Raw genomic sequence first — 144179 nt, 5'->3', positions numbered from 1 at the left:
ATTTGTGTTCCGAAGATGAACGAAAGTCTTACAGGGTTGGAACAACATGAGGGTGAGTAATAACTGATTTTTGGGTGAACTAACCCTTTAAAGAGCTTAATTAGCTGCAATGAAGTTAGCTGCTTTTTGTTAGAAGCTCTTTCACAAGTGCATCTTGACCGTATTTAAACTACTGTTTATCATGAGTAGCTTGTCGCTTGACAGGCCGCAGATTCAAAGTAGCTTTCTCAACAGTGAGCTTGAGCAGGTCACCTGTTCTAATGCTCTAATGTGTGCTGAGTCGAACAGAAATAACTGGAGTACATAGACAGATGAGCTGCTCTCTGTACATAAGCCCTTACACAAAGCAAATTAATCTCTTCTCCTGCAGTTCCCTCATAAACCTTTCCTCTCTCCACACTTATTTTGCTGCACGCTGACAAAATATTTGCTTCACAAACCTGTAAATTACAGCGTTAGACAGCAACAGTGCCATATGCTGTCATTAAGAATTGTGCCGTGACACTGCGAACAGAAAAATGGATGTGTTTTATAATTTACATGGAAAAACCTCTGAGTAGCCTCAGGAGTCATGCGTAAACACTGCTTTTTTCGAGTAGAAAAGCAACCACTTTACTGAAATGGAGATTTCTAACGTCTCTCTGTCCATGAAAACAGAGATAACGTCACTGCTCCTGGCCATGTTTTAGTTTACAAAAATGTGAATTTATTTACAAAAGTGTTGTGTATTGTCTCTCTCTCTCTCTCTCTCTTTCTCTCTCTCTCTCTCTCTCTCTCTCTGTGTGTGTGTGTGTGTGTGTGTGTGTGTGTGTGTGTGTGTGTGTGTGTGTGTGTGTGTGTGTGTGTGTGTGTGTGTGTGTGTTTCTGAAAGACGAAGATGTGTTTTGGCAGCAGACAGACTTTTGTGATAAGATTTTCCACAGTGAGTGTAAGGGTCTAAATGTGCTGGATAATTCTGTTGGTTATAGACAGCTAGCTGAAAAGGGCTGTATGGATTTGGAGCTTTGGGCTTTAAGAAACACAACATCAACACACTATACCATCACTGACACACTCAGATAAGCAGCTGTGTGTGTGTGTGTGTGTGTGTGTGTGTGTGTGTGTGTGTGTGTGTGTACTTGTTTTGCTGTACATGTGGAGGCCAAATTTTTCACAAATACTGTTAAACCACTTAGAGGATTGTTTTGGATGGTGTGCTGTCATTCAAGTGACAGATACAATCATTTCCAATAATCCCTCAATTTAAAAAATAATAATAATCAACAAATTATTTTAAGCCTATGTTTTTTAAGTTTACATTATTCAACTAATATTTATATTTAATATTATTTCAGCTTTATTTCAATTAACAGAAGTTAGTTTTAGTTACAGTAACAACACAGGTCAGCGGAAAAGGAACATTGTTTGTAAGAAACCACAATTAAATTATGATTGCATAAACATTGTATTATCTTATCTTAAAAAAATAAATGCACTGATTAATTGTTCACAATAACACCTATATATATATATATATAGGTCTATATTTTCTCATCAACACATTTCAAAAGCATAGATTGCCCTCTATTTAAGGATACATGTGATGCTGCCTTAGAATTTAAAGGGGTGATAGAATGCAAAACCAAGTTTACCTTGGCATAGTTGAATAACAGCAGCTCGGTGGGTAAAATGGCCACACACAGAATCTCAAAATCCTCACCTCCTTAATATGAAAATCTCAAAACTTTAAACTGCAGCTGTAAAACGGTCGGATCTCAAATCTGCTCAGATGTGACGTAACACTTGGGGGATTTCCTGATTTGGATCTGGTCTGTACCTTTGTTACACCCCTAAATTTGCATACACACAGTCCACTTTCTGGGCCCAGGAATATTAATGGTGGTCGTGCAGTCAGACACAGTTTAACCGCAATGGCTCGAGAATGACGAGTTCTACCAGAAAGACTCGGGAGAATTAATACTGTAACAATAACATTTATTTAGGAGCTCAGCAAGCAATCAGGTTCTTTGGCGTAGGCCCCGTTCATAACTCGCATTCAGAGGGTACTGAATCTGCGAGTCCCGCCTGAAGACGAAGGCGGGGGCGCCGCTCCCCCCCCGGCGGAGTAAGGAAAGGGGCCATCTGGTGGTGGTGGGGTGGATGGAGGAAAAGACATCTGAAGTCTTCAGGATGGAAGGGATAGCCTGACTGATGGTGTTGGGGTTGATAGAGGGAGGACCCAGCTTGGTTGAGTAGAGGAGTTGGAGGAAAGATCCCATCTTGGTGGAGGCGGGGAGGATGGAGGTACTGGAGTGACAGCATCTGCGAACTCAGACATGTGTAAGCGCTGCCCTTTTAAGCTACAGTAAGTGATATAATTGGATAGATGAGGAGGTAATTAATGACGCGAACGATTGAGTCTTCCTGGCAGAACTTGCGCTAGCTTCATTTCTCGTGGTGGTTAAAGCCGGTGCCTGGAAATGTATTCGAGGGCCGTTTGTCGAAACTGCGCCGTTTGTCGAAGACGTTTTAAACTGGGTACAATTGGAATCAAGGTAATTGAAAAATCATTTTCTCCTTCAAAGAACTGTATTTCTCTAGCTCCTTGGCTGCTGTCAATTTTGATTTCTTCGGGGCTGTTTACACCTGGCCACTTCATGCGTTTTCTGTGATCGGATAGCTATCCGATCGTGAAAAGACCAGGTGTAAATGCCCTCCGAAACGCATTCGAGACGGATTTGAATCCGATCACTCAAACCACTTCAGGAGGAGGTCTGGGCCACATTCCAGATGAAACTGGACAAGTGTAAATGCATCTGGTTGTTGAAACCACATATGCAAATTGTACTCCTCCCAAAAATGCAAAAAAAAAAAATAAACACGTGAGAGCGTGCTAAAGGCTATAATGTCATGTTATAGCTAGATATGACGATGCTACTGCAACACGCATCGCCGCAGATGAGCAGCTGAGCATCTATTCATTAAGCCAACGTGCAAACTATCGCAAATCAAAGTGAAAGTAAGTCGCAGACGCTTAACACACAATCATCATCATTAAAAGTAAAGAAATGAAATGATCTTACCAGGGCTGTTGCCGCTCTCTCTTATTGCGGTCTTTGATTTTGAAATTTCAGCTGATGATCAATAAAATGCAGCTCATATCTGTTGCTTTCGGTGACTTGCACTCCATTAAATCTGCATATAGCGCGGGAATTGAAGATTTTTGCAAATAGTGCGGGAATTGAGGAGTTTTGCAATTCCCAGGTGGCCAGGTGTAAACAGTCCCTTGGATATTGTATGCTCTGCTGATATAAAAGTTCACTGTATATTGTAATAATAAATAGCATTTGTGACAGCAATGATATTTTGTGATATGTGATAATTTATATATATGTTTACGTGTATATTTCCATTGCAAGTTTGGTCTTAAATTTCATATAAGGTGGTATTAAAAAGGTCTTAAAAAGACTTAAATTTAACTTGTTTATATCTGTAGACACCCTGTAGCTATTGTTATCTAGCAGGTACAGTTAGTGTGACAGTTTGGTTTAATTGAAATATTTATTCGATACTAGTTTAGATACACAGTGAGTGCTGCCCATCTTCATTGGGCATGTTGCGTCTTTGCTTTGGAGATTCCTCGTTGTAAACCAACCAATCAGCGTGCAGCTCATCTAAATATTCATGAGCATACCATAAAAGGGAGAAAACTGCTCGTTTCATTTTGGGGCTATTTCTCAGGGTTGCATTAGGCCGTATAAAAGAGCCACAGGGGCATTTTCAGCCCAACCAATGTTACATACCCTATTTGGAGACCTTAAGGAACAGTGTGAAGTACCCTATAAAATCATTCTATCACCCCTTTAATGAAAAGAAGGTAATAATAAAGCCTATTATGAAAAAGCATCAGGAGTGTCCATGATACCTGAACTGCCTCCTTAGGCAGTACATTCGCTGTATTGCAATCATAGCCACAGTTGACCTGTCTTGAAAAAATAAAATATCAACCCATGGTAACAGTTTAAATGTAACAAAATTGAAGTAAAATTGCAAACTTGGCTACCCTGTTTGTCGCTATCATTCTAATTCATAGCAAGCCAAAGCTAGAATGCATAAGTACAGCTGGGCACAGACACCCACACACTTTACAGCTAGATGCTGTGACATTGAACACCTGTATACTGAACACACATACGGTGAGCACAGTCACAGTGAGTGAACATATGCTGAAAACAAGACAGGTCTGAAGATGCAATTCTCCAAAGACTTAAACAACACTGCAAGTCTCTTATTCGTTTGAGGATCCATATGATAACGGAAGATGCATGCAGAATATTTACAGATTATTATATTTGCAGAATTTTTAAATGGATCTTGCATTTATATATATATATATATATATATATATATATATATATATATATATATATATATATATACAGTTGTAAATCAAAATTATTCAACCCCCATTGCAAATCAGGTTTATTGGCAACATTTACAGACTTTCAGCTGTTTGCAATAATCAAATCAAGCAAAGTAGTTAAAATAGCAAAATGTTTCTAGCGGTTTCCCCAAATTCATCTGAGGATGCAATTTTGAATGACTTCTTGAAAATTATTCAACCCCTTCATGGCGAGCATCTTTGGTACTTAGTAGAACACCCTTTTTCTGTTATGACCTGCTGCAAACGAGATGTATAACCAGACACCAGCTTCTGGCAGCGTTTCTGAGGAATTTTAGCTCATTCCTCATGAGCAATGGCCTCCAGTTCAGTAATGTTCTTTGGTTTGCGTGCTGCAACAGCCTTCAAATCCCACCAGAGATTTTCAATGGGGTTCAAGGTGACTGTTGGCCACTGTAGAATCTTCCAGAACTTCTTCTGCAACCAAGCCTTGGTGGAATTTGAGGTATGATTGGGATCATTGTCCTGTTAGAAGATCCAATGACTCCTGAGCTTCAGCTTTGTCACTGACAGCATGATGTTTTCTCCTAGGATTTCTTGATACTTCAATGAATCCATCTTGCCTTCCACATACTGCAGGTTTCCAGTGCCAGAGGATGCAAAGCAGCCCCAGAGCATCACAGAGCCCCATCATGCTTAACTGTAGGCAGAGTGTTCTTTTCAGCATACGCTTCATTCTTCTTCCTCTAGACATACCGCTGATCCATAGGGGACGAAAAGTTCCAGTTTTGTTTCATCAACATAATCCCAAAACTTTACTTTAACTTTAAACTTGTGAACTATGCTTATTGTATCCTGTTCCTAGTTTGTGAAGGACGGTGATTTTTTCTCTTAACTTTTTGGACCATTCTTTTGACTTAGCCATATTTCTAACATGCAGTCAAACATGACACTCAACAAACCCAGCCAGTTCAAATATTTAATGTGTTCTAGCTCAAGCACACCTGGTACAACTAATGAAGCCCTTGAACACCTGTTTTGCAGATTCTTTTTAGGGGGTTGAATAATTTTGAGACTGCAGACTGCAAGAAAATAGCAACATGCTAACCGAACAAAATTACAGACATGATTAGAACTACAAACACAAATCAAAAGGGTTGCACTTTATATTACTGTATGTGCACTTACGTGTACTTACAGTGTACTTACCTAAGAAAGTACTGGTTAATATAAAGTAACTACATGAGTTAATGTTAGGTTTAGGAGTAGGTTCGGGGTTAGTTATTAGTTATACTATATACTATAAACTGTAAACAAGTACATAGATTTATATTTCAAATAAATGTTGTTCTTTTCAACTGTTTATTCAAAGAATTATAAAAAATATATATATCACTATCTCCACAAAAATGTTAAGCGTGTTAAACTTTTTTCAGCATTGATAATAAGAAATGTTTCTTGAGCAGCAAATCAGCATTATTAGAATTAGATTTCATATTAGATTTCTGAAGAATCATGTGACACCGAAGATTACTCCAGATGTCAAAATAGAAAAAAAGTATTTTAAGCTATAATAAAATTCCACAATATTACAGTTTTTACTGTATTTTTAATCAAATAAATTATGGTGAGCATAAGAGATATCTTTCAAAAACAAAACTAAAAATGACTAATAGGAGGGGCCCTTATCCTCTCAACCAGTTTTGGCAGAAATTAATACTCACTTAGGGTACCACTGCTTCAAGGAAAATATATAAATAATTTAACTTTATATCCATCTGAGTTTTGCACAAAATGGTCTATTGATTAAAGTAGCAATTCATTTTATCACTCTAGTTTTTGAACAGGCTCAGTCTCCCTCGCCTTCTCTGACAGTCCGCCTTTGGGGATAGCTTTGTTACACAAACCTGGCAACTCTGGCGATAAACCCCTCACTCTCTCTCTGTTCTAGAATAAAACCAGCTGTAGGCTACTCTTCCCCTTGCCCATTCCTTCCTGGTATCAAGGATAGCGAAGCTGCTCTCACCCTCTCTCTTTTTGAAGTGTAGCCGTGGTCATGGTGGTGATTAGCATTACAGGGTTTACGCTGCTTTCATAACCACCTGCTTCTCCCTCCAGCAGAAGAGGTGGACCAGACAGCTTTTTAAAATAATCTTGCGGCCTCTGCACAAAAGTTTTTTCACACCCGATTGCTCAGATCTCAGAGCCTCGTTCTCCAGGTCTTCTGAGGTGACCGCATCTCTATGTCACTAAAGTTTGTGAGGTTGCATCAGTCCACAACTCTGCTGTGAAGTGTAACATCTCTCTATCCTGATCTAAGGTTGTGTTCACTCTGACATAGAGTTGTCAGAAGGCATTCCCACTACTACAGTATCCAACTATATCAGTAGCTAGGGGAATTCTGTTCAAATTTCTTGCATCGCCAACGGTCGCTGTCACTCATGTCTCCAGAAACCGTTTGTTGCCTCATGTTGTTTTAATTCTGTAACACATTCTTTCTACTGAAGAATCTGCTGGTCATTTTTTCCATGCAATCACAATGAATGGGAACTGAGGCTTTTATGCTTTCCAAACCATCACAAAAGCATCATAAATTTGATCAATTTAATGTATCCTTGCTGAAAACATTATTTGGGAAAAAAACTTTTGAACATGTTCAAAATCGTGTCTTGGCCAGTTGAAGACATTCATTTATGCTAAGAGAATGTAGATCTGTTTGCATTGCATTGTAAAAGCTGCCTGATAGATCTGCCATTCCTATTATGTAATGAATATTAATATAGATCTTCCATTTTTATTATATAATGAATATTAATTAATCAACAACATCAAACTTTCTTCTGAAGACTCTGCACTCTTAAAATAAAAGTTCCAAAAGGGAAATATTGCAGTGATGCCTTAGAAAAAACATTTTGGTTCCCCAAAGAACCTTTTAGTCAAGTCATGCTCTTAAAAATCTGAAGAATCTTTGTCATCTTCACTGTTATCTTGAAGTCACAACATAAAATGCAGTTTAAAAATCATACTGAAGTCATATTTCTAATTTATTTAGCATCTTGCATCTTCACGACATGTCAACAACACTACAATTCACTGAAGCCTCGTCTTCTTTATTTGCTTGGACATTATGCTAGTATTTCACTTTGTGAAATATTGGGCGTTTGAGGAAGTAATATCTGGATGAGGTGTTTTAGGCAGGTCTGAAGCAGATCTGTTACATAGAATTGATCCCTTTTTGGGAGACTATGAGCTTTGTAACTTTACAGATATTATACATGCACAAACAAATGCATCACACACTAAAGGAAAAGGAAGACATTAAAAAGCATCATATGACCCCTTTAAAGGTCCTTCACGGAACCATCGATGCCTATAAAGAACCTTTATTTTTAAGAGTGTGCTGGTTAATATTTTCCATCCAATTAAAATATTACATTCATTCATTCATAAAACATTCATTCATTCATCTTTGGAACACAAATGAAGATCTTTTTTGATGAAATCTGAGAGATTTCTGTCCCTCCATTGACAGCTGCTGACTCTTTCAAGCCCCAGAAAGGTAAAGACATCATAAAAGTAATCCATTTGACTCCGGTATTTTAACTTTAATTTTATGAAGCGACGCGAGTGCTTTGTTTGCGCAAAAACAAACAAACATAATTTACCACTCTGTTTACAAAATATGAATCTACAACGCATGTTCACGCAACAACATCTGCTCTCACGTCCACACAACACGAATGTGTCGTAGTGCTCTTATGAACGCGTGTTGGAGATTAATATTTTGTTAAAAAAGTGGTAAATTATGTTTTTTGTGTAGACAAAGCACTCGCATCACTTCATAAAATTGAGGATTACTTTTATATCTTTACTACCTTTCTGGGGCTTGAATGTCAATGTCCTAGCTGTCAATGGAGGGCCAGAAGGCTCTCAAGTTTCATTAAAAAAATCTTAGTTTGAGATGAACGAAAGTCTTATGGGTGAGTAAATGATGACAGAATTTTCATTTTTGGGTGAACTAACCCTTTAACTTTCTTGCTCCGCTGCGAAAAAAGAGTGTGCTTCCAGAAAAGGTTTTTAAAATGTCATTATTGGTAGATATTACTTCCTGATGCACAAGACTGTATGCTGCTTATTTCACTCAGCTATTTTACCAAAGTCTTCCAAAAAAGGAAAAAGAGGAAATAATTGCAAGTTCTTTACATGCCGGACACAGTTGTAATTTAGTCTTGTTTGAGAGATCCGTAGGACACACTGTACCTGCAAGCTAAATGGTTCAAGCAAAATGGTCATGCATAATAGACAGAGGTTCTCACTTTCATTCTGTAATAAGATTATGTGCAGACACAGGCAGAACAGCCTATGATCACATCAAATGCTCCCTGAGTCAAGTGAAAAGAGGGAGAAAAAAAGAAAGAAAGACTGAGAGAGAAAGCTCTCCTCAAGAAAAGAAGAACCTAGCGTACCTCGCAGCTGAGACAGGGAGAAGAAGAATAAAGAATCGTGTTTGAAGTCAGACAGCCTTTTCTCCACTTCAGATATTTGATGACGGTAGCGGGGCGAGAGCGAGGGAAGGAGAGAGAATGGGAAAGGTAGAAGCGCCAAGATAAGGCAAGAAAGAGCTCCATATTAAATGAAGGAAAGTGAAATGACAGCGAAGGATTCGCAGCAGTAGGAACAAAGAGAAATGCAAGATAGTGAAGTCCTACACAGGATCAAACGCTATTGGCTAAGAGTGAACAACAGGAACGAAGGCGAGAGTCCCAGTGCACATTGAGAGAGAGAAACATTTTCCATACTTATTTTCACGCCTGAGTGTGTAAATTGATTTTTATTTCAGCTCACTTAAAGTGATTATTTTCTTAAGCCAGCATCAGTGAATCAGGGTTTTGAATGTCGAATATAATCACAAATATCATTGTGGGCAGTAGGGATGTCAAAAGTACTGTGAAGTCGATACTGAAGTACTTACGTTAATAAAGTTTGAAGAAGGCTTGACAGGAGGTAGGATTGGGACTTGACTGAGGGTTAGTTGCATGTAATTATGAATAACCCAGGTGAAAAAAAAAAAATAACAGTACATTTTTAATACATTTAATAGTACGTCTTTTTCACCTGGGAATTTACTGTTATTTCTATGGTAAGTACATGTAACACATGTAATAAGGACACTGTAAAATAAAGTGTTACAGATTTTTTTAATGTTCTTATTCTCATTAAGGCTGCAAAAATACAGTAAAAAGTAATATTGTTAAGTATCATTACAATTTAAAACAACTTTTCAGCAAAGCTGAATTTTCATCTTTACTTCAGTCTTCAGTGTCACATGATCCTTCAGATATCATTCTAATTTGATGATTTGGTGCTAAAGAAACATTTCTAATTATTCTTAATGTTGAAAATGCTACTTAATATTTTTGTGGAAAACTTGATAAAAATGTTTAAAGATTATTTGATGCATATGAAGTTCAAAAAGAACAGCATTTATTTGACATAGAAATCATTTGTAACATTATAAATGTCTTTATGGTCACTTTCGATCAATTTAATGTATAAAAAACCAGTGTATGTACTTCATGGTCAAGGTTGCGTCTTGGCTGGTTAAACACAGACGGTTTGTTGTAGATCTGTGGGCAATGTTTTGTAAATGCTGCCAGATAGGCATACTGTTTTCTATTATATGATGAATATTAATTAAACAACACGATTGGCACGAAAAAGAGAAAAACCAGTTCTCTTACTGCACTTAATTTGTTTAATTGTTCATCATTACTGATTGCGTACTTGAATAATTACTTGGAAAATATGCAGTTATATTTATTTAATTGGGAAATGCTTAGGTTAGGGTTTCATTTTATTATTTCATAATATCTAACTTAATAAAGGAGGGTGTTCAATAGCATATTAATTTTGCTGCTGCATTAGAAATCGTGACATTTTCACTGTTATAGGCATTGAAACTGTGTGGGGAGTAGAGAAGAGAATTTCACTTTGTGAAGTAAAAAGAGTGATTTTGTGTTTCACTTTGAGAAGTGGAATTACAGTTCTGTTTCCAAAAAATAACACTATAAACCACATACTGAAAACCGAATATCACATTAGTCTGTACAAAACTGATTCAACAATACCTTGTGTTGACAGAAAAGTTAAATTAACTTTGAATCACATTGATTTTGTGCAGTTAGAAAAGCACGTCCACTAGATTCCACCCTCAGTACCATTTGTAATTGACCGCCGCTTTTAATAAACTAGTGCAGTCGATTTTCACTCTGATTATTTTTCCCTCCATTAGCCAAACACTGGGGCTCAGGAAAAAGGGATGTTTCTAATACACACTTATCAAGCATATTAGTATGTCTGCATGTTTGTATCTCACTGCAAATACTCTACACAGTGGTCATTTACATGTAGCATTCAGCATATCGAGCCTGTTAATGGCAGATGGTCAACGATAGTTCACCCAAAAATGAAATCTCTGTCATCATTTATTCATGCTTATATCGTTCCAAACCTGTTTGACTTCCTTTCTTCTGTGGAACTCAGAAGATATCAGTTTTTTTTAGTCCATACAATGAAAATCAATGCTGTTTGAACCCCAACCTGGTTCTAAATGTCTTTTTTTGTGTTCCATAGAAGAAAGAATGTCAAAGGTTTTAAATAGTAATTTTAGTCTGAACTGAAAGGTTGCTGCTTTAATAGATTTGAAAAAGAACCTGTACAATGTATATTGGGATCCTCTTTAGGACTGAACTTCAGCTTCCACATCCTGGTCAAAAAGCTTCCCCTTAGCTTTAATTCAGTGCTTCAGAAGCAGAGAAGTCCTCCACAATTCACTGTAAACTAATATTCAGGACTGGCTTCATTCCAACCACATACAGTTTTTCCTTCTATTCACTCATATTTCACTGGGAAATGCTGTTAGATACTGCTGTCCTTGGTCTTTGCACTCTCTCGTAGAATTTTCTTTTTTAATTCATTGTTGTTTCAAATCAGTTTTAACACCCAATGCCGCAAGAGTGAGTCATCACATTCATTTAAAGTGTGTGAGTGCTTGTGTGGCTTTTACATTTGTGTGTGTGTGTGTGTGTGTGTGTGTGTGTGTGTGTGTGTGTGTGTGTGTGTGTGTGTGTGTGTGTGTGTGTGTGTGTGTGTGTGTGTGTGTGTGTGTGTGCGCAAGAGATAGGAAAGACCTACGGGGGGAAAAACAGAATGAAAATGAGGATAGTCAACATTAAAGAGTGAAATTACATTTTAGACTACATCATTAGCATAATAGCGTCTTTATTTTGTAAAAAAAGAAAAAAAGAAAGAAAGAGAATTAATTCTGTCTGCCAGAAATATTCCCTACCACCATTTGTCTACCATATGAAAAAAAAGAGTGTACAATGTGCTGGTTCCTAGCAACCATTACCTATTAGTTAATGTTAACTAATGTAGCTATTTATGTGTTGATTTGGGCTAACCTTATAGGTTATGCAACCTTTCATATGTAATTTATAATATATTTTTTTATATTTATATTTAATTTAATACACTTTAATATGTAAATTATTATTGAATTGAATTTGAATTGAATATGAAAAATAATCATATTTTAAGAGTATAGGATTGGGATTAAACAGAATTTTTTTAGCCAGGTGTATAAAATGATGACTGTAACACTAAGCAGATGCCTTTGCCCACCAGCTGAATCTGCAGTGGACCAGCCGAACATACAAATGATCATCCTCCTATGGCTAGTGGCAACTTAATTACTTTTTAGCAACTGGACAAGCTAATTAATATTTATAAGCACTTTTCAGATCATTCCTATACGCTCCTGATTATATGCGCATTTTTATGTGTGTGTGTGTGTGTGTGCTGGCATGTAAAGTGTGTGATTCTTTGTTATCTCCTGTGCTATTTTCCAGGCAGATAGTTTTTTAAGTACAGACTACTTTCACTCAAAACACGCTTCTCTCAGTGTGCAGCACGGCACCTAATGAGAGCAGGTCGTCAAGCAGAAATAGAAATCCAAGATTAGAGTGAGTGTAGTCGCTGTCCTTTGATGGATGTTGACACTTCTTCTTCTCTGTGTACATTTGCATTGAAGCCGATATGAAAGCAAACAGCATGCATGGAGGAAGATGAACCGTTAATAACTAGGCATGGTTTGGAGAGGTATTGTGTGTGCATTTGCGTGTGTGTGCGTGTCCATTTTTTAGGTTATATTTTCCGTGTTTGGGTAGTTTTTGTGTTACCCAGTTCCTGGGTCAGGCGTAACAACCCAATGTTTGGGTAGTTTTTGTGTAACCTAGATCCTGGGTCAGGCGTAACAACCCAGGGGTTGAGTTATTTATCGCAGGCTTTTGCGACCTCTTCAGGAGAGAGCAGTCATTAACCCAACATGTGTTCTGTCCTATATTTACCCAGCCCTTGTGGTTGTAAACAACCCAGTGTTTAGAGTGCATTATGTGATGATGCAATAACTTGCTGAATGTCATATGACAGAACCACTAATGCCGGCAGATACAAAGTAGCCAAAGATGGTATAGCTGCTCATGACCTAGACTTGCGTAAGTTAGACCAGTGCAACGTGACCACATGACGCTGGATCTGCCGTTTTTAACTGAAGTCTTATGAATAGGCTCATTAACAATAAGGGCTGCACTTAATCACTGGGGAAGCGTAACTTCATTAAAGTCCTGGCCGGTGCCCAAGTAGTCTGTGAGATCTCTCCAGTGCAGTCGAGCCGAACGGTCGCTACTGTTTTTCTCTTCCTGAGCTCAGCGAACTGACATCTGATTGACCAAATTATGTGTCCTTGCATCGTTGTCGTTTTTTTAGACCACGCCGTGGTTTTTGATTCCCCTGCCCGGCTTGAATCTTCCTTTGGCTCGCCTCACAGAATGCCACCTCATGCCTGTGACATTTAAACTCTACAACCTTTCCAGAATACACAAGATCTTGAGCGCATGTTTATTGAAATGTTTCCTGTGTGAAATACTTATTTGAGCATTTCGCATTGAGTTTCCCATGTGAATTGCCTTTAAGAATTGAGCACTGCTTAATGAATCGTGTGCTGTTATGTTCTGCTTCGTCAACAGTGACACTCTTTTAAGGTTTTTCTAACAGCTTTAGAAAACAAACTTCTAGTACTTACTGTTGTAAATAGACATTCTTTTAAAGCTGTGTATTTTTTTTTAAATGTCAAAATAAATGTCTCCAAACCCAGTTTAATGTGCAGAGACTGCTAAGTAAGACATCTGTCGGTTGACTTCTTGAAGAGTGTCAACACTGTGGCGCTTTCAGAATATCCCTTTGTTTGAGAGGTCTGATATGTCGACTACTGGCTCAGCCAATGGCGTGATTTTGAGGCAGGTCTGTCTGATCTCAGGTAAGTGTTTAGGAAACCTTTAAATATAGATTAAGTCCAACATTGACTGGTGTTCATGTAATTTAAATAAATAATACATGTTATTATTCATTTATGTATCAATACAATTTCTGTAAATGTAATTATATTGAATTAATTATATATAATATTCAAATGTTTTTCTGTTTAGTAGAGCATGTGCAAAAGTATGGCATATGCATACATGTAGATGTAAAAATATTCATGCATTGAGAGACAAATATGCTTTTATTAACCATTTATAAGTAATTATTAATAAATATGAATATAATTATTTATAAAGAAAAAAAGATAAAGATAATACTGTCTGTATGTATGTCTGTCTGTCCGTCCGATATAATTAATAACTCAGTACTCTTATGCAGTTCATGCCACCTGAGTTAGGCAATAAATATAGATACTTACTATGCAAGTACATATTTTTATTTATACAGTTGTATATACAGTACATAATGCACACATCTGTACATAAGTCTTCTGGTGTAGATATATATTACTTTATTGTTTCTTATTATTATTATTTTTTCTTAATCTTATTTAAATGTTTTTTTTTTTTCTATCCTCCTATGTTATATATGCATGTATGTGTTTAGTATGTATGTATGTGTATGTATGTATGTATGTACCCAGAGCTTCTGGAAATCACAACCAATTTGTTGTGTGTTTGCGCACACTTGGCGAATGAAGCTCAATTAAAAAAAAAAAAAAAATTGTGAACATTTGCACTTTAGAAATGTGTTATGGCACCTGTTAAAAATGTTGTTACACAATAATACACAATTGACGAGATAATCTTAGCATCATGTTTTATGCAGTATTTCCATATGTAGACATGTAAAAGGATATCATGAGATTGCCTACAGTATATAGTCACATACCCTGACTTACATGGTCATTTAAGCAGTACTTTTATCCAAAGCAATAACCTCTAGACCAACTGCAGGGTTGAGGTTAAATGTATCTCTTTAATGTTTTGGGGCAAACCCCTAAGAGATCCACTGATCCTTTAGCGCTACACTCTCACAGTTTGAGCTTTACGTTTAATGCAGTTGGCAGGAAGAACCTCAGATATCGTGCTGTTTGACTCCTCAACAAAGTTACTTTTTCGGGTCATCTCGGTACACAGCTCTTTCAAGAGACCTCCCTCTACCCTAAATGTTTCACTTTTTTTCCAATTTCTTCATCTTCTTGCCTCTCTCTGTCGGATTCAGAGGGGTGTCTCGTTGAGCTTGGACGAGCTCTCGCTAATGCTCTCTCGAGAACGGACTCCAAGCCAAGACCGCTTACCAAATGATTCATTGCTCCGTCAACACACATTATGCTAACTGATTATATAAACCGAGCAGAAATTAAACGTGTGAACATAAATTGAGGCTTGTTTTCAGAGTGCAGAGAAGATTTTGGATGCTGCCTGTGTTTTTAATGTCAGGATGTTAACCGATACAGAGGGCCGGTCACTGGACACAGATTAAAGACGGCACTGACTCACTGGCTCGACATGTTTCACACACACAGAAATGCACACACACAGTCTGTGTAAGATCAACAGAAAGTCATTGAGTGGGTTAGAGGATGATAGTATGACTCGGTCCAACGGCTATGCCACTACTGTGAGGAGGGAATGCCACTTCCTGTTGACTCACACGGAGAGGGAAAGAAAGATTGAGAGGGAGAGCAATAACTGGTTGTTTAAAGTTTTCTTTCAGCAGCTTGCTGCACTTTGCCTCCGGGAGGTTCCCTTTCAAGGGAACTCGCGTTGCGTCGAGAATGACGCTATGGGGAACGCTTTGCGTGATGACGTCTTGAAGCACATGTAAAATCAGTCCAAAGGTGTGGCGGAACGTCAGAGGCGGGTGACGTCACGTACCAGGAAGCTATAAAAGCCGGCCTGAAACAGAAAACGAAAGCTTTCTGAGTCTTCAGTCGCGCTCTGTGTTGAAATCTGTCCTTGTTATTTGGTGTTGTCTGTCTATATATATATATATTCAGTATGGCAAGCAAGCAGCAGTTTAGAGTGTGTGTTCATCCTTGCCCGCGTTATATAACGGGAGGTGATACTCACACTCTTTGTGTTGTTTGTTTGGGAGAGGAGCATGCCCAGTCAGCACTCGAGGGTGGTGACTGTGTGCATTGCTGTGCGCTTCCATTGCGGACGCTCCGATCCCGCTTGGCTCGGTTCAATCCCGACCACGTTCCCCAGGGCTCGGGTCCCGCCGCGGCTGAGGCTCGGCGGCGATCTCAGACCTGGGGTTCACAAATGGATCTGTCAGTGGATGTTGAGACGGGCTCTGCCTTATCTCAGCCTCTTACTGACAGATCCAGTGCCTCTCATCAGGGTGTGGTGGAAGCACGCGCGGCGGTTTCTTCCCCCCCGATAGAGGCACCAGTACTGCAACTATCCAGCTCTGAGGAGTTGGATGTTGTGAGTATTGAAGCTGAGTCTGAGGATTCGCCACCTCAGTCTCATGCGTTTGAGGAACTGCTCGATGTCATTACTAGAGCTGTTGACAGACTGTCTATTGAGTGGCCAGAAGATAGGCAGGACGTTCGTTCGAAAAGTAAGCTCGACGAACGCTTCCTGCCATCTCGTGCGCAGCCCCAGCGCAGGAGCCTGCCGTTTTTCCCCGATCTCCACACCGAGGTGTCGAGATCGTGGGCGAAACCAGTGTCTCACAGAGTTTATACACCACAAACATCTCACTACTCCTCAATATCTAAATATAAAGAGTATGGTTATGGGGAGATGCCGAAGGTGGAAGAGACGCTTGCGGGCTATCTCTCTCCAGCAACGGCATCTTCTCTGAAAGCTCCTACACTTCCCTCTAAGCCAGTTAAAGTAACATCTTCCCTGGTTCATAAATCGTATGCAGCCGCTGGTCAAGCTGCAGCGTGTCTGCATACAATGTCCATTTTACAAGCCTATCAGGCTGAATTATTGGGGGATTTGGAGGAGGGCGGGGGAATTGGACCTGACACTGTGGCCGAACTTCGCAGAGCCACAGATTTGTCTCTCAGGGCCACCAAGGAGACCGCTAAATCTATCGGGCGGTCTATGGCAGCCCTGGTGGCCACTGAGAGGCATCTGTGGCTCAATCTAAGTGATATCAAGGATAAAGAAAAGCATGTTCTCTTAGATGCTCCGGTCTCCACTGTTGGTCTGTTTGGTGATGCAGTTAGTGTTGCGGTAGCAAAATCACAAGAAGCCGCTAAGCAAGCTGCTGCTCTCCAGAAACTTCTCCCCCGCCGTTCTTTCTATGAGGCTGCTGAGCGGGAACAGCCTCACTCCTCTAGAAAGAGCGCTGAGCACCGCGCCACTCAGAAACAGAGAGTTTCCTCCCGTGCTCCCCCACAAAAATCTCGGGGACACGGAGGGCGCTCTCAAACCCAGCAGTCTTCGAGGGGTAAAACGGATCTGCGGACCGTTATTACCGCCAAGAAGGCTGCTGGGAAAAAGTCCTGATGTCTGAGGGCTCAGGACAAATGAGGGTAGTCCCCCCGAAGCAGAGCGGTTAACACCTCTTTTCACGGTGCCCGTCTCTCTTCGGTGCCCTCAGGGGACCGTTCTGCCAACCCTGCCGCCTCCGGCGTTACAGGGCGCAGCGGTCTCCGGCGAGCACATATCTCAAGGTCCACCCAGAAACGTAGTGGCCTCGGGATGCTCGCCCCCTCTGAGGAGGGTGCTAGAGCAGTCTGTTTGGTCGTTCCCTGCCGGTGCGCCGTTACAGGGCGACGAACCGACTGCTCAACAGCAGGAGAAAAATACGGTGCCGTCTCTCTTCGGTGCCCTCAGGGGACCGTTCTGCCAACCCTGCCGCCTCCGGTGTTACAGGGCGCAGCGGTCTCCGGCGAGCACATATCTCAAGGTCCACCCGGAAACGTAGTGGCCTCGGGATGCCCGCCCCCTCTGAGGAGGGTGCTAGAGCAGTCTGTTTGGTCGTTCCCTGCCGGTGCGCCGTTACAGGGCGACGAACCGACTACTCAACAGCAACAAAATCCAGAAACCAGTCTCGAGAGACTGGTACCTCTAGTAGAATCTTTGACAGCGTGGAAGCTACTGTCAAATGTTTCTCGTTGGGTCCTGCAGACCGTGGAAAAAGGGTATTAGATACAATTCTAGTAACGCCCACCGCGGTTTATGGGGGTCCTGCCCACAATGGTGGGCCCCGAGCAGGTTCTGGTTATGGAACAGGAAGTAAACACTCTGTTAGAGAAAGGGGCCATAGAATATGTACCTCCCTCCAACAGGGAAACCGGGTTTTACAGCCGGTACTTCATAGTTCCAAAGTAGGACGGGGGATTGCGTCCCATTTTAGGTCTTCGAGTTGTCATGCAGCTCAAGTTCAAAATGTTAACATTGAGACAATCGTGCCACAGATTAGTCCGAGGACTGGTCTGTCACGATAGACCTCAAGGACGCATATTTCCATCCGTCCGTGTCATTGGAAGTTCCTGAGGTTTGCTTTCGGGGGCAAAGCATACCAATATCGAGTTCTTCCATTCGGCCTGGCTTTATCACCCCGCACTTTCACCAAATGCGTGGATGCAGCTCTGGCGCCTCTGCGCCTCCGGGGTATTCGCATCACGAACTACATCGACGATTGGTTGATTTTAGCTCAGTCGCATTAGATGGCGGTTCAACATCGAGATGTTGTTCTCGCCCATATGAAAGAGTTGGGGTTACGGCTGAACGCCAAGAAGAGTGTGCTTCTCTATTTTAGAGGACCACTTTTTTAGGCGTGGTTTGGGATTCAGTGTCGATGCAGGCGCGCCTGTCATCGCCACGCTTCGATCCTGGCAGCTGTGAGAAGTGTAAAGCTAGGCCAGCTACTCACTGTCAAACAGTTCCAGAGACTGTTGGGTCTCATGGCAGCAGCTTCCAACGGGATACCTTTTGGACTGCTGCACATGAGGCCCCTGCAGTGGTGGCTCAGGACCAGAGGGTTTTTCCCCGAGGGGCAACCCATTTCGCACAATCAAGGTCACGCGGTGATGCCTACGTGCCTTGGTTATGTGGAAGAAACCTTGGTTCCTGTCCCAGGGCCCAGTGCTGGGAGCTCCTTGTCGTCGCAAACTGCTAACGACGGATGCTTCCCTCACGGGTTGGGGAGCGATCCTGAGGGTCGCTCATCTCAAGGTCTGTGGGAAGACCATCATCGTTCCTGGCATTCTATAGCCTAGAGATGTTAGCTGTCTTCCGGGCTCTGAGGAGCTTTATCACAGGTCTCAGGGGACACCATGTGTAGTACATACGGACAACACGTCGGTAGTCGCCTATATCAAGGGGGTTTGCGCTGGCACGCCATATCCTCTTGTGGTCCCAGGGGAAGTTGCTGTCACTCAGGCAGCCTACATCCCCGGGGTCCAGAATATAGGAGCAGACACTCTGTCGAGACAGGGGCCGAGGCCCGGGGAATGGTGGCTCCACCCCCGAGGTGGTGGAGCTGATATGGAAATTATAAGTGGGTCTGTTTGCGTCTCGAGAGACGTCTCACTGTCCACTTTGGTTCTCCCTCACGCATCCAGCTCCTTTGGACTGGATGCTATGGTGCAGACGTGGCCGAGGCTACGTCTGTACGCTTTTCCCCCAGTTGCTCTGCTCCCGGGAGTTCTGGAGAGAGTTCGCAGGGACCGGGTTTGCCTGCTTCTTATAGCCCCGCGCTGGCCGGGCAGAGTATGGTTTCCCGATCTTGTGTCGCTCCTCGACGGGCCTCCTCTGGAGCTACCCGTCAGGAGGGACCTTCTGTCCCAGGCGGAGGGCTCGATATTTCACCCCCGCCCAGAACTGTGGAACCTGTGGGCTTGGCCTCTGAGGGGGCCCAGCTCATAGAGTCAGGTCTCTCAACTGAGGTTGTTGAGACCATTCTACAGTCCAGAGCTCCCTCCACGAGGAAACTTTATGCCCTGAACTGGAGAGTATTCACCTCTTTGTGTAGTGACCGTCGGTTGGATCCAGTCAACTGCCCAATTGGTACAGTTCTGGAGTTCCTGCAGGACCGGTTCACTGCAGGTCTGACCCCGTCCACTTTAAAGGTTTATGTGGCGGCCGTAGGTGCTTACCACAGTCCTTTGGGTGGAATGTCTGTGGGGAAAGACCCCTTTGGTATCTCGTTTCCCTCGTGGCACTTGGAGGTCCTCCTCCCTTTCGAAATCGGACCAGGAGGCTAATAATTTGCTTTGCCCTGTTCGGGCGTTAGACGCGTATGTCCACAGAGCTGCCCTGTGGCGTAAAAGTGACATTTGCTCCCCTAACAAGGGAGGTCCAGTGTCTAAGCAAAGGATGAGCAGTGGGTGGTTGAGACTATCTCACTTGCTTATGAGGCGGCTGGACAGCCTTCTCCTTTGGCTGTCCGGTCGCACTCTACGAGGAGTATGGCGGCCTCTAAGGCCCTTATATCAGGAGTTTCGTTACAGGACGTTTGTGATGCGGCAGGCTGGTCCTCACCGCACACTTTCGTCAGGTTCTACTCTCTGGATCTAGACTCTGCTCCAGGGTCTCATGTTTTGTCTTCCTAGTGCTGCTCACCAGATTTCACACGGGACAGACACTTGTAGCTATGGAGGCGTTGGTATAGACGTTCCCCATAGCGTCATTCTCGACGCAACGCGAGTTCCCTTGAAAGGGAACGCCTCGGTTACGACTGTAACCTCGGTTCCCTGAAGAGGGAACGAGCGTTGCGTCGCCCTGCCATATCTCCTTCATGCCTGTCAGCCCGACTTCAGACTATACGAAGCTTTCGTTTTCTGTTTCAGGCCGGCTTTTATAGCTTCCTGGTACGTGACGTCACCCGCCTCTGACGTTCCGCCACACCTTTGGACTGATTTTACATGTGCTTCAAGACGTCATCACGCAAAGCGTTCCCCATAGCGTCATTCTCGACGCAACGCTCGTTCCCTCTTCAGGGAACCGAGGTTACAGTCGTAACCGAGGCGTTTTGCAGCATCTTTCTCCCTCTCCCTCCCTCTCCCTCTTTTTTCCTGCGTTGGCGAGTATATGAAACTGTGTCAATCATCAGCTGGCGGGTAGCATTTTTATAAATTCTAACAATGCTATGTTGTGAGAACATTAAAGTGAACAAACGTGAGCTATGCATGGAACAGTGCTGCAACGTCACGGAAGTTTAAGCCTTGCTCATTTAAATATTCAAGCGCAAGAAGACGCGAAAGGGAACTCAAATCATTTCTGGTGCGCTGTGGGAAGTTTCTGTGCACAAACATCCGAAGCGCGCGCCCAGAAAGAGAGCGCAAATACTGAATTGATCTCTCTTTCACATCTTCTTGCGTTGAAAGGACAAATTCACACAAAATATCCTAGTAAACATAGTCAGTTATGTCTTAAGTGAACGTATGTGTACAGTATCAGTAGCCTATATAGCAGGGATAGGCAACTCCGGTCCTGGAGGGCCACTGTCCTGCAGAGTTTAGCTCCAACCCTAATTAAACACACCTGAACAAGGCAATCAGTGTTTTCGGGATTACTAGATAGATACAGGCAGGTGAGTTTTTATGAGGGCTGAAGCTAAACTCTGCAGGATAGTGGCCCTCCAGGACCGGAGTTGCCTATCCCTGCTATATAGGATCAGTGCAGGTCTTAAAGTGACAGCAGCCTTTTTAAAAAAAAAACATTAATAAGGATTAATCTACGTTTAATTTATACAGTGTACACTATGAAGTGCAAGTTGTTTTACATTTGATTACTTTATTAAATTTCTGTACCTGGAAAGTACTGTTATATCTAAAACGTGCCTGAAAAGCAGTTTATTTCATTTTTATCTTTGTTGTGTTGTATTTGTTTGTACTATTACTGATTGTTTATTTCTCTTTAATAATGTTTTAAATGTATATTAGTTAGGCTAGTAGTTTTAGCTGTGGTATTGAAATTGGAATAGAGAATTGTGAATTTTCACTGGTATCAAAATGTTTGTAAAAAATATTTATGGCTGGTAAATTTCCTTAAGTCACCGGCCATTGGCTGGTGTGGCAAAAAGTTAGCTTTTGGCCATGGTTTCACTACTTATACAAATGTTTCATAGCATCTGCAGTAAAGTTCAACTCCAGTGAGTTGAGGGTGATGATTTGACAAGGTTCAGACAGTAGGCAAGGCAAACACATGGTGGACAAACACATGCACACATCCACAAGGGTAGCATATGACTCTGAGGTTAAGAAGAACATATTGTACCCACTTCCTGCCTTCATTCTGTCTATCGCTCTCAATCCCTTCCTCTCTCTCTCTCTCTCTCTCTCTCTTGCTCTCCTAAACTCTTTGATGTGGTTTTGGGCCTGGATACTTAATGAAAAATGTATAACAACCCTTCTGTTCTCTCTCTCTCCCCTTCTCTCTCTGTGTTTCCTTCACAATTTTGTACTCTAATCCAAGCCTCCATGATATAACTGGAGACAGGCAGAACCAAGCGCTGTGTCGACCATTAGTCATTTTACTCTCTGAGACCTCCCTTCTCCATCTCTCCTCCCCCTCTTCCTCTCTCCTTGTTTTTTTCTTCTCTGTCTTACCCTCACCTCCCCCTGATCTCTGCCTCTGTGATCCTTCTCCGTTCAGCAAGAAGGAGCATGCTTTATCTGTCTCTCTTCTCTCCATTCCCCTCACTGCTCTTTCTTTTTGCCCTCCACTCAGACACTTCACTTTTATTAACTTGAGACTAGATGATGGAACTTCAAGGATGACACACTCATATTCGATTGCATTGTTAAAAGGTTCATGCACTGCCAGTCAGTGGCTTGGATACACTTGATCATGTTTCTCATTATTTTATAGAACTTTTGATCTAAACGCTCGTGCTTAAATGCTTGAAATTAACTTAGAATGCAAATACAGATTGATCCTATATATTACATTTTGGCAACACTTTACAATAAGGTTTTATTTGTTAACATGAGTTAACTACATTAGTTAACATGAACTAAGAATGAACAATACTTCTACAGCATTTATGATAACGTTTTATTTTACAGTGTCCTTGTTACATATGTTACATGTGCTTACCATAGTAATAACAGTAAATTATGCATAATTACATGAATCCTAATCCTATCCTAACCCTATAGTAAGTACATGTAGTTAATTAATATTACTCAGTACTTAAATATATAATTACACTGTAACAATGACACCTTCAAATAAAGTGTGACCGCATTTATTAATCTTATTTATTGTTAATCACAACGTTTACTAATACATTAATAAAATCCAAAGTTGTCTCTGTTAACATTAGTTCATGCACTATGAACTAACATGAACATGAACATTATTATTAACTAACATTAACAAAGGTTAATAAATACCTTACAAATATATTTATCATTGTTAGTTTATGTTAGTTAATGCATTAACTAAAGTTAACAAAAGAGACCTTATTATTATTTTTATTTTTTTATTTTTTTACAAAAAATGGAGATGGATAGGTTGGCCCCGATCATTCATTTAATTGTTTAATTATTAATTGTATTTATCATACAATTGTTAATATTTAATTAAATATTAAATCATCAAATGTATTAATTATGTATTTTACTAAATTATTAATTTATGTATTATTATTATTATTTTTAATTAGATGCAGACAATCAGTCAAGTAAAAATAGTTTTTAAATATTACTATAGTTTTATGGACGCTTACAAAAAAATGTATAGAAAAATTGGACTGTTTAAGTAAGGGGTAGTACCTCCATGCACCTCATGAAGTCGGTTGAAAATGAATACAATTCTGGATGTCAAAACGCAATGATTTATTAGCTCCCATTAAATTTTATTCACCCATAACTTTTCTGTTAGTGAGGTTTGACAATTTGTAGTTTCAGTTTGAAGAATCAAATCTGTTCCTCTGTGTAGAAAAAAAAAAAATATATATTTTGTTGCTTGCAATGATCAAAACTGTTTCTTCTAGAATGAATGATCACCTGAGGCATGCTTGCAAATTGAATTCAATTACATTAGGTAAATGTCTGCTCCGATTCCACTCAGGACTGCATCTCCTCCGCTGATTTCTCCTCTCAGTCTCCATGATGAGGTTCTCCAACACTGATTGCTTTTACGTTCTCTCTTTCTCCATCTCTATCACTATCTCTTAGTCCTACTCTCTCACTTTATGTTTGTGTGTGTGTGTGTGTGTTATGTGAAATGCTCCACAGATATTGTGATAAGCTCCCTGCTGTGAAATGTTTCATTAAATAAAGTTGTGCGTTTTTCTCCTTCTCTCTCCATCTGTTTTCTCTTCTGTCTGCTCCAGCCTCAGGTGATTGCTTCTATATTTACAGGCTGCTTGATATTATTGTTTTTCGTACCACATCGTCTCATTTTTTGTGCATTATCTTTGCCGAGTGAATGTCAGCAGTACTGTACGTCTCTGCCGTCCATCCGGCAGGCTCTTCTTTCCCTCTGGAATACGATATGTTCTCATTTCAGCATATGAAAGGAATAGTTTAACCAAAAATGTAATTTGTGTTATTTACTCACCCTCATGTTCTTCCAAACGCAGACACAAAAGGGGATTTTTGAAGAATGTCTTGGCTGTTATTTTCAATATAGTGATAGTGAGTGAGAAATGGAGCTGTCAAGTTCAAAAAAGGACAAAACAGCCCAATAAAAATATCATAAAAGCATGCCTATATTGCAAGTCTTCAGAAGCCATACCATACACTCTTAAAAACAATAGGCAAGGCATTTACTGGCATCTACTGTATGGTTCTTTATTGCATCTACTGGTTATTTATTGCATCTACTGTATGGCTCATAAAGAACCTTTAATCTCCATCACCCTTAAAAAATAAAGCTTTCAAAAGGGGGTTTTCACAGTGATGCCATAGAAGAAACATTTTGGGTTCCCAAAGAACCTTTCAGTCATCATTTCTTAAAAGAACCCATTTTTTCTTAGTGTGAAGAAATTCATTCTGAAGAACCTTTTTTTTCCCAATATTAAGAACCTTTTGTGCACTGAAAAGGTTCCATGGATGTTAAAAGTTCTAATGTTAACAGCATTTACCGGTCCTCTTTGTTTGCGGCGTTGTGTTCTTTTCTCAGCCTCTGATATGTAGCGCTGCAAGTTGTCATAGGAGATTTCATCTCTTACCCCTCTTTTTTGCTCTTAAAATCACATAACTTATATGTCTACATTCCATCTCCGTTATCACGAAACCCACGACACAACAAAAACACAGCGTCGATCACGGCATCCTCCATCCTCCAGTTGTTGAATACCATGCTAAAATGACGTCACTGTCAGCGGGCTTACAACACTTCAGAGTTCCTACTGGCGGTGCAAATGCAACCAGGAAAATGGCCCTTGGGGAAAATGTTGTTCTCGGGGGATCAACCTGGTGGCTAGTTCCTATAACTTCCTGGCACGAAAGCCCCTATATATGCCAATAAAGAACTTTTATTTTTAATAGTGATGGAAATGCAAAAAGGTCTGCACTCTAAAGATAATTTTATTAGGTTCAAGCAGGAGATAAAAAAGTACAAACATTTTGGCTGTTTGCCTTCGTCAGTGTAACTATTCTCAATAGTTATATAAAAAGCACGCTACCAATCTTCAGGTGATCACAATCAAACAATCAAGCAATCAGTCCATTGACTCCAGTTTAACTCCATCTGGAACAACAATAAATTAAAATTAAAATAATGAAGGGAACAAAAACACATCAGGCAAGCATGCCATTCATAACAAGAAAAAGAAAAATAAAATAAAAATGAAAGATCAAAATCTCCTTTTACACCCAAAGAAGGCATAGTCTGTAAATGAAACATCCAGAACGCCTCTCTTTTTTATCAGTCTCTCAACCACAGCAGGAATTCATTACTTTCTCAATGCCTTTACACTTAAGTTGTTCGATACTGTGATCATACTCAATGAAGTGTCTAGCAATCAGAGAGGTAATGTCATGTCTGCGAGTGGCTGATTTGTGTTCACTCACTCTAACCCTCAAATGTCTCAATGTTTTTCCAAAGTATAACAATAGACACGGACATTGGAGTAGATGAATCACATTCTTTCTCAAGCATGTTATACAAGATTTAAATGATTAGTTCACCTCAGAATAAAAATTTCCTGATAATTTACTCATCCCCACGTCATCCAAGATGTTCATGTCTTTCTTTCTTCAGTTGAAGAAAGCTGCTTTGAAACTGCAATTTGGACCTTCAAACCGCTCTACCCCATTAAAGGGTTAGTTCACCCAAAAATTAAAATTCTGTCAGTAATTACTCACCCTCATGTTGTTCCAACCCCGTAAGACATTCGTTCATCTTCGGAACACAAATTAAGATATTTTTGATTTAAATCTGAGAGCTGATCACTTCTCCATAGGCTTCTAAGTGATTGAAACTAGCTGGCCCAGAAAAGTTATCAAAGAGATCGTTAATATAGTCCAAGTGACTACAGTGGCTCAATCTTAAGTATATCAAGCGACGAAAATACTTTTTGTGCGCAAAAACAAACAAAAATAACGACTTTATTCCACTATTCATTTCCTTCTCTCTGGACCTCGAGTCTTTTTACGTAGTGTTTAAGCATAGCGCGTCTGTGTTGCACGTCACCACATAGGCTCACTATTGGTCGACGCTGATCATGTGTGTGATGCGTGGTGACGTGCAACAAAAAGTATTCTCTCTGAGGGTGAGTAATTACTGACAGAATTTTCATTTTTGGGTGAACTAACCCTTTAATGTCCACTATTTGGAGAAAAATCCTGGAATGTTTTCCTCAAAAACCTTAATTTCTTTTCGACTAAAGAAAGAAAGACATGAGCATCTTGGATGATGTGGGGGTGAGTAAAATAAAATTTAATTCTGAAGTGAACTAATCCTTTAATGTGGTATGTTCTTTATGTGAAAGAACACATTACATTTTTGAATTGTAATATAGAAGAACATGATGTGCATTTCCGATATGGAAAACAACCTTGTATGTATGCTTTTTTGTCATCACACACGAAATCTGATCTGACCAGCATATTCGCCAAGTTTTGAGGTCTTAATACATAAAAGAATTATGTGAAAACCCCTTTTAGGAACCTTTATTTTTAAGAGTGTAACTTAACTATCTCTTTAAAATGTTCATTTTGTGATTTTTCTCATTTGATCTCCCTCACTCTCCCTCTGCGTTTTTTAAATGCCGTCCTTCTGATATCTCACTCTCCCAGCTTGACTTTCTCAACATTGCGTTCCATCACTCTCAGGCCCCCCACCCTTTCCTGATGCAGCCGCTCTGTCTATCTCTAAACTGAACTGAAGGTCAGCACAATCATCGGTCCATTAGGGACCACGCAGGGCCCTCCCTCCCTGCCAAGCCGGAGAGAGAAAAACGTGGAAAAAAAAGACTGTAAAGGCTCGGAGTAGGCCGTCCCCCAAAGACACGGCACCAGTTGCACTTTTCCCACATGTAATGCGTGTGTGTGCACATACACATTTGTGTTTGTTGCTTCGCAATTTTCTGTCTGTCTCCCAACGTAAGTGCCTCGCAGACTGCCGTAACCTTTTGAAATGGCACAGTCTGTCTGTCGCTGGCAAGCAGCCCCCCCGCCCGGTGCCAGCTTGCTCGCTTTTTACGCTTTTGTTTCGGTCAACACTCGCGTTCTATTTCACTGCGAGCTCAATTGGCTGCAACCTACTGGAGCTTTAGTTAAAGCATTTAAAAATCGTTGATTAAGTGCTTCAGCTGTTACTGTCAGCTAGGCAGAGGAAAGAAAATAGGTTAGCAATCTGGATTTCTTTCTCCCTTTGAAAGAGTTGAGTGGGGAATAGAAGAAGAAAAAGTTATTGTTCAAAGATTGCTCCTCATAGCTCAGGAGACTTCAAAGTGTCCTCACTTATGAATTATTTAATTTTCAATTTGGTCTAAAATCCTTTACGAGAAACAAAATAAGACTGTTGGTTCCCCAAAGAACCTTTCTGTGAGCAGTTTTCTTAATGTGAAGAATGAATATATATATATATATATATATATATATATATATATATATATATATATAATCAATCAGTAATCTGAAGAACCTTTTTCCAATAAAGAACCTTCTGTGCAGTGGTAAGTTTCTATGGATGTTAAGGTTCTTCATGGAGCCATCAATGCCAATAAAGAGCCTTGGTTTTCAAAAGTGTATATCGATTAAATAATGCTGAGAGATTTGATGAGTTCATATTGAAATCTTGTTCTGACAGACAAATCTCAGCCTAGATTGAGACATCATTGAGAGGATCTAGAAAACCTGAGTAGCTAAGTAAAAGTCTATTTAATCTCATTGCTGTCGAGGAGAAACAATTGAGATATTAAAGAGATCTCAATTGTGATTGTTCTTTCTTATAGGAAAGGCTGACATTACGTTCTCTAGTCAACATAAATCATACATAACAATGTATCTGAAGCACCACTGGCTGTGTTAAGGGATGTCATGGTGCAAGGACACTCTGATATGAATGTGATGGCAGCTTATTTTCTTATAAACAGAGCAGAAATAAAAGATTTGTCAGGAAAAATTGTGAAAAAATGTCTTATTGAAACATTCTATACATCTTATTTATTTGCCTAAAGTATTTGTGTCATTTCTGCTATTTCAATAATACCACATGAACTGTTGTATTGAAGATCAGTACTGCTGTGATTTGTCTCTGCAGGGTTGCAGGCTTTTATACAACAGTTCCATAAGCAAGTTAAAATCGAGTAACTTGCATTTTAGAAACAGTGTGGGCAGTTATTTTTCCTCTGGCAAAGAAAATAGTTCCAAAAGAAGCCAAAGTAGAATCAACTATTGTGTTGTAGAGCATCGCATAGACTGTTAGCCTGTCTGGAACACATAAAACTAGAGTGATACAAACAGTGAAATGTGCCAGTGGAATCAAAATTCAGAACTGATGAATTGGCTCCCTTTCTAGTCATGAATTTGAATTGCCCATAGCACACAGGAGGTAACTAATTACGTTATTTAGTAACTTTATATGGAAAGTAACGAGTCATGTTACTTTAACGTTACTTTTTCTCACCTGGACTGGACTTGTATGTTTTTTAATAACACATTTTTAACAATACGTTTTTTGGCAAATGTAAAAGCCCTTTCACACCAAAGGTGAAATGAATAAGCCTCAGGCTGAAGGAAATGCTAAATTCACGTCTGTACAGAGGGAACAGCTCAAACAAACCAAACACAAATGTGGTTTATTTAAAGTCATTTTTGCTTTATTTGTATGGTTAAATTGAATCATCGAAGGTCAGCAGTGAAGATTGTTGGTTTATAAAGTGAGATTAAATACATAAAGTATATTTGTATTATTTAACATTTAATTATTGCAGATTTGCATAATAATCTGAGTTTGCATTTTCATGTTTTTATATTTATTTTGAGGAATACTGAATCTGTATTCCTCCTTCTTCCTTCCTACTGGTTACTTGAAAAAGTAATCTCATGTTACTTATTATGTGTTACCCCCAACACTGTTTATGACAATGATGAATTTGTGCTTGTAATGAAAAAGGCTGAAGAATGAAGTTCTCGCACACATCGCTGAGAAACAAACAAGAACGTATCTGAAGCTCCGCTGGTTGTGTTATTTCAGCGTTTCACTCTCTCCACTAGCCTGTAGTTAAGTACCTGTCTTCTGTGCGGTTGTGTGTAATCACTGCTGCTTTGTGAGGATACTTGTGGGCATTTTTCAACATGAAATACAATGAGAGATTATTTCTCTGTCCTGTCGTTCCCTCCCCCTCTGTATTTGTGTATTAGTATCTCATCTCTCTTCCCATCTGTCTCTGTCTCTCTCTCTCTCTCACTGTCTGGCCTCGGTCCTGCTCCTCAATTGGCTTAGAGGTGTGTAATCATCCCCTGACGCTCCTGCTGTCACAGTCTCTGACTGATCCAGCCAGACTGATCCCGGGTTCTGTAAATACCCCCCGCTGAACATAAACCTTTTGTCTTCCTTAAATGCAGGCCGATTCTCCGCTCCATTCGCCCACCAGGTCCCTCTCTCGAACGGGGAGTGGGCGTGAGAAGCCATGCCTTATGAAGAGTATCCACTCGAACTGGCAGTCTGCATCTCACTGAATCATTTACAGATCACACTAATTCAGTGCTTGATGAACACTAATTTCAGCACGGTCATGTGCGTATATGTGCGCACAGCCATTTGGCATTGAGCTAATCCAGGACTAGATATGTGCACCCACTCATTAAACACCCACTATATTCTGACGAAGCCAGACTTTTGACTGTCAGCGTAACGTCTGGTCCACGTTGTTTCTTATTTTGGACAACAACCACCCCCCATTAGACAGGAAAAGCTGTCTGACTGACATGTAAACTGCAGTTTGCATGTCAGTTTTTTATGTGACGTTTAGGGGCGGGTAAATACGGTATAAAGGATAATGACTGTCTGACATTATATTATCCTTCTTAAGACTGAATAAATAAATGGGCATGAAATTGAGTTGAGTTGACAGTAAAAATATTACATGAAAAATGTATGAAACCTTGATTTGACCAAAGAAAGGTGTGATTGGTCAGTCAGAATCAAGCATTATGGTATATAACCCTCTGTAGACTACCGCTCAAAAGTTGGTAAGATGATATTATCACAGTCTCTTATGCTCACTCATATAAGTCATCACTCACTCACTCAGTATTTGATACTGCAGTATTTGAAGTTCAAAAGAACAGAATTTAATTGGAATGGAAATCTTATAAGTACAATGTATTTTCAAGTTTGCATCTAGCTTCAAGACTGATCTAGTCTTTAATTCTCTTGATCACCTCTTCTAATGGTCTGTTGTGTTCCACAGAATAAAGAGAGTCATACAAGCTTGAAATGACATGAGGGTATCCATTAGACAATCAATCAGTAAAGCTTATTGAAAAATAAGTCTGCTTAATAATCTTAATGTGCTCAGTAATCTTAAAAATACTAAGGCCTAAAATAATCCAAGAATTTTTTTTTGCTGGTTAATGATAATTGCAAGTTATTTTATTGTATTTTCTTTGATGATACATATTTATGCTAAAATGTCCAAAACCTGGGGCATGTCCAAAGTTTCAAAAGGCACTGTATATATATATATATATATATATATATAACAACAACAACAACAACAAAAAACTGGGAAGTCCAATGCAGTCTTCTGGGAACTACGATTACTTATTTTCCCTTACTATTAAAATCCTTTCCACTATGACTCCCGAACCTGTGTTAAGTCAGCCAATCTGATTGAAGCTTGCTGTTTAGTGAAATCTTTTTCCATTTTTGTGTGCAGTATGCATGAGAGATCGTGTGAATGGTTCATGGGCGTGTCGTCTGAGCTTGAGAGTACTTCTCAGAAGTCTGCACGATGTAAAACTGACAGAGGAACATAAAAGCGCACCGATGCTCTAATTCACAATTTCCACTTTAAAAGCTGAAAACACAAGTTCACCATTCCTAGCGAGACGAGAGATTATTTCAAAAGCAACTCTCCCATTTGACTGCACCAAATGACTGCACAAGCAAAAAAACTGCAATCCATGAATAGACATTACAGAGCGAAAGTGCTGCTTTTCCCTAATGTTATCCTGACACTTCAAAGGAACCAATCAGAGGCCAATCCGTTCAATTTCACCGTGAGATTGCCTCGCTTCCCAGCTGTCATCACGACACACATGCGATGACAGGAATGGAGAGTCTGGATCGTCATGAAAGACATTTCCGGATTTCTAGGTAACGTTGAGATATTAGCATAAAAAGAAAAAGATCTCCAGATGAAATCCCACATATCTTATTAACATGAAAACAGCAGAGATGTTTTTGAACTCAGAAGAGCCTTCGGCTATCAATCATGTATCTGTGAAATCCATCAAATCTTCTGTAACTTTTACTAGGAGTTTTACTATGCAGAGTTTGTAGTATCTTTTGAATGGCTTGAGGGCCAAATCCTTGAGTTGATCTTGAGAATGAGAAACGTGCGAATCTTCATTCTAGGTCAATCGACAATGATATTCCTGGAGCACATTTGGGCTGCAGCCTCTCATGATGATACACACAGAATCGCACTCGAATACACATGCTAACACACACACACAAATGAGCACGCGCTCACACGTCGATGTACTACTTCATACTTGTTGCAATGCATTTAAATCTGACCTAGTCATTACCTCTGAGATAATGGTGCGAAGGGCAGCATACATGATGTAGAAAAATGGTTTGGTAATGATTAGGCCATCAAGTGGGGAAGCGAAGTGCTTTTGTATGCATGCGCACGCCTGTACACACACACACTATCACACACAGATATGTGTAGGCAAATAGGCACACTGCTCTCCTTCTCTGGCTTCTGGCTACTGTTGTGCTGTATGCTCCCCCCTCCACCCCCCTCTCTTCTTCTGCTTTCCCTTAACATGTTTCCTGTCTCCCTTTCAGTTCTTTTCTATCATTCTATCTCTCATCCAAACCACTCCCTCGCTCTCCCCCCACCCTCTTCTTGATCTGCTTCTCAAGGGTCCTGTTCTAATTCAGCCCTTTTCCTTCAACCTACTTTGCTGTGTTCTAATCCCTCTCTTCACTGGATACATGAGTAGGACACTTTAAGGCCTCTCAGTCCTCTACTCTCCTCCCACTGATCTCCTCACATATCCTCTCATCTCCCTTGATCTCCTCTCCTCTATGTTGATCTCTTCTTCTCTCCCTTGATTTCATCACTTCTTCTCCTCCTACAGTATGCTGATCTCATGTCTCCGTTGATCTCCTTTGTGTTGCTCTCCTCTCAGTGTTGATCTCTTCTCTCGTTTTCCTTTATCACCTCTCCTTTCCACTCCTCTGCTTTCTATTCATCGCCTTTCATTTATCTTTATATCCTTTTCTCTCCCTTAGGTCGTGTGTCCACCAAAGTGTTTTTTTCACGCGGCTGGCGTATTTTTTCAATTGTTTTCAATGGGAGCGCCGCGTTTTTAAAACGCTATGAGCGTAACGAGTGTTTTTTTCACGCTGAAGCGCTGAGCGCTCTGCGTTTTTTACAGGTCGTAGAGAGTTGAAGAATGTACAACTTTTGGCAAACGGATTTTTTACTCTGTCACTTTTTACCCAACCATCCAATCACAGTGGAGGAGGGGCGGGACTAACCACACAGACCAACCGCCACATTCTGCTTGTACAACGTCAACAGATGACAACAACAAACATAATAACGGAACAAAATAATTTAAAACAAGAGCCAGAGAAAATATGTTACATTGTATCGACATTTTAATATAGAATCAACACAGAAACAAAATATGTGTGAAATGAGATACTAGTAACACTTTCGTGGATATTCCGTATCATAACAAGCTCAACTGAAAAAAAATGCTGCTGTAACGTGTTAGCTCAAAGGGGAAATATTAATAATAACTCATAACTTGTTGTGAGTTAATATTAATTATTAATATTTGGGTCAGTTAATTGGATTAACATTTTGTAGCTAAATTAATATTACAACCAATTAATCAGTTTGTCCAACGAACTCTTTTGATTATTAATTTCTAAGAAAAGCATATATTTCATGGCCACCGAAAAATAATTATTTCTTAGCCTGTACAGCGCATAGAGCTTGTAACAAGATCAAGATCGTAAAATATACTTTGTTGCAAGCAGAGAATCAGAACCAAATACATATTGTGCACAAGTTTTATTAACTAAATCACAAACATAACTAAACTAAACAAACATACATACATGCATAAGTAAAATGGTGAGTGAAATGGAACTGGAAGCAGAAAATGGAACAATGGAAAAGATCCATTTAACTATGAAAAGAACCATCAGCTTATCATTTTCAGAGCACCTCATTAAATTGATACTTGCATGGTCTGTGCAGTGGACAATTCTTGATGTGGTTGAAAATTGAAGTTGTTGAAGTTGCAATCGATTTCTTCTCCGATGGATGAAGAAGATATGATGAACTTGCATGGTTAGTTCGACTCTGTTCTCATGGCTGGAGTGCAGATCGTGGCCTGCCGGCCCTGGGCCAGAGAGGACACGCAGAGCAAATGGTGGGAGTTGCGATGGACTTCTTCTGCATTGAATGAAGACGTTGAACTCCTGAGGTTGTCCTTGATTCTGTTGTGGTTGAGAGAGTCCTCTCTCTCCTGAATGAGCACATGGCTGGTTATGAGTCGAGGCCTGCTGCCCTGGGGCCTGCTGAGGCCACGCTGGACAGTACAGCATCCTGAACGTACCAAGAAGGCCAAGAGTTGATCGTTGCCCATTCAGTGATGGTAAGGTTGCAGTTTTCTTCTGAGTTGGATTGAAAAAAATCCTTTGGGAGAGTGAAAGCATAGCAGGCGGTGGTTGGGCCCCAGTCGGGGGTCCCCACAGACATCAACCCGAAGAAGCAGCAGTAGAGAGCCAGAAGAAGAGAGAGGATGGTCACTGTGAGTTTGTCTCTAATAAAGCCTGAGAAAGGCCCCACCTCTCCGGGTTTGCTTGACCAATGAGAATGGTGGAATTTCCAAGCGGGAAAATTCCTCTGAGGTTGATTTATGAATCTTTGTTTTAAACGTGCTCATTTGCATGTGCAGCTGGTTTGGTTTCTGTTGATGAAACTAAGAAAGATTCTTGTAATACAAATATGTTGCGCAGCTATCGGCATATCATGTACACAATCATTTCGATCTTCAAAGTACCAATTTATAGAGACCAAACATGGTATAGGTGAGGTTACATTGACTGTTGGTTCTATCATAAAATACACAGTATCAAAAAAATAATAGAATTAAAAACACTACACAAGACAGTAAATCATTCACACAATTTTCTGGGATGGATGTTCATTTATAGATCAGATTAATGCAGCAAAGTCTGTTTTGAAGTCTGTTTCTGTCTTCCCCATTGTCTCTGTCTCGACCACGTGACCATATTTATAACAGCAATAAAACCAACTTATCTGATCGTGGTCATGGTAACTAAGACCTTCTTGCCCTTGTTGGGGGGGGGGGGGGACCACAGATCCCAGAGTGAGTTTTAAATATTATTTGTTAAACTATAACAAATACTTGTGTCTGATTTGTCTCAGTCGTTACACTGTGCTGCCAAAACGCTCTCAAGCGCCCATAGCTAGGCGTTTTCTGCAGAGCGCCTAGCGTTTTCAGCTGGCTAAAAACGCTTTGGTGGACACACAGCCTTAAACTCTTCTTTGCTCCGTTGTTAATTTCCCAACAGAGCAATTCTCTTGGCAATTTATAACTGTTTTTCATTCATGTGTTTTTGTACAATCTGCTTTCGCTCTATTGAGGGTTAGGTTTAGGATGGGGTTGGGGTGGACCTTCATGCACTCTTTTTTGTCTAAAACATTTACTAATCAAAGTGAATGTTTTAATCCGAAATCTCCTAGATCATGCAGGCTGTGATTTCCTCCCCCTTAATCTCTTTACATCATGTCTCATCTCTTCTCCCCAGATCTCCTCCTACAGTATATGTTGACTTTCTTTTATTCTCATCTATGTTGATCTCTTCATCTCTCCCATCATCTCCTTTGCAGTGTTGGGGAAGCTACTTTGAAAGTGCTCCTCGTTAAGCTACAATCTAATCATAATTTGAAGTAGTTAAACTACAGTTAAGCTAATGCTTTGAAAAAGTAGTTAGCTACGCTACAAACATTCCAACATTAAGTTACTTAAAGGGTTAGTTCACCCAAAAATGAAAATTCTGTCATTAATTACTCACCCTCATGTCGTTCCAAACCTGTAAGATTTGTGTTCATCTTCGGAACACAAGTGGAGATCTTTTTGATGAAATCTGAGAGCTTTCTATCCCTCCATTGACAGCTACACAACGGACACTTTAATCAATGCTTCAAAAAGTTCATAAAGAGATCGAAAAAAATAATCCATATGAATTGAGCGTAGTCCAGATTTTATGAAAAGACTTGCTTTATATGACGAACAGATTTAATTTAGTCTTTTATTCACATATAAACATTGATCAGCGAACATAAACAGAAGCTCAACCGAACCTGCTTGAGACGTGGGAACAAACCTTATGGGTTCTTGAGGTGCTGCACAACACGAGAATGAACCTGATTGGTTTCCATTTTACACAACTGATGGGTGAGTTGATGAATGTTTATATGTAAATAAAAGACTAAATTCAGTCTTTTAATCATATAAAGCGATCGTGTCTCTTCAGAAAATTTGGACTAAACCACTTCATTCAAATGGATTAGTTTTACAATCTCTCTGAACTTTTTGAAGCATGAAAGTAGTAGTTGCGTAGCTGTTAATGGGGGGACAAAAAGCTCTCAGATTTCATCAAAAAGATCTTCATTTGTGTTTCGAAGAAGAATGAAAGTCTTACGGGTTTGGAACGACATGAGGGTATTTAATGACAGAATTTTCATTTTTGGGTGAAGTAACCCTTCAAGGCGATTGTATGGTTTATCGCCATTTAAAAAAACATAACTGTCAAATAATATAATTTAATCAGAGACATTACTTCATTCAAAAACAATGAGGCTTTTGAATGAATCTGAATTATGGTGACAGTATCAAAATTTAACAGGTAAATGTATACCAAATACAATGAAACTACCAGTCAAAAATTTGGGGTCAGCAAGCAATAATGGATGCTGAAAATTTAGCTTTCCCATCACAAAAAATAAATTGCATTTTAAAATATATTAGAATAGAAAACAATTATTTTAAATAGTGATAATATTTCAAAATATAGCTGATTTTACTGTATTTTGATCAAATAAATGCAATGAGCATTAAAATATGTATTAAAAAAAAATGTAAATGCTACCGATCCCAAACTTTTTAGCAGTGCTGTAAACTATTATGAAAATAGCTCAACTATTGTGAGAAAAATGAGGTTAGTAAATAGTAACATTGCTGCTTTTAGTTAGTTACTTCTCAACACTGCTTCTTTGATCTCCTCTCCTCTACTATATGTTGATCTCCTATCTTCTCTTCTCGCTTCTTCTCGTCTCATTTTCGTCTCATTTACCTTGAACTTCTCTCTTTGTTGATCTCCTCTGCTTTCCAGTGCTGTGACACAGGGAACGAGAGAGTGGATTCCTCACAGAATTATGCAAACACATGCTGATCCTCCCTCAAACCTTTCAGTCTTTTCTTTCTTCTGTGCAAACACACCTCACTCTCCTGCTGCAGTGACCGCCTGCAGTTTGACAAGACACACAAGCAGTTTTGTCAGTCGTTCTCATGCTTTTTAAAATGTGTGAGACATCCTTCTTTTCCCCTCTCATTTCTGTAAGCTCTCAGTTCCAAACAAGCACATCACACAACAAAAACACTTGCATGTAGGCTAGTGTATGCATTACACACACTCTTACAGAACACAGGACACGTTTAAAAATGGATGTGAGAAAATCATGGCTTGTGTGCCACAAACAGGTTTGTGTGCCATTTAGAATTGAATGGAGAATGCTTTTTTTAAATTCCAGAACAATCTCTGAATTTGAATTGAGGTGGCAAACGAGATGCAGAATTGAAATTGAAATTTTAATGTATGGAAGTAGAATATATTCATGTGACAAAGTTTGTTAAAAGGATAGTTCACCCAAAAATTTAAATTAGCCCATGATTTACTCACCCTCAAGTCATCCTAGGTGTATATGACATTTTTCTTTCAGACAAATACAATCAGAATTACATTAAAACATTTCCTGGCTCTTCCAAGCTTTATGATGGCAGTGAATGGTTTTATATTTTTTGAAGTCCATCAAAGTGCATCCATCCATGATAAAGTGCTCCACACAGCTCTGGGGGTTAATAAAGGCCTTCTGAAGTGAAGCGACAAAGCTTACACTAACTACAGCTTCACTACAGAAGGCCTTTATTAACACCCGGAGCTGTGTGGAGCACTTTTATCATGGATGGATGCACTTTGATGAATTTCAAAAATATAAAGCCATTCACTGCCATTATATAGCTTAGAAGAGACCGGATATTTTTTTGTATAACTCCGATTGTATTCGTCTGAAAGAAGAATGTCATATACACCTAGGATGACTTGAGGGCGAGTAAAATCATGGGCCAATTTTCATTTTTGGGTGAACTATCCCTTTAAGATTGACTTTTGATGTTCTTTGAAAAAGTTTTGAAAGAATAATTGGATGGATGGATGGATGGATGGATGGATGGATGGATGGATGGATGGATGGATGGATGGATGGATGGATGGATGGATGGATGGATGGATGGGTGAACGAATGAACAGATAGTTAGATGGACAGACAGACGGATGGCCGAATAGATTTGAATTTATTGAAAGGATAGCCCCTTGAGATGTAACATAAGGGGGTCCTAGAATAGATAGATAGAGAGGGACGGATAGATAGATAGATAGATAGATAGATAGATAGATAGATAGATAGATAGATAGATAGATAGATAGATAGATAGATAGATAGATAGATAGATAGATAAAGATGGACGGATAGGATAGATAGTGTAGGATTGAAAATAATCCAAGATATTTGAAATGAACAAAGACATTTGCGTTCCTGTTTCCCTCTTTCTACCACAAGGACGATTTGGAGTTCCTAAAGGCACAGAGGGGTTGATTAGTGATCAAGACCTGTAGGCCAAAATTTTGTATTTTGGGGGTCTATGAATTGTCACACCTTTAGTACAATGGGGGAAGTTGGAATTATCTGATTTTGGACGTCTCACGTTTGGGTTAAAGTCACATGGTCAGGGAAAGGATAAAATAATCTATCTATCTCTCAGGTAACATTTTACATGCTGGGTATGATTAATGGCATTAGTTATCATCATCTCATACATCTTTTTTGTAACTATTTTAAGTGTAACCATAACCATATTTTGTCATTAAACCTTTTCAGTTACAACAAATGTGCTAATTAGTTTTGGTTTGGTATTGACTTTGAAGTGCTACCTGTTGCAATACAATATTGTCACTCTCTATAGCAACGCTCTCCCACATATTAAGCTATTGTAACTGCGCTTATTTCCGTCGTTGGTATAAGTGGCAGTGGGTGGAATAGACAAGAAATGTACAGTTTTCTACCATCTTGCTGACAACTTTTCTTTAGTCATTCAGCAGTCTTGCAGACTGAACCCCTGCAGGAAATCCACCCTTACAATAGATAGATAGATGGATGGATGGATGGATGGATGGATAGACAGACAGACAGAAAGATTGTGTCTCTCAGTGCAACTTTTGTCTGCTTTGAAGACTTGTTTCCCTGCTACCCAACACTATATGCGGCATTACATTACTGAAGTTCATATTCAGAAAAGATTGCAACAGCTGAACATCATTTGGGTCAGAGACTTTTGGTTTAATTCTCATTTCAAACTTACATGCAACAAAAAATCTGCATTGCATGACTTTCGTATCTGTGTGGGCCGGTAGACATTCTGTCCTCTTTAGTTTCTCCTTCACTGCTATGTGTTGGTCACCTGAGGCAGTTTATACACTCACACATCAGCCTTTCCCTGATGCCTTTGGATCTGAGACTGCCAGACATGAGAGCAAATTGTGTGCATGAGTGTGCACACAGAGGAATACTGTTTTGATAAAAGTGTGAATGGAAAATTAGCAAGTGTGTGTGTGTGTGTGTGTGTGTGTGTGTGTGTGTGTCCGCTCCAGCCAGTGGGCCGTACCTCTGCTCCGCACGAGTGGCTGCTGAGAGTGACCGGGCGCTCCCTGGAGAGGTGAGGTGTTTAAAACAGGGGACTTGTGACTGGAGCCCTGCCCTGCCTGATCTCCAAATGGCACAACATCAGCGCCTCCAGTAGTTCCACTGTGAGCCTGATGACACTCAAGCTAAACACACACACAGAAGAAAGAAAGAAAAAATGAAGGAAGGACAGGGAGAAGAGGCGGGTTGGCGACAATGCTGGGACTTGAATGCTGATATACAAGTTATTTTCTTCCTACAGAACTCAATTAGCTGTGAATCAGAGCAGTGTGTTTGAATGGCGCGTGTGAGCCGCTGAGATTCCAGTGCAAAGTGAGCTGAAAATCTAGAGGTCAGAGTGTGGGATTGTGTGAGTTTGAGTTTGAATCTTGCATGTCTTTGGCTACGTCTACATTAGTCTGGATACATTTTAAAAAGGCGTTTTTGTTTCAAAATGCTTTCCGTCCATGCTAGCATTTTCCATAAGATTCTCACCTACACTGAAACACTGCAAAATGCTAAAATCATTACTGCACATCCGTACAATTTATGAAAGCTCACAGAGATGATAAAGAGAGACTAGATTCAAAGTATATTAAAGCTATTCTTCTGGCAGGATCATTTTATTAACAAAATATCCCTCCGCTTACTTGTGCCTCCTGATCGAACTCAATCGCCATTCCATGTGATCTAAAACAGTTGCACTCACTATTGTGAGTAAATTACCTGTCATCTTTGCAGGAATCCAATATGAAGATTGTACAATGTAACGTGTTTCTTCAGCAACACTGTGTAAAGCATATAGCAGGCGCATACCAGTATAAACATCGATATCTATCGGTACAATTTGCGTCACCTGATTTGTATTAAGTAACCCTAAAAACACAACCTAATCTATCTGCCTTTTTTGTTCGTTTGTTTTTCATGGAATTTTTAGGGTTTAGAATTTCATCATTTAACTTTAAATTGGTTTTAAGGTCAAAGAAATAGATTTTTTTCTTCTTTTTCTGAGAAGTATGACCCAAAAATAGGTCAGTGACTTCTTTTGCTGAGTGAACAGATAGTTCAACATGCACAGCAAAATAAATGTCGCTTCGTCACAGGAAGTATGAAGGGGTTCATAGTGATGCATTGTTTCGATTTTAAAAGCTTGTTGCAGCAAAATATGAGTGCTGTAAATTCAGGCTTGGTGTGAATAGGCCTTTAAACTGTGTATGTGTACTGGCATGTTGGAGAACAACAGTGGGCATCAGGCGTGGGAGAAACAGAGGTAGAGAGCAGGAGGGGGGAACTGGACAACAGCTTTTACAGAACAGAGACTCATTCACCCGCCGTCCCACCGCTGAGGCCGCAGGGGCACAGGAAGTCATGTTAGATTTGCATCCACATCAGTTTGGCTTCTCTCTCCATAAATGTCCATCCATTCATTTGTGCGATATTGTGAGTGGACGCAGCAGATGTTACTGGAGGCTGGTTGGGGTAGAAAAAAAATAAGAGGGGTTTATTGGTTTGTTGGGGGGGGCGCAGTGGACAGCTGGCCCTTGTCTGTCCACACCAGACTTTGTCTGGACAATGAACGACAGACAGGGAGAGAGAAAGACAGAGGCAGAAAAGAAACAAGGGTGGGGGAAAAGAAAAGAGAGAGAGATGGATTGTGCCAGGGTCTGCTCAGGGCTTAAACAAGGATTGACGGGATGGATGATGCTGCAACTGGTGGTAACAAGATCTCAGTTCCTTCACCACACATGACGTGCATCTACTCCCAAAGTTTTCCTCATCTTTTCGTACTTCTTTCCCATAGGAAAGAAACATAAAAAATGCACTCTTTAATATTTTAATAATTGTTTTTATCAGACAGCATTGAGATTTATGGAGAGCAAATATTTTCTCAGATTGTTTCTCCTTATAAAAAGGCTGCCATTTTTGTGTATCAAATTTTTTTGTCGTAGGTAGCCTATACCCCGGCATTCTTGAAGACTCAAATAGTCAAGTCAAGTCAAGTCAAGTTTATTTATATAGCGCTTTTCACAATACAGATTGTATCAAAGCAGCTTCACAGTATTAAATTAAAATAATACATCAATGTTTGTTTCTAGTGGAAAACGTCCACGTTTGGTAATGCTGATCAATAGTATTGTTGATTGATTAATTAAATTAAATACCCCCAAATATCCCCAACTGAGCAAGCCAAAGGCAACAGTGGCAAGGAACCGAAAAACTCCATCAGGTGACCTAATGGAGAAAAAAAAAACCTTGGGAGAACCCAGGCTCAGTCAGGGGCCAGTTCTCCTCTGGCGTTTATGAACTAGAGGTCGGATTTAACTGTAAGATTAAAAGTATTATATGAATGCCTGGCTGAAGAGATGCGTCTTTAATCTAGTTTTAAACTGGGAGAGCGAGTCTGAGCAACGAACAGTATCAGGAAGACTATTCCAGAGTTTTGGAGCTAAATGTGAAAATGCTCTCCCTCCTTTGGTGGACCTAGATATCCTAGGTATGACCAAAAGCCTCGAATTTAGTGATCTTAAAGAGCGCGATGGATTATAGGGCGATAGAAGATCCGTTAAATAGACTGGAGCTAAGCCGTTTAGGGCTTTATAAGTCAGTAGCAATACCTTGTAATTAATACGGAACTTTATAGGTAACCAATGTAGTGATGATAAAATTGGTGTTATATGATCATATTTTCTTGATCTAGTTAGAACTCTAGCGGCGGCATTTTGGACTAACTGTAGCTTGTTTATTGAGGATGCAGGACATCCGGCTAATAAAGCATTACAGTAATCTAGTCTCGAGGTCATGAATGCATGAACTAACTTTTCTGCATCAGAAACTGATAGCATGTTACGTAGCTTAGCAATGTTTCTAAGGTGGAAAAAGGCTGTTCTTGTAACATATGAAATATGATTTTCAAAAGACAGGTTGCAGTCTAATATAACACCCAGGTCTTTTACTGTAGAGGATAAAGTAACAGGACATCCTACTATGTTAAAGTTGTATTGTGAGAGGTTTTGTGGGCGGTTTCTTGAACCGATGATTAGTACCTCTGTCTTGTCTGGATTTAGTAAAAGAAAATTGCGCGTCATCCAATCTTTTATATCTTTAACACACTCTGTCAATTTGGATAATTTAGCGTTTTCATCTGGCCGTGATGAAATATAGATTTGAGTGTCATCAGCATAACAATGGAAACTAATTTCATGTTTCCTTATAATATTTCCAAGTGGCAGCATATATATTGAGAATAACAGAGGGCCTAACACAGATCCCTGCGGCACTCCATAGTTTACTGGAGTTATGATCGATTTTTCTCCATTTAAATAGACAAAATGGTAGCGGTCAGATAAGTATGATCTGAACGAGCTTAATGCTTGTCCTTGAACACCAGTATAATTTTGTAGTCGATCTAAGAGTATTGTGTGATCTATAGTATTGAACGCAGCACTAAGATCAAGTAAAACTAGTATTGAGATACAGCCTTGGTCAGAAGCTAAAAGTAAATCATTTGTGATTTTAACGAGCGCAGTTTCAGTGCTATGATGCGGTCTGAATCCAGACTGAAACTTTTCATAGATGTCATTTTCTTGCAAGAAAGAGCCCAGTTGGGCGGACACAACTTTTTCTAGTATTTTAGACATAAAAGGAAGATTTGAAATGGGTCTATAATTTGCTAGATTATGTGGGTCTAATTGTGGTTTCTTAATGAGTGGTTTTATAACTGCCAGTTTAAATGTTCTTGGAACATGACCTAAAGATAAAGATGAGTTAATAATATTGAGGAGAGGCTCTTCCACTATAGGTAACACTTCTTTCAGTAGTTTAGTTGGTATAGGATCTAATAAACATGTTGTTGTTTTAGATGAAGTGATAAGTTTATTTAACTCTTTTTGTTCTATAGTTGTAAAGCACTGTAATTGTTCTTGCGGGGTGATAATTGAGGCTGAATTATAAGGCGCGATTGAGGATTGAACGTTTACAATTGTGGTTCTGATGTTTTCTATTTTCTCAGTGAAGAACTTCATGAAATCATTACTACTAAACTGTAACGGAATATTTTGTTCAGGTGACATCTGTTTATTTGTTAGACTAGCCACGGTGTTAAATAAAAACCTAGGATTGTTTTGGTTGTTTTCTATTAGTTTGCGGAGGTGCTCAGCCCTGGCCGCTTTTACGGCCTTTTTATAACGTGACATACTGTCTTTCCATGCGATTCTAAAGACCTCTAAATTAGTTTGTTTCCATTTACGCTCTAAATTACGGGTTTCTCTCTTTAGAACATGCGTAGTATTGTTGTACCATGGTGCTTTACTTTTCTCTCTGACCTTTTTTAATCTAATGGGTGCAACAATATCCAATTTTCCAGAGAGAATGGTGCTCATAGTTCTAGTTAATTCCTCTAGTTCATCTGTTTGTTTGGGTTCACTGAGCAGCTGAGACAGATAAGCAATTTGAAAAATTATCTATGGTGGATGGAAGGATTGTTCTGCCTGATCGATAACACGGCGCAGCATGATATATTACAGGAGTACGTAATATGCAAGTTACCATGTAATGGTCAGTGACATCATCACTTTGTGGAATGATATCTATATCGGTTGGATCGCTTCCATGTGATATAATTAAATCGAGTGTATGATTAAAACGATGAGTTGGTCCGTTAACGTTTTGCTTGACCCCAAAGGAGTTTAATAAATCTGTAAACGCAGCCCCTAACGCATCTTTGGATTATCTACGTGTATGTTAAAATCTCCAACAATTAATGCTTTATCGACATTGACTAATAGGTCTGAGAGAAAATCTGCAAACTCTTTTAGGAAATCAGTGTAAGGCCCAGGCGGTCTATATACGGTAGCCAAGGCTAGAGATAATAGGGATTTTTTTCTAACATCTAAGAGCGTAACATTTAGTACAAGTACTTCAAACGAAATAAACTTATAGCCCGTTTTCTGAGTAACATTGAGAATATCTCTATAGATTGTTGCAACACCGCCGCCACGACCAATCAGACGGGGCTCATTTTTATAGGAGTATCCTGCTGGAGTAGACTCATTTAGACCGAAATAATCATTTGGTTTAAGCCAGGTTTCAGTAAGGCAAAGTACATCGAAGCTATTATCTGTGACTATTTCATTTACAATAACTGCCTTAGGTGTGAGTGATCTAATGTTTAGAAGACTTAGCTTTAGAAATTGTTTTTGTTTACTAATAGCAACATTTTCTGGTTTAATAACAATTAGATTTTTCCTAGATCCTGCAGTAGGTTTATTATTTGATCTCACTAAACGAGGAATAGACACAGTTTCTATGCAATGTTCAACACTAGTATTTATATCAGTTAAATTGGTGCAGCAGAGACTATAATTTGGACTTTTGGTTACTAGTCAAAAGGTATTTAACATTTTGGAGATGTTATCCTACAGAAGATCCACTCCGAATCTGCTTGGGTGTAAGCCATCAGTACGGAAAAGCCTAGGATGCTCCCAAAACAGATTCCAATTATTTACAAAGAGCAGTTTCTGCTCATTGCACCATAACATTAACCATTCATTTAGCGCTAATAATCTACTAAACTTTTCATGTCCTAGTCGGTACGTGGGAAGCGGTCCTGACACTATGATTGTTGTTTCAGGCGATGTGCTGCGTACCGTATCGATCAGATTCCTGAAGTCTTTCTTCAGAACCTCCGTCTGGCGCAGCCTGATGTCGTTCACTCCCGCGTGCAGGACCACAGTTCCGACGTGCTCGTCACCGTTCAGAATCTTGGGAACGCGAGCAGCGATTTCAGAAACACGAGCACCAGGAAAGCAGTGACTGTGCACCTTACTTTTACCTAACGTAGCGTGTACGTGCCGAACAATGGAATCGCCGATGATCACAGCATCGCGTTCTGTTTTGCGAAGAGGGGAGAAGCGGATTTGGGTGGATATCTCGAAAACCGGGAGGGTCGGAGAGAGTCTTCTTGGTCTAGACCTGACTCGCGTCTTCCGCTGCGGAACCATCCAGGCTTCGTGGTGGCGTGTTGGAGCCGGAGTGAACGAGACCATGGCTGATCGCGACCTCTGCGCTTGGGACCGATGCTGAGAAACGTATGGAGTAGACGAGGTCGGAGTCAGCGGGTTAGTAACGTTAATAACTGATTTGTGTGCATCGGCGCATGATGTTTCAAGAGCTAAACGCCGGTCTATCAGCTCGGCTTGTCTCACTAAAAGGTCGTGGATCTGTTTCTCAACAGCTTCCAGCTCAGACTGCAGTGCGTGCAGCTCAAATGTGTCTTCACCTGCACCAAAAGGTAGACTACTTACATCTGATATATTCACCATTTTAACAGATGGACAGTAACGTTAAGTTAACAACGACGCTACCAGTGATGCTATCAATATTAATACTAATTTATGACTGAAGTCTTGGATATAATCCGTCTTTTTAGTGGTACGGGTAGACGCACGATAGGCGAAAAAATGTTTGTTTGTAAGTGAGTGTGGAGAAGACGTGTTCAGCCGTGATCCACAGGAGTAACCTATAAGAGTATCCGACGTTGGATCACTAATAGGCTTGAGACGCATCTGCTCAACAGTCCGCGTTGTAACTATGAGGTTTGAGCAGCAGTGCTTCTCAGTGAGGAAAGGTAGAAAATGTTCGTTGTAAGTGAGTTTAAAGAGAAAATCAAAAATTATAAATCAAATCGATGGAGCTCCAAAGACAACAACGCGTTCGTTGATACTTATTTTAATCTGAAATGCGGTAAAAATACAGTAAAAAACTGTAATATTTAGAACTGTTATTATAAATTAAAATAACTGTTTTCTATTTTAAAAAGTAATTTATTACTGTGATGCAAAGCTGAATTTTCAGCATCATTACTCCAGTCTTCAGTGTCACATGATTCTTCAGAAATCATTCTAATATGCTGATTTGGTGCTCAAGAAACATTTCTTATTATTATCACTGTTGAAACTGGTGTTCAAGGACAAGCATTAAGTTGGTTCAGATCATACTTATCTGACCGCTACCATTTTGTCTATTTAAATGGAGAAAAATCGATCATAACTCCAGTAAACTATGGAGTGCCGCAGGGATCTGTGTTAGGCCCTCTGTTATTCTCAATATATATGCTGCCACTTGGAAATATTATAAGGAAACATGGAATTAGTTTCCATTGTTATGCTGATGACACTCAAATCTATATTTCATCACGGCCAGATGAAAACGCTAAATTATCCAATTTGACAGAGTGTGTTAAAGATATAAAAGATTGGATGACGCACAATTTTCTTTTATTAAATCCAGACAAGACAGAGGTACTAATCATCGGTTTAAAAAACCGCCCACAAAACCTCTCACACTACAACTTTAACATAGTAGGATGTCCTGTTACTTTATCCTCTACAGTAAAAGACCTGGGTGTTATACTAGACTGCAACCTGTCTTTTGAAAATCATATTTCATATGTTACAAGAACAGCCTTTTTCCACCTTAGAAACATTGCTAAGCTACGTAACATGCTATCAGTTTCTGATGCAGAAAAATTAGTTCATGCATTCATGACCTCGAGACTAGATTACCGTAATGCTTTATTAGCCGGTTGTCCTGCATCCTCAATAAACAAGCTACAGTTAGTCCAAAATGCCGCCGCTAGAGTTCTAACTAGATCAAGAAAATATGATCATATAACACCAATTTTATCATCACTACATTGGTTACCTATAAAGTTCCGTATTAATTACAAGGTATTGCTACTGACTTATAAAGCCCTAAACGGTTTAGCTCCAGTCTATTTAACGGATCTTCTATCGCCCTATAATCCATTGCGCTCTTTAAGATCACTAAATTCGAGGCTTTTGGTCATACCTAGGATATCCAGATCCACCAAAGAAGGGAGAGCATTTTCACATTTAGCTCCAAAACTCTGGAATAGTCTTCCTGATACTGTTCGTTGCTCAGACTCGCTCTCCCAGTTTAAAACTAGATTAAAGACGCATCTCTTCAGCCAGGCATTCATATAATACTTTTAATCTTACAGTTAAATCCAACCTCTAGTTCATAAACGCCAGAGGAGAACTGGCCCCCGACTGAGCCTGGGTTCTCCCAAGGTTTTCTTTTTCTCCATTAGGTCACCTGATGGAGTTTTTCGGTTCCACTGTTGCCTTTGGCTTGCTCAGTTGGGGATATTTGGGATATTTAATTTAATTAATCAATCAACAATACTATTGATCAGCATTACCAAACGTGGACATTTTCCACTAGAAACAAGCATTGATGTATTATTTTAATTTAATACTGTGAAGCTGCTTTGATACAATCTGTATTGTGAAAAGCGCTATATAAATAAACTTGACTTGACTTGACTTGACTTGACTTGACTTGAAAAGTTGTGCTGCTTAATATTTTTTGAATAAATTTCAGGACTCTTGATAAACAAAGTTTAAAAGAACAGCGTTTATTTGAAGTAGAAATCTTTTGTAACATTATAAATGTCTCTAATGTGATTTTTGATCAAGTTAATGTGTCCTTGTAGCCTGAGTTTCCCCATGCTGCCTTGCGCGCAGCACGATTTTATTCACGCTGCTAGGCAGCCTGGATTCCATGGACCAGATTTTCGCCTCAGTGAGGGGACCAATCACAGAACGGGGAGGGAGCAGCAAGACGATGACGACGTCTATGCGACACACCGAAGCAGTTTGTTTATATCTATGGATCCAGCATGGGTTGGTGTGTCCATATATACCTTCTACCCTCATGTTTGTTTTGCACAAACGGCAATAGTCGCTGAACGCCATCGTGTACACATAAATCTCTGACCCATCGTCTTCTTCCTCGTCGAATTTCTGTCTCTCTACATACGTCATCTGGTATAATTGAAACGACTGGCTATGAGCTATGTACAGGCGCATTTGATAGACATTCGTAGCGCCCAATAAACGGCTCTGGGCATTCGTAAGCCTCAAATACGAGAAAATGAACATGTGGTTCCCAGACCACGTCTCAATGAGACGAGGTCTGACGTTAGCCAGGCTAGTGTCCTTGCTGAATAAAAGTATATATTTTTTCTCAAGTCTTGCTGTACCAAAATTTTCAAGTTTAAGTGCACTAGTTTGAGAAATTGTGGAATCTGTTATTGAATTTAAAATTTAGACTTAATTGGATGAAAATTGAAAGTGGTGTGTTGTTGTGGAGGAGTGTATCCTAAGTGAAATGAGTAAAGTTCTGTTCTGTTCTGTTCTGCCTCATTATAATTCCGTTTGCTTTCTTTAGTAACTCAATGTGTTAAGCCAATAATAAAAAAAAATCAATTCGACTTAATATCAATTTGACTTATTGTAATCTTCTTAATACTGTGTGTGTGTGTGCGTGTCCAATACCAAAGCATATGAGCTCTATACTCTTATTATATGTCAACAGTTGTCTCATTTGTGCCTGTTTTTATTTCTTCTGAGGATATTTAAGAGAAACATCTGAGACAAAGTTTATACTTAAATATAACAGAGAACTCCATTAAGTATATTAATGCTCTGAGCAACATTTTTCTCTTTTCCAGTACATATATATGTATGTTTGCATCTGAGGAAAAATGCTTATCCAACCTTAATAGTAACTGCAGAGGTTTTACCCCCATTTTATGTAGGACACTGATGCAGCAATAAGCCCATTAAATATTTACATCCCTCTTCCCTTTGTGTCGGCTTTGTTGTCTGGCTTTCTCTCGTTCCATTGTTTGAGCCGTTTTCCTTTCTTTCCCCTATGTTAGGGTGTATTATTTAAAAAAAATAAAAAAAAACCTGGGCAGGCTGCCCTACTGAGTGGAGCGTTTTATCTGTTAAACCGCGAGGCATATCACAATCTGAATGCTGGCTGAGGTCCTATCAGACGGAGCTGAGAGCAGGCGAGATGAGATGGTGAGGATGTGAGCCTCTGGCCATCTTAAGAGAAACTTAAGCTTGCACACACTCGCGCACACACACCTCCTGAGAATTAATCTGTGTTCAGCTGTCCTATCAGACTTGGCACGGAGACAGTAATAGTTGTTAAAGTTATCTCAGCACCTCTTCCCCTGGCTCCTATTTCATGTCAGCCTCTCAGATCTCTTCTTTTTCACATCAGAAGTTAGCTTTTAGTGGGCGTTTTACTGGTATTTTGTATCAGGAATTGTTTTAAGTGCCTACAGATGCTAATTATGCCAAAGTCACGGCCTAGTGGTTAGTGCACATCCTCCAAATTGCAAACAACGTGAGCCTGGCTGTGTTCGGAATGGAATACTAGTGTAATGGTTCTCAACTGGTGGGTCACAATCCAAAAATTGTATGAAAGACTATATTGAGTGTTGTGGACAGCAGGGAGAAAATGCTAAATGCAAATAATAAAGTGCAAATAACCATATAATCGTGCATCGTTAGGCTTATTAGCTTTTTAAAGCATCCCATATCTTTTGTTGTTAGCATCAAAGGCCCTACTTCCTCTTAAACTGATATTTTGCTGCAAATTATTGGGTCTCCACTCGATGTCCAGTGCAAAATCTTGGTCTCAATTAAGACAAAACCAATTGAGAACTGCTCTACTAGCGTACTGCTCATTGCATACTGCAGTTTACATTAAATACTTTTTAAAATGGTATGTGAAGCAGTGCACTTTATGTAGCAATATGTAGTAATATTCTACATTGACTTATTTATGTTGCATGTTTTATTCATTAAGCATTCAGTTATTATCAGAAATATTATTAAAATGTTTTCATTGCATGTAAATGCTAGTTTCTGTAAAGATGTCTTAAATCATGACAAAGGGAATCTATCTATCTATCTATCTATCTATCTATCTATCTATCTATCTATCTATCTGTCTATCTATCTATCTATCTATCTATCTATCTATCTATCTATCTATCTATCTATCTATCTATCTATCTATCTATCTGTCTATCTATCTATCTATCTATCTATCTATCTATCTATCTATCTATCTATCTATCTATCTATCTATCTATCTATCTATCTATCCGTCTGTCTAATATTTCTATCTATCCATCCATCCATATATTCCCCATACAGTGGAAGTCAATGTTGTCAAACGTTCTTCAAATTATCTTCATTTATGATGCACAGAAGAAAGAAAGTCATTGAAGTTTGGAACAACATGAGTGTGAGTAGATGATGACAGAATTAAAAAAAATGTTTAACTATCCCTTTAATATTTTTACATTTTCATAAAAGCAATTAGCCTATTTTGTTGAAGAAAAAAAAACATTTATTTGTGTTGCATACAGCATGAAATACAGCAAATTCACATACTGCACACACAGTATACATATCGCATATACTCTGAAAAAATACGACTAGTATGGATGTTTGCTAATTGCAACATAGCCTGCAAGTTATTTTGATCTTTGTGATTTTGTAAATTCTTCCAGTATCACTTAAAAAATAAGCGTTACAAAGCGTTTAACATAATAAAACATCTCTCTCACACAGACAAACACGCACATACACATTTTCCAGGCTTTCGTCACATGCATCCGGCGATCGGTCATACAAGTTTTAACATGATCTTCCGAACAACAACAACCGTATTAAGAAAGAGGGCATGTGAGGGAAAATTAAAGCAGAGTACATGCATAAAACCCAAATCACCCTGAAGTCATCTAGAAGCTATTAGATAACACATCTCTGTGTTTCTCATTTGGATTTGTTTTTAGTGCTGTGATGTTTCAGAGGGCTGCCAGGCCCAGATGTGCTCAGTCTAAATGAAAACACAGTTAAGCCTCAGTCACAGGTCTGCTGCTGCAAGACTGCAACAATTAGCCCAGTGTTTCTTCCTCCGCAGTGCCTGCAGACCAGCAGCCAGCACAGCAGTCTCTCTCTCTGTCTCTCTCTCTCTCTTGTTTCTCTCTCTCTCTCTCTCTCTTTCCTCGCCACTCTTTCTCAAACTCTGTGCCTTTGCCTCAGTACCCTGAAACCACCTTTTTACACATCCCTCTAAGCACACTTTTGACGTGCTCTTCCTCCAGGCCATCGCTGTCACTTCGTTTAAAAAAATAGTGTGAAAAGTAAAAACATGGTGAGGGGGTGTGCTTTTCTTCTTATTTGACTGTTTTAAAAGTCAATGGGGTGAATAAATTAGGGCCCCATGATTTCCGTAATGGAGAAAATGAAGACAAAATTGCAGAATCCAATCATAAAAATCTATAATATAATGCGGAATGTTACAGAATTTGGCAAATTTCAGGAAGCTTAAATCAAAAGGTCTGTACAATGAATCGGATTGCGTGTTATAGTGTCTTGTGAATATTAAACCACAAAACTACTGCTATTGAAATATGAAGTCTGCGTGTTCTGTGTCTCTGTTTGAATAAGATAATGAAAGTAATAATAATAAAATTGTTATAATTTTTAAATTTTTACAATAAACCTCTGTTGCTTAATTTTTTTGTATTTGATTACATTAATTTGTTAATGTTTTATGCCTTTTATTTGATTACCAACAATAAAAATGTTTTAATAAATTATAAATCCAGAAAAAATTTAACAGAAAACAGAATGTTTGAGAAAATGTTTTTTAAAGCATTTATTATTGTAGAAATGTTAATTAATTATTCAATTGCTAAAGTTTTATGAATTCAAATGATTAGACATGCTTTTTGATGACCAAATTTAATTTAATTATTAAAATGGAATTCAGAAAAATTAACAGAAACAAAAAAAATGGAATCTAGAAAAATTTAAATGGCATTTGGTAAAGTAATAAAATAAAATAAAACTATATAAAAATACAACTGATTTCAATAGGGCCCTGTAGTAAATTATGACAGATTTTTCATTTTTGGGTGCACTGTCTCTTTAAGCCCATAGTTATAATTGTAAGGGAATTATTATTCAGTGTTTTCTTTACTTCAGGGGTTTTTTACAGCTGGCTCGGAGTAGCAGTATGATAAAGTTCCAGATCTGACACAGCAGCACTCCTTCACATAGACACTGTTCACAAATTTACCTTCAGACTTTTTTCCCTGTGAAAAACAGAGCATGACTATTTGAAGGAAAGGAACAGAACTGGTTTAAGGCGATAAAGTGGGGTGCCTCTGATCTGATTGGTCCTCGTTTGCTCTCATATTGCATTGAGGAAAAGAAAATGTATGTCACATGAACACTGATTCTGTCCCATATGGAATAGATTAGATAATACACCTCCCTCTTTCCCCCTCTTCCCACAGAGACGGATGAAAACAGTTTGTTTTGTTGTGTGTTTGTGACATTTGAGCCTTTACTGGAGCCTGAGCCCGGATCTACATCTGATCTGCCATGTTCATGTTAACAACATTGTTACTTGTTTCATTAATGTGACTTCTTTAATTCCATAATTTTTTGGTGACATTTGTGGATTACCTTTTATTTTATTATTTTTGTATTAAGTTTGCACAGTTACAATTTTATTTTACTTTTGATCATCCTTTCAACTTAACAAGTTAATTTAGTGCTATTGTTTATATAAAAAGAAAAGAAATACAAAAATGAATGCTATCTTTTTATTTTCTTATGTATTGTTTGCACATTTGTTATTTTATTATTAATATTACTGGCATACTCCATTTGCACCATTTTAGGGCTTTTAACTTAAAGGGTTAGTTCACCCAAAAATGAAAATTCTGTCAGTAATTACTCAACCTCATGTTGTTCCAACCCCGTAAGACTTTCGTTCATCTTCGGAACACAAATTAAGATATTTTTGGCCGACGCTGGTCATGTGTGTGATGCCGGCCAATAGTGAGCCTACGTTCTGACGTACAACCCAGAAACGCTGCGCTGTTACACTACGTGAACTCACTCAGAGGCCCACACAGAAGAAAATGAATAATTGAATAAAGTTGTTATTTTTGTTTTTTTGCACACAAAAAGTATTCTCGTCGCTTGATAAACTTAAGGTTGAGCCACTGTAGTCACTTTTTTAACGATGTGTTTACTAACTTTTCTGGGCTGGCAGATATCAATTACCTAGAAGCCTATGAAGGAGTGAGCCAGCTCTCAGATTTAATCGAAAATATCTTAATCTGTGTTCCGAAGATGAACGAAGGTCTTACAGGGTTGGAACAACATGAGGGTGAGTAATTACTGACAGAATTTTCATTTTTGGGTGAACTAACCCTTTAACATGTTAATTTAGTGCAAATAATAAAAAACAAATATTTAAAAAAACAAATATGAAAATTAATGCAATTAAAAATTGTATTGTGTTTGTTAATATTACTTGCTACTGTTATTTTTAGGGCTTTCAACATAACATAATAGTGTGATCAATATTATCCTTCTTAATTACCGTACTTGTTTAATTAATGTGAGGCCAGGCCAGTGCCAGTGCTAGGCTTATGTTCAATGGTATGGAAATAAAACAACTAATTTACTGACTTTTTGCTACTTTTTATAACGGTAAAGTCAGTGCTTTCACCTGCCCAGTGTGAAAGTATCTCCAGTCTTTTATACAGCAGAGGCCCAGTTCCCTAAAAACATGTTGGACGCTGCCAGTTCAAACACATCTGGAGTGAAGCTGAATCTTTTCAGTGAATACAGCAGGGGGACTTTGCCAGCACTCTCCCCTCACCTCTGTAGTCGGGACCGGGTTTAGGTCAGGTTTAGTGTGGTAATTACTACAGAGCTGCGTCCAGCACCCCGGGGACCAGATTTGGGAGTGTTTGAGCAGTCGTGTTTTCTTTGTGTGGCAGAATCCTGCTATCACATTACTGCACACATGCTGATGCAGCAGTGCCACATAACCCCCCACCCCAACCTACCATCCCCCTCTTTCCCTCAGGACCCCGATTTTCAGACAGCCACAAAACGCCCGCTATACCTCGTTACAGTTCGGTTCCAGAACGGACTGTTTGTTCTAACTCAAAGAACAAACGCTTTTTGTTTTCTCTTCCTTTCTATCGGCATAATTAGCATTAGGATTTCCTTTTTTACATAGCGTAATGGACCAGATTTGCCACAGATCAAACGGTCTGACTGCAACTCTCTCACGCTTGTGATGAATTTTTGATCAGTAGGCATAACCTGCGTGAGGCCCTTAAATCGGCCGAGGCACATGAAATATGAAGTGGGAGGCATTGGAAAAGTCTAAAAAAAACTGTTGAAAACAGGAAATATTTCTGTGGGCTTCTTTTATTTTCCTCCCTGTAGAAATACGCTCATTGACGCTTTAGGAAATTGCTCCTCTGAGGTACGAGAAAATGTATTATGTGAGTATTTCAAGGGGGAGCCTGCAAAGTCAACAGCCGCTGCCGTCGTACATGATGATTTTTGTAATAATCCTGCTTTTATTAGTGGGAGTAGCAAAGGGCGGGTGCTCTGTAGTCATAAATGCACAATTCATGTTCACACAAAAGCTGAACTGTACTCGCTGATACCGTACTGTCTGTTTCTGACTGCCAGACACACATGCTGCTGGAAAAGTGGTTGTGGTTGTGTAATGTACACAGTACAAGGCATATGAGAGGGTGTGTGTGTGTGTGTGTGTGTGTGTGTGTGTGTGTGTGTGTGTGTGTGTGTGTGTGTGTGTGTGTGTGTGTGTGTGTGTGTGTGTGTGTTTTCAGTCAGCAGAACGGTATATGTGAATATATGGGTGGGGGGTCTTTTATGAACTGCTGGTGTTTGAATAACTTATTCACAGTTGATCTGGAGTTTCTGTTCGGATTTTTCAAAAAATAAAAAAAAACAAAAAAAAACGTAATGTGGTTTAGCCAAGTAGGTCATGTTCATGGACCAACATCCGCATGGATCAACCAATCAGCTTTTAGGGTTAGGTTGGTACAACCTGTTATTTTCTTCTAATTTTAATGGTAGCTAATGGTAATTTTCTTTTCTTTTATGCAATTGATATTTTATTGAATAAATGTATTGTTTTGTTTTATGTTTTATATTTTACATAATTTGAATATATTGATATAATACGTTTAATATAATGATTTTATTTTAGTGCCTTAATTCATTGTACTTTATCATAATAAAATAATGAGATTTTATAAATAACTATTCTTATTTATTTATTTTCTTGGGTAAACCAATCAGATTTTAGGCTGCACATTCAACAGTTGTATGAATTTATTTATTATTTTGTACTAAATAAAACACTTATAATTTATAATAATAATAATATAATTCTAATATAATAATTTTATTTTATATTTATTAATTTGATATTTTTTAATATTATATGTTTGCTCCTTTTTGGAGCCATCGGTTTAACCTGTTTAAAAAAATATATTATATTATTATCCATGTTTATGGATTTTAGATTTTAGCATGAATGTTAGAAGGTTAAGTGCTTGAGCAACATTTGTATCATCCTATTGTTTCAACAATATGTTTTCATGAGCTAATGTGAATAAATCGAGGCTTAAATTCAAAGAGACAAGATAGTCTATGCATGACCTGATGTTTTATTCTTATTCAAAACGAGGCCATATGAACATTATGGCGCTAAACACTCTCATGTAATGTTATGTTCAGTTTCATTCATACTCGAAGCCGGAGGGAAAATCCAAGAAATCCCTTATATGGACAAAGAAACAGAAACCTTTTGACTGATGAAACATGAAGACAATAAACTCATGATTGCTACAATATAATTTTTTTTTTTCAAGCCATCTCTGGGTAATTTCTTAACAATAAAGTTAATGAATAATGCAATGCTAATTGACAGCCTTAATTACAGTACAGAGGCTATTAAAAATATATTATTTTTTCATAAAATCTATGATGCACACATGTTTGCAGTACATAAACCTAATCATAAAATTGTCATTATGACAATATAGGGAAAAAAAGCAAGAGAAGAAAAAATAAAAACCTGTCAGACAAAGAAAAAAAAAAAACTGGTATTACACTTGACATTTCTGTTCCCCTCACTTCTGAAATCATGGCTATGCCTCTGACAATAAATAATAACTTCTTAGTATTGGTTTGCTAGGAATGTTGTTCCAGAAGAACCGAAAAAAAATGTTGGGCCAGGATCATGTCTGGCTAAATCACATCATTCAAGCACTCAAAATGCTCAAAGAGCAGCCAGGTTCTAATCCATCTAGTTAACCAGTGAGGTTTATTGCAAATAGCCTGGCTGATTTTGAATATGGAGGTCCATTCCGCCATATGAATATCAATAACGCTTTTAATTCCAACAGGTCAGCAGAGATTCCTTTGACCTGCCGAGGTGGATATTTAAAGACCACACAAATCTGAAGCTAAAACACACACGGGGGAGGATTAATAAAATGAAAATGAATCTTTAAGAAGAACACCACATGATGAAATTAAAATAAATGTTTGCCTCCTTTCTCAGATGAAATGAAAGGCCCGCTGCAAAACCATTACCTCTCTGAGTGACGTTTGGAGGCCAGAAATGACACTCAGGCCAATGGGTATTTAGCGGACATAGATGAATTCTGGCTGAACTTTCCAGAAATGAATAATTTGCCCTTTAGGACTATGTGCATGCCAATGGATTCCAGTGGACCCTGAATGTACAGCAGAACAGTGTGGTATTAATATGAAAGTGCAGTGATGGGCATTGACAATCCTGGACAGGGCTATGCCAACAAAAAAAATGCTCTTTCAAGAAGTGGCATGTCTGTTTTTGAACAACTGGTGCCATATGAACGCCTGGCATCTGCTGGCATCCTTTAAGCACATTTGCTTGCATATTGTGTTTGCTCTGAGCACATGATATCAGTTGCCTTAAAAGCCACAAGTGTGTCTGGGGCAACAGATATGAGGCGGGTAATTGATTAAATCACATTAAAGCAGATGCATTATGGGAATGAACATTAGATTAGCTGATTCTGAACACTGGGTGGGGTGGCAGTTTATTATGGTGCTTGTTGCAAGGTGATCACAGCTGTCACAGGGCAATTGTGCAAAAACAGCATCTGTAAGATCTCAGACTAGAAATATATAAGACTGAAGACTGAAGACTAGACTGAAATATATAATCCTCAAATGTACTTTAAAGAAATTCTAGGATATATAAAGCCCATTTCTAAATTTGCACCTCTGTTTCTGCAGATCAGGAGTGTTTGTTTTATCATCTCTAAAAATGTTCTGGAAAATGTCAGTTGCTTGGGCTTTTGCACCTACACAATATATGCATTTCTCAGATCTAACTTTAGAGATGAGAGTAATTGGTTCATATCAGCCTGGTTACTAAGCAATGTGCAATGAAGCCAGACCTCTGTACATTTCACAGTGGGGACCAGAGGCAAAATGTCAGCTTCAGAATAATTTGGATGTCTGACCAGGCCAGCGTTTGATCAGCTCAAGTAAAAAAAACACATGTACTGTTTAAGATTAGTTTACCCAAAAATGAAAACTCTGTCATCCCCCTTATGTTATATTCAAAACCCGTGTGACTTTCTTTCTGAATTGAGCACAAATGCAGAAATGTTCAATAATATATAGTCGCTCATTTCTATGGAATTATAATCAATGGTGCCTGGAGATTTCGAGCTTTAAAAAAAAATGTATCATAGAATCAGTCCAAATGACTTGTGCACTATATTCCAAATCTGAAGATATAAAATAGCTTTCTATTATAAACAAACTGAAATTTAACATGCTATTGTTAATCTATCCCTCCAGTGAGCTTTCGGATCATTGAATTAGTGAGTTGAATGAATGAATGAATGAATCATTCAGACCAGTTTGATTCACTGAAAAATTCTGACTCCAAACAACAATTTGTTCAGTTTCACTTTATTTTGATGATCCCTTTAACACATTCTGTTGACTATAAGTAGCATTGCACCTATGTCTAATAACTTTTATTATAGTGTTAGTAGAGTATTAGATTGGTAGGTTATAGGCTTAGAATGAGTTGACGTACTTTCAAAGTTACTTATAGTCAGTAGAATGTCTGTTGGAGGAGCATCACAATAAAATGTTAGCAGATATTAAGCAGACAGTCTACAAATACTCTAATGAGAGCTATTTGACATGTATAGCAAATTTACTTTATAATCAACAGAATGTTCAAAAGAAGCCATCAAAATAAAGTGTTACAATTTGTTCTCATCAACTAGAGATCCGAAACATGTTGATTTATGAATGAATCATTCAGACCAGTTTTGTGAACTGGATAAATTGATTTATTTAAAAGACTCCAAAGAGCAATTCATTCTATCTGCTAAGGAAAACTAAGAAAGGTTTTTTTAGTGAATATGTCAGATTAATTTCAGTCTGTTGTATGGTTTCAGAATACTTATTATAAGAATATAATATGGACTGCTTTTTTCAGAACTCGACAGCCCCAGTCCTCATTTATGTGCATTTACATTGAAACAACTGACTGGGATATTGTTTAGAAAAATGTCCTTTTATGTTCCAGGGTAAAGAGTAAATGATGAGTGAATTAGCATTTTCATCTCCTTTAACATTACCACCCAGGTTCGCAGGTGAAATTTCATCTGGCCTGACATCAATGGTCCCCTCTATCACAGGGAGAGTTCTGGAATTAGAACATTTTCTCTTTGAACTACCATTGAAGTTCTAATAGAACTTGTGGGCTTAGCTGAATTTTAATGGATTGTGCTATCATCAGAGTGCTCTGTGATGTGAAGCAACTGTTCGTGTGTGTGTGTGTGTGTGTCTGCTCATTAAAGTGAGCAGACAGCCAGAGACAGGCTGGCTAGGGAGGAACAGAGAGCCGGTATAGTCCCCTGAGTCTACCCTACATGCCTCCCTCAGCACTTTTCACTGTGCTGCACAATGGAGCAGCCAAAGGGGATTCAACCCTGTTAGTCTCGAACACAGTCCAAATGTGCTCGCAACTTTTCTAGTTACGTCCCACAAGACATTTGCATAGCGCAACGTGGTACCATGACTTCAGCTGAGCATTGGCCTTGGTTGAAGTCAAAAACACGAATTCTCAGTTGCGAATCTGTGATACGTCTCATCATCTTCTGTGATGAGCGAATAATCCATCCCAGGCGACTCCATCCGAGCTGCTCCGAAGAATGAGAAATGGCACATGGTGCGGATTTATGTTTTTATCTGTGAATGACTGACTGCACCCTCACACAATATTTAACTGCGTCTCTGCATATTCAAATCTAATTAAACATTATCAGATGGAATTAACATGCTGTCATCAATTTGTAATTGTGCAAATGAATTCTAAACACAATCTTCCCCTTTGAGCCTCATAATTCTAGGCTTACTTCTCAGAATCATCCCGGAGCGGCCACCCAGCTGAGTGTTTGTACGTTTATTTCAAATTTCTGCTGCGAAAATGGCTTTAAAGTTAAATGTGCCTTTAAAAAAAATGGATGTGCCACTCACGAGAAATCGTGTAGCATGGGCATGTAATTTCCTGCTGGAGCCACAGAGAAGCGTGTAACTCATCTCCTTCCGACGTCTTTTAATGCCTTTCTCAGATGTTAATGAGTTTCGGTACTTTATGCCAATACTGAAAAATACCACCCACATCTCAAATACATCAGGCCCCTTCCTGCGTACCCGCATGAAAAAATCACTATACACTTCAACCGGTTATGTAATGCCGAGTGACAGCTCGTCATTTTAGGAGACCTGGGTTCCTGTCAGACAGCCAATGTAGCGATAAAAACTCGCAGACGATCGGGGAGCTGTATCTGTACACAGCTTCAAACTTCACAATTCCATTTCACTGCTCATAACTTCTTATATGGTTCATCGACGACGCTATAACTGTTAATTGTATAGTCGAAACTTACTGTAGATGGAACATTTCTCTTGTGTTTTATTAATTGCGAGCGCTGATGGAGTGGGAGTCTGGTGTTTTGGTGCATGAATGAGTGATGAACTAATCCAAAATGACACTTCAAAATGCTGCTGCAAAAACAGAGAGTAAATTGGGCACCTGTGAAACGCTACAGAGCCATTCATCAAGATGTCTCGCAGGGTTAATGAGAGAGGGCAGGAAGGAACAAAATAAATAAATAAACCGTTTATTTATCTCCTTGTTACATCTCTTCAAAGATTCGCCTCGTGTGGCAGATGACCTATTCACAGGTGCTGTATGTCAAGATGACAGGAGAGAGTTTCGGTCTGTTAGATCTGCTACACAAAACCATCACAAAGTCGGATGGGGTTCAATATTTCCCTAAAGACTTAAATAACCCTAAAACCTATGGGTGCCATGTGTGTCCTGACTAATTTTGTGGACTGACATGAATTGTAGTGTTTATTGACAGAATGCTGTTTTATTGCAGTTTGTACACAGAAAAACAAAAGCCAGTTGGATATGTCAACGGAAATGTAAAGTCAGCACTATGATCTCCAAAGAATGTGTATTTGGTAAAAGAAAGTGCTGACCGTACATTTTTGTTAACAAAATGCTACTGGCTTTTCTTGCTTTTTTTTTTAAATAAATTGAAATTATAACTGCATTTTGTTTTGAAATTATGCGTTTTGCACAATGTCGTTACAAAGTTTGGGATATTAATACTTTTATTCATCAAGGATACATTAAATTGATCAAAAGGGACATTAAAGACATTTATATTGTTAAACAAAACATTTCTATTTCAAATAAATGCTGTTCTTTTGAACTTTCTATTCTTCAAAGAATTCTTAAAAAAATGTATCATGGTTTTCACAAAATAATTAAGCAGCACAAATATTTTTAGCATTGATTATAATAAGATTTTTTTCTTGAGCAGAAAATCTGCATATTAGAATGATTTCTGAAGTATCATGTGACTGGAGTAATTCAGCTTTGCATCACAGGAATCAATTATTTTTTGAAAATAAATTCAAATACAAAACAGTTATTTATTGTAATAATATGATCAGATAAATGCAGCCTTGGTGAGTATAAGATACTTTTTTTCTGAAACAAAACCCAATGTTTTTTAATGGTAATGCATGTTTTGGGGGTTTTCTTTTTATTTAGATTGGACCGTTCAAGAAGAGACAAGAAAATATTGAAGAGGAGAGAGGGAAATGGGATGGAACCATGAGATGGGATGCTGTTACATCATTTTGCTCAAGATTATGGCTCAGACTGGCCCTCAAAATTTGTAAGGTCAAGCAAGTCCCAAATACATAGTCTATATTGCTGTCTGATCGACTTAAAGTTGATGTGTGCTTTTGGATGTTAAAATACTTTGTCCAGGAAACCTGTGTGAAAATAGTCACTATTTCTGCAGTTCACTTTGCCAAAAAATGAGTCGTTTCACCTTTAAGAGCTAAGATTGAGTAGTTCGCCCTTACTTGATCCAAGGACCTCATTAAAGGGTTTCATTGCTCTGACATGATTAGATGCTGTTGGCCGGCGTCTCGCAACTGTAGATGCTTTGCAATCCATCATGTCATTTTTCTGCACTTCTAACATCACAGTGCACAAATACCAACTCACAGGGAAAGATAAAGAGAGGAAGAGAAGCAAAGAAAAACACATATCGGATGTTTTGACATGGCATCATGGGACGTTGGTCCTTAGTTTCAGCTTTCACTGAAAAGGGCATCTGTTTCTTTTCAGGTGTTTATAAGGTGTTAACTCAAATGAGAACAAGCTGTTGTTGTGAAAGAGAATCCATCCTCTCACTTCTGTTGTCAATGTTTGAGGTTATTTGAACTCTCTGTTCTGTGAACGCTACAACGCCTTTAGCAAAGATGCTATCATGCTTAATTTTAAATTACCCTTCTGGTTGGCCATATCTTTAGATGGGATGTGGAGGGAACAGATTTCACTTTCTTGGAAAGCCCTCACAGCACTCTCCGTTCCGAGATTATGGACGACATGGTGCCAGTGCAACTTTGTGCATGAATCTTCAAAAAGTTGGCCAGGGCTCCATATGTGATCTGAAAGATCTGAGCTAGTTTTTGGTGCAGGATGAAAAGTTGCCAGAACATCTCAGGCGGTTCTTTCATATCTGAACTTATTCAAGCATTCAATGAATTCATCACCGCTTTGGCAGCAAGTGCAGTGCCAGACAGAAGGAATTACCACAGCTGTCCAAAGTATCCGTATCCTGTGAAACCTCCCAGCTTTCAGATGATGCACTAGTGATAGCAAAATTCTCTTTGCAACACGCTCTTTCTTGCATGCGGAATGAGTGGCTTGGTGATTTCAGCATTGGCCAAAGAGATGTGTGAATAAGCAAGGCTTAATTAGGCCTGTACATGCTGTGCCAGATACTCGCTGTTTACCTAAACCCGATGACTAAAACAAGTTCTCATCAGCATTCATTCCGTTTGAAAGTGTGTCTCTGCATCAGTATGATGCCAAAAATCTGCAGCAACCATTCAACATATTCAAGCCACGATAGGATTCAGCTTCCTAATATCCTGCAGTGGTTCGCAGTCCTTGATCTTCTTGTTTTCTTCCCAATTTCCATCTAATTCTGCAGCGCTGAGCATCCCCCCACCCCCCACCCTTAAAACCATATATTCAAGCTTTCTTGCGCTATTTTCTTGTTTTCATTTAATTGCTCTAGATTAGCTTATAGCAACGCTTGCAATAGCTCTGCTATCATCTTCCTGCTGTGCTCTAGTGCAAGTCAATTCCAGGCCTGTCATCCAGAACTGAGCGTGTTGGCTCTCTCCATGAACTGTAGCTGAACCTGGCAGCGTTTCTCTTTCGGCTGCAGGTAAATAGAGTTAGACTACAGACACGGCTAGCCTATCCACATCACTCCTGGGAGTCAGGCTGCAATGGAAATGCTCTAGTCGCTCTAGATTTATTTAACTGTTGGGACAAAGTTAAGACTTGAAGTTAAAAATACGCTTTTAAGATCATGTGCGCCTATGATAAATGATGCATTTGATGAAATGCATGCATTTATGATGAATGCAGCCATATGGGATTTTGGTAGATGCCAATAGATGATAATTAATTGATTTTAGTTATACAATAAAACAATATGAGGTTCATATTGTAAATTGAATTAGATTTTTTTAGATATAAATTATTCAATTTTGCCGCTTCTTATCTTTCTAGTATGCTGACATTTTATAATCCATCTAGATCTTTGAGATCCGAAAATCAAAATCTTCTCTGTGTTGTCAGAACAAAATACAAACATTTCCTGTGTCGGACCCAAACTTTGGAATGATATCCCTCTTTCTGTAAGGTTAAGTCACTACCGAAATTTAAGGCCATGTTAAAAGCATTTTTCAAAGACTTCCTGGGCATCTTCATGATTGGTGTTTGATCATTACCTTGTCTATGTTTTGTGCATTTTGGGTTTTTTTTCTTTCTTTCTCTGTACTACTCTTATTTTTTGTGTGTGTGTGGGGGACTTTGGGCAACAGCTGTTACATTAAATGTGCTATAAAAATGAAATCAAATGTACCAGTTCTTTATTTATTTGTTTAGTTTCTTATTTATCTTTAAAAAAGGAAAACAAATGTGAAGAACATTTTAATCATCTAAATAAAAAAGCTTCACTTTAAAGAACTTGGAGAACACTATAAAGAACACTGTAAAGTTCAATAGAAACTGGTTCCATGGAAGTTAAAGGTTCTTTATAGAATCATTGATGCCAATATAAAACCTTTATTTTTAAAAGTGTAATTCTTTTAGTTGTCAGGAATAATAATTTTAAGTGGGATGACATTATTTGAAAACATATTTTTACTAAATTATATTGATCAGCTGATCCATTAAACCCATGATTAGATACATTGAATAATGTTCATTACATAATTTAATTTAAGTTTAAATTAAGTTTAAATTGTTCTATTGCAATACAGTTTATTTATTTATCTTTTATTATTTTTGATACAGTTACCCAACATGATAGCAAGATACAATTTGTGTATGAGTTTGATCTGATTTGACCTAAAGAGGAAAGAAATGTGTACAGAAATGCTTTTAAATGTATCTACAAATATTTTTTATTTAACAATTTTAGAACAAAAGCTGCTTTTCCACCGTTGGGCCAAACACTTACTAACAACGGTGTGGAACGGGTCCAGTTATGTTTCCACTTGAACCTGGTTTTGGCACGGCACGTTTACAAATCATTCTCGGCCCAGAATGCGTGTAGTGACGTCACAACTCTGTCACTTGTCTGTTGTCTGGCTACCAGTTTCTCTGTAGTTGGGAGCTCTGTAATCGAATGCTTATCAGTATATTAGATCTGTGCTTTTGTGTCTTAAAGTGACAACAGCCTAATAAACCTGATGCTGTCTGTTTTAATAACATTTAATGTTAATCAAGCAACAAAATAAAAAGAGAGAATCGTTTACTGCTCTTCACTGAATAACTTTAGTAACTTTAATAAGAATCAATGTAATATGTAATTTATTTCATTCATACGGTGAAGACTATACACAGTTTTATTTTTATTCAATTTCTGTATAGGCTTTTTTTCTATTGTATTTGTCCCATTATTTGTCATTTTATTTTTTATGGTATTACTGACTGTTTTAAATCACTGTTGGTTGACAATGAAACTGCTCTGAAAGAACATATTTATGGGTTCGGGGTCATTTTAGGGTTTTTATGAATGCATTGACAGGAGCCCCCTTACAAAGTTTTGCTTAGAGCCCCCAGGACCAGCACTGGGCCCGACGGTAGAAAAGCGGATAAAGAAACGATCATAATCTTTTTTTCTCTTTCTCTCTCTAAAGCAGAGAGAGAACTTTAATGTAGTGAGCATCACTCTAGCTTATTTGTGATTAAAGACATTTAGTGCATTACTATTGCCCAGATGTCAACTATATACAGTATTGTGCATCGCAAGGTTCTTCACTGATTCACAGATCTGAGTACTGTCTTCTCGGATGTACATTTCTCTGCATTCACCTAAAGAATGAGTAAATCTAACCTTGTTAGTGAAGTTGTGTGGTCATATACTGTATTTTCACTATCATGACTGTGCATGCTTTCAGCACTGTGATTTGGGCTTAAATTAGAACATATGAGCTGTAGTAAGATATATATATAGCTGTAGCTTTGGGGATGGGACCTCTGCACCCCATCCTAATGAGTGTACACCTTACCTCTTTGTCCTGGCCTAGTTTCCACATTTGTCTGCTTCCTGTGCTATATTCCAAGCTGTGCTTGTTCCACATGACTAATACAACCTTGCTGAAGCAGGAACTGTGAATAGATACAAAGTCGGCTCTAACTCAAAAAGTGATTCTGCATTTCAGTAGAGTGCTGAAAGGGTTTTTTTTTTTTTTTTTACTCAAAAGGCAGCATCTCCTCAAGATTCAGCATGTAAGACTCACCCTTGTCCACCTTGTCCATATCTCGATCTGAATTGAGAATAACTCCTGGTAATCCTTCCATCAAGGGCAGAACCTTCACAAAAATAAAGCCAGGTATAAGGTTTGCATGTAAATCCTTTGCAGTGATGCAAGCGACAGGGTTGTTTCACTATGTATTGATTAATGCTATTGATTTAATGATATCCCATAAGAAGCATATAACATTGCAGCACTAAGAAGGCAAAGGGTAATTGCAATCAAACATCTGCATTTTGCATTCAGTTTATTTACAATATCTAAGAAATGGCATTAATTGTGGTCAGAGGAACAACTTTGTGGTCATAGCAGCAGTGTTTGTTACTGGTATGCCGTGTCTTATCACGTGTCATAAATATTCCCAGCAGATAATCTATTGAAACATCTCACGATGCAGAAATACAAATCAAAACCTTTTTCTAATATCAAGTTAACCTTTATAGGTTCTCCACATACCGTGGCAATTGTACATTTCACCATGTGACTTGGCATTGATGGAGATTGTTTCTGTTATAATATGAAGGGTTTTCTGTGTGGTCTCCTGGGTCCCGCTGTGGACCGGTGTCCATTATCCATTAGATTCGCCTCCCAGAGTAAATCCTCATCCAAACAGATTCTAAATGATATCTATGCCTCCTCCGTTCCCAGCACCTGCACTCAAGGCTTTTATTCGTGAATCTGAGGGGCCTCTGGGGCAGGACGCTTTTATTTAAGTAGACTCAGAACTCAGAAATATAATGAAGATTTCCATTATGATTACACTAGAGGAAGCACTGCCCATAATTGAGTGTCTCAACTGCAGTTATACACATTTAGTTTGCAAGGTATAAAAGGCTTCGTCTACTCAAGTGAAGCCAGTCCAAATGTTCTAAAGACCCCTCCTCATTCAGATCTGCTGCAGTCCCTTGACTATCATGCAGGGTCCACTAGTACAGTTTAAGATGATGTATAATTGGTTATGTGCTTTTCTAAAGAAATATAGAAAAGAGACACACAAGGTTGAGAGACATTTGAAAATGCTTTTCTTTCAGTGTGATGTCTAGATTCACGTAATTTAGGTTAATCTTTTGGAGATATTTTCTTTGGCTTTGGCAAAGGCAAGATGCTAATCTCTAAGTATAGTGTATATTACGTGGGAGATTTATTAAAGTGTTAAAATGCAGGCCATAATCCATTGAATCTACTAAAATGAGAATATACTGGATTATCCTAGGGCTGTTGTTTTGCTTCCTGTTGCTGCATCTCTAATGTTTTAAACATAAAACCAGACATGCATATCTATCTATCTATCTATCTATCTATCTATCTATCTATCTATCTATCTATCTATCTATCTATCTATCTATCTATCTATCTATCTATCTATCTATCTATATACTGTATATGTATATGTATATATGTATATATATCTGTCTGTCTATGTCTATCTATCTATCTATCTATATCTGTCTGTCTGTCTGTCTATCTATCTATCTATCTATCTATCTATCTATATATATCTGTCTGTCTGTCTGTCTATCTATCTATCTATCTATCTATCTATCTATCTATCTATCTATCTATCTATCTATCTATCTATCTATATCTGTCTGTCTGTCTGTCTGTCTGTCTGTCTGTCTATCTATCTATCTATCTATCTATCTATCTATCTATCTATCTATCTATCTATCTATCTATATGTCTGCCTGTCTATCCGTCCGTCCGTCCGTCCGCCCATATTTTAATTCATAACTGTATTTACATCAAACTATATATTGAACCATATAATTTAAACTGATATAAAAAAGAATAGCAAATTTAATATTATTATTGTAGAATATTATCAGATGTGAAGCACAAATTATGTGATTCACATATAGGCTATATATATTTTTTTTGGGGGGGGGGGGGGGTTATGTAAATTATTTCAAAACTTTAAACATTGTATTGTAAGATTTCATGTTGTATCATGTTAAATCGAATATTTTCACTGTAATGGTAAGGTAACTTAAGTCAAGAATTTGCTGTAGCATTTAAAAAAAAAAAAGGGGGGGGGGGGGGGTTTGGGTTCTGTTAAAATTTATAGCAGTTTTACTGTGCATCTCTATTTCTGGTTAAAATGTGTTTGTATTACAGTGCTCATGTTACAATATAAATAAGTACTTAGTATAGGCCTACTTAATTCGTATTTTTTACATTTACTATATAACAGCTTGTATGAAAGGTAACTGTAAAGTGCTAGAAAAAGTCATTAAAATAATGTAGTAGGCTACAGCACAGAAGCCCATTAGAGAATGACAAATACTTCACTTCGCCTGATTATGATGATATTCCGGGCCCGTTCCCGTACAGGACAGGGCGATTGGGGCGGAGACCTGTTTGTACTGCTTTTGTGAGCCACCGGTCCGCCTCATCGCTTTCCCGATACCCATCAGGAGGCAGTATATCCTCCAGTGCAGTGTGTGTGTGTGTGTGTGTGTGTGGGGCGTACTGGAGCTGCGCTTCCCATCCGCTACCTTTGTCTCTCTCACAGAGCTTCACTTTAGCAGGGCGCGGGGTTTAAGTTGCTGAGACGGAGGGGAACCGCTTTGAAGAAGTGGATCTGGACGGGTTTAATACACCCTCCCTCTCTAGAACTACTACAAAGGGAGTGAACGGAGAGAGTTGCGCTGCGTAAACCGACACCGACCATCGCGCCGCTCGCTCGCTCCCCTAGACGTCAAGAAAGCAAGCATGCGGGAAAACACAAGGAGCTGAGTCTTTCTTTGGGAAATGTGGATTTTGTTGGGCTCGTTTTGAAATGCTGGTTCTCTGAGACCAAGCGCTGTGTGCGTTTTCATGCGTTTTTGGACGCGCTGACAGTCCGTGAGCGTTACGCATTGACTCGCCAGAGGTAAGTTTGACGCCTCCAATACAAATACAACTGGATTATTGCAGTGTTCTATTATTGCAGCGTTCCGTTCTGTTATAAATTGACGTCACAACGTCACGTAATTAGTGCTTTTTGTAAATGTCGTTTATTGTTAAAAGCGATGGGGGTGGAAAGGATATTTGATACCGTCATTAAGTCAGCCAGTCGTTCAGTCGGCGGAGCTCCAACTGTTGCCATATTGTTTAGATAAGTTTTAAACCCTAACTAAAGATGACTGTAATACATGTAGATGTCAGTTTGTGTCACTTTGGCGAAAACGCAGTGCGGGTTTGTTTGGACACGCATTTCAACGTAAAAACAACTAAGATACTAACATCTTTATGTGCCAGATTTAAGTGAGTGAACAAACGCTGATTGTTTATTGCATATGTGATGGGATTGTATATATTTAAAGCCCAACATCAGCACTTTTTTCTTAATGCAATTACAAAGTTCCTGCCACGTTCACAGCACAATAAAACGCTTCTTTCTGAGGTTGATCATTATTTTACTGACAGGTTTAAGCGATGATGGTATTTTCTGGAAATTATATATAGCATAAAAGTGATGTTGGATATTGACCACCACCAGCTGTGACACATCTTACAGAGTGCGTTTTCCTTCATTTCAAATACTGGTCGTCTATAATGAAATAAGTGCGCACTGCATACTGGAGATTACAGTAATTACATCATGAAGTGGACACTGGTGTTTTCATATGGCTGGGTGCTCATTCGGGCAAAGAAATGGTCAAAGAGACAGTTAAACTAAAAATAAGAAATACTGTCATACTCACCTTTATGTCGCTCCAAGAACTTATGACTTTCTTTCCACTGTGGAACACAAAGGAGACATTTTGGAGAAACCCTGGTTTTCCATGCATTGGCAAATTTGGCAATAAAACGTGACTGAAGATGTCAAGTCTAAAATAAGATGTAAAATCGCCATAAAAGTTGTGCACATCCCAAGTCTTCCGAAGATTTACAGTAGCAGTCGTGTGAGTCGACGCAGAAATGTAAGTCATTATTCAGTGATCTTCCCCTCTATTGAGCTGTTAACAGCAAGTTGATCACTTGAACTCCAGAATCAGATCCGTCTGATTTGTAAACAAATCATTTAGATCAACTTTGTAAATGGAATTAAACATTTTTTTTTACAAGATCTGACTACAATAAATTATTTATTCATGAATCTGACATAGGTAGTTCCCTTGTGTACTCTTACGAATTCATCAATAAGCGTGAGGATGAATGTGAGGACTTAATTTTTTGGCTGTTTGTCACATAAACTTATTGTTATTGTCTGAGTCTTGAGAAATTATGACTTTTATGATACTTTGTGGTGACCCTTATTTGTCATTTATTTCTACTGCATGGAAAAGATCAATCAGGCATGGGGGTTTGGATTGATGGTGAGTTAATGATTACAGAATATTCTTTTTGTTTTTGGGTGAACAATACCTTTTCATTTATTTTTCAGGGAGAAGTGTGTGTGTGTGTGTGTGTGTGTGTGTGTGTGTGCGCGCACATTTTGTAAGGGGTCCTCTTATGAGGTTCAAATGATCATGTCTTAAAGGTATAGATCACCCAAAATGTACTCATGTTGTTCCAAACCTGTATGACATTTTTACCTGCAAAACACAAACAAAGATATTTTGAAGAATGTGGTTAACCAAACCGTTTTGACCAAAAAGTCATACAGGTTTGGAATGACATGAGGGTGAGTAAATGATAGAATTTTCATTTTTGGGTGGACCCCCCAAAAGATTTAAATGACAAAAGGTGTCTACAGGTTGAGAGCAATGGATGTCAATGGGATTTTATAGATTGTGGTTTTGTATATGTGAAATAGTGAGGTCAGTGTGTATCATCACATCCAAGAACAATTGATTGTTTATTATAATGGTTCATACAGTGCTTGTAAGCAGAGGATACTGGAAGCCTCGAACAAAGCTCTTTATTATTGTGACGTAGGGCTGTCATACGCTCTCGTCATTGTCTGTTAAGGAACAGTGGAAGGAGAGGAGAGCAGTAACTGTATAAATGTGCTCCATTCATGTTTGTTTCCAGCCTGTCCTGGACAGTGTTCCGGCATTAAATGCAACTGGCAGGGAATAGCTTGCTGGGGGCCCATACACTGTCACCCCTTCAGCCCAGATGTTCCTCAAATCCATTGAGAGTCAAATTGGGCTCCTGGAGGGAAGATCTTCTCATTGTTGTGCCACAATAGACTCGCATCCTTCGTTAGTCAATAGTACCTAAAACTGAATCACACACACACACACACATTGACATGAGGGATTCACAAGGACAGGAAAAGCTATTAGTATTCTGATCATCCAGTTTGGAATCTGGAATGTTGAATTCCAACTCCTAAAATTCAGACTTTGATCTCCGACTCTTTAAAGAGAGGTCAGTTAATGTAAAGATGTTCTTCATGGAGTAACATCTAAATTAACCGGTTTGATCCAGTTCAAAGAAATGATTTATAATGACTGAATAATAGCGGTTACTCCAATGTAAGAATTTTAAAGGCTCAGATCAGGTAGAAATATCTACTAGTCTTTTTTTTTAGCTGCATGTTCACATTTACAGTGTATTTATTATATTTTTAAATAAGTGCTATCCTTGAGCTTAAAAAGCTGTTTGACTAGATCCAAACCACAATTTGACCTTTTATGCAAGGAATAAACCATCCATATTAATTGGATCATCACAAACGCGGTCACAACTCTCAGTTGAAGTGCATCAAAAACGCATTATAAGGTCAACAACATGCAGATTGCACAGAGCCATCACAAGTACCTGTATGGAATTCAAAAGCCTCTTTTCTAAGTCGTCCTGAGTGCTTGCTATCTGCCCCTGCAGGAACTCATATCACATGAATGAATTATTGGATTACATCTCTGACATCATGAAACAAATGTTCTGGCCTTGGGTCTTGTTATAATAGTGCGGTTTTTTTATGGACACTGTTGTTCAATTAGCGCATGCAGCGCACCGTCATAACCAACGTGACTGTGTCCCTAAACCACCTCTACGCCGAATGAATAGAAATCAATTGGCAAGCACAAAACCTCGCCTTGCGTGACACCTTCCGTCCTCTGGCTTATTGTGAAGTGTGTTCCCTATATAAGCCCATACAAGGGTCATTTGTCCCCCTCTCTCTGCTGGGAGTTCATGTGTGGTGGGCGTGCGTATTGACAGCGACCCCTTCGACTAGAACCCTCATTATTCTCAATCAGTGTGCGCTCCTATATGCCATTTCCTCTCTGCCTCTAGTTAGTCTCTCTGTTTTCTGGCCTTCACCTGTATTTGTAATGAGTGCAATGGTACTCTGGGAGTCTCAGGAGTGATGTGTAAAAGTGGAGAGAGGTCATGCATTCAAGGCAAGTCCGTGATCCTGAGTGGACGCAGGCGGATGGTGAGACGGGAGAGTGAAAACAGCAGGGGCTGGGGATGGACATGTGTGATGTTTAGATAAGAGGATGGGGAAGAGTGTTTTAAGAGCAGCACTGCAAATATAGAAGAAATTGCGTGTGTTTGGATGGAAGGGCCGCTTGTGTGCATTTGTGTTAAGGGTAGTGCATTTGTCCACCATCCCCCAGTGTATTTACACATATTGGAATGATGGTTGTGTGTGTGCGCAGCTGTGGGCCAGAGGTGGAGAAACACATCCCCACAGAGCTGTGAAAGTGATTGACTGTTTTAGAAAAGTCAAGTTTCGATAGACAAACATTTGAACATTTGTCATCATTTACTCTCTTGTGTCATTCTATACCGCTGTAACTTTCTTTCTTCTGCAAGCCAGTGTTATTTTAGTATTATACCCGTGAATTCCGTTTTCGGTAGCGTTCCTTCACCTCGTTTTTCCTTCTTCCACCCATGGGCTCGTTTTCCTGGTGCTGAGATGGATCCATCAGGCCAGTTGTGCGTGTCTTTTATGAGCTGCATATGGAGGCCGCGCAGAGGGGAAAGGTGGAGAGCGTAGGCCCTCTCGTTTGCTAGCAAATGACCAGTATCGACCATCTGCTATTTTAGTGTCCTTCCCCACAGGCTCTTCTAGTGATTTTTTCAAGCTGTGCATTTGTTGTATATGCATGAGAGTGACTGTATGCGTTTGTGTTTGCAGGGCTTTTCTTCCAATCCATCCTAAAATTAGGGTCGTATTTTTGTTTTTCGCCATTCAAAGCCTGGCAGCCACAGGTAGGAGCTGAACTGCATTAAAACAACTGGTCAATGGTTTCCTTTAGTGTGAGCCAGTTCCAAATGTCCTTTTGGAAATTGTGTTTATAGAAATGCAATTTAGAGGCGCAATCACATGTCTGTGCTTTTGCTTTGAGCAAGTGCAGCTTTTCTCCTCCCTCGCTGCTCTTTTCTGTCTCTCGCTCTCTTCTACTCGTGCGTTCCTAACAGATGTTTGCAACTCTAATGCAACTCGGGCTCAGGTTGTTTACTGAGCTTACATCTGGTTTGGGTGCTTCATATCCCCCTTTGCCTGGAATTAATGGGTGTTTTTTCTTCCCAAAAGCCAAATGTATTTGCTTAAGTGTATTTTTGCACTCAGTGGAGTTGGAACGGTGAAATCTCTGGTCTCAGAGAGTATTTGATACTCAGTTCAGTTCAGGTTGTAATGTGAAAATTGCAGTGTTTTAAACACATCTGAACAAATAAGCAGTTGGAGGCTGTTCAGCCTTTACAGTTCATATTATTAGTGGTGCTAGAATTCAGACAACCCTTAAGCCTAGGCATTAAACTGAAGTACATAACGCGTCCCACACCATTTGTGTTTAGGGCTGCACGATTAATGATAATAAATCAGAAATTGCGCTATGACTTAGTGTGATTATCAAATTGCGAAGACTGATTTAATTACATAAATAAATGCACTGCGTGTTTCAGAGTGAAGCTTATTACCCGCCGGTGTTTGCAGCGTCTCAGAGCGGATCAGTTCACAGTAAATACTGCTGGACAAGAAGCTCTGCGTTTGCTCAGAAACTAGTTATTTTAGTTTATAAAGCTTTAAATATGGATATTTTTCTTACAAAAATCCATTGCTTTGCTTCAGAAGGCCTTTATTAACCCCCTGAAGTCTACTTGGAGATTCCTTTTATGATGGATGGATGCACTTTTGTGCCATTCACTACCATTATAAAGCTTGGAAGAGCAACAATATTTTTTAATATAACTCTCATTGTGTTCGTCTGAAAGAAGATAGTCATATACTCCTAGGATGGCTTGAGGGTGAGTAAATCATGGGATAATTTTCATTTTTGGGTGAACCATTCCTTTAAGGGCTCCTAGCGGTTTTCTGTCAAAAAATAAGTTTTATGGTTTAACGTTTGAAAATTAAGAAATTTAAACAGCCTTAAATATTGATATATTATTATTTTTATTATGTATTTTTTTACAGTGAAATATTACTATGGTAATATTTATTTTGTTTTTATTTAGTAATAATGATATTGGTAATAATAATGCTAACATTAGTATTAGTCTTATTTTATAGCCATACTGATATATAAATTGTAATTATTATAAAACATTTTAAATAAATTATAAAATTATAGACGTATTGTGCAGCCCTACAAACAAGCACAACAAAACTGGATTTTTTTTATCGCATTTAAATCGCAATCACAAATTTTATCAGAAAAATCACAGTTTGATTTTTTTCTCTGAATTCTGCAGCCCTAACAGACATGAATGATGTGTCTTGTTGAGATGTGCAGTACTTTTTAAAGGTACAAAAATTAGAATCGTCATTTACTCAACCTTGTTACATATCAGTGCTTTTTGTCCATAAAGTGAGTGGGATCCAATGTTGTTTCGTTTAAGTAGTTAGATTCTACATTGTTTTTTTTTTTAGTTAGAAACCACTTAGCAACACCCTAGCAATCTTTGCAATTGCATAGCAATGCCCTTTCAACCATGCACAACAGTGCAGGCGTGTTGCAGTGTAACAACATGTTCCGATGTTCTTCAGAAAATGTAGCAATCTAACTCATTTTGGGTTTGTTTTGCCCTTTAACATAATTCTTTCCCGTGTGACTTGAAGATTGAACTGTTAGCAGCAGGAAACACCAGAGGAACAAACAGTCAAGCACACCAGCATTCACACACAATAAAAGTGGCTGTGTGTTGCCATTGGGGCAGAAACAGCTCCACAGCTGGGCTCGGCCCCCTTCCCTTAACCCTCCCCCCTTCCCTCGGGAAATACGTCCACAAAAATCTCCCCGCACAGGCCCGGACCACCCCAACACCTCTGCCTCCTGGTGTAAGGCGGCGGGTTCCTCTGCCCGTTTCTACAGCTTGATCCCCAAAGCAGATCTCCCCCCAGATGTGCAAGACCAACAGGATGGAGTAACAATAGCGAGGCTGTTGGACCATTAGACCCTGGTGAGGCAGTGTGTGCGAGCGCTTAGCCCTTCACCCTCCCCCATCTTCTGCAGGACGACCTTTAACCCTGGTTCGCTACATGCTGCACACCTCCTGCTGCGCCTCTCACACACAGTCAGACTAGCTCTGTCACTCAGAGAGAGAGACTAATGCAGATAGAGACAGCGTGCTGATATAAAATAGCAAGAAAGAGAGAGATCAAATGCAAATGCTACTGGGGGAGGATAGATATGCATCTGCAATATTCATATTTGAGCTGCACACCCTCAGAAACCACTGTGATCATCATATTCAATGTTGTCTGTGCAATAGAGTATTCTTAAAGCAATAGTTCAGCCAGAAATTAACAAAATCTGTCATTATTTATTCACCCTCATGTTGTTCCAAACCTTTATGACTTTATTTCTTCCATGGAACGGGATACTTTTATGGTGCTTTTTGTCATTTTGAAGTTTGACAGCCCCAGTCCTTATTCACTATATGGAAAAGAGTGGCCTGGATATTCCTCATAAAGTCATGTGTTTTGTTTGGAATGACATGAGGATGAGTAAATAATGACAGAATTTAAATTTTTGGATGAACTCTATTCCTTTATTCTTGTAATGTTCATTCTGTCTTTGTTCGATGCTATTTTATTTATTTTTTGTTTTATTTAAATTATATTAAAATTTTATTTTATTTTTGTACTTTAAATGGAAACTGAGAAAGAGAGAGAATTTCTTTCCAGAAGAGGCAAAAGAGAGAGGAAGATAGAGGAGCAAAGCATGGGAGCGCCCATAAACTCAGGACCTGAGAAACAGAGATAACGGCAAACCAGCAGACAGCAAATACAGCATCAATCTCCTCAGTCACTCCTTCTCTTTCTGCTCCTCTCTCCATCTCTTTTCCCTCCAGTGAGTCTTTTTTCCCTTGGATCCTCATGCCGAGTGCTCCTGTGTGTTTGTAATAGACCCTTTCCACGTGCTGCCTGCTCCTTCTCTCTTTTCCTTTGCCTCTCTCTCTCTCTCTGTCTTTCTCTCTCTCTCTCACCTCTCCAGCACACATGGAACAGTTTATCTAGGAGCTTATTTTTTGCACCTATTAAGCAAAGTTCCTTCTCAGACACACACAAAAAAGGCAGCCATAGAGAGAAAAACTTTTTGTATTATGATTGTATAGCAGCACTTCGAGAAAGGCGGAGAAAGAGAGAAAGAGAGAGAGAGAGAGAGAGAGAGAGAAAACACCCCCTGGTGAGCCATGGCTCTACCACGCATGAGAAAATCAATAAAGCATCTCTTAAAAAGAGGTTGACGGATAATGGAGAAAGACGGGTGGGAGAAACAGACCAGGTCCCCTGGATACCTTTCTGCCCTTTCTCTTTTCTCTTCATCCCACAAATACACCATCCACGCTGTGAAAGAGCAACACAATTGTATCGCTGCCATAATTTTTTCACAAATGCGTGTTTGTGGCGTAGGCTGTCTTGTCAATTGCAATGGGACCAATATAGTTGTCGTGTCACATCACTACAAGCAGTGTCAAGAACATCTGTAATTTCTGGAGATAGCTATCCGATAGCATTCCTATTCTTCTCAATGGCAGTTGCTCAGTTGGTATGTAACCAAAGTCGTAAACTTGGCATATACATGCAGGATGTCTATATGATGCTATCTATCAGATTTTGTTAGAATTGAACACAGGGTGGTGCTCTAATGTGCAAATGTACATTTATTTGTATATGTTTCTGGACCTTATGAACCAGAATGTAGATCTTTCATCATAATTCGTGTGCGTGTCTACATCTAGATTCAGTTTCACACTCCTTCTTGGCCATTTGACTGATTTTGCCACTTGAAATTTGGTATAGGCTACATCGACTACAAGCAGACCTGGTAAAATGTATCAAAAGAATTTTGATTTGTTAAATCATTTCTATGAACCAGTAAGTTTTTGGGGCATGACTATTTGACCAGGGCTGCATTTCCAAGAAGCATCGCAAACCTAATCTTAAGACTGTATCTGATTTTTTTGAGCATCCATTATTGCATTCTTTAAGGTAGAGTAGGCAATTTTCGGAGCGGCTAGCAATAGCAAGCTAGCTTTGAAAGCATTAGACCCCCCCATCCCCCCCCCCCCCCCCCCTCCTCCCTTCATAGCGTCTCCAAAGCCACGCCTCCTTCAAAACACATGAACGCACACAGCAGAGTTTGCAATGTGTCATGAGACGAGAGACGGCGTTAAACTACCGCATGTCTCAAAGCACATAACATCACAATAATGATGAACACAAACAACTTAAAGAGCACTGACCTGTATCACCTGACTGCTGCAGATTCATTTAGGCGTTGATAGGGTTGCCATTGAAACGCATGAAATGTAGTCACAAACCGAGTATATAACATCACAGGTTTCCATCTATTTAATCTATTTCAGATTTTTTTGGACCAAATGCAATGAGTGGACATTTTATGGTCCTATGCCTTCCACAGACAGTATATACTGTACAGTATACATATAAATACATGTAGCGATTGCTATCAGGATGCAAAGAGACTTTCACCCAGCATAACAAAAAATATTTCTGGAACAAATCCCCTGTTATTTACAAATCCCCTGTCTTTACATTTAGATACTTTTTCCGTCATCTAACATTATTGTTACATGTTGTCGAAATTTACTTGTGGCATTTAAAAGGATTGATTTTAGTTTTTAGTGCTTTATTTTTAATTTCACCAACCCTTGCTTGTTATATAGTCTACTTTGTTGATTATAAAAGGTGCGGTCTAGTTTTGTTGGATTGCACTGCTTGCTTGCAGTATGGACTGCATTGTTGATTATAATGCGATGTAGTTTAAACCACTCATTATGATTTGACTAATGTGTTCAAGTTCTGTTGCATCGCATCGTGCCACAAGCTGAAAGAGAGCGCTACGGCAACACAGCGTGACATTACCACTCTCTCTCTCTCTCTCTCTCTCTCTCGCTCTCTCGCTCTCTGCCCATCCAGCCTTCTGATGCTGTTATTGAATGTGTGTTGATTAAATTCACACAATCCACACACCCCCTCCTCTCCCTCAGGGAGCTTTTATTTAATTAATAACGCAGGCTTACCATTAAAACACTTGCTGTGTGTGTAGGTGTGTGTCTGACAGAGCGAGTCTCATGGCTGTTGTGCTTGTGATCGCCGTGTGACGCTGTGTGTGCACTTGTATTGTTGTGGTGGTGGGGTTCCCCACCCGGCGTTAACAAAGCGGTATTGTGTGTGTGGTTATTGTCGTGGGTTAAGCTGTGCTTAGGGCTGTCATGGGTAATCTGAAGCTCTTCACTCCATTAGTATGTACCTGGAGATGCAGGTATGACTTACATATTAGTGCTGGATTGTATATCACAGATATGATGTGCATTGACTGAATGCATCATGTGTCCTGGAGTATTGATGGAATGGAAGTGCCGGTGTTTTTGTAGGGATGCTGCTATTTTTAGGAATGCACAATAAATTGGTTAACCTATTGATGTTGATAGATAGATATGTCTGTCTGTCTGTCTATCTATCTGTCTGTCTGTCTGTCTGTCTGTCTGTGTCTGTCTGTCTGTCTATCTATCTGTCTGTCTGTCTGTCTAGAGAGTGAGAGATACACTGCCTTTCACAAAGTTGGGGTAAATGTTTGTTTTTGAAAGTATCCTTTGCTCAACAAGGCTGCATTTATTTGATTACAAATACATTAAAAACAGTACTATTGTGAAATATTATTTCAATTTACAAAAACATTTTTCTATTTTAATATATTTTAAAATTAAATATGTTCCTGTGATCGCAAAAGCTGAATTTCCAGCATCATTACTCCAGTCTTCAGTGTCACATGATCCTTCAGAAATCATTCTAATATGCTGATTTAGGGCTCAAGAAACATTTATTATTCGTATCAATGTTGAAAACAGTTGCTGCTTAATATTTTTGTGGGAACCATGAAATATTTTTTCTGGATTGTTTGATTAATGGAAAGTACAAAAGAGCAGCATTTGTTTTAATCAGCATTTAATTTCAGCATTTTAATGCATCCTTTCTCAATGGAAGCAGTAATTTATTTCAAAATGTTCTATTACATTGCATCCTTAAGAGTTATGTCCTGTGTCATGCTGTCTAAAGGAGTTAATTTTGTGAGTCCAGAATGATAATTGTAATAATATACATAAACATACATAATACATATCAGTATCTCATTTGTATTGCTTCACCTGTTGCAAAGTGTGTGTGTTTGTGTGTGTGTGTGTGTGTGTGTGTGTGTGTGTGTGTGTGTGTGTGTGTGTGTGTGTGTGTGTGTGTTTTTGTTTATATTACATTGTGGGAACCAAATGGCCCCACAAGGATAGTAAAACCTGAGATCACCTCCATTGTGGGGACCAGCCAGCGGTCCCCATGAGGGAAATGGGTAAATAAACATACTAAATGATATTTTTTTGAAAATGTAAAAATGCAGAAAGTTTTCTGTGATGGGTAGGTTTAGGGGTAGGGTTAGTGTAAGGGGACAGAATATACAGTTTGGACTGTATAAAAACCATTACGTCTATGGAGAGTCCCCACAAAGATATGTGCGCCTGTTTGTGTGTGTGTGTGTGTGTGTGTGTGTGTGTGTGTGTGTGTGTGTGTGTGTGTGTGTGTGTGTGTGTGTGTGTGTGTGTGTGTGTGTGTGTCTGGCTTCACTTTTTACAAGTGTAATCAAGGATGCTGCACAGGTGGCCTGCATCCTCTCAGGAGGAGACCTGAAGTGCTCTCCTCTTCTCTGCTGGTTTTTCACTTTTTTTTGTTTTTCACTTCATGCCACTGACCCCAGGCCAGCCCGGTGGCGTCCTTCTCCCCATCTTTCCCTACTCTCTCATCTCGCTTTGTGTGTCTTCGTTCCTCTCTGAAATGTTATTTTCATTGCTCCCCTTAACGGAAAATATATTCTCATTTGTAAGTGCCGATTCGCCTGTAACCAAATCACTTTGCACCCTGAACGTATCAATTTAAAGATGCGTGCGAAGCGCGATGTGAGCTAGCTGCACTGAAAGATTTCACAGTCGTTGATTGCCTCTGGGTCCGTTGCAGATTTTAATAGCAGCTTTTAAACTTAGCAACATTTACCAGCAGTTTATTAGCTAGCCGTTGACCGAAAGTGGTTCTAAATGAATTTAGACCGAGGCCAGAGAGGGTTTGAGAGCGTCTGCATGGTTTCCGCTGAGTAGAACAGAAAAGGGGCCTTCGCATCCTCTTTCTTAGCTCTTTACCTATTACAGATCCATTACCAGAAAGAAGTCAGGACTAGCAACCCTATAGAACATAGAGATAGAATTTCAATCCTTGTCTACTAAGAGTCTCCTGAAAATAAAAAGAGTGAGAGAGTGATACACAGCCTTTAGTAGTAGGTTAGATTGATTTAGTGGTCATTCTGATGGCTTTGAGTAGCTAGACTTCATATGAACTTGCTGGAAATCTGATGTACTATTGGTTGTCATGATGCCAAAATTTCAGTTATCAATACCAGGGGAAGAACACTTTGCATGGGCTGTTGAGTCTGTACCAGTGGTGGCATCGATGTGTGCCTTGCGTTCTCGTGGACATCACAGACATCCTTCAGCAAAGGCCCCAAAAGTGCAAGTCAACAGCAAGTGCACCATAGTGAATTGTGCAATTAGCAAGCATTTTTAGAGCTATAATGTAAAAGCTATAATTGTAAATCCATTTAGAAATTAATTAATAATAAAATCAAATTTGAAAAAATCAAATAAAATCAAAAACTGGCAAAACATCTGCTATAATATAATTAAATATTTGTGTTTGATTTGTAGCTTGATTTTAAATGTGTGTGTGTATATTTTTTAAATTATTTTTTATGTACATTTTGTAATATATATTTTGGTATTTCAAGGTTTGAACAAAATACATCTTCAGTTGGAAAAGTATATTTCCTTAAGCCACGTTATTAATAATAAATATTAAATTAACTGCTCGTTAATGCAAATATCTAATCAACCAATCACATGGCAACAATTCAATGCATTTATGCATGTAGACATGGTCAAGACGATCTGCTGAAGTTCAAACTGAGCATCAGAATGGGAAAGAAAGGTGATTTGAGAGACTTTGGCAAGGTTTGTGGGTTGATGCCAGATGGACTGGTCTAAGTATTTCAGAAACTGCTGATCTATTGGGATTTTTTTGGGTTTACAGAGAATGGTCCTAAAAAGAGAATATCCAGTGAGTGGCAGTTCTGTGGGCGAAAATGCCTTGTTAATGCCAGGGGTCAGAGGAGACTGGTTCGAGCTGATAAAAAGGCATCAGTAACTCAAATAACCACTTGTTACAACCGAGGTTTGCAGAAGAGCATCTCTGAACGCACAACACATCGAACCTTGAAGCAGAAGAGCAGCAGAAGATACACCAGTGACACTCCTGTCAGCTAAGAACAGCAAACTGACGTTATAATTTGCACAGGCTCACCAAAATTGGACAATAGAAGAAATGTTGCCTGGTCTGATGAATCTCGATTATATATTGATTTATATATATATATATATATATATATATTTAATGAGTTCTCCCAGAGAATACATGCAAGTGACTGTTTGAAGTCAGAACAGATACAGTAGAAAGACTAGTATCTTGTTTTATTTTTGTGTCGACGTGGTACAGAAGTTACGTTACTTTTGACATTCCTAATCACAGCAGTAAAATGTGCAGTTGGCAGTAAGTCAGAGTTACTCTCTCTCTCTCTGTCTCTCTCTCTCTCTCTCTCTGTTTCTGTTAGCTTTTGACAGATGTGCCTCTAATCCATCCAAGCTCCCAACCACCACCATGGCCCTGTGTAACCTCTATTTTTCTGACTCTCTTGGTCTTTCTTTCTTTCTCTTCTCTATGCAGTGTTCTCTGACAGATCTGCTCTGCTGAGATATATCAGGAGCAACGTGTCCTACTAAACAAACTTCTACACACACATACACAGGGGAACACAGGCACACACACATGCTTACATGTGCATATTGTCCCATTAAAATTATCCTTGTCTGTGCACACTCTGTGCCTGTTTGTATTAGTAGGGGTGTTATTAATAAATATGACCTCATCTGTGTCCGCAGAGAACTTCCTCTCCCTTCCCAGCTCTCCCTCTATGGACTTCATTTGCTTTTCCCTTCTTTCTTCGCACTGTTCTCAACACCCTTTCTATCTGTCTCTTGGTCTCTTTAAATGCAATACGTCTTTCTGCGTCTCCACTATGTCTTGCCCTCTGTCTCTCACCTTTTCTCTGTTCTTGTTCTGTTTCCTCTGCTGTTTTTTTTTTTGTTTTTTTTTTCAGTGTCATCCATCTGCCCACCCTCTGTCTCTATTTACTCTAGTAGTCTGTTTCTGCCCTTCATGTCTGCTCCTTGTCACTCTCTGGCTCTCACATGCTCAGCTGTACTCTCATATTCTGTGTGTGTGTATGAGAACACAGAGAGGCCACTTCTATTTACCAGGGTGAAGCCAACAAAAGTATGTTTCACCCTAAAATCAAAAGAGAAAATACATATTTTAACTTTTATAAGGTAATTTTAATGACAATTCAGCACCCTTCCTCACTATGTTTTGATTATTTTAATCCATCTATATATTATATTTTAAATATAATAAATATGTAATATATTTTAGCAATAGAAATGAGGTATATGTTCTATATTCTAATTATTTCAATCTGAATGAGTGTTGTACTATTTGGTTAAATGCATTATTTACTGTAATGCATTGATTTAAATGTGTATGTATTTATATTTATAATAAAAAAAAAATAGCAATGCAGTAATGATGTTAAATTTAAGATTGTACCTGATAAAAATATTTTTTATCATCTTTCTGCGCACTTTGTGTGCAAGTAGTATCACATTGCAAAACAATGAAAAAAATCTTTATGGACATATAGTTTATTATTTGTTCCTTTTGGTTTTTCCGTGAAATATGACGTGGACATGTTCTTGACGCGTTTCATGAGATGCACTCACCATCACTGTCAGCCTGAAATCTTTTAATGCACATGAATGATTCACTCTGGTTGTTGTTCTGTTTTTTGAGAATTCCAGCTGCAAATCTGCATGAATGTTTCGGTTCAAGATGTGTCATAATTAACCTTAAGATAGCGTGTAGCTCAATTATTTTTAACGATAAACAACTGCCAGCTGGTTTCCTTTAATTTAACAATCACAGAATGCATTAGCTAATTTACAGTGACAGACTGCCATCAAACTATTTACCTGATGTTTAAACAGAAACATTGATTCATTTTAGAGCACCGGCCATATGTGTGAATTACTGCAATTAGAACCAGCATGTGAGGCTTATCCCAAAGGCTTGATGTCATCACGTCGTAATTAGGGACAATGATGTTTCTTTTATGATGTGATGTTTTATACAGGGTGAAAAGATATATTAGGATGCATCAGAGACTGCAGTAATCATCTGGATACCATAGTATTTCCTCATTAAAGCATGTAGCAGCTCTACTATTTCCTTCGGGATTGAGTCTGAGGTAAACATATGAGCTCACCTCAACCTTACCTCACCTCTGTGTCTATGTGCGCAAAGGTGAGCCATCAAATTTTTAACGGTCAATAAAGCATGTCAGTATGCACTTATTTGAAATGGATATGTGCATTTTTCTATTATTCATATCTCATGAATAAAACTCTCCTAAAATATTCCGTTTTCTCCAGTCTCATCGAACACAGCTGAGATATTAGTAACCTTTGGAAAACTGACCCACAAGCTCTCCTTTCTCACCCTGCGTGGACGTCTGTAGACCGCCGTAGGGCTCACAAACACTTGTTGTTGAAAACAGAAACGTCATTAAGAAAATATTATGTATTCAACTGTCAAAAACAGATAAATGAGAGAGCAGATTGTTTTATAGCGGAGCTGAACTAATGCGGAAAGCAAGACAAACTGATTTTTAAACAATTGAAAGTAAACCAAATTACTTAATGTTGTTTTTCATGCACCATACAAAGTCACCATCTGTCGCTTTCGCGCAATCTCTTTGCAGTATACAGCAAAATATAATTTCGGCCATTGTGAGAAAGGTCCTTGAGAATAAGGTGGTAATTCTGGGTCATAAAGTTTACCCATATGAAATGTCATCTAACAAGACAACTAGTTTTGTATTGTAATAATGCAAGATTTCCTTTATCCTTAGCGCCCTCACAGCAGGACAGTATAAACAGGAACACTTAATTATGTACCCATAAGAGAAAGAAAGTTTGTTTGGTGGGTTTGGTCAGGTTTGAATCCAGTACTTCAGATCGGCTGTTTATATCAGTGGGCGTCTCCTAACATGGGATTTGTTTGGTTTGTACTTTTTTTATGAGAAAATTTCAGATAAATCTGACATAGCCCTGGGGTTTGTTGTGAAAAGGCTTGAAATGAAGCCAGAGCATTACTTTGTGATCCTCCCACTTATATAAACACAAAACACTCACACACTGAGCAAAGGCACCCAAAATCTCTCTACCCACTCTCATTTAGCATACAGATCCTCTCACATACTTTATAATGAATATAAGCATGACTTACAAAAACTCTACTGTTTACATTCACTTAAAACATAACTGTGTCTACGTAAATACTCGCTAAGACTGGAATTTTGACATTATTTTGTGTGTATTGTTTAAGTGCAATAAGCAGAAAAACAAATACTCAATTTAGTACTGAGAGGCAGCTTTATAATCTGCGGGAATGAGTAAAATAATGTACAATACTTGCAATCCCACGCCAAATTTCAGGCCCATTAACACCAGCAATATTCATCCAGAGCAAATGAAACGAATAAGTGAGGGGAGGTGTGTTTGTGTGTCAACTCGCTGTCAGAGAGATGAGAGAGCGAGAAAGCGTGGCTGGTCTCATGCATCTATTCTGCGGGAAATGAGAATTGGAAGTGTTTCAGATATTCAGTATTATCGGAAAATCGATATTATCATAATCGACAACACTACATTGCACTTAGTTTACTATTTCAGAAGTGAAAAATGTAAAAAAAAATCTCTCTCTATATATATATATATATAGATTAACATTATATATATAACATTGTTATATATATATATATATATATATATATATATATATATATAAAACATTTTTAGCACTTGAACTATATTTTGGCAAAAAATGTTTTGCCAAATGGGAAACACGCGTGCAGTTCAAAGCTCAAATAAAACACATTTGCACCAAACACTGTGTGCTACAGTGAACTTATTAAACACATCACGATTTCTGGACAGAAGAGTTGCACAAGTTCTTTCAAGGTCACGGACCTCTTAAAAGGTGCCGTATGAGTGAAACTATTTTAGCACAGAAGATTCTCTAGACTGTTTCTCAACCGTCTCCGAAAGGCCGTCCTCCCACACACTGTCTAGTCATAGAGTGTGTGTGTGTGTATGTGTGTGAGCGTCTCCATGCTAGCCTTGTTGGCGGGTTGCTAATTTCTTGCCAGGCCCAGCAGCAGGTGGAGGGTATTACATGGTTCTTTCCCCACACATTGGCATAGTTAAAGAAATAACAAAAGCAACCCACGGCATTTTCTCAGACAAGCTTTTATCGGCTCAAACACACCACAGCCAAAGCCCACTCTAATGAATGCGGCTCTAGCTGTGTGACTGTGCTAAATAGTCATATTTGTCACAACCACAATCATTGCTTCTTTCCTTCTTTTTGTTCTCTTCTTTCTTTCTATTTTTGGTGGATGGAGGGTGAAGGTCAGTGTGACAACAGTTAATTTAAAGCAAGGGTCAGCCATCATGACCCTATGAATAATTGGCTTCTAGGGGTCGAAGGTCAATGCAAAAGTGCAGTCACTCAACAAAGAGGGCACACACACGGGCCGACACTTCTGCTTCACTGACCCACACTGCCCCGTTTATGTGTGGACAGACTTTTATGGCCTTACGAATGACCTTGCAAATGGCCACTGGTAGAATTAAAGGACACTTTGATCAATACTAGTGCTTACAAGCATGCTAATTTCCACATAATGCTTTTAATACTAAGCTCGTTTCACTTCATTTCACATACCATCAAGTATGATCAAGTATAAAATGCATCAACTACTGTTGCATTTCCAAATTCATTACTAAAAAAAAAATTTTTTTAGCATTGCATCATTCTCAGTTTTGACTGTAGAATGTCTCAGCTGTCATTTCATAATTATAAATGGTGCTTGTGAGCGCCCCCCTTTGTAGTTGATATGCAGTGCACACTTTGCTGAGCATTTTTGGGATCTTCTTTTCTATTCTGCAAAGGATTTTGGGTAATTTTATCAAACCATTCACAAATCAAAAATTACACCCTTCAGGCAAACTATTTTCAACATGCTAGGATTTGGAATATGCTAATTAGGATGGGTAGTATGCAAAATGGGACACAGAGCAAGACTTTTTACACTTTAAAAAGTTCCAATGAAGTCGAAGCCAAAACCACAGTTGAACGAATGACGTCCAATATGAAACTCACGCAGTAAGCGCTAAGCCAATCCTCTCATAATTATCACTGCTAGCACCAGCGTCTTCACCATACTCAAGCCAGAGCAGGCCTCAGATAAGCATCAGAGAGCATATGACTCAGCAGTGTCTCCCAAACGCTCTGCACGGCTGTGATTAGCGTTAGCGATGTCAGCTAATGAATCATCCGTATTATGCCGCTGTCACGCTTGATTTCAGGGTTTAATAAAGGGATGTTTTAATTTAGCTCTGACTTCTCTGTGCTCTTCTCCATAGGTGAAAAGGTGGTCAGATTGGTTTGAATTTATTCATGGCCGCGATGCTTTTACAACAGTACTGTTTCCGAAACTCATTACAGTTTCCCTTGGTCGATTTGCTATTAAACGAGAGGTTTTAAACAGCATGCATGGGCTACACATGTCTAATTCATGAGGCCATTGAAAGGGTTTCTGAGTGAGACAGAAAGTTTGCTGAAACTTGTTACTACAAGTTATCTGAATTTGACCAACAGAGTATTTTTCAAGGGAAAAACTGGTTCATAAATAAACAGTGTTTTTTGGATTCAGTAAATTAAGATTAGATTAGATTACTGAGCAACTTAAAATTCAGTTCAACTTTTAGTGCAATAGTTGGGGGTTTTACTGTTTATGATAAATACTTTGATTGTCACATTTCAGTTGTAGATAAATTATAAATGTTAGCTAGATTATGTTCATAACCTGAGCGATGTATGTTTATGCTATCAGTCATTGCATTGATCATGATCACACAATTTATGTTTCATGCTTCAGAATTTATTTCAAGGCAACATAATGAGCAACGATGGTCCCTGGTTTTCATGGTGCATTATGGGACTTTTTAGGGAGCAACTTTTCTGTGCACAGTGATTTTGCGATTATGACAGTCCTTAAAATGGCCTTTTCCCTATTGAACTATTGAACTAGCGGGGTGATTAAGATGTACCCTAAGATTAGAATAAATAAGTAAAGTTTAGTTTCTAGTTGATAATATTACCTTTGTATCAAGCTAGCATTAAGATACAGTATGTAAATATTTGTGTGTTTTGAGAAGCTAAATACTCAGATGATCAACTTTTAGTGCAATAGTTAATTAAATTCAGTAAGGTTAGTTTTTAGTAGTTATAATTAACTTTGAAAAGCTAGCATTTAGATAGCTACGGTATGCGAAAGATTATCCGTGTAACTCAGGAGTTCAACTTTATTATGTGCAGGTGTTTTTCAGATCCTACATTCTCCACCAGAAAAACATCCAGCCCCACCACTGGATCGGTTTGGAGTTTGTGTGTGTGTGTGTCTGTGTCTGTGTCTGTGTGTGTGTGTGTGTGTGTGTGTGTGTGTGTGTGTGTGTGTGTGTGTGTGTGTGTGTGTGTGTGTGTGTGTGTGTGTGTGTGTGTGTGTGTGTGTGTGTGTGTGTTGTAGCTCTTTCCACACAGGTGAAGAAGCAATGGAAATGAGATTTTCTGATGGCCTGTTTATTTTGGAAAATCAACACTGAGCACAGTAGCAAAACGTGCCGGCAGACATTTTGTACACAAGTGTGTTTTTATGTGTGCCTCTGTGTATTTTCCATTAGTTACCGTTAGTTTAGTTACATTTCCTTGCCTTAAGTAGTGTGCATTCATTTCCAATGCATCCTAGAAAGCCATGGGGATTTTTTTTTTTTTTTTTAAATACTGTAGTTCGGAAGGTTCAACTCCAAGCAGAGGGACTCTCTGTTAGGGGTTAAACGTTTTAACAGCAGAAACACACACACAATAGCTCTCCCAGATGGGTTGTGCTTCTTATTATGGCCCAAATTGAGTTTGCAGGTCATCTGATTAAAGTAATCTGATATGAGATATTCGCAGAACTTAATTTTATGTGCGTGGGTGTGCAACTTTAACATAATCAAAGGGACAGCGTCCCTTTTTTCTTAGTGATTCAATGTGACTGTGCTTTATTATAGCATGTGTAACAATATCTTCTAATCGATCACAGGGTGAAAGGATGAACTCTTCAGAAACCTAATCTGTTTAAACGTCCCCTCCTGTCTTATTCGTTACTCTCTCTTCTTTTTTTGTGCTATATTCTTGATACACAATGGATTCTTTCATCTATTATATGCATGTGTGTGACAGCTGACAGTCTGTTATATGAGGGAGTATTTCAGACACCCTGGCTTCATCTCTCCGTCCCCTTTCATGTGGATGCGTTTCTATCTCAGAGAGAATGAGAGAGAGAGAGATCACTCTCTAGAGAAGGACATTAACCTGATTGAAAGCGCCCACCCCTCACCCCCCGAGCTAGCGTGACCTTCAGTCACTTGTCTGTGTGTGTATCTTACACTCCCACAGGAACTTGAGTAAAAAAAGGTCCTCTGGTACTTTTAGAGTTAGAAGCAGAAGAAAGACTCAAGATAAGGAAGACCCAGAGAGAAGATGGCTGTATGTTTTGAGGCCAGTAGTTTCACAGACGGGCGCTTCATACAGCTTTGTTGATTATAAAGGGAGTGGTTTGGATTTTGATGCGTCTAGTCTTTTATGCATTTGGCAGATGCTTTTATCCAAAGTGTCTGGCACTGCATTTAAGGTATATATTTTTCATCAGCTCATGCATCGAACCCAGGATTTTGCTGTTGCTAGCATCATGCTCTACTGTTTGAGATACAGGAATGCTAGCTTAATCACTCGCATCCAGTGTAGAGATGTGTTTATGATGCAGTGTCAACTTAGTGCATTAATAAACCAACAGTCTTCACAAAATCGTCTTTTGTGTTCCGCATACAGGTTTAGAACAACATGAGAGTAGGTAAATTATGCTTGAATTTTTGATTAAATCAATAAACAATACCTAATATTTGTGTGTGCTGTGCATTTTTGGAGTACACTCTAAAAAATGTTTAAAAAAATTAAACCAACGGTTGGGTTTGTCCATATTTGACCCAAACTTGGGTTGAATCAACCCAGCATTTTTTAAAGTGTAGCATCTCGTTAGCTTAGCAAACTGCTTACATCATAATCCATTGAAATCAATAGTCTCTTGTGCATTTCACAAGTCTGTTGAGCTGCTGCCTATGAAGAGCGTTCCAAATCAGTCACTTTTGAGGATTCTTGGAGGCACCATTGTGTAGCTCACTAGGTCACCAAAGCAGCTCACTAGGAATACAATTTAAGCAATCTTCCATCCATGTTCTTGAAATCAAATCAGCTTAACTTGTCTTTTTTTTAGTTTTATGTTTTTAAAATGCCCACACACTGTAATATGCAATGGGCATTGTTAAGAGTGCTGTAGCAACAGTTGAACTTGATCAGACCTGTCAAGCTTTTTATGAATGAATTGGTTATAATGAACTGCATTATGTAGTTTTCTGAAATAAGAATCAAGAAAAAAAATTTTTTATTCTGTCTAGAAATGTAGTTTTAGATACTTCTCGAGTAAAAAAAGGATCTGAGCTAAACAGGGAGGGAGATGAAATGAGATGAAAATTACAGGTATTTGAGAAACTAGTCAAAGAGAAAAAGTGATTTGTTCCACAGATAGCTTTCTCTCCCCTGACCGCAGCACGGCGGTGAAACAAATAGGTCCTATAGGGCAAGGAACAAAACAGAGAGATAGAGATGGTGAACGAGAGATGGAGGGATGATTTGGGTTAGATTGGGGTAGTGGGGCGTGCGGGAGAAATCAGAGACAAATTATTGTTGTGTGATGCAATTGTTGCGATAGAATAAGCAGCATTCAGTTAAATTGAAGACCTCAGACTTTTGCAAATTGCCTGAGATAACAGTGTGGCGAAAACAAGGCAAGTCGTTTGTATTCCCGCCGTCGCCGAATCTGCACACAAAAGAGGGACTCTCACTCAATCAAGAGAAAGAGTAAAAATAACCCACAGCGATCCCTTCTTTCAATCCCTCTATTTCTGCTTATCTCGCTTTATCTCTGAAGCTCTTATTTGCGTAGAGGAAGCGAATGGATTGAATCTGGCCATTGGTTGATGATCATAAATAGCTGTACGCCGCCTAAATCCCCCTCTCGCATGCTGGGAAGGAGGAGGCCGGGGGAAGGAAGATGATAAAAGCAGGGTGCGGGGAGGAGAGAAGAAAGGAAACAGGAAGATAAAGAGGGAAGTCTGAGGTGAAGTGTGCTGGGAGGGATTTGAAAAGAAGCAAAACTACATATCATGACAGTAAAATGTGCATTTCGAACACACAAACACTAAAGATATCCGGAGATGAGTGCAGGGACCGATGGATTCGTGTTTCGGAATAGACACCGCAGTGCCTTCTCAGCAAAATAAAAGAAAAACAACACCAGCGATACGAAAAGCCAAATTTGTCCCAACATGACATGCGAGTGCATCGCAGATACTTGAGAATCAGCATAAATACAACCCAGTGTTCCTACAGATGTGCGCTGGATGTTGATTAAACTCGATCTGTCCTCCTTCCGTCACTGAGATCCTTCCTGTTTACATCCCACCAGATTTCATCATTGATCTCTCATCTTAACGTCTGCTAAAATGCTCTTCCTCTTTTGCTCTCTCTCTCTCTCCGTATTGAACTGTGGGATGTGAGTCGTGTGGAATGAAGGTGTCAGTTTCGTATCGTACAGCATCGCTAGACAATTGCAGAGCAGCACCGCATGACTCCCCATTAACTCCGCTAACAGGAAACACTGGAGAGGTGCAGAGGTGCATCGTGGCCTTTTCTGCACCCCTTCTCTCTCTACTTTCACTTATTTCAGCGGGAAGACATAGATGTCAATGAGAGAGGACACAAATAGCCTCTCCACCTCTGCCCACCTCTGGCCCCAGTACCTCCGGCTGTCAGGAACTGCAGGGCGGAGGGAGAACGATGAGGAAAAAAGTTCGGCCTACAGGACAATTAACCCCCGAGGGAGCACAGTGGGCGTCCTGCACTTCCAGCCTATTAACATACAAAAGTACTCAACCTGAGTAAGACACAGCTATACAGATGGCCTAAGGGGGGGTTTACACACACACACACACACACACGCACAGAGAGAGAGAGAGAGAGAGAGAGAGATGTATAATCTATCTATCTATCTGTCTGTCTATCTATCTATCTCTCTGTCTGTCTATCTATCTATATATGTCTGTCTGTCTGTCTGTCTATCTGTTTATCTGATCTATCTATCTATCTATCTATCTATCTATCTATCTATATATCTATCTATCTATCTATCTGTCAATCTATCTGTCCATCTGTCTGTCTGCTTGCTTATGTACCTATACCATAAAAAAATTAAAATAGTAAATATTTGTAGTAAAGTAAATTAGTATATGGTATCGCTCAACATGCTCACTATTTGCTTTGTGTCATGTTTTGGTGGTTGTGTTGCAATGAATGTAGTGGCGTAGGGTTTGTATGTATTTCAATATGTATAATATTATACCCCTGCACAATAACAGGAACTAATGCAACCGTGTCCCTGTAAGATATTGTACATAAAATACTGAATTTTGCTGCCAGGCTCCTAACCAGCTCTCCAAACATGCTACAGTTCTCTGCTGAAATGATTATGCGCTCCAGCAGTCATTGCTGAAATCATAAAAGTAGAACATAACCGTAATCGTTATTGCATAATGTTAAAGCCAATCCTGTCGCATAGCTATTTCCTTCGCTGATCGCTGGTGTCTTTAACAGAAGCACAGCAGCCTATATGTCTCTCTTCTAAAGGCCCCTGTGGGACCGTATGCACACAATGTGGTTACCGTTGCATTGTCTGCTAAATGCTGTTGCTCTGTTGATCTGCTACCGTGCGCTAACTCAGCATTGATGTGAGGTTGGGAATCAACCTATGGATGTGCCACACGTGTGAAAGCAGCTGGGTAATGAGGTTGTCGCAGTTGTCGTTAATGAAGCTGATTGAATTGGCAACACATGCAGCAATAATGACAGGTCACAGAGGGTATCCCAGCATCCCCTGCTCCTGATGGCATGGGGCATAGCAGGGGAGACACGTGAGAGTCTCTCTCACACACATGACCAACCAAACACACACTCACTCATCAGTTTTTGCTTAAAACTCATCATTAGAGTAACTGACAGAGCAAGGTCAGAGAGAGATGGATTATATTCAGAGAGAAAGGTTTATAAAGAGACGATGAAAGAGAGAGAGAGGGGGGAAGAGATGTGGTTTTACCAACCATAGGCTCATTGGAAAAACTTGCCTGTGGCGACTTTTCTGCAAAATGACATTACATTGCATCTTGCACCGCACATTTCGCAAGACTTTCAAAGTGAAATGTCCAGTGAGTGGCACTAAAAGGTCTATTGAAAATAACGCACCACCTACATCTGGTTTGGTAGGAAATTAGTGTTTCTGCAACTATAGGCACTTTAGTCACTGCAGACTTTTGGATAGACACTCTCTTAAACACTTTTACACTTTAATTATTTAATTTAATTTTTCTACTAACAATGTCCTAGGAAGTATACACATACATAAAAAGTATGCCGTTTATTAGCATTATGTGCTGGAAATAGTGGTTATGGAAATAATATTTCACTTTATTATTATAACTGTGACCTTACTGTCATAACATGTGTGAAAAAAATTACATAAATCATTTTCACACAGTAAATATTTAAATAGTTTTTATTTTATTTCACTCTTTATTTAAACTTTTACAATGTATTTTTCATAATTTAAGATTGAAAGCCTGGGTCTGGGACAAGGGTTAAACAGTATAGTTTTAGACATATAGTTTTATAGCTTTCTGAGATTGCTTTATGACTTTTATATAACAAAAAAAAAAAAAAAACTTTCATGAAAATGAACCCATGGGACATAAAAGTTAAAGTAACACCCATAAATGAAAACAAGAGGGTTATATCTACATAATTGTAGACACAAAGTGAGAAAAAAGAGGGAACAGATGATCCCAGAGGGCATCTTAACACTTGATCGTGGAGCTATTGCTCTATGGGCCGAGGGCCACTGGGAGGGGGGATCCCGGTGACAGGAAGGTTTTCCTGTGGAATAGGAAGTGGGACGCGCCTGCAGCTGATCAAACTCCATTTGATTATTAAGACTTTCATCTATTCTCATTCACTGATGAAACATCACACTGCCTGTTGATGTCATAGCAGACACACACACACTCAATCATTCAACACACACACAAGCTGTCAGCCTCCCACTCTTTCACACACTCCCACTTCTAACATCATCAGTCACACTTACAGCACACATGCAGTCCGACCACAACAACATTCACACTTTCTTCTACAAAAAAAACATACATAATACATGCATGCCAGCTGCAGGCCCTATCACAAAGGCATAAACAAAGAGCAAACAGCATTAAACCTTCAGCTCAACACTTTCATCAGCACAAGACTGCAGGCTTCAGAGTCACTCTGAAGTCCTGAGACTCTTTCTGAAACTCTGAAGGCTGAGTTCACTAAACCATCACGCCACTTTTGTCTGCAGTATTTCAGTGCAAAATGCCTAATTTATTTCACAAACGCAATACGGTTTAACCAGGTGGAATGCAGCTGCTGTGCCGTGTTATTCAAATTAAATCATTGTCATTCTTTTCAGTGCAAATCACACCTCCTTTCTATGTAAATCAGGCTTATTATAGATTGTGCACAAATCTCTTTGCTTGGCGCAATTAACATTGTGCTATTATCACCTGCGGAAAGCAGGCGGTAAATGGAAGTTCATTTAATAGAGGTGTTTGTTTCAGGGTTGTGTGCCATTCAGAATTGAATGGAGAATGCATTTAAATTTGATTTTGAATGTAAGGAAGTAAAATTTTAATAAATTAGTGTGTTCATAATTTGAACTAAAAAGCAAAGTTTGTCAAGACCAACTTTATATATTGCCCTGATAAAGACTTGTTTGAAATTGAAAAAAAAAAGCCGGATAAGATCCGATTGATTGATTGATTGATTGATTGATTGATTGATTGATTTTTTATTTATTTATTTATTTATTTATTGATGGATGGATTGATGGGTGGATGGATGGATGTTTTTAATTTTGTAATTTTTTTTAGTGAAAATTGTTTCAAATTAAATCCTACCCCATTTTTTTTTTAATGCAGTAACATGCCTTTTAAAGTAAATTGATTTCATAAAATGATTTTAAATCTGGAAGTCGACATCTTAAGACTAAAATATTAACTTAGGTGCGTTGTTGTTTTGTCTGCTTCTTGTATATGACCAACTACCTTTACCTTACTACTACTTACTGACACTTACTGCTGGTTCACCTGATATTTCCACTTCATGGTTGCCTGTCGTTTTGGAAAATAATCCAATGGAAAATATATAGAGTAAACAGCTCTCAGTGGCATTGAGATGTACGTGTCTGCGGTGGTTCACGCCAGACTGAATGCGTCAAGCATAAACAAGACTTAAGGGCCAGTACGGAGACCTTGAGAGGGCTGGTGGCTCCTCTAACCACCTACTGCCCTGCATCTGTGGCTATAAAAGAACCCTGCCTGTTACTCTAGGGGATGAAAGCATGCCGTCCTGTTTTGATTAGTGCCATCTGATCTTATACTGAAATAAATAGATCATATGCTGAAGGCAGATTTCTTTTATTTTGATCATTCTGTTTATGCAGTGTACATTTCAAGAGAGTTTGGGTTTGACGTAGGTTCTTTTTTGAGGATTTGTTGAGCAGCTGGTGTTGAGTGGTCAGTTTCTGCAATCGTTGACATGGTGTAGAGATAGTGGCAGGATGTTGGGAAATTACCGGCCACTGACATGCGAAGGGCTTTTGTTTAAGTTTCATTAAAGGAGGGATGATTGGGGAACGAGAGATGGAAGGAAGGAGGAAAGCTCTTGAGTGAGACACTGGAAAGATGTGTTTATGTTGAGGGGTGGAGTTGTTTCCTCTTGTGCATCCGTATGGTCACAGTCCACCATCATGCTGTTGCCTTGACATCTGCTGTCTCTTGGGGGTCAGTAGGTCATAGTTCAAAGGGTCTTATTTTAGTTTAGATGATGAACATGGGGATTGGCTGTTGGTTCTAGAGAAGAGCTTATTATTGACAGGAAGACAAGAGCAGATTGGAAGGAGATGGGAAACGCTTTAGACCCACAAAGCTGGTCATCACTCACCTTTGACCTTTTTCCGGACGTGCATGAAAAAACGGCGGACATTTGTTTTCTTTAGGGAGGAGTTCATTTCAAAACACGCTCTTTGAATATTCGTCCATCTTCACAGATCACGTCCTTTGGCAGAAGGACAATGTTTATTACATTACTTTTTTTGTATATACTAATGAATTATTAATTTATTCTTTTGGAATCTGTGTAACTGTAAACTGTAATTGTTTTGAAATTCCTTGTTCTTGCCATATAGGTTTAAAAGTAAAAAAATATGCTATAAATATGTAATCTGTACAGAATTAATTAATATTAAAACATACCTAACAAATATCTTTACATTTTATATATATATATATATATATATATATATATATATATATATATATATATATATCACATAATAAAACATTTTAAAAATGAATTGTTATTTTAAAAACATATAGAGTTTATAAATCTTAATTTTTTTTTTATTTATTATATATGCAGGGAGAGAGCAACATAGCATATTTAGTTTGGAACTGCCATGCAAGAAAAAGTGCAGAGAGAACACAATCACTTGTTTTTAAAAGTCCAGTAGACAGCACCTGTCACAACAGTCTGACGCATTCCAGATATAACACAGATATAAGCAATGGCGCATCGATCCAATAAAAAATGTTGTGCAAGTGGAGATGTGAGTCATCGAATTGCTATATTGCAACCCCTCTATAACGGACAACTCATTTGGAGTGAATCGCCACCATCTCTGACTTCTCTTATCTGACTCTCTCTCTTTCATGCTAATGAAAAAAGAAAAACAGAAATCAATGGCTGTGAGATTGCTACCGCACAGGTCCACATCTCGATCCAATGATGGCAAGAGGCCACCACTCCACACTTTCTTATCGTTGCGAACATTTAAATTCACACAACCTTTTCAGACTGCATAATAAAACACAGTGCAGGCTGAGAGAGAGAGAGAGCTTTACATTGTTATCTTCACCGCTAAACAGTATTTGACATTTGACGCACATTTAAAAGTCAATGGGTTTGCTCTCAAATCAGCAAATATTATCAAGGCCCTAATTTCCCTTTTTAATGGAGAGAAACAGGTGTGAGTTGATGATTAGAGCAAACGTGTGAAAACGGCTATTGCTGAACAGACTGGACCACTCAGGCCTTTTTTCCCCACTCTTTCCCTTGAAACCTTGCTTCGGGCATCATCATAATGCATTCAGGAGAACGCTGACTCCAATTATAATTACAAGCGCACGTCTCGTTTGTCAGTGACTGTCAAAAACAGGCCTTCTTAAATGTGCGACATGTTCTATTGGACACGATTGTGAGTTGTGTTGATGCAGCCTTGCTCTGACAAGCATCCTCAATTTGGCTGGTGCTCTGCCAAGATGCATTTATCGTTGTACCTTCTGAAAGAGTGTAAAATATGTCATTAAAATTGTCCTGACTGTGTTTTCTCACTCCATGAACAGTTCCTGCTCAATTGGGATAGCGACAAGAAGGCTCTAGGGATGTTGGCGTTCGTCTTGTAATCACTTTTGTTTATGTTTTTTTGTTTTCTTTATCTCCCCTGACAGGAGCCGTTGTGCGCATCTGGAGCCTCCACATCTCGTCGTCCAATCAGAACCCTCGCTTCAGAATCTGAATCTGCATTCCGTGGAGCAGAATAAAAGGAGTGGGAGCGGAGAGAAATGGGGTGTGCGAAAGTTCTTCTCGTGATGTTCGTGATCGGGTTTGAAAAGGGGATTTGCGTCAACTGGAACCCCGTCCCACGCAAGACAGTTAAATATAATGGTGAGTATCTAATGACCAAACAAAACTATGAGCGATTCCTCCCAGCTGTGACTGTGCAGCAAATGAGCCCACTGTCCTGTTCCCGTTTTTTTTCTCACAGTATTTTTATGGCACTTTCTTTATTTGTCCGTCTCTTTCTTCTTTTCTTCGGTCAACCCCTCCCTTCATTCTCTATGCAGATTTGAGATAAGAGGCGTGATTTCTGCTTTGAATTTACTGAGATATCACATTACTGCATGGTTTTATAGGCTTTTATTGTAAAGAGCTTACATCCCTATTCATTTGCACTCACTTCATTTGTGCCTGTTCTCCTTTTCTTACAGTTTTCTATTTCACCGCTCTCTACTTCTCTTTTTCTCTTACTCTTCCTCTGGAGGGAATTCAATGAGAATGAGTTGTGCCTGGTGAGAGTGCTGTTTAAAAAAAAAAAATAGTTTTCTTTATCAGTATATTTGTCTATTCCTGGAAAAACTTCTAAGCATCTTTAAGACATCTAAGCATCCATAAAAATGCATTTACTTGAGAAGCAAAATTGCATATATTTTTTCAAGATTTGTTTTCAAATAATATCATTTGAATTATGTGTATTTTTCTTATCTCATTGGCAAAATATTTTTCTTGAATTTTTTTAAGCATACATCTGACAACATTTAATGAGGTCTATGCTTAAAGTAGGAGAAAAACAATTTGCCAGTGAGCTTATAAAAATAATTTTGGCTGTCAGACTGAAAACGCTCTGGAAACTTATTTTCACAATTTTGTTTTTCAAGTTCTGTCCTGTTTTAGTCATTTGTAGATTTGTTTTACAGCAATATGGAATAAAAACCTGTCTAAGAGATTGATTATTGTGTTGTATTTGCGATAAAATCAGGTTAACGGCACAGACACACCCTCAAAATTAGCACTGATTTCAATTAGCTTTTTGCATGCCAGTCCTGAATAAAAGGTTGCAACAGACTAGCGTGATGTGGCTTACTATGCTGAGACTGTAAAACTTCACTTCATTACTGTAGTCCAGACACCTGAATCGGCTCTTTAAAATGCAGAAAGTGCACTAGTCTACGCCGCATGTCTGGATGGATGCCCTGTCATAATGCTCTTCTCCATCATTTGATGAATTACTTCTATAAAGATCAATAGAAAATGTACTCAAAAAAATAATTGGAGGGTAGAATGATAAATTCCAAAAAATAAAACAATTTAACACAATATCACAGTCAGTTGTGCCAGGTAGCTCTGCATTTTGTAAATGAGCAAGTCGATTTTTATGGTCGGACGATTTTTAGAAATTATTTTGAAAGAAGTGTCCTATGCTCACCAATGCTATATTTATTTGATTAAATGGTAATATTATTATTTTTTACAATTTAACTCTTTCCCCACCATTAACAGAATTTTCTGGCTTACCGTGTTTTCACTGTTATATGGTAGGGGGCGCTATTACGCATCTTCTGAAAGAGTACAGAATATCCTGATCAAAACACAGGCAAAAAAAAAGCAGAAAAAAACGATAGCATATGTAAAATAATGCGATCATCAACATAAAATAGCATATAAATCGAAACTTGAAATTGTTACCGAATGAAATGTCGACCCAGGAAAAGTTATAGGACTGTGAAGCTTTGGGGGTGTTGATGGACTCGATCTACTCCATCTGTGTTTTGTTCATTGGTCATGAATACGATCTGGATGTAGTTTTTGTCAAAAACGCGATTTTCTCCGCTTTTTGCTCAAATTGTTGCCTTTTTTATGAAACCCATATTCAAGTGTTGATAAAAAAGAATGCATGAAGCTAGAATAAAACTTTTTTGTAAACTTTTGTTTAAAAGCAGAGGGTCTTTCTGTTGATATATTGCATGTTCAGATATTCATACAACAAAATATTCTGGTGGCCATGAAAGTTTTGCGAAAATGATCAAAAATGCTGGTGCTGGCTGGCAAAACCGATGTCTGGGAATGGGCTAAAAAACTGTTTTTTATTTAAACGTATTCGAAATGTTATTTATTCCTGTGATGTCAAGGATTAATCAGGATTCTTTAAAGAATAGAAAGTTAAAAAGAACAGCATTTATTTTAAATGAAAATCTTTTGTAATATTACAAATGTTTTACTGTCACTTTTGAGAACAAAAAAAAAAAAAAATACCGTAGTATACTTAGGAGGCGTGTAAAATGAATGATTTGGCTTAAATTAAATATTCTTGGCACCACAATATTATAGCTTAGCAACTTTCAACTAGATTGCTGAAATGCTGCGTGCAAAAGGGGCACAGCCTTTAGTTAATTTGCCCCTCAATCTTTTCCTGTTTTAATCTAAAACAGCTACAATAAACATTAAGCAGTACTCATGATTTTATGTACACCCATAAATTGATAACATCTCCTTTTAAGCCCTCGGTAGAGATCGTAGTGACTGGGAACACAGCCTTAAATGGACAGGAAATGGATTTAGTTGAGTTACAGCAAGTGAGAGGGACGTCAAAGAAAGTCCAGAAAGAACAGAAAAGTACACAGTGTGTCTACAGTGTGTGTTTAACTACTGTTTCAGGTCATGTGTGACTTCGTTTGGGCCCTAAACCACATAAACAGTAGGCCTGCACAGCACACATGCGCTTTTCGGGGAGGATGAAAGCCAGAAAAACAGGCATAGCATCGGAGTGCACTTTAATGTTTGTGTGTGTGAGCGCGCAGAGTGCTTAGACTGGCAATCTGAGGGATTTAGAGCTGCAGTAGTGTGTGTGTGTGTGTGTGTGTGTGTGTATGTGTGTGTGTGTGTGTGTGTGTGTCTGTGTGTCTGTGTCTGTGTGTCTGTGTGTGTGGTTGGAGGTGGAGAGCTGGATTGCTGCAGAGATAATATTTACCCAGTACTTTCCACACCCACACCCCCTAAAGACCCCTCCTCCACAATTATCCCCATCTTAAAGACAGAGAGGAGTCACAATCATTGCAAACACTTGTCTTTAGGCTGCAACTAAACGTCTTTTCATTCCCATTTTCCCCCTTTGTTCATTATCAAAGCGCTGTACGTGTCTCTGTGTGAATGTGTGATGAGGTTTCATCAACTACACATAATCAAGCATCTGTGAGACTCGTGGTGTTTTCAGCATCTGCCGTCTCACTATATGAGGATGTGAACACATGAACTTTGTCTCCAGAGCTGCTCTGATGCTGCGTTCACACCATGTCCTAATTACCGTAGTCTCATAGGGCCCGATTTTAACGATCTAAGCGCATGGTCTAAAGCGCACGGCGCAAGTGCACTTAGGGCGTGTCCGAATCCACTTTTGCTAGTTTAACGACGGGAGAAATGGTAGGCGCACCCAGTGCATGGTCTAAAGGGGTTGTCCCTATTCTCTAAATGAGTAATGGGTGTGTTTTGGGCGTAACGTGCAATAAACCAATCAGAGTCTCATCTTCCATTCCCTTTAAAAGCCAGATGCGCTTGCACCATGGCGGAATGCTATTTACATGGCGGAATTTGCAAGCAGAAAAACTGAACGCTTCTCCATAGAGCAAACGGATCTGCTCGTGCGCACAGCATCTATGGGACAAGCTGGATTCCACCATATCTTTATGTACACAATAACAATCTTTTACATTGTAATCCTTTTATTTTTCATATTTGGCATGTTTGTGTGCTGCTGCGCGTCCCTGTGTTTGTAATAAACAGTGTATGTGCATTGTGGACCCGCCTATAGGTGCATATTACTAATGCGTCCTTTAAATAACAAAAAAATTCTTAGTCTATTTCAGTTGCCTCAAAATAGCAACGTGCCAACAATGCGCCTGAACACACCTCGTTTTCAGACCAGCACACCCATTGGCGAACAGATGGGCGCATATGCATTTGCTATTTAAACAACATGGCACAGGACGTAAAAATGACAACTGTGTCGGGCTGAAACTAGCAAAAGACACTTGCGTCGCGTCTGGCGCTGCATTGCGCCAGGTGTATGATAGGGCCCAAAATGACAAATCCTTAAGGCTTGAATCAATTGTACTGTTATCCGCTTTCAAACGATTGATATCTAACCTATTGTCACACCATTGTTCATGTTAGCATTACCATTTTCTCCCCTGTGCAAACTAGTGCAATTACTCTATCGTCTTTTTCTTTCTGTATCGTTATTTGTCAATAACGCATATTGCACTTTATTTTACACACTGTTTAATTATCTAGTATGTTCTTATTATTGATCCACTAGGAATACTGTCTAGTTATTGTATTTTGACTTATTTTTGTACGATGCACTTTTGACTGTTTGTAACTTGTATTACACTGTCTTGTCTTTTATGTGTAACTTTATGTTGTCTGCACCATGACGCTTTATCTTGGCCAGGTCGCCGTTTTTAATGAGAATGAGTCCTCTATGTGCCTACCTGGTTAAATAAAGGTTAAAAAAAACAACACAAGACGTTCTATTCGGAGCTGTTCACATCCTTGGACTGGGAATAATGCATTTCTGTGGCATCACTATCAATGCCTAAATTAATCTGCAGCGGTCAGGTGGTACAGCAGTCACGTGGTACAAGTAATTCTTACAAGCTGTAATTACATGCTCTACGAGGACGTGAATGTCGTAATTACGGTAATTTAAACCTGGCATGAACGCACCTTAAGAGTTCACTTCACCAGAAGTCTTCACAACAAACTGTCAAAATCAAGGTTCTTTTTAACTTAAAGAAATTGTGAAAGAAGTATGTTATTATTGTGCAGCAGAATGTACTTCTCACAGTAATAACAATTTTTCCTCCATGTTTCCATTTTAACAGTAAACATCTGTTGTGCAGCACTTTGTTTGCCAAAAAATAAAAGGAACTGTTAAATTTTCATAAATTGTAAATCCAGAAAAATAAAAAAAAGCCAACACAGAATTTCTGAAAAAGATAAAACATTTAATAGGGACCAATTATTGTAGAAAATAAATAAATCATTAATTTTTTTATGAATTTGTCACAATTTGGTCTTGTTTTGGTCACGTTTCATGTCAGTAGGTGTGTTCGACTTCGACATCGGCTGCGGCTGGATGCAACCGATCGGCGAGAGTAGCCGCGTGCAGGCGGGGAGGAGCTGCAAACGGAGACGTGAAGTCGGACACTTTCTGGTTCCCGTAGTGACCGCTCACGTGGTGTTCGCATACTTTACCACAGCTGAAGTGAAATAAATGCAATATTTGCCAAATAATACACAGATGTTTCAGAGACATTTTCATTCAATACTTTATGTACTGCTTCATACAGTGTCTGTTTGAACAAGAATAAAGTTCAACATAAGCTACTATCAATGAAGTGGAGTCTACGTTTTTTAATCCGTTTTAATTTGATAAACTTGACACAATATAACATCACAACTACATGAAAAGAGTGTTTACTGTTATAAAAAACTGATTTGTGAGCTTTAGAGGAACTAAAGGTGTTCGAATAAACACGAAACACACGTGATCGTTGTCATGCGGTGAATCCGGCCAATCGTGGAGCAGCTGTGTCGTCATCAGCCCTCCTGCAGCCGCTCTTGAGAAGCTGCGCTGGCTGAGTTCTCCGGCTACTCTCGAATCGCTCTCGCGGTACTTTGATGGCATACGTCACAGTCACGTGGCGTCGGCGCTGTATCAAGTCGGACAAAATTTCTAACCGGCATGCGCTGCTTCAAGTCAGCCGCCGATCGGTCTGCGCAAAGCTGCATGAAGTCAAATATTGTTATGTTTCCATGTCTGTCATGTGATTCCTGTTTGTCATGTGATCCTACCATGTGTCTTGTTATTTGTTAATTGTCTGATCATTGTTCACAGGTGTCCCTTGTCTTGTCATTAGTCTGTGTATTTAAGCGCTCATGTTTGCCATGTGTCTTGGTCAAGTATTGTTTCCTGTAGACCACTGTTCATGTTCATGTTCATGTTCATGTTCATGTTCATGTTCATGTTTTGTTTTGAGTTTTCATGCCACGCCATGTTTTTGTTTCATGTTTGGTTTTGTTTATAATAAACTGCACTTGGGTTCTCATTTACACTTGCCTCCAGTGGATCCTTTACAGAATACTTGACCAAGACACATGGCAAACATGAGGGCTTAAATACACAGACTAATGACAAGACAAGGGACACCTGTGAACAATGATCAGACAATTAACAAATAACAAGACACATGGCAGGATCACATGACAAACAGGGAATCACATGACAGACATGGAAACATGACAATGACATGAAACGTGACCAAGACAAAACCAAATCGTGACAGAATTCTATAGATTTTACACATGCATTTTGATTATTCAAATTTAATGACCACTAAATTGAATGTCCACTTAATGGAATCCAGAAATATTAAAATGAAAAAATAAATTAAATTTGAAACATTAATAAATAAAACAGATTTCAATGGGCCCTAATTATTATTATTTTATTTTTTCTGTTCAAATTTAATACATTTTGTATAAGTTTCATCATTTAAAATAATTAGAAATTTGATTACTAAAATGTATTTAACCATTAAATGGGATCCATACATTTATATTTTTGGGCTTTTTGCCTTTATTTAGATAGTAGGAGGACAGACAGGAAATCACAGGAGAGGAGAGAGTGGAATTGGACTGGGAAAGGACCTCAAGCCGAGACTCGAACTTGGGTCGCCCGGAGTGCAAACGCAACATACATCGGAGCACTTGCCCACTATGGCTCCAATGGAATCCAGAAAAATGTAAACTGAAAAAAAGGAATTCGGGAACAAACGAAAAACACAATATGAGAGAAAATAAAACTGATTTCATAGGGCCTTGCTTATTTTGGCAGCCGTTAAACTGTGGTCTTCATGCTGAAAAACAGCTCTGAGAGTTCAAAGGGGAGTCAGATGCCCCGCCCACTTCCACGCCCCACCCATAACTTTCCACAGCAGAGCTCCACAACTGCCGTCCTGGCACAACAGAGACCGAGAGCAGGTCAAACAGAAAATTAAAGACGAATTTCAATGGAGGCCAAAGGAAACTCCCACTGACTTATAGAGGAATAGTATGAACGTCCAACGTGCTGAGGATGGCAAAGCTACAGAGAGAGAGAGAAAGGGACTGCCTGCCTAGCACATCTCTCTACCCTCCAATTACCATAATGACGGCCTCGGCTGAAACGGACAGGACCACTGCGAGTGTATGTGTGCGTGTTTCCGTCTATCTGTGCCGAACTCCTCCCCACACACAGATATACAGAGACGTCTGTGATTTATCCTCTCTAACAGACGCTCTCTCCTGCACTTCTACTTCTCACTGTCTGTAAAAGTGTTTCTTTTTTCATTCAATAAATCTGTCTCCCATACCCTTTGTAGAACTGTTCGCACCAGAGTCTGTTTGTTAAAGGGGACAGAAAAAAAGAAAGTCTTTCTATTTTTTTGTGCGCTTGCCACTTTCATGAAAAGGTCAAGCTTGGTACAAGCTGTGAGCTCAATTCTCGACTGCAATCCCCCCCCCTGGTCTGTCAAACGATGGCCTATATTTCAACAACCTTTCACACATCTCTCCCTTTTACCGTCATCCAGTCTCTTCCACTCACTCTTTCATTTTCTTTCAGTCTTGCATTTTTTTCCCCCCCATTTCTACCTTGCTCTTTTACTCCCATACTGTAATTTTTCAGCGCCCACACCTTTTTTGCTCTCTCTGCCATTCCTGCATTTTGGGCCCTGAGGACATTTTCATTGCTCTGATGTTGCTTTTTCATAACTCAGGAGACTTAAAGTCACCATGAAATCAGAACTGACCTTATTGACGTTCCTAATGCACGTTTCTGGACTTATTGTGCATGTTTTGGCAGTTTTGCCAAAAAAAATCTTGCTCTGCCTATAAAATTAATGCTTTTTAATTTACTATCCAATTATTTAAGATATTTAAGTCCTATTATATAAGTCCTGTGCTACTTTTTGTTGTTGTTTGCTTATGGTAACTTGTGATATTGTTGAGATCTCTTATGAAACTTTCCTGGTGAACATTGTAACTGGTTTCTGGCTGATCAAAGATAGTCATTAGTTAGTCCAAGATGGCCATTAGCTGGTGCAAGTGTTCGTTTAGCATTATAATAGTAATGATTTAGTAGTGAATTAGCTTTTATTTAGTTTTTTTCATTCATTTTGTTTGTTTTAGTCATTTTGCTATGTGGTTTTGTCATTTTTATTTTTATTATTTTTATATTTATATTTAGCTCGGTTTTAATCAACTTAAAAGTTTTACATCAAATTTTAATATTTTATTTCAGTTTTATTTTAACAACACTGTCAAACTGCTAAAATATCTTTAAACAGCTACAAGTTGATCTTTCTGACTTAAAGTAAGGTTAAGCTGGTTTTTGAAACATGGTAGCTGGCTAACCAGCTAGTGCCATTATGACCAGCTGTTGACTAACAACTTTCCAAAACCCAGCAACTGAGATTTTACAGAGAATACTACGTTTTTTTCTCAGAAGAAAAACATTATTGACTCAAAAGTGCTGTAAGTAATTTCAGCTAGCTATTTTGCTAACTCCCACCATTTTGCTAAATTCAACCACAAGTCCTCCTTTCAAATCCCATCTAAAACATGTTAGCAAACCAGATGTCAGCAATCATGAACATGCAAAATGGTTCACATGTAGAGAGCGTTTCTGATAGGCTAGTCTTCAGGCGTGGGCCGCTCCCATCTCTTTTTTGCTGTTTACACTCTAGCGCTGTCACCGAGACACATATTCCAGTGACATCTGTCAGGAAGTTGTGATGTCTGTCACCATGATATCAAAAATGGACAATTTATTTATTTGGAATACTGCAGTATTATAAATGATTTATCTGTGCACATCATATTTTTTAATTCATGTGCCCTTATAATCTTTAATCAAAAAAAATTCCCCTCCCTCTTGCAGTGACATCTCTTCACTGATGATGTACTGTATAAAGACATTATTTTTCATATATTTTACATTATTGCTGCGCTTCTCTTCCCAGTCTGTCAGTAGCGCTCTGTTTAGTTCTGGTCTCTATGAAGCCCCTCCTTTGGAAAATCATAATGTGCTCTGATTCATAGATATCATATATAAACGCTAGATGTCTTATGGCGCAGTCACTTCCGGCATCACCGTTCGGCCATCTTGTCACAGTGAATCTGTGCATTAGGTGAGTGATCAGCATGCACACAAATCCTCTTATCTCGCTGAAATATTGACGGATTTACAAACGGTTTGGTTTCTTACAAACGTTATTAACGTGGCTATAATTCCGAATGCTTGAACATGTATGTTATAATTATTCATATGTATGCAGTGTATGTATGTAGTGTCATAACTACATCTCTGACGTTTATAACAAACCAAACCGTTTGAAAATCGGTAGAAAATTGAGCAAGTTATGGTTATTTAAAAGTATATGCACCATTAAACGAGTGAGCGAGTCCACTGTGGCATGATGGCCGCCGTGTGCGGACGTCGATCTCCATTGGCCAGCAGTGCGCACGAGACATCTAGCCTTTATATATGATATCTATGCTCTGATTGGTCGGCTGGATCAGTGTGTTGTGATTGGTCAATTGCTTCATGCGTGTTTCGGAAATCTCACGCCCCTTACCATAACTGCGAGTTTCAATGCACTACCAACCCAACTCAATCAGGTCTCTTCCTTATTTTTTGCTTATGCCTGTGTGGGAATTATTTAAATGAGGGATATTGTGACGAGTACGTTCCCGGAAGAAAACTTACGACTACAATCGAGGTGTTTCAGGGAGTTCAGAGTGATGTGCTTTGTAACTTTGCAGGCGTTTTTTAACGCTCAAACAGCATCATTACACAGTAAAGAAAGTTGAAAATGTAAAAAAAATCATAATAAATCTCTGTATGCTAAGCATTTCATTGCTAACCAGGAAAACCAGCTATTCGAAAGATGTTTTTTCTTTCCTATGGAGACAGAAATAGGCATATATGTATTCCCATATACTGTTTGTGTCGTTTTCTCCACAACTCTTTCTGTCGACGTTCCCTCGCTCGCTCTCTGCTCTTTAGTGGCGTTTGTGAGTTTTTCAGGCTATTGTTGTGGTAATCCGTTCTGACCATTTCCTGTTGCTGAGTTGTGTTCTCCCTTTCTTCCCTTCCCAAAGCAACGACAGCCCCACCACTCCTTCATCTAATCTACTGCAATTACAGCACTTCCCCTCATCCCCCCAAACGCCCACTCTCTCACGCTCTTAAGCGCACCGTTTGTGTTTGCGTGTCAGCATAAACACACCACCTGTGTCTTTCTTAATGTGTTTCTGTTCCCTTTCTTCTCTTTTTAATTGTTCTGTTATGTGTCCGCATCAGACGGTGGCTCCTCTCGTCTTTGTCCTAGAGAACGTGGGTGTGTTTTTATAGCCTCTATATGAGTGTACGCGCTTTTCTCTTCCTAATTAGTGTGTGTGTGTCCATTTTCTGTGTTTCCAAGTCATTTTTTGTATCCATGTCAAAGCTTCAAAGGCCTTAAAATAGGTCTTTAATAGCAGAGTGTGTGTTTGGAGTGCTGCGGTTATGAGCTATAAGCAGGGCAGGACTGTATTTATAGCAAAGCTGCTTTGTAAGGAGCCGTGGAGGAACATCAGAAGAAAACTGCAGCCTTCAACTTGACTCGTTTCAGTTCTGCGGCTCGGTTCCCTCAACCAGAGCTCACTGCTCTCTCATTCGGCCCAGCTCACAACTTATGAAGGACAAAGACACACACACACAGAGTTCACCTCTGTTCCCTTTATGTTGCTCACATCTGGATTCCATTCAAAGTGACATCTATTTTTAGATTGTTCCTTTTTTAGTCTGTTCACTTGTAGATAGAGAGACCCACTCCTTTCCCATTAGATATGCTGCTGTTGGCTTTGGTCAACTTGTTCTTTGTGTATTCCATGTTTTACATCAGCTTGGTCAGTTTGATTGGTTTGACTTTTTAATTAAACACTGCTAACCATACAAAACCAAGTTTAGCATCAGCAATCAGCCCCTACTGGTGGATGCTGTAACTACACCATGTGCCATCTTTCTCCTTTGACGGTCATTCAAAAGTATACATCCACTTGTAATATATATATATACACACACACACACACACAAAGCAAAATATGTAATGCAAATATTCTTCTAATACATTATAGTACATGTTTTTCCAGTGGTATTTATTTTCTATGGTATGCACAATATTTATTACATGAAGTCTTGTATAAGTTGGTATACATTTTTCAAAAAACTAATTTAATGACATTGTTAATTGTAAAATATCATAAATTTACATTATAATGTTGTGATGCCTTTTCCATTCGATGCACAATATTTATTGTATGCTTATTATGAATATAATATAAGACTTAAGTTTTGTATAAATTTGTCAATTATTTTATTCATTTTTAAATATCTATTTAGCTTAAATTTTTTTATTTCAGTATTAGTTTTAGTAATTTTAGTACTTTGTCTTATGTAATATTTAAATGAAGCATACAAAATGATTGATTTTATTTTTCGTTTTATTTTTCATTAACTTAACACAATATTTTGGTAGTAGAGATTTTTATCATTTTCAGACATAACGTGTGATTCATTATCAGCGTATCATATTGTCCTGAATTTTAACATTGACACACCCCTAATTTTCCCTCTCAGCTGTCGTTCACATCACAACTCAGGATAGTTACTAGTGAATGGTTTGCCACTATGTATTTTTTGTGAAACCATCAGCCAGAACACCTCCTTGTCGAAATCAGACAAAGAACCCCCTCAGTGGACAGTTTGCTCAACGTTGCCACTTTCTGGTTGGGATCTGTAAGTGCGTCCTCTCCCACTGTGTATAATTGCCATCTTCTCTGAATGATAATTAGAAATGACACTCTCTGCTCGACTCAGCACAAAGCTCAAAAAACTTGTTCTGTGACTGGCTAAGAGGCATTTGAGTAATTATGCAGGTATTTAGAAGTGTGAGCATGTGTGTGTGTGTGTGTGCGCGCTCTGTCACATCTCCCAGGCTGTTTGCATCCTAGCAGATGTTCTCCGTCCTCCCTGGGGGAAGTCTGTTTCTCCTCTTCTCTTGGATCATCCAGCCCTCTTATATGTTAACAAGCTGCCGCTCTCTCCAACTAATAACCACACACTCTCCTGACTTCCATCCTGGCAGAATCTTCATCACCACTTATGGTGTCTTTTCTCCCCTCCTAGAGCACTTGCTCATCATAACCCTCTCTCCACTCTGCACCCATCTGCCATGGTAACGGTAAATCTGATGAGGCACAATGTTCTTGTGTGTTCAAGGGTGCATGGAATACTGGTGTCCCCTTGTGGCTTCTTCACTGGCTTAAGCCAAGACGGAAGATATCACCTTCTGTTTTAATTCTGCGACAAATAGCCACAGATCAAAGCTAACTTGCAGCTTATGCCAGTTAGTAATGACTAGTAGTGTCAGGAAGTTGATCTATCTATCTATCTATCTATCTATCTATCTATCTATCTATCTATCTATCTATCTATCTATCTATCTGTCTATCTGTATGTCTGTCTGTCATATATTTAGTTAGAATATATATATTTCAATCATTACAACTCTCAGAATAGTTTTAGCATGTTATTGAAAATGTTAGTGTTAATTTCAATTCAATTCAAATTTATTTGTATAACGCTTTTCACAATACATATTGTTTCAAAGCAGCTTTACAGAAAGTGCATTTCAGAAATGTACATAGAAAAATACAGTTAGTTAATCGTATTAATTTAGGGCATAACGTATCGCTCACAAGTCAGACGCGTTAACAAGTTTTAACGCGAATTAAGTTGTTAATGTATTTGGTCTTGGCAGATATCTGCTATGTAAGCATGTAAGATATGCTGCTTCATAAATAGACATACATAAATCCCATAGCAGATCTAGGCAGGTGGAGGATGTCAGAGGACTAGCTTACTGCAAACAATTAACCAAAATATTTCAATGTTGAGCATGCAATCTCATTGGCTGCAGGATCAGCAGAAGCCAATCAGCTTGTGCCATGTGGTAATGATGCGATTGCTTAAATCAAATAAATAATTTATTGATAATTTTATATATGATCTATTCATTGTTAATTAGTTTTTTCATCTTTATGCTAATTTACACAACTTGAAATGTTAAGACCACCATCAAACCTGCGCTAACCAGCATAAACCAGCATGGATCATATACATTCATTTTAGCCCAAATTAATCTGTTTAACACATTACCAGTTTAAGCAAAGGTTATGAGTATCCATGGAAATTCATGGTTGCCTAAGCTGGCTTTTTAAGCTGGGCTGGGACGTTGGTGAAAATGATAAATGTGAGAGATTTTTTTAAGGCCAAGAGTGGATCAGTGACATTTGGATCACATCTAATACCTCTAAAAACCTTTTTTCCTCTCTTTTCAGACGTGCACGACAGTATGGCGAGGTTTCGCGCTGTTGGGGTGTGGAACTACACCATGTTGACCCTGGCAGAACATGAGAGGGTTTTGTATGTGGGCGCCAGAGAGCACATCTTCGCCCTGGATCCCAATGACATCAGCAGACAACTCCGACCACAGGTATGTTCTGCAAAGAAACGGCTTTTTTCAGTTCATTTCATTCAAAAAACTCCAAATGCACCCAATAAATACTAATCCACAAGTCATCAAGCAAAAAGGGCATTAGCATTTTATCATTCAAAAATATCAGCATTTAAAAATGACTCACTCTTTCAATGCCACTGCCATTTGTAGTAAATTGCCAGTTGCAGCTGTCAATAGCGAGTGCACATTTTAAATGCAGAGTGCTATTTGCTTGTAAAAGTCATGTCTCTTTCTCTTTTAGATTGAATGGTCTGCCCCTGTGGAAAAGAAAAGAGAGTGTGCAGCGAAGGGGAAGAATAACCAGGTACTGGCTAATGTTGCATCCTTTATGTTTTAACAGCTTTACTTTGTCTGGCCCCGCTGAAATACATTTACTCTCCCTCTCTCTCGCTTATTTCCTCTTTGTGTCTCTTTCTCTCTTTCCTCGCTGTCTTTTCAGACTGAGTGCTTCAACTACATTCGTTTCCTGCAGAGCTACAACCACACACACCTGTACACATGCGGGACATACGCCTTCCAGCCCAAATGCACCTATATTGTAAGTGTGCGCTTTTATCTTTGCCTGAGAAATCTGTCCGACCCACATGATCCAGTGGTGCGGGCTGCAATATAATGGAGAAACTGTGTGTGTGTGTGTGTGTCTCAGCGAGTGGCTTCTAGTGTGTCAAAGTGAAATATATCAAATGTAAATTCACGCTGTGCGGACGATGTGATAAGACAGGATGACGTGGCTTGTGTATTGTTGTGTGTGTATGAATTTATTTATTTATTATTAATTTATAATTGATATACTGTATATATAGGGTTATGTAATTTTTAACTATTTACAATTTTTTACAGCATTTAAAAACATACTCTACTAGGTTCTTGGTAACACTTTATAGCAGCCTTTATATATAATGCATTATAGATATTTTTAATGTATTAATTATACCTTATAATGCATTGTATGATTCCATGAATAATTATAACCACATTTATAGTACATTATAATATTATAATCTATTAATTTGAATATAATCTACACCTTTAGAAAGTATAATACAGTTTCACAAATCTGCAAATATTATTATGCATTTTAACTTTGGTTACAGTTATTTATGAAAAGATATCATGCATTATAATGTACAAAATGAATACCTTTATAATGCATTACACATAAAGGCTTTAAATAAACCAAATTTTTATGAAGTCTCTTATGCTCACCAACGCTGCATTTATTTGATCAAAATACAGAAAAAACAGAATAATTGTGAAATATTATTATAATTTAAAATAACTGTTTTCTATTTTAATATATAATTGAATGAATTTCTTTTTAAATATTAATTATTCATATTAAATATTATTATTATTATATATTTTGAAATGTAATTTGTTCCTGTGATGCAAAGCTGAATTTTCAGCATCATTACTCCAGTCTTCAGTGTCACATGATCCTTCAGAAATCATTCTAATATGCTGATTTGGTGCTCAATTATTAATAATGGTTCTTATTATTAGCAATATTGAAAACCGTTTTTGCTGCTTAATATTTTTGTAGAATATGATGACAAGACGACATGATGTGGCTTGTGTATTGTCATTGTGTGTGTGTGTGTGTGTGTGTGTGTGCGCGCGCGCGCGTGTGTGTGTGTGTGCGCGCTCTTATTTGTGTGTGGGCAGGAGGACGATGCAAGAGGGCTCAGCTGCTGCTTAAACTTCAGTTGGCAAACAGCCGGTGGCTCAGTGTGTGTGTGTCTGGTCATGTGTGTGTGTTTGCTTGATCCATATGTAACTGTTTCTGTCTTTCTCTAATAGAATGCAGATCATTTCACTCTGGATAGCGCTGCCCCGGAGGACGGTAAGGGAAAGTGCCCCTACGACCCCGCCAAGGGTCACACAGGCCTCATTGTGGGTGAGTCATCTGTATGCACACGTTTCTGACATGTAAAAACCTGCATTATTATTCTTGTGCCTTGTGCGTGGGTGTCTGTTTGTGCTCGGCGCCGCCCGTGGATGCGTTTATGCCTCCTCTCTTCCCACACTTGGGAGAGAACGGAGTCCCTCTTTAATATCTCATAACCGTGAGGCTGTAGACAGGAGTGTGTGCATATGTGCCTGTTCCCGCTCTAAGCGTTCTTCTCCTTTCCTAGACAAAGAGTTGTACTCCGCCACCCTCAATAACTTCCTGGGCACAGAGCCCGTAATCCTGAGGAACCTGGGACAACAACATTACAGCATGAAGAGTGAATACCTACCGGCTTGGCTCAACGGTAAATCTGAAAGCAAACATAACATATATTTCATTCTCCTGCTGAAAAGACTATATTATGTTATGCTGGTGCCCATGGTTGACCAGCTTTACCAGCACCAGGACAGAGAGTAAACCAGGCTGCTCCTTCGGACATGGATTACTGAGTTCTGGATTCAGTTGTTGGCACTTGGCAACTTGACACGATCCTGTAATTCTTATATTATACATATAGATATTACACATAGTTATGTAGATTTAATGCTTATTGGCTTTTATGTGTAGTAAATGTTGTTGTTTTTAATTAATATGGAAATATGGATAATATTTGTAATGAAATGATACTGTAAATAAGAAACTAAAACTGCCAGTGGTTGGCGGTAAATATATATCATTTAATAATTAACATTTTTTACAGAATTTATTAGCGAATAATAAACCATGTTGCTTCTTTGGACATGGATTACTGAGTTATCTGGATTCAATTGTAGCCGACTTGACACAATCCTGTATTGTTTCATTCTCCAAAGCTCATCTCTGAGTCGTTGTCATAGCAACAGGTCCGTAAGCTCAAACCTTTTTTGTTTAACGTAAACAGGATTAGATTTCGGATGTTGAAGTCTGTCCCAGCCTCTGCACCATTCTTGTGAACGCACCCAGGGGATGTAAGAATTTAGTATTATTATAATTATTTTAATAATAGCCTAATTTAAAAGAACATAATCATTTTGTAGATGATAATAGGCACAGACGTTTTACTCACTGTGATGAACTGCTTTAGGTGTGAGGGGATAATTTACCTCACATTTGCTGTATATTTTGTCTGGTCTGTGCATTAACTGCAGTGCAGACATTGTACATTGGCCTTTGGCTCTTTGTGTTTTCTACAGCTCAGGAGATGCTGTCTGTCATTCCATTAGAGAAGAGTACCTGGCCCTCCTACGTAATAAGAAAACATCTATGATTGTTGTTGTTTCCCGGTCACATAAGAACGCAGGCTTTTACAGAGAGCTTTAATGCCATTATGCAGTGGCATTGCAGGGCCTGTCAAATTAAATGTTAAGTTCATCTGAATACATTAAAATCTGACACATGAAACCTATAGAAATGCAAGGGAAATGAAAATGGAAATATAATGTAACAGTTAAATATTTACACGTTTAATTCATCCTCAGCTTTCAGCCAGCTCTTTCTCCTTGTAGTTGCCTTGGCAGTGTTTCGTTGCTCTTTTAAGGTCCAGACATTTCTGGTAGACTTAATTCTTGTTTGGCTTGTGAATTTTTTTTTTCTCAAGAAAGAAGTTTATAATATAATATAATATAATAAATAAATAAAAAAATTCTGAAAGAAATTAATGCTTCTATCCGGCATGAACAGAAGTGACGGTAAAGACTTTTACATTGTTACAAATGATTTCTATTTCAAATAAATGCTGTTCTTTTGATCTTTAAATTCATCAAAGAATCCTGAAAAAATATCAAAGTTTCCCTAAAAATATTAAGCAGCAACTGTTTTCAACATTTATAATAATAAGAAATGTTTCTTGAGCATATTAGCATATTCTAATGATTTTTGAAGGATCTTGTGACACTGAAGACTGGAGTAATGATGCTGAAAATTCAGCTTTGCCATCACAGGAATAAATTAGAATACAGTTATTTTAAAAACTGTTTTTTTTAAACTATATTTTTGTATCAATTAAATTCAACCTTGATGAGAAAAAGAGAAAAAAACACATTAGTCTTTCTTAAATAAGTGCATGTACTCATGTGTTCTATAAGCACAGATTCATATCAAATTGTAATAGTTTACATAATATTCCTATTTTTAAGAGTATATGATCTCTAAAACTCATTCCACTCATGCTAATCAAATCCAACCATGTGCTTGATAAACTGAATCAGCCAGAAAAGATCTGGTCTTACAGCATTTGATATATTATCTCAGTATAAAGCGATGTACAGGGAACAGGGCCCTGATCTTTCCAGCAGGGTTAATCCGAAATCAGCTCAATAAACAATGTCCCAAGGTGGATATTTAAGATCTTTTATCTGTTTCATCAAGTAACCGCCAGCCCCTTATCTATTAAGTGCTGTGTCTCCAACACGTTCTTCCATATCTTTCCCTTTTGTCTGGTACAGAGCCAAACTTTGTGGGTTCGGCGCTGGTCCGGGAGAGCCGCAACAGTAAAGATGGAGATGACGATAAGATCTACTTCTTCTTCAGCGAGAGAGCGTTGGAGCTGGACTGCGACAGTGATCTGACCGTGGCACGGGTGGCGCGTGTGTGTAAGGTGAGAATGTAAACTCAGAACTCACATACACCAGAAGTATTCGACCAGAAGCTTGCTGAATGAGCAAGGCACTCAACATCGGGTAGCTCTAGGGCAGGGTTTCTCGAACGGGGGTTCATGGGGGAACTGCAGGGGTGCGCGAGTCAATGAAAAGCTGATTATTACTTAATTCAATCTGATTAAAATAAACAAATGGAGCTGCACAATTAATCAAAATAAAACTGAAATAGCAGTATATCTTAGAAAATGGCGATTATCGAGTCAAAGGCTACGATTTAATTAAAGAAGTCTGTTGCGTTGCGTGTTTCAGAGTGAAGAGTGGCACTGAGGTGTAATACAGTGTTTTCAGAGCAGCTCGGTAAATATTCTGCTTCTCATTAACTCTCTGCAAGCGTTTAATGTGCATTTGTGAACCAGCGTTATTTTAGAATCCTTGAGGTATATTATAGTTTTTATTAATAGTTTTAATTTGTTTTCATTCATATATTTTTTATTTAATTTTAGTCTTAATTTTAATTTTGGTTTTTTTTTTTTTGTGTGTGTGTGTTTTTGTTATTTTTATCAGTTTTTTTTATATATATGTCTATATAGTTACATTTTATTTCAGTTTTAGTTAGTGTTGTACATCAAGCTAAAATAAAAACGGGAAAATGTATTTCCTTGGCAGATAAAAAAAATGTATAATCTATATAATCTATTTCAGTTTTTTATCTCTTTTTTATGGTTTTACTTTTTTTTGTTGGGAACGTAATGTGCACGAGGTTCACTTCATTTCCATTCACATTTGCATAATTTTTATCAATTATGTGTACAGAAGTTTACAGCATTTAGCCAATGTTCTGTTGGTATATATAAACTGTATTGGCTATACTGTACTATACTGTATGTATATATACTGAGGGCGCAGGCAATCTACAAGCATATATATATATATATATATATATATATATATGTGTGTGTGTGTGTGTGTATAATAAAAGTAATTGAAATAATATACTTACTTTTTAAACGTCTAAGGGGTTCTGCTGAAAAAAAAGTTTAGGAACCCCTCCCTGCTGAAAAATCCAGCATAAACCAGCAAGAATTCCATGTTGGTCCAGGCTGGTGTATGCTGGTTAAAGCTGGTTTATGCTGGTCTAGCTGGTGGACTAGCATAGTCATGCTGTTCTCAAGCGTTCTGGTGAGCAGCAATGCTGTATTTTTCAGCAGGGCTGCTCTAGGGCAATTGTACCTGTATAAAGAAAATAGTTTTGAACAAAAACGTGTGTTAAGTGGCTACTTGCTTTCTCTTTTCAGGGAGACCTGGGTGGCACACGGACCCTGCAGAAGAAGTGGACCACCTTCCAGAAGGCCCGGCTGATGTGCTCTTTCCCTGAGCGCCACATCACCTTTAATAACCTGCGGGCTGTCTTCACCCTGCCTGGGGCGGACTGGAGGAGCACTAGTTTCTATGGCATCTTCCATGCGCAGTGGTGAGCGAACCCTCCTGCCATTCCAGTCCGTGTCATACTCATAAATATTTCTCTCTCTCTTCCTCTTCCTGGCGTAGTTGTGAAAGTCACTCTGTCCTCTGCTTATATGAAAGTGTCACCGTGCCAAACACCCAGCCGTGATCCTCAAGTGTAGAAAATGCTGCACTGTCATTATGATGACAGTAATACTATTACTGTAATAAACCAGCCAATGTAGCGCAGTCATTTAGTTCAGACTGACTGACTACTTTTTTTCTCTCTCTCTCTCTCTCTCTTTCCTTCTCTTACTTTATCCTTTGTTCTCTCTCAGGGGGGATGTGGATGTGTCTGCTGTGTGTCAGTACCAGATCGGAGAGGTGAAAAATGTGTTCGACGGGCCGTATAAAGAGTACAGGGAGTCGTCTCAGCGATGGGTCCGATACACCGGCAATGTACCCAGTCCTCGACCTGGAGCGGTGAGCTGAGCAGCCGTTGAGATGAGAGGCCGAGAGGCCGTGACTAAGCACTCGGATAAAAATAGCACACCACTTTTGTACATACAGTGATATTTCATCCCAAAATATGAACTTAATAATATTCCTGTTGGATTATAACATTTTATAAACATCTTAACAAAGATTTTGAGTCAGATTATGTCAGAAAAAGTTTGCAGAAAACATTTTATTGGAAAACTTTTATTATGTAATTTCAAGTAATGTAAATATTTTGTGAGGAAGAAGTGCAAAAGTATACAGTGATGTTGACTGTGGGCCATTCAGAAGTAACTTGAAAAATACCTTTTACAGGACCGTTCAAATGCTTAAAGAAATTAATACTTTTATTCAATGAGGACGCATTAAATTGATCAAAAGTTATGTTGTTATAAAAAAAACTTTGTTCATCAAAGATCCTGAAAAAAAATTTTATCACGGTCCTCACAAAAATGAACAGTTTTGAACATTGATATTAATAAGAAATGTTTCTTGAGCAGGAAATCAAAATATTAGAATGATTTCTGAAGCACCATGTGACACTGAAGACAATGATGCTGAAAATTCAGCTTGTATATTAAATATTACTGTTTTTACTGTATTCTTGATCAAATAAATGCACCCATGGTGAGCATAAGAGACATCTTTCAAAAACATGAAAAAATCTTACCGACCTTAAACTTTTTAATTGTAGTGTACATTAAAATAAAATTACATACCTGAATTTAAATTAAGGTTGCAAAGAGGTAGCAGATTTAAAATGAAATGAAACTGAAAGAGAGAAAATGATATTGTTGTAATTTTTTTAATTTATATATCTCATCACATTTATTAATTAACTTTTGTGAACCGGGGTAGAAGAATACTTCATTTCCCATAATTCTTTAAATTTACAGCTCATTCTTTTTCCTGTTATTCCAATTCAAGTTCCTGTGGGGGGTGTGGCTAGTTTGATTCAAAGTCCAGAGCTGTGTACGAAATCGCATACTCTCTTGAGTAGGTACTTATTTTGAATAAGTAATATAATAAGTAATTACTTTGCAAGGAATTACTTCTATATTGTATGACTGTGTGTAGTATGAATGTAATCTGGACGCAGTACATTCGCCATGCTGTCATTATCATGTGACCTACCAGAGTCAGTTGCGCCACTTCATTGCCGTTCACAGATCCTCTCCCGTGGCCTTATGGGATAGTAAAGTGTCCAGTGTTTGCACACTTCAGAATTTTGATAGAAGTAGTAGGTCAATTGATGAATTCGGACATACTTCTTTTGTCACGTACTGTTTTTCGCCTACTATAGCAGGGAAGTACGCGATTTCGTATGTAACCCAACTCATGAACTGACAGGGAGCCAGTCTAAAGTTTTGTAAATGTCAAAGCGCTAAACAAACTGAGAATACTATACTGATTGTATTTTAAATTTGTATGATGTTGTTTAAAAAATACACATTTTATGACATGTGCTATAAAGCCTAATCAAGTAAAAAGACTTTCGTTTCTTTCTACAGTGCATCACAAACTTTGACAGGGAAAGCGGCTACAACAGTTCTCTTCAGCTGCCTGACGCTACGCTAAACTTTGCTAAGAAGCATCCGCTAATGGAGCTCAGGGCAGAAGCTCGCCCCCTGCTGCTTACTAAAGGGATCAACTTCACCCGAATAGCTGTGGACAGAGTGAGCTCACTGGACCAGAGATCCTACAACATGCTCTTCATAGGCACAGGTGTGTTATAGAGGGTCAAACGCATACATGGATCATTGTACGGAATGTTACACAGATAATAAGAGCAGTGTTTCTTTGTCAAGAGGGTTTTTTGACAGTCCCCTGCATTGTCCTTCTTGTTCCTTTGTCCTTTTGCGTGTAAATATAAATAGAGCAGCCAAAGAAACCATTTTATTAGCCATAATGTTGTATCTAAGTGGAAATGTCACCTCTGCCAATTAATTCCTGTCATGCAGGAAGGTCAGTCCTTGAAACATAAATTGAAAAGATGTATTTGGCCTTGGCACTCTCATATAAACACTCTCACAAGGCTCAAGGCTCAACCATCATTGGTATCCAATGAGTTCAGTATTTCACCAATCCCTCACAAAAGACAAATACATCTAGACAAACCTAGTTAAGTTGACGTTAAATATTTTCAGAAAAGTGACATCCTGTGGTGACATTTCCAACAATTTTGCCATTTTCTTTTATTCAGTTTAAGCATAGAAGCATTATATTAAGCATCATATTAAGCATCTTGTGAAGGCAAAAAGGGGTTTATGACATCATATTAATTTAGAGACTACATGAGTATTATTTTAACATATTTTTTTTAATGCAATAAAAGTATTTGTCATACCACAGGGCTATTTAAAATGACTAGTGCACAAAAAAGATTTTTATGGCATAATATTCATTGAAAACTGACATGAATATTATTTTTAAAAATTGTTTTATAATAAAATATACATTTTTATATACATTTTTAAAAATGCATTTGTCATACCGCAGGACTTTTTAAAATTAGTAGTGAAAGCATAAATGATTTTATGACATATTATAAGTTTTAAATATATTTTCATATTTTAAAAAAAATGTATTTGTCATACCGCAGGACTTTTTAAAATTAGTAGTGAAAGCATAAATGATTTTATGACATATTATAAGTTTTAAATATATTTTCATATTTTAAAAAAAATGTATTTGTCATACCACAGGACATGATTTTAATTGTGAAACTACATGAATATTATTATAAAATATATTTTACAATAAAATAAAAGTGTGCGTGTGCATGTGTGTGTGTGTGGCAGAGAGAATCTTGGATTAAGGATTAAGAGTGAACACTCAGTGATACTCTGACATGAGCAAAAGTGCCAGGGTGGATTTGTAAAGCACACCCTGTAGCTCTTCAACTCTCCTCCGTTATCCCTTTTCCGCACGTTCCCTTTTTCTACCAGACTGAGTGAGAGGTCAGTGGCACATTATCTGTGACAAGCACTGTGTGAGAGGACGGGGATAAAGTACACACTCAGAGTTATGATAGGTCACGGCACCAGCTGGGGTGTATTCAATTTTCCTCCCGGTAATCTGCGTAACCTTGTTCCTAAAATCCAATGACGGAAAAATATGCCACGTGTTGATGATACATTAATGGACTATTTGTCTCTCCTTTCTCTCCTTTCCCCCACTCTGTCCCCATCACATTATTTCTCCCCCTCTGAATATAATCTATCCCCACCATCTTTCCTCCCGGCCTCTTTGTTTGTCGTTCAGCGGATGGATGGCTCCAGCGTGTCGTGATTTTGGGTTCAGAGGCCCATGTGATAGAAGAGATCCAGCTGTTTGATCGGCAGCAACCGGTGGACAGCCTCACCATCTCGCACAGCAAAGTAATTTCTGATCTGTTTTCTTGCTGAGCCAATCTCTTTGATGTCAGCTCTCCAGCCTGACTAGCATTAATGGGTTTTGTTCAAACAGAGTAGGAGAACAGAATGCACCGATCACTGTAAATAATTTATTTGCTATTGTTTTCCTTCATTTAATTCCAAATCCTCCCATTCTTTCTCTACAGAAGTATTTGTACATTGGCTCACGCTCTGAGGTTCTTCAGCTGCCCTTGGCAAACTGCAGCCGGTACCATTCACAGCCAGACTGCCTGCTGTCCAGAGACCCGTACTGTGCCTGGGACAGCGAGGGACGCGCTTGTGTCCGCATCGACCTCCACCGCGGGTAAATTCATCAATCTTTTGGTTCTACTGCTTGCATCCTTGCACCATCCTCCATCTGCTCCTTTTCTGTCTTTTGCGCTCTCCTCTTTATTTTCTCTCTGATTCTACTCTTGCTCTCCTCCGCCGCTCGCTCCTCATCATTTTGCAAAGGCTTTCCCTTTCCACCCCCTCTGTTCTCCTCCACGGGTCCCTTTTTATACTTTTAAGCTGAATCCCCATAGCAGTGTGTCTAACAGCCTTCTGACACATCATCAATATTTGTTCTCCCCCCCACAGCTCCACATCCACACTCTCGCAGGACCTCATGCTGGAGAGGTTCAACCGAGGAAAAGCCAAGTTTGATAAGCCTGTCTCCATCCCCAGCCCTGGTACGTCAGATTTACGCTGCCCCCTACAGGCCCCCCTGCAGTGAGCGGTTTCCATTAGGGGACACGAACACATTTAAAGGAAAAGTTCACCCAAAAATAAAAACTCACCCTCATGTCGTTCCAAACCCGTAAGACGTTCGTTCATCTTTGGAACACAAATGAAGATCTTTTTGATGAAATCTGAGATGCTTCAAAAAGTGCATTAAGAGATCATAAGACTAATCCATATGAATTGAGCGGTTTAGTCCAAAATTTTCTGAAGAGACACAATCACTTTATATGATTGAATATAGGTATTTATTCACATATAAACATTCATCAACTCACACATCAGTTGTGGTAAACGGAAGCTCAAGCATGTTCGCTTGACATGCGAGAACCAATCAGGTTCATTCTTGTGTTACGCAGCACGTTTGAGCTTCTGCAACTGAGCTTCTGTTTATGTTCGCTGATCAATGTTTAAATGTGAATAAAAGCCTAAATTCAATCTTTTCATCATATAAAGCAAATGACTCTTTTCAGAAAATTTTAAATTCATATGGATTAATTTTACAATCTCTTTATGAACTTTGGAAACATCAAAGTTTCAGTTCCGTAGCTGTCAATGGAGGGACAGAAGGCTCTCAGATTTCATCAAAAAGATCTTCATTGGTGTTCTGAAGATGAATAGAAGTCTTACGGGTTTGGAATGACAAGAGTGTGAGTAAATGATGAGAGAATTTTCATTTTTGGGTGAACTAACCCTTTAAAGCAGTGTATATCTGGTCAGTGAAATTAAATTAGAAAATTACTTTGAATAAAATGAATTAAATATAACAAGAGAGAAATAATAATGTAAAATATTAACAATGTACTAACCATGTTTTCCAAAGAAGAGAAATCTAGACAGAATATGATTTGTTTCAAATAATCCATTCACATTCAATAATGTGAGGGAATTTACCTACATGAGAACAGACTAAAACAAAAAGCTATGTAAAAAATGAACACTGTTTTAACTAATGTTATTTCAATTATTTTCTTATTTTAAAAGTGAAATAAATCCAATTTTTTTTTCCCCAGATAATTCTAGGTTGAGAAATGTGACCGTGGTCGTTGGGTCGGATCTGGTATTGCCCTGCAATCTGGTTTCCAACTTGGCCCAGCCCTTCTGGGAGCTCAACGAACGTGAGCTGGCCCTTGTGGAAGGTGAGGCCATTGGGCCGCGATTCGACCGAGCCCTCCGCTCCCTCGTTATCCCCCAAGCCGGTTCCCTTCAAGTGGGCCGCTACATCTGCTACTCGGAGGAGCAAGGCGTGAAGTTCCAGATGGAGAGATACCAGGTCGCAGTGGTAGCCAGCGCGCCCGTCTTCATGGAGGCCCGCGCTCCTGACGGCAGCATGGGTTTATTCTGGGTGCTGGTGATCACATTGGGTGCCGCATGTCTGTTGCTGCTAATCGCGTCTCTGTACCTTCGTAGAAGACTGAAGTTGGCACTGGGAAAAGGGGCGGAAATGAAGCCGCTGGAGAGCACTTTAGTGTACCCCATTACTTTACCCAAAGAGCCTCCCAGCCGGCCATCGTTCGTGCCGAGCAAGATGGCGAACGACGAGGATCGCTTCTGGGAAACGGGAGCTAATTACTACTACTCGGACGGCTCCCTTAAAATTGTCCCCGGGCATGCAATGTGCTCCACCGGCAGCACGGCATCTCCGAGTGCTATACCTGGTCAGCCCATTCACTCGCCGAGCAGGTTGAGCCTCACCAACATCCGAAACTCAGGCACCAATGGATACATCCGCCTGAATCTGAGCACGGCCGGAGAGGAGCGAGCGAGCACGGGATCGGGAATGGGCATGGGAAGCGGACTCGGACTGGGCAGCCGAGAGAACGACTACACCAGTCCATTCAAAGAGGAGCTCCGGAGAACTCTGCAGCAGAGGAGCGTGCTTCCCGATGCCAATCCCGAGGAGTCTTCTGTGTAGACCTCACAGGAACCACAGAAAACCTCACCTACCTCCCTCCTGCTTGGGGAACTCTCTTCATCTTACTCGCAACCTATTTCTTCTCTGTCAATCTCCCGTGCCATAAGGCCACCGACATTCCCTTGGATTATTCTGGTTCTCATACGTACTAACACCCAACCGAGACTGAACATATCTCGCAAAGCTTTTTGTAAATGTCTATATTTAATGGACCAGACCGACAGGGCCTCGTGTTGATCTTGGCTAACAGGCGAACACAGGTACATCTCTGAGAGGAACCCGACCAGCCAAATGTAGCCGTCAGTCTGATCTGCGTTGGGCAGATGTCTGGCAACCTAATCATTTGGCAAGATGGAGGATACAGAGCTTATTTTTGACGTCCAGAGGTTGCTTGCCCCCATGTTTTTTGCACCCTTTTTATGGGTAGAACACATGAGAGAGGAGGCAAAAAGGACATGCATAAACTTAAATCGCAAGATGACAATCACGCTCTTCTCTCAAGAGGAAAGCAGAGGAGAAATTGTTTAGGGAAAAAAACTGAGTGAGCTGTTAAACCGAAGCAGGACTTGAATCATGAACAAATGCTTTGCCTTTCTTTCTCTACAGCTCAAGAACTTTTTTTAAATTTTGTCTTTTTCTGAGAATGTGTACTGAGACTTGCAGCACTAATATATTGTGAGGTTTTTTTCCATGTCTGTTTATTGCAACTGTTAAAGAAGGTTTTCTTCTTTTCTTTCTTTTTTTTACGATTAATAGTTTCATCTGAAATGTGAAAGGATTACCAGTGGTAGTAGCATGAGGAAAGTGTGAACAGAATGTGTACTAAGACTGTGTTGGATGTGACAACAAGTGCATTATTGTATATATTTGGCTTGAACTGCCAAATTAAGTACAACCCCAGTGTTTGCCTACATGATGATGGAATGAAACTTTACTTCTGGAATGGTATAGAAGACTCCGCCCATGTTCTGAAGCCGGATTGTTCTACATGAAAGGGATCCTTGATAAAGTCCAGGATGAGTAGTAGAGGCTACGGCTGATCAAAACACAGGTAAGACTACAGCAAATCATACTTTATCCCAAATTTTATTTGGGCTGCTCACTTTTTTAAAAATTAAAAGAAGATTTGAGACCTATTCATTACCATTCAAAAGTTTGGAGTCTAAGACTTTTTCATGTTTTTGAAAGAAGTCTCTTATGCTCACCAAGGCTGCATTTGTTTGATCAAAACATACAGTGGAAATTGTCATTTTATGAAATATTAATACAATAGCTTTTATTAGAAATCATTCTAATATGCTGATTTGACGCTCAATAAATATTTCTTATTATTATCAAATTTTGAAAACGGTTGTGCTGCTTAATATTTTTGTAGAAGAATATTCATAAAAATACTCACTTTGTTAAGTATTCATAAAAATTAAAATAAAACTTACCCCAAACTTTTGAACTGTAGTGTATATAAGATTCTTGGAAGGTTTATATATATGAGACAGGCGAAAAGATTATGAAAATAAAAATATATCCTGTGTGTAATAATCATTTATAATAATTTATATAAATGTTTTAAATGAATTTTCATGTATTGAAGAATTCTATAAAAGACCACACAAATTATGTTAAAGACCATATTTTACTAACTGACTATATCTTTCTTATCTCTTTCAGTGTGGGCTTTGCTACTCTTAAACAGCGACTAAATACAAAAACAGGGTGAAAACTGAAAGCAGAGGACATTTCATTCCATTGACTTTGATTGTGAAGACAAATGAAGGAGATTTTGATTATTCGTGACCCTGTGGGTGGAGAGGCACTATGATGCTCATCACTGGTCCATACTTTGTTGCATGATGTTCTGCAAAATATATTATATAAGTTTCAACAATAAAACAATAGTCTCATATGTTTTAGAAAAAATATGAAAAAACTTTTCGTACCTGTGCCTCTTCACCTTGGGTGAAGCCAAAGCAGACTGCAGTTTTTCTTTTTTTTTAATTGTCTGCTTTATGTTCTGGAATTGGTCCATTGCACAGAACTCAAGTATTGTCTGAAATCTTAAAGGCAGGGTAGGTAGGACTATAAAAAAAAAAAAAGATCCAAATTTGTTAAAACTTTCTATATATATCAATACATAATTAAAATGTAAGTACTCTGAAAAAAAGAGTATAAAAATCAAGTGACTCTAGACCGTTTAATCTGTATTAAACACAGCTCATTATTTCGATTCGGGACGAATCAAAGGATTGGCTTAGGCGACTGTCACTCTCTCTCGCAACCATGGCAACAACCCTTTTGCCACGGGATCTGCCCACTTGCGCGCGGCCGCGCGCACGTTTGATTTGAGGAATTCGAGAGGCACTGAACCTAGGAATAGCAAAACAATGGAAGAGAAAGAGCAATCAAAATTCACATTACCGGCATGCAGTTAGTGAAGGCAAACAAGGCAAAAAAAAGAAGACAGTACAAGAAAAGGTAATGAACAAAAAGTCTTTGGATAAACAAAGAAATAAAACGCGTGTCAATATCAGCGTAGCTTTCCAGCGACCACCCCGTCCTCAGCCTCTACTTCCTCGGACCCTAGTTGCACGCCACGGCCTCTTGCACGACCTCCTCTGCTTCGCCCTAAAATTATTTTTATTTTACAAAAGGACATTTTACAAACCTACATTTTGCGCATGTGCTCCTGCATGCACTTTTCCAGTCACAACACAGCAATCAAAGGAGGACGCGCTGAAAACTGTAATGCTGTTCTCTTCCTTCGAATGTTTGAGTTGCAGAGGAATTTGTGACTGTTTCAGCTGTTCAACCACATCAAAGTTTCGTAATTAGTAAGTCCGTGCTTTTTCTCTTTTTGTTCTTATGTGCTGAAGGGCTGCTGTGCCTTGGTGAAACGGTGTTTGTACGTGAAGAGCTCTTTTCCAAAACGCCATAAACCTAAAAAGCTGCCTCAAAGAACCAGCAAAAGTAATGATTATGAATGTGTAAAATATTGCAATAAGACATTTTAATTGTTTATTAATTTCTGTGTCGGCTGCAAAGATGAAGTTGACGATATTTGACTCGCGATCTTCGCAGTAGGCTAGTGAACGCATGCACCGGAGAAATGCACATTTAGGCTACATAGTTTTATTTTGTTTTGGATGGTTTTGTTTAGAACCAGATTTCTGTAAATATATTCCACATTTTTTAGGCCTGTGAGGCGAGGCTACGGTTCGGTTCACGATGATATAATCTCCAGTTCAAGCACCTTATGTTGTGATTGATAGCCTATATTTACTTTATGTATTTAATGCAGGAATGAAAATATTAATGAATTAATGAAAAAAAAATATATTAAAATTAAGATACAATTAATACAAAACGAAATTCGTTTTAAAGAAAGGCTTTGTGCTTTCTGTTTTGAGGTCTCTGTTAAAGTTTGAAAGTCTCAGTGCAGCTTTCAGAGCGCTCGCGTCCATAATGGAGAACTGTCAAGTAATATTGTTTTTTCCTCATAAATGCAAACACGAAAAATAAAAGACAAAAACTTTTTTAAAAAGACAAACCATAAATTTAGAAAAAAAAAAAAAAAAAGATGGATTTATAGCGTTTTGGGGGAAAAATGAATGGATTTATACCGTTTTGAAAATGTTAATTTTTTTTTACTTTGAATTGATCATCAACAATATTGTTGTTTGATTTAATAATCACTGTTGCAAGAAGTGCCTAGTTAAGTTTTTTTTTTTTTTTTTTTTTTGTAAGTGGAAAAAGTAGGGGGTGCCACAGATTCTGTTTAGTTAGCTCCTTTATTGTTTTTTCTATAGCCTAGAATAATATAGGTCAAATGCAGCAAGTCAAAAGACCAACTGGACCTTCTTTGCCAGTTTGCTCACATTTCTTTGAAGGATGGCAAAAATATCGCCTGAATATCTATATCTAGATATTGGAAAAAAATATCGAGATATTCATTTTTGTCAATATCTCCCACCCCTACATGCAGAACACCATATATGTTATGAATCTTACACGAAATTCATCTTCATCACAATATAACTGATGGTAATGTAAAAAAGTGTATCAATGCAACCTGTTTTTAGCTTATATAACTAGCTCGTTAGCGAATCAAAAAATATATATTTTAAATTTACCAATATCAATATGCTAGCTTGATAGTGAGTACTAAAATACATCTTATTTGTTTATATTCATAAGCAATTAGCGTTAGATTTTTTTATTACATGTGATTCTGACATGATGTCACTACATGCACTGTGCTCCTTCCTCTCTGCTTGTCTCAGGTAAATAATGCGTCTTCAGCTCAGCGGTTGGAGTCGCGCGTTCATGTGTTTTGGGGGCGTGGCTTTGGAAGGAGCCCAGAAGGGAGGGGGTGGAGTGAATGGAAATAATGAACTGTCTTTAAAACAGTCCTGAGAGGTCTACAGACACTCGATTTTTATACTTTCTTTTTCAGAGTACTTACATTTTAATTATGTATTGATATGAACATAAAGTTTAAACAAATTTGAAAAAGAAGTTTTTTAGACCATTCCTACCTACCCTGCCTTTAAGTAAGTTACTACTACTCTTGTTTTGGTGGAATGCTATTCTTTGTGGCATGAGAGCTTTACGATTTTGCAAGTGGCTTTCCATTCTGTCATTTGCTCTTTTCTAGTCTACACTTGTTAGAAAAGATCTTTGTACTAAAAAGTACGCTGAGAAATGTCAGATTAACAAAGGAGCGAATACTTTCTGCCAGGCCTTCTCAGGGCTCTCTTGAAATTGTGAAACTTCACTAATTGCTTTGATAAACCTGTCTAATGACTTAAAGTCAGACTTTAGTCTGACATAATTTCACTGAGCGACCAGAAGTGTTGCATATGCTTGTTTGCATCATGCATGGCTTTTTTGTACTGACCAGTATTCCCTGCTTGATAAAAAAAGAAAAAAAAGAAAAAAGGCGGTCATCTCAGTTGATTCAGTTCATCTCCCATGGCTTTAAATCTGCTGTTTCTTTGTGAGTTTTTGTATTACAAAATTTCTCTTTTCTTGCATTTCAAGATATCTTAAAAAATGTTGCTGTTATTTTTTTTTTTTTTTAGGTAATTATGTTAAGTAACTTATTTTGCTTGTACAAAAAGTTGATATTTATTATCATTGTACATATGCCCTTATTTTTTATATATGTATATATCTTCAGAAAATAAAAGTAGAGATCAGTTCACAGTGAGTAGGTCGTGTATGCTTATATGAGTAACTGTGTTTAATTGACTTAAAAGAGGACCTATTATTCTTTTTTACATTTTCAACTTTCTGTACTGTGTTATGTTGCTGTTTGAGTATGAAAAATATCTAGAAAGTTACAAAGCACAAAGTCACTCCAAAGGGAGTTATTCTCTATATCAGTAAGCACTGTTTCTGAACTCCCTGAAACGCCTCATTTGTAGTCTTGAGTTTTCTTCCGGGAACGTACACGTCACAATATTCTTCATTTAAATAATTCCTACTAAAGGCATATGCAATATAAATGAGCGAGGCCTTTTTGAGATGCGTTAGAAGTGTGTTGAAACTCGTAGTTTTGGTAAGAGGCGTGACATTTCCGAAGCACGCTGGAAGTGGTTGACCAATCGCAACACACTGGTCCAGCTGACCAATCAGAGCACATTGTGCTTTTCGGAAGGCGGGGCTTCATAGAGACTGGAACTAAACAGAGCGTTACTGACAGACTGGTAACAGAGGTGCCGCAATAATGTAAAATATGTGAAAAATAATGTTTTTTTTTTAACATTCAAGCAAGAAAACCTAGACCCCAAAAACAAAATCAAAACTAAAAGGGCATAATAGGTTCTCTTTAAAATGCCTTTGAAATGTCATGTGCAACATTTGTTGGTAATGCAAAATGGCTATAGTGGTTTTCATATTGCTTCTGCTAAACATATGTTCAGACAGTCACAGTGACACTTACGCTTAGACAACCACTAGTGCAGTCTCTCTCCTGCTTAGTATCTATGCTTTTCTCTTTCATACTGTGCATCTAAACACACTCTCACACGTGTACAGCAGGGCAGCCGCAGCTGTGTGTGACATCAGCAGTGCATCATCACTGTCGACACAGCTGGGCCTCTACTTCTGGAACAATCTATACCATTATAGGACACCAGTCACAGCTGACTATAAAATGAGGAGAGGAAGAGAGAAACCCTGAGATCACTGCATATTATTTAACCACCACTGACTTCTCGATTATCATATGAACATGGATTGAGAATGGTGAAGGAAAAACAAGCAGTTATATAACCCTGTTCAATCTGTTTATATGTGTACAATGAACCCATATTAATGTAAAATTCGGTAAATAAATGTTTATTTACTTTGCTTTTTTCACAGTTTTTCTCTAAACCTACACCACCTCGGAGGTCACCGGACCCCACTTTAAAAACCCCTGCTATAACCAATTCCAATTGTTAGTGGGCAAATTCAGCCACAAATGTATAAAGCTAAAGACAAAAACTGCATTGGGTGACCATGTAAAATCCTCTTAACAACCTCTGCAGGAATGGTCTGGCCCTGTTACCTTCAGTCATTGATAGATTTCCAAGGTGTGTCTGCCGAAAGTTCAGTCACGCACTTCTGGCTCCGGCTGACTGATCTCAAGCCAAGCCTGTTTGCCCAGATCTCTGCAGATGTCCATCGCTCTGTAATAGGAAAAATAGAAATACTACATTAATATATGTATAATTTTATCTGGAATATCAGGTTGACACAATTTTTTTTTTCACCACTATACAGTACTGTTAGATTTTCGTTCCAAAGTTTTTAAAAATAAATAAATGAATACTTATATTCAGCAAGGACACGTCAAATGCCTTTTGAAGTTCGGTAAAGACAATTATAATGTTACAAATGATTTTGATTTCAAATAAATGCTGTTCTTTTGAATGTTCTATTCATCAAAGAATTCTGAAAAAAATAATAATAATAAGCAGCACAGCACTGATAATAATCAGAAATGTTTCTTGGGCACCAAATCAGCATATTATAATGATTTCTGAAGGACAATCAACTGCCCATGACAACAATGTAAAATGTATATGCCTACAAACTGACATTACAGCATCTTATTGATAACAATGATGATGATGATCTGCATTAGAGTTTGAGACCAAACTGTCATGTTTCAGATTCACCTGAACTACTTTTATTCTTAGTGGCTGCTGCTTGAAGCCAGCTACTGCTACAGCATCCAGCCACCTCCAAAACTTCTACTGTTTTCAAGGACTGTCACGGCTAGCAAAGGCTTTCACGGATGAAATGCATGGCATTTTAAAAATAAACAGTGCTGCTACTGTCTCTGGGTTAACATTAATTGCATTAGCCTGCATAAACAATGCAATGTCTCTTCAGGTATTTATTTCTTTCATGCATCCAGTCAAAGGATCAATCACAGCGTAGAAACATTTGAAACATTTTAATGTGCATATGAAAAATAAATTACCTAAATTTTAAATCACTTGGAATGATTACAAAAACGTTCACATTTCCACTCTTTGTTTTTATACTCCAAGGCCTCCTGGATGTCAAGACTTTAATGAAAATGACAAAAATGAAGATGCTGTCCCTCATGTTTTCAAATGCCAAGACAAAATGCCAACGCAGTCTCATGGCAAATTGTAACTATTTTATGTTTTGGCAAATTTTGGGCAAATTTGTAAGTTTTGTATGATGTGCTTACGCCGCCCTGACGGTTAGGTGGGGTTAGAGGCGGCCTTCATGCTTCCTTATTTTCTTAAAACTGTAAATTTTTGTGCAAATCACAAAAAAATACTTTACAATGCATGCTAAAAGTCATAGAGTTTAAAGTCAGCATGAAACGGAAGTTGTGATAGTTCTTCCCTATTGTGACGTATATCAGAGTGAAACAGCTTCTTGAACAAGAGAAAAAATGTTTTGATGTTTTGAAAAAAAAAAAAAAAAAATTGTCCATGGGGAATTGATTGGATTGTGGGATGACAGTGGTTTGCTATTGGTCGATCTCATCTGAGTGACAGGTTGCCCCGCCCTCATTTCAGTAAGAAGAGATGTCAGAGAAGAGATATCACAAGAGGAAGGGGAAGTTATTTTGATTAAAGATTACAAAGGCAAAAAAATTACGATGTGCACGGATAATTATTTATAATAAACACTGCTCTATTCCATAAAATGGTTGTTTATTTGATGTGTTTTCCAAAGGTGTCGCTGTTTTGAATGTTAGGGCAATGACTCATGAATGAGTCCTTTGTTTTTGACCAGTTGCAGCTCCGTCTATCTTAGCACATCTCCTGCCATCATGTGGCAGGAAAAAAAAACGTTGTTGTGTAGGTATGGCAACACATCCAGCAGTTTTTGATATGCATTGTGCACCTGCCATAATTTCTCATCTGGCAGTAGAAGCCCTACCATAACTATGTCACTCATTGCTGAAAATGTCCTTAGTTGAAAGTACATTAACATTTATGCATTTGACAGATGCTTTTGTCCCAAGCTACTTGCAGTGCATTCAAGCTATACATGTTAATCAGTATGAAATTGTGACCTTGATATTGTTAACTTAGCTGGAGTCTCTTTGCAATTTTTAAACATCCGAGCCTGCCTGCCTACCTGCAAAAAGTACTGTACACTAGTCAATTACCTTATTAAAATATGTCAAAGCAAGGATATAGCAGTCGTAGGCAGCAAACGTGCGTTCAAAGAAGGCAGCAGACAGATTCTTCAGACATCCACGCTTAGCTCAATCTCTCACAAAGAGGCACCTCCAAGTCAAACAGAGCGAGATATTTCAAGATCACACGATTTTGAGATGGAGGCTGTTTGCAGTGCCTGACTGAATATCTTAAGGAATAAATTATGACTGATCAGTTTCGTTTAAAGAAGCGTTTGATCTTTCACTCTGCAGCCTATAAACTGTGTCATTCTCTTTCACATAAACAGATACAAAATGCAAATTTAATGTTTTGGTAGGTTTTTAGACCAACATGGAAAACTATAATTACAAACTGTCTAAATAACAGAAGGGGGATGAAATGTGATTATCAGCTAAGCTTTAAAACCCTAACAAGACGAAATATAGCTGTGTGTGTGACTGTGTGCGTGTGTGTGTGTGTGTGTGTTAAAGTTAGAGGCAAACTGCTAATAAGAAATCAAAGTGGTGTTCTGCAGCCCAGCTTAATGCTACCACAGGCATCAAAGAATTAAAGTGGAAAAAAAAACCCAGTTCAAGTTCTCAACAATATCTGACAGAATTGGGGTGCGCTGCAAGAACGCGTCAAAGAGACAGTGACTCAGACATAACTGTCACTGGATCCAATTTAGTGGATATCAGCTGTGCTTATGGTGAAAGTCAATGCTAAACCAATTCTCTTAACTCTACATGATGTGTGTCAAGCTCTCCTGCTCCGCCCACTTTCACATCACTATCTCTTATCAATCATGTCAATTAGATGTTCTATTGGTACTTTTTTTTATTTATTATAAGCTGTCATTATTTTATCAACTTGGTTGACATATTTTCTATGTTAGAGTGCAACAAATACCAACAGACAATTAAATAAAGCTGTCAAATATCATTTTATTAATTAAAAAATACTTTTTTCAAATTAATTTGTGAACTGTGAAATGGCATTCACAAACTGACCCTATGTTTAAAATGCAATTTATTTAAGTGAAATTATTTACATGTCCATTTATTTGTCTATTTGAAAACTATATATTTATTTATTTAAAATGCAATTTAATTAAATAATTAAATGTATATATATTTGTTAAAACGTAATTTACTTATAGTTTCTTTTTTTAATGCAATTTAATGAAATATTATTTTGAATATCTGATTATTTATCTATTTAAAAAGTAATTTATTATAGGCTATATTCTTTTTTAAATGCAATTTAATTAAATAAAAATATTGAAATGTATATTTATTTGTCCATTTGAAAAGTAATTTACTTATATTTTCATTTTTAATGCAATTTAATGAAATATTATTTTGAATATCTGATTATTTGTCTATTTTAAAAGGAATTTTATGACAATTTTCATTTCTGAATTAATAACTATAAATAAATTTAGATTTATTGATTTATAAATGAAAAGATTTATTCTGGAAGAATAGGAGTGCCACTTAAAATTTCATTTATTTATAGTTATTCATTCAAAAATTAAAGAAATCCCAGTTTTCTCTATAGCTCGACATTCAAAAGTAGCCGGATATTCTGAAAGTATTACATTTATTGCTAGCAACATTATTGAAAAAAAAAAAAAAAAAAAAAGGAAAATAAAATAAAATAAATAAAAAAGGCGTATGATCAAGAAGGTACACCACCGTTCAAATATTTTGGGGTCAGTAAGATTATTTTTTTTATTTTTTTATTTAATAGGCTACTTTTATTAAGCATGGATTAAGCCATGTAAAGACATTTATGATGATAAATTCTGCTCTTAAACTTTTATTCATCAATGAATCCTGCAAAAATGTATCAGTTTCCACAAAAATATTAAGCAGCACAAATTTTTTCAGCATCGATAAAAATAATAAATATTTCTCAGAATGATTTCTGAAGGATCTTGCGACACTGAAGACTGGAGTAGGCCTAATGGCTCGGCTGCTGAAAATTCAGATTTGCATCACAGGAATAAATTTGCATTATAATATATCACAACATTGCTGTTTTATGTAGGCTATGCAGCCTTGGTAAGCATAAGAGACTAATTTCAAAACATTAAAACAAATTTACTGACTTTTGAACGGTAGATGATAAGACCAGACGTTTGTAGATGGATACATCATTGATAGCGATGATGCCACTTTGAGTGATGTGATCTGCATATTTAAGCAGTTGCTCGAGGGTCTATCCAGATGTGCAGTATTTAGTGATCAGGGAGTAGAGAACCCTGAGGTCCTACAGGAGTCTCACAGATATGAGGTTTGACAGGTAGACGTTCGTGTGTCAAAAAGACTTTGTTTTGTTTATCGGAAAGCCTGATCCGCTGTTTGTCTCGAGTGGGTTTGCGAGGAGATGCTCTGGTCTGATTGTGTTGAATGGAGAGCTGAAAGCCACCAACAGGATCCAGACGTCCGTGCCAGGGGAGCCCAGGTGTTTCACAGACACAGATGAGGCTGCTTCAGGCTATGGTAGCCTACTCTCCAATTGTCAGTTCAATGCTTCCTCATAAACTGACATTTAATACTGGTGGGTTTTTGTAAGATAATAGCATTAATAATGAACATAACTTTTGTTTCTTATTCGTTTGTCCTTTTTTTTTTACTTAAACAGCAGCATTCCCCAACATCATTCATTATAACCAAAGCTAATTTAAGGCTAAAAATAAGTGCCGTAAACAAATACACGCAAAGGTCAATTGAGACATAAAAGTAGTAGAGCAGAGATGAAACATTCATAGACAAAATCAAGAGCACTATTTTGTTACCATATTCATTTATACTTTTTGGATGTGGTACACCATGTTTTTGGTCATATACTTTGGGCATTACCATGGTTTTTAGATATATACCATGTGAAATGCCTTGTTAGAAGTGCCTGTAAATATGTGAATGTGGTAATAGTACTTTCTTATTGTCAGGGTACAGGTTCATCATAGAGGTAAAACAGCATGCTTTTTGCCTGCATAATGATGTAGGCCTATGGCATCTACCAGCAGGGGCTTAAAGAGATAGTTCATCCAAAAATGAAAATTCTGTCATTATTTACTTGCCCTTAAAGGGTTAGTTCACCCAAAAATGAAAATTCTGTCAGTAATTACTCACCCTCATGTTGTTCCAACTGCGTAAGACCTTCGTTCATCTTCGGAACACAAATTAAGATATTTTTGATGAAATCTGAGAGCTGATCACTCCTCCATAGGCTGCTAGGTGACCGAAACTTGCTGGCCTAGAAAAGTTATTAAAGAGATCGTTAATATAGTCCAGGTGATTACAGTGGCTTAATCTTAAGTATATCAAGCGACGAGAATACTTTTTGTGCGCAAAAACAAACAAAAATAACGACTTTATTCCACTATTCATTTCCTTCTCTCTGGGCCTTGTAGTGTTTTTGCGCTGCGCGTCTGTGTTGCACGTCAACACGCATCACACACATGACCAGCGTCGGCCAATTGTGAGCCTACGTGGTGACGTGTAACACAGACGCGCTGCGCAAAAACACTACGTGAACCAACTAGAGGCCCAGAGAGAAGGAAATGAATAGTGGAATAAAGTCGTTATTTTTGTTTGTTTTTGCGCACAAAAAGTATTCTCGTCGCTTGATATACTTAAGATTGAGCCACTGTAGTCACTTGGACTATATTAACGATCTCTTTAATAACTTTTCTAGGCCAGCAAGTTTCGGTCACCTAGCAGCCTATGGAGGAGTGATCAGCTCTCAGATTTCATCAAAAATATCTTAATTTATGTTCCGAAGATGAACGAAGGTCTTATGCGGTTGGAACAACATGAGGGTGAGTAATTACTGACAGAATTTTCATTTTTGGGTGAACTAACCCTTTAAGTTGTTCCAAACCTGTGTGAATTTCTATCTTCTCCTGAACACAAAGGAAGATATTTTGAAGAATGTCAGTAACCAAACAGTTGTGGGGCACAATTCTTCATTCTTCAACATTCTTCAAAATATATATATTTTTTGTGTTCAACAGAAGAAAGAAATTCATACAGGTTTTAAATAACTTAAGGGTGAGTAAACTATGACATAATGTTCATTTTTGGGTGAACTATCCCTTTAAGATCACCAGCCAAACCCTGCCCGCTGCAATGTGCCAGCAGAAACCCAATAGAGATGAGCCTGTTCCTCTTGCATTAGAGGAGGTTGAAAAGTGTTTTACAGTTGAAATTAAACAATGTTTTATAGTTACCTGCACTATGACTCTAATGGCATTCTATAGCACAATAATATAGCATGCAGAGAAAATTGCTGTCACTTTAGAAATATTTCCTTATTAGATAGGCCTACTTCAGCTCTAAAAATAGCAAATGATGACAACATTTTAGGGTGAAATATATATACTTTTTAAAATAGGCTACTTAATTTAGAATGTAGACAACCTACTGTACTGTATGTATTGTACAGTTTTAGGAAATGTTTATTTTTATATATATATATATATATAGTAAATTTTAAACCATCTCCTTTAGAACTACACCATTTTTTTCAGTCTACGAACTACACATAACGTGACAATATGCAACAGGCACGTTGGGTACGCCTGAATGTGATTGGCCGTTTTGAAGCACATGACGCATTTTCTTAAACCTGATTGGCTGATTCATATGAACAGGACGTTGTTGCCAGATGGACAAGGACAACCAGATGCGTTAGAACTATAGCACTCTCTCATGTCCAGAAAATACACATACAAGAACACATTTGAAATTCAGTAATATTTATATACAGATGTATCGTTGATTAGTGGCTGTAAAAAGACGTTTATTTTAAGGTCCATTCAGTTGCTTTCAGGTTCCTTCACAGCGGAAGAATATTTGCGTCGTTTTAACGTGCGGTAAGGAGCGAAGTTTGAACATTTCAGTACAATAGAAACAAATATTTGTTTTTACATATTAGATGCAACATTTCTATATCTAAACTAGTTGTAGTTTTGTTGGTAGCTACACAGTAGGATAAAGCAATGCAAATATGTAATGTTTCTTATAGTGCCTGATGTTTAGAGATGTTAACAGACGTGCATAAAGTAAATCTCTCCTGTCCAGGGCCAGTTCCATAAACATAGCTGCTAAATGTAAACAATAAAATTCAACTTACCGTAACGTATAATTATGTGTGGTTAGGATAATTAAGCTTAGATGCTGTGAGTTTGAAGTATTGTATATTATATTAATATCTGTTGTAAGAACTAGTCTGACCAACTAACGTTAGCAATTAGCGGGGGCTAATCAGTCTTACTTTTCAGAACAATCTACCTTTTATGTAACAGACTTAAAAAAGTTATGACTAGTCTTGAAGAGTGGAAGACCTTGTGATCTTACTATCTGAAGATTCAGTATGACAGTCTCTTATCTTCAGTTCATTTATTTACTACTCAGATCTCATTTCTTATGTACTGGACTCAAGCATGGAGGATACTGAAGCCATGGACAGCAGACCACCACTGGCAGCCCTGTCTCCCTCTCGGCAGAACACTGAAGCTGCTGGAGATGTGGATTTCTCCAAACTCACTCCTTCACAGTTTGGCATATCAACAGACAGCTTCTTATCGTCATCCCAGATTAAAGGTTAGCAAAAAAAAACTTGATTTAAATGGGTTATTTCACCCAAAAATCAAAATTCTGTCATTAATTACTCGCCCTCATGTTGTTCCAAACCTGTAAGACTTTTGTTCATCTTCTGAACACAAATGAAGATCTTTTTAATGAAATCTGAGAGCTCTCTGTTCCTCCATTGACAGATACGCAACTACCACTTTGATGCTTCGAAAAGTTCATAGAGCTCGCTTCAAGAGATTGATAGTTCATAAAACTAATGCGTATGAATTGAGCGGTTTAGTCCAAATTTTATTAAGAGACTCAATCACTTTATATGATGAACAGATTGAATTTAGGCTTTTATTAAAGATCTTTTATAAAAAAAAGATCTTCATTTGTGTTCTGAAGATGGACGAAAGTCTTACCGGTTTGGAACGACATGAGGGAGAGTAATTAATGACAGAATTTTAATTTTTTGGGTGAACTATCCCTGCCTTATGTATATGCCTTGTGAACTTTTTGTTCAGTTAATGCCTTTTATTGTTACATATTTATTATTTATCATCATTTTCTGTACGATGTTATTTTATTTTGCACAATTTTACCCTATGCAGTTCTGTCTTGTCAGTGAAGCACACTAAATTAAATTGAAATGTAACTGAAAGCACACTTTTCATGCGGAGTTATCTCCTCAGATAAGTCCAGAGTGGCTCAACTGAAGTCTAGGAGGAGGTCCACGATTGGGGTCCGGGGATCTCCAGAAACGAACTCTCTTATCTGCTTCAGAGCCAGACAAGCTGCAAAAACACCTCCTCGAACACCACAGGTAGATGCATGGTCTAATACAGCTGTCTTTGCTTTACGAACCAGATTTTACATTGATCATTAAGTGGTGACCTAACACAGTACCAAAGTGTTTATCAGACAAAAGTAAGCATAATTGATTTAATCATTAAAGGTGGGCATGAGTTGTTGTGATCGTCTTTTCTTCCCTATTGTGACGTATATCCAAGTAAAAATGACTTCTCAAACAAAACAAAAAAATGTAGGGACTTGATTTTGTCCATCATGAATTGATTGGATGGTTGTGATTTCCTGTTGCTGTGATCTCATATGTGAGTAACAGGTTGTCCCGCCCTCGCGCCAGTAAACACATTATCAGAGAAAAGATGTCATTGCTAGAGGGAGGGGAAGTTATTTTGATTAAAGATTATGAGGGCACATGAAAAAACATGGGGAAAAAAAGATGTGCATAGATAAGTCATTTATAATAAATATTGCAATATTTCATAAAAATAAGAATTGTCAATTTTGATTTCATTGAATTTTGTGAATGCAAAAGTGATATTCCACCCTGACACATTGAATAAACACTGAGCAAGAACTGCACAAGTATAGTAAGCCAAATTATTAGTGACATAAATGTGTGACAGAATACCATATAGTTTGATTAGACCAGTGGTTCTCAATTCCAGTCCTCGTGACCCACTGCTCTGCACATTTTGTATGTCTCCCTTATTTAACACACCCGAACCAGATCATCTGCTCATTAGGAGAGACTCCATGAACTGAACTGAGTGTGTCAGATAAGAGAGACATACAAAATGTACAGAGCAGTGGGTCACGAGGACTGGAATTGAGAACCACTGGATTAGACACACAGACCTTTACATCAACAACAAAAGATATGGGCCCATTTCATTTGCTATCCAAAATGCATAATTATATGATTATTTGATTAAGCATCACTTTATCCCTCAATGCCTACAAACCTATCAGGACAGACTTGTGATCCATTTATGGGACACGACCCACCAGTTAAGATCCTCTGGTGTAATACAACATGAATGTGTTTCAAAGAGTGAGCCACATTGTTTAACGTCAGTATGATGATGATGAAGGTTGTTTGCATTTTTCTTTATCTGCTGTAACTTTGTGCCCTCTCCTCATGAAGCTTTTGCAGGGGAGTCCGTTTCTTTCACGCTGTGACTCTCTGAAGAAGAAGATGGCTGCTTTCCAGTGTCTGATGGAGGAGGAGGACGAAGAGGATGAACAGAAGAAAAATGCGAAAAGTACTTTGGCTAAATATTCTAGGAACGGTCAGTCTCTCCTCAAATGCTGCCAACATAAAAACAGAATGTCTTTCAGATGCAGGCTTGTAGGACCAGATGAAATTGTGAAGTTATTAAGAGAATGTCATACTGTCATTGCTTGCCATTTCCAGCCAATAGAACTTATTCAGAAAAAGCAGGCACCATAATAAATTTGACGCAATTTGATTTCCTCCATTGATCCCAGTTAGAGCGCAGCAAGATGATGTGCAGAATCAACTGAAGCTTATGAGCCTTAAAATAAATGTGTTTACATTTCAGAGGGCTTTCAGTGTTCATAAAAAGATTGAATAAGCATATCCAGTCTTCCAGTTTGAATAATTTGTGATCATTTCAGGTTTTGACAATATGAATATGTAAGTTTTATTCAAACGTTAACAAGCAATATAGGGCTGTGCGATATAGTTAAAAAAAATTATCACGATATAATGTTTCATATCGTTCGGTATCGATATTATTGACATTTTTTATAACCTTACATTTTTTTTAAGACAAGTAGAAAAGTTTGAATTTAAACCTCTGTTTTTTTATTATTATTATTCATCCACATTATTAAGGCAAACAACAAATTAGGCTATATTAGTTTTAGCAGTCAAAAACAAAAATAAATGTAAACAAAACTATCTTCTTTATGTAAATATTAAGATAAAAAAAGTAAGTGTTAAATAAACTCTTGAACTTAAAATGTTGTAAAAGTGTAAATGTGGAAAAATCAAGGCAAACTTTCCACAAAATTCACGTTTCGGTTAGATACGACACAGTGGTGTCACGGTTAGGTAAGATGAAAATATCGACCCTTCCCATGATTGCTATGGCAACGTAGAACAAGCCGGTAACGAACTTCCGGTTTACGTTAGCCTGAAGATACTGCTATCAGACAAGAGCCTCAACAAGCCCAAACAACTTGATTGGGTAATGACGAGTAGAGCTTAGATCGGGTCCAAAAAAATCAAGCCCGACCCTACATGAGCCCGTTGTGTCCGAGCCCGGCCCGACACATTAACTGTAATTATGAGCCCGAGCCCGATTTAGACCCAACCATTTTTAATACCTGGGCCGTTATAACCTAGCCTGGTAATACCAGACTCTGCTACTTCGCTTTGCTTCGTAGAGAGAGTCTGGAGTTCCGTAATAGAAAAACGTTTTCTTTACCGCCTGGGGGCGCTAGTCTGAAGCTTAAAATCATTGGTTACCCGTAGCCAATCACATAACGTTTGGCTATGGCGTGTGTTATGCGCATGCTCAGCCGCATCTAACTTCCACTGTAAACACATGTATGATGCGAAAACAAAACCATCGAGCGAAATACCGGAGTGAACATGGCTGTGAACGACTTTTGCAGATTATGTGAAGTAAATCTACGCATCCACGGTACAATCAGCGTCTACGTCACGGCTCTCAGCCCGCCCTCTGTTCGTTGATTGGCCGGCTGTTTCCAGGCCGGAGGAAAACGGAAAACTATGACGCGGTCTCAGACTGAGTACAGAAGCGAAATGAAATTGAGTGGAAGTACGAAGTCTGACGTAGTCAGGCTAGTTATAACCAGGGGCGGCGTCAGATCATTTTTTAACGTGCTGAGGGGGTGCTAGATATATTATATATAAATACTTTTAATAAATGAGCAAAAATTGGCCACTTAATATTTAATATTCAATTATTTAAAGTATTCATTTTATTAAATTGAACAAGCACAACAATCGGCATTCAATCAAATATTATTAAAGATTTATTATTATTAATAATGTTATTTCAACACAATATCTCGTTATTTCGACATAATATGTGTGCCGAGTGTGTGTGCAACAAGCAAGATGTGCATTTGTAAATCCGGTGACATGCGTGCATTGATTTTTATTAATAAACTAGTCTTTTCTGTCAGTGTCTGCTGCAAAGATGAAGCTGACGATCGTCATCTCCGTAGTGAACGCGCTTATAGCCTAGAGAGAAATGCACATCTTGGATTACATAATCAGAGAGTAACCTAGGCCTATTTCTTTTCATTTTGAATTGTTTCGTTTAAAGACATTTAAAGCTTTTTTAGATAGGCTATATTTCTCATGTCTGAGTTTCGGTTCATTTATGATGAGATGCGCTCCTGTTCACATGCAATGCAAGTGACCGTGGTGCTGGCGCCTCCATGTCATGATTTATATTGTCTGCTATATTTATAAATCCAGGCAATTGGTTGATGAAAAATGTATTAAAATTAAGATACAATTTATACAAAACGAAATTCACTTTAAAGAAAGGTTGTCTACAAAACAAAACTTGATGAAGAAATCTGTCTGACCCATTAACAAAATCATGTCTGACCCACTCTATGTCTCCCGATGCATCCTATCATGGGGTTCACTTTTCATAATCAACATAGATGGAAAAAATAACATTATAATATTTGAACAAATATGAAACTAAATGGTCTTATTTAATGGCTACTACAAATATAGTAGGCCTACATACTCTGTATTTGTACAAACTGCTGCACATTCAAGTTAATTCTCAAATTAATTTTCAAATTATTGAAAACAATAAACATACCACTTAAAAAAAAATATACAGTTGTACTACAGTTTTTTCTAAGTACAAGAAACACTCTTTCTGCGTAGAGGGTCCGTTTATGTTGGAAACGGGTCCCATTCATAAAATCCTTAAGTTTTCGCATGTTGTTTGTGCACCCGACAACGGTACACGTTGAGCCACAAGGAGCCATTGCTTAATCTATCAGCATTACTACTTGTCAGTAATCAGTTTCACCTGTTTGTACCACGACGCGAGTATCCCTTGTGTGCTAGCTTCATTAAGCGTTAGGCTAAACCGGAACTGAGATACCGTCAACAGGAAGTATCGAGTGTCATGGCAACGCCCAATAAGACTTGCAGGAAAGTTGTGAATATTGAAAAAAAATGTATATCGTTACCAACAATGGTGTACCATTGATAAATAGCGATACCGTTTTATCGCCCAGCCCTAAAGGAATAGTAGTACAGTTCTTTCAATACTATCTAATTTTTAAAATTCATAATGTCAACTTGGAAGGTTGAATGCTATTTAACGTTATAATAACACTAAAACCCCTCTGAAATATGAACATATTAAAGTTTATAAGCAGCTGCTTTTCTTTTGATTTATATGTCAGCGATAGGATTCTGTCTTACATGCTGTGCTTTAACTGGAATCAGTAATAGGATTCAAATCATTAGAAGCAGTTCTTAGTCCTACAGAGTTGTCTTTCTCTGTGTGGCTTTCATACATTTTTGGTCCACTACTATTGAGATTAGCAATTGCTGATTCACTGCAATTTTAAAATGAGCATAGATTAATTATGTTCTTATGTAGCATGACCTGTTTTTGCTAAATGTCATCTTGGGCCATTATCTCGATGAGGACATCTCTTTCTGCTACTGTCTGTCCTGTAGGAAAGGAGAACACGCTGACTAAGCAAAGTCAATTCTCTTCGATGACGCCGCCTCCCTCTAAGAAACGCTGCTGGGCCCCACCAGTCGAGTGTGAGGACAAGATTATTGAGGAGCCACTCCCCTACCCCACTTTCACAATACAACAGGAGCAAGGGGTAAACATATCAGCATTTAACGGCACCATGTTTGATATTCGATATACAGTTTATCATCTGTTAAATTGCCATTAGCAGATAAAGTGGCACAGGTAAAGTGCTTACAATGCAACCAATGGACGCTACACTAACTCGAACAGACTTTGCGGTCACTATTATTAGTCTGGTGGTGTTCCTGTAGTCAGCGTTGTGTTCTTCTGTTCTTCTATGATTATAGGTGAAATGCTCTGAGTCTCAAAACCAGAGGTCTCTATCAGGTGTGGATTCAGATGCAAAGAATGAGCTTTTGTCTTCACCCATGCTGTCAAAACCAGATGTTAAGCCAGCAGGTAAGGGAACTTCACCATGGCAGCGTTTATTTGATCAAAAATACAGGAAAAACAGTAATATTGTGAAAAATAATTACAATTTAAAATAATGGTTTTCTATTTTAATATATTTTAAATGTAATGCATTCCTGTGATGCAAAGCTGAATTTTCAGATCTTTTTTTTTTCCAAGATTCTTTGATAAGTAGTTAAAAGGACAGCATTTATTTGACATTGTATTATATATACATTAGAGAGATGCGCATGTCAGCTCTAGTCACCCGAATCCGCTGTAAAAAATAAATTATCTGCCCGCACCTATGATATTCTTTGATTTAGATATCCGCACCTGATTGTCACATTACAATTATTCAAATTCTCAGTGTTAATCTGGTGATATGGTAACATATTACACTAAAGTAGGCTACTTTTATATGAACATTTATTTTAAACAAAAGTTCCTCTTTGGCGGAATTACATTTTTTTTTTTTTTAATAGCCTAAACCAGGGGTCGGCAACCTATATGGCACACGGAGGGGTAATTGTTGGCACGTGAGTAAAAGCGAGAAAAAGCGAAAGTTACAACGCTCAAAGTTCAAAGCAAGGGAAGATATTTGCTTTTAAAGAAATCGTTTTTTAAGGACTACAACAAATGGC

The 144179-nt window shown here is 38.5% G+C and overlaps 2 protein-coding genes across 13 annotated transcripts in view; both read left to right on the top strand.

The window, feature by feature from the left end:
* The first annotated feature begins 68005 nt into the window (after nt 1–68005).
* On the top strand, nt 68006–128512 carry sema4c (sema domain, immunoglobulin domain (Ig), transmembrane domain (TM) and short cytoplasmic domain, (semaphorin) 4C). The gene is made up of 17 exons (XM_084113976.1): nt 68006–68464; nt 97021–97237; nt 110615–110769; nt 111035–111097; nt 111233–111331; nt 112594–112690; nt 112929–113048; nt 115168–115319; nt 116616–116791; nt 117102–117246; nt 118773–118986; nt 120526–120641; nt 120824–120981; nt 121257–121348; nt 122411–124363; nt 124981–125373; nt 127861–128512. The coding sequence occupies exons 2-15, from the start codon at nt 97135–97137 to the stop codon at nt 123310–123312; spliced, it is 2592 nt and encodes an 863-aa protein (XP_083970102.1). The 5' UTR covers nt 68006–68464; nt 97021–97134; the 3' UTR covers nt 123313–124363; nt 124981–125373; nt 127861–128512.
* Nucleotides 128513–136601: 8089 nt separating this feature from the next.
* cdca2 (cell division cycle associated 2) overlaps nt 136602–144179 on the top strand; it is a 17067-nt gene continuing 9489 nt past the window's right edge. For 3 of the 12 annotated variants that reach the window (XM_084113604.1, XM_084113603.1, XM_084113597.1), the window contains exons 1-6: nt 136615–136833; nt 137375–137563; nt 138217–138359; nt 139488–139632; nt 143061–143215; nt 143433–143544. In XM_084113604.1, the coding sequence (XP_083969730.1) occupies nt 137404–137563; nt 138217–138359; nt 139488–139632; nt 143061–143215; nt 143433–143544 (715 nt within the window). In that variant the 5' untranslated portion in view covers nt 136615–136833; nt 137375–137403. Of the gene's footprint in view, nt 136834–137374; nt 137564–138216; nt 138360–139487; nt 139633–143060; nt 143216–143432; nt 143545–144179 lie in introns of all 12 variants that reach the window. The other 9 variants (XM_084113607.1, XM_084113605.1, XM_084113608.1 and 6 more) reach the window with 8 other exon arrangements.

The sequence above is a fragment of the Abramis brama genome (assembly GCF_963993115.1).
Source record: "Abramis brama genome assembly, chromosome: 5".
NCBI lineage: Eukaryota > Metazoa > Chordata > Actinopteri > Cypriniformes > Leuciscidae > Abramis > Abramis brama.
The sequence above is the reverse complement of the archived record's forward strand: the minus strand, read 5'-3'. Positions and strand labels throughout refer to the sequence as shown.

Bases quoted from the DNA above. Each gene is read 5' to 3' on its own strand.
- sema4c (XM_084113976.1), top strand. From the start codon at position 97,135: ATGGGGTGTGCGAAAGTTCTTCTCGTGATGTTCGTGATCGGGTTTGAA. The intron at 117,247-118,772 runs GTGAGCTGAGCA...TTCTTTCTACAG, and splicing joins CCAGTCCTCGACCTGGAGCG to TGCATCACAAACTTTGACAG. The intron at 120,642-120,823 runs GTAATTTCTGAT...CTTTCTCTACAG, and splicing joins TCACCATCTCGCACAGCAAA to AAGTATTTGTACATTGGCTC.